Source organism: Anticarsia gemmatalis, chromosome Z (genome assembly GCF_050436995.1).
Source record: "Anticarsia gemmatalis isolate Benzon Research Colony breed Stoneville strain chromosome Z, ilAntGemm2 primary, whole genome shotgun sequence".
Taxonomy (NCBI): Eukaryota; Metazoa; Arthropoda; class Insecta; order Lepidoptera; family Erebidae; genus Anticarsia; species Anticarsia gemmatalis.
This window is the reverse complement of record NC_134776.1, coordinates 20,041,897-20,163,792: the sequence shown is the minus strand read 5'-3', so window position 1 is coordinate 20,163,792 and position 121,896 is coordinate 20,041,897. Positions and strand designations below refer to the sequence as shown.

General features: G+C 36.4%; 1 protein-coding gene and 3 non-coding genes across 5 annotated transcripts; 1 reads left to right on the top strand and 3 right to left on the bottom strand.

The window, feature by feature from the left end:
* Nucleotides 1-2,744: 2,744 nt before the first annotated feature.
* Nucleotides 2,745-62,969, bottom strand: rno (PHD finger protein rhinoceros). 2 transcript variants are annotated; one of them, XM_076135310.1, is made up of 6 exons: nucleotides 62,673-62,969; nucleotides 61,530-61,836; nucleotides 56,236-56,430; nucleotides 52,953-53,169; nucleotides 17,592-17,781; nucleotides 2,745-16,990 (listed from the first exon to the last, which is right to left on the bottom strand). In XM_076135310.1, the coding sequence occupies exons 2-6, from the start codon at nucleotides 61,706-61,708 to the stop codon at nucleotides 9,609-9,611; spliced, it is 8,163 nt and encodes a 2,720-aa protein (XP_075991425.1). In that variant the 5' UTR covers nucleotides 61,709-61,836; nucleotides 62,673-62,969; the 3' UTR covers nucleotides 2,745-9,608. The 2 variants fall into 2 exon arrangements, with proteins under 2 accessions (XP_075991425.1, XP_075991426.1); XM_076135311.1 differs by lacking the exon at nucleotides 62,673-62,969 and adding an exon at nucleotides 62,413-62,494.
* A 41,422-nt stretch (nucleotides 62,970-104,391) lies between these two features.
* On the top strand, nucleotides 104,392-104,463 carry TRNAC-GCA (transfer RNA cysteine (anticodon GCA)). Its single transcript has one exon. It is a non-coding gene; the product is annotated as a tRNA-Cys (tRNA).
* A 549-nt stretch (nucleotides 104,464-105,012) lies between these two features.
* Nucleotides 105,013-105,084, bottom strand: TRNAC-GCA (transfer RNA cysteine (anticodon GCA)). The gene has a single exon. It is a non-coding gene; the product is annotated as a tRNA-Cys (tRNA).
* A 3,118-nt stretch (nucleotides 105,085-108,202) lies between these two features.
* TRNAC-GCA (transfer RNA cysteine (anticodon GCA)) lies at nucleotides 108,203-108,274 on the bottom strand. The gene has a single exon. It is a non-coding gene; the product is annotated as a tRNA-Cys (tRNA).
* Nucleotides 108,275-121,896: the final 13,622 nt, after the last annotated feature.

Here is a 121,896-nt window from a genome sequence, read left to right as displayed (position 1 = left end):
TGTGTAACTAATACTTACCTAGTAATACTTACAACATATAACCGAACAGGCAAAGCTTATAATAAGTTAAGTATATAAGTAAGTATAAATTAAGATATATATATATATATATATATAAGTTCTAGATAAGTATTTACCAGCTACTGAACAGGCAAAGATTATTAGTTCTGGATCAGTATATTCTAAGTAGTATCCTTTATTAGGCTAAAACTATATCTAAAAGGATTTACAGAAGCTGAATGCTGTTACAAGCTTTGGCTGAAAAGCCTATAAGTATCCTATGAACAAAACAGTTTACTTATTCAACAACACTACGTTGTTAGACCTTAGTTTGTAGATATACTTACAATAGTCGGAAAATTTTACTAATTACTAAGACAGACCTTTTTTTCATATCACTATCTACTTATATCCCTTCATATTAATCAATGGGTATCCTATTAGAAAACCATCTGCCCCGTAGTACCAATATTAAGCCAGCCATCGCCCATTCCTGTAAGAAAAATTAACTCTCCTTGGCTTATTCACGTCCATACATCTGGTCATACAGCCTACAGGACCGCCGTACATCTTCAAGTCTGCTTTTTATCAAAGTGTAGACGATAATCTCATAATCATGCTATCCTTGTAGAAAATCCCAAAAACCTTATATATGTACCTGCTAACATCCCTGATCCGACTGTTTTACTTATACCTGCAACTAATTATGTTATTAAAAAAAACAGACAAGCCTGTCTTCAGATCACTAACTGATTAGTATCCCTTTCTATAACTTAATAACTAATCGTCCATACATAATATTATATTATAGAATCACGCATTATTCCCATTGGAGTAGGTAAAGCGGATATAGTCAGAGAATGCCATCAGGTACGATTCTTACAAACTTCCTTTGCTTCCTTCACAAGCATACATCTCTCATACGTCATCAGACGTCATGTGTAGTCTTATTACAACAATACTTACTCATTTGAAAAGACTATACTTAGTCTCATATAACAATGTACTTATAATTCTTACTAGTCAGATATACTAAGCAGACAAATCTATTAATTTCAAAACGCTGTCTACATATTTTCCCTTCCAATTGATCAATGAGTATCCTATTAGAACCATACTTACTTATTCGACATCACTTTCAATTAGTTCTGCTTATACTTACGAGTTCCTATTAGAAAACTATTAGCCATTTACAACCCAGCTATTGAGCCATTATGTTAACTGGGAATATGATCAGCGCCCTCTAGCATATTAACCGATTCATGGCCAATGACTCAACAGTTGAGTCATTAAAAAACCTTTAGGAAGGCCGATGGCTCAATTGGTGAGTCAAACCAAAATTGTATAAAAACGGATATTAAAAAAAAAAACACTTAAACTACCATTTTTCAGATCTCATTAAACATTTCCGTGAATATCAGACCTGGCCCTTCAATTTAGAGAATATTTTTATTAGTCAGGTGTCATAAACCTTTTGTATAACTGCCGCAAAACATCTTGTACACTTTTTTGTAAAATCGATTGACTACAGCTTGGAAAACCTTGATTTTCTTTATCTTCAATTTGTTGATCATGGAAATCAGTAAACATTGCCTGGCTACATTCAGTAAAATCGTCGTAGTCCTGATTATCTACAAATAGTATTACAATAATAAATAATGATTGAATAATACTAAAATGTTTACTGCCTCTGCAATATTTCATTAAAACCAACAAATACTACCTTGAAACGCCATATTAACTTTTATTATCCACAAATTCGAATAGGAGAACACAGTAACACGTTTCTGGTTGTCAGACTGGCTCGAATGATGGCGAAAAGCATTAAATCATTACAAGGAGCCAATGACTCATCAGTTGAGTCATCCTTCAGGGAGGCCGATGGCTCAAATGGTGAGCCACCGACCAATGAATGGGGCCTGGCTGAATTGTTCACGAAAATGAAGGTGGCAATGAATCGGTTAATGGAGAACTAACTCTGACACATGGGTCAAGTGATATGCCAAAAGGTACTGAAGAGGAGCTCGTGGCTTAGATAACAATAGCCACGCTGATCGGTCTGTTGAGGTAAAGCTACGCTTGGCGAGGTTGTTCTGTGGATGGGTGACCATCTTATACATATCGAGTTCCTGGGCACGTTTAATTGTCTGGGCTGTAATTTTAGAATATCTATGACAGTCGTTAACAGTAGTCAGAAGCTTGAAAGTCTGACAATTAGTCTTACCGACGAGTGTCAGATAGACAGTCGCTGTATGTAAAATACTAGTATTCAGCTGCATCTGTAGAGACTGGAAACCGACTCCAACATAGTTTGGAAGAAAGGCTAGGCTGATGAAACGTCTACTGACTCCACTTGTCGAAAATAGTGTTAATACGCTGTCAACTCCTCAGCATGTTGATCTCCCTTCAGACGGCGACCTTCTTATTAAATGGTCTTTCGGGTTTTGGTAAGTGTACCCTTAATGTTATAGGACAAAGTAAATAATGGGGTAATAAACAAAATCTAATAAGTATAACAAACAAAAAGAAGCTGTTAAAATAGATTTACAAGTAGCATTGCAATAGTCTCATTTAAATCTTGATTCCAATAAGAGTTGGGTGCTCTGCTTGCAATATTACTTGTAAAGAAATGAATATGAGTCCATAATATCAAAAAGCTCTGTATGTCTTTTTGTGTTCTCTATCAATCAAGAAAACAGGACAGTGAGGAGAGAAGGCAAAAAAATCAAAAGGAAAGATTAATTGATCTAAAAAATTTATTAATGAATGAGGCGACTATGTGCACATTGAAAACACTTGTTATATTTTACAAGATAGTATTTAACTATTTACATAAAAGTCCGTCCACACGTACCCTCTCACAATGTCGCGACAACCGCGACATCTACCATCGTCTTAATTTACACGCTGTACACAAGTAGTTTGTACAAGTTACACTTAAAACATAATTTTACACTAACAACACTAAGTTTAAAAACAATGGAAATTGTTGATCATAATACTTATACGGATAATGGTATAAGATTTCATTTTAATCTCTTACTTCTAATACTTAATAACGATAGAACTACGTTATAAATTAATAATATTATATGTATTCAATTGTCTAATCCTAATGACTGGAACGCGACGGTCAGCCATCTAACATCGATACTCTGTAAGCGTGGCGGGCGGGCGCGCTTGGGGCCCGCGCGGCTGCGTGCGGGTGCGCGCGGCACGCCCGCCCGGGCCCGCAGCGCGCCGCGCCGCCGTCCCGCTCCTCGATATAATACAGACATCTACCGAAACGAACATTGCTCACCTACTTCTAAATCTAATAGAAAAGTAATATTCAGATTATTTGTTAGAGCATCGAATCGAATTAATTTCATGTATATTGTAGTGAACGAAGTAGCTATGGAGAGTGCCACGAGAGCCCCGCACCTCGCTCACTCGCACATACTCATTATTCGTATAATATTACTCACATACATAACAACACACGATACATTGTAAATGACAATTCCATACAACACTTGATGTATCAACACTCGGGTTAACTAAAAATACTCATTATAAAATCATGCGCTTAAAGCACGAATTCTAAACAACACGTATCTAATATAGTAATGTACCAAAAATCGTTACATATTCATTATTTATTTAATTTTTCTTTACATCGACAAAATATTTAAAAAATTACATGCAAGTATTTATATAAAAAAATATTTAATAACAGAAGAAATTTTTAAACATATGTACATTATTAAATGATTATATTTTTATTCCCTGCAGTCGGAATCTCAGAATACAAAAATTATACTTAAGAATCTAATCGATTATAATATAAATTAAAACAAATCACAGTAATAAGGTAATTATCGACACGATATATATAGAAATGTGATGTTCTTTAGTGTCGCGTTTACCCCTACGTACGTTTGTGCGAACGACTCGCCGACTCGTGAACGCAGTACTGAGAAACAACACTGTGGACCTACATCATAATAATTATACTTAAAATATTTACGAAATGAAAACATTTCATACGATAAAAGAGTTTACGGCAGTGTATTAACTGTACACCGACGAAGCACGAGACATGCTTCAGCTAGTAGCTTCATGTAAGACGAACGAACTAGTCAACAAACTTATATACTAAATAATACCGCTAAACGCGTTTACTTCGTTATAATTGTCATGATAACAATATACTGTAAAGCTAGTTTAAGACTGTAAATAAAATGTGATGCGTGGATAAAGACAGGCGGACACCGGGCCACAATCGACTGCAAAATATTACTTTATATCAAGTCAACAATGTTGTTTCCCATCTCCGATTACTTTCTCCCTAATATTTTAGACATGACACGAACACCGCCCTTCGATTTTAAATAATAATCATCAATAAGTTTTTCGATAAGGAAGACGCCTTGTATCGTGATTTTGTAACATTCAAACTAATAAATCATTGCTTTTAAATTTAATAGGAAATATTATTTGATTGTGAGATTTAAACATTCGAAAATATAATTTATATAAATGATTGTGTGATTAAACGATATATTCCGAATAATTGTTGTTTATAACGAAGGGGAATTTAAAACTAGTTGTTCGTGGGCGCATGCGTCCGGCTAAAATACATAATTAATTAAACCTAGCAATTTATTTTTAAAACTGTATAAAACATGTCATAAGAATGGTGCCAAAGATAATGTTTATACATATTTAGTTATTTTCTTTTTGAATTTATGTTGTCAAGATATATTTTCCGTCAGTATGATTTGAGTTTTAGAGTCAAATTTATTTACATAGATTTATTTCTCCAAGAACGTCTATTATACACATTGCCTATACTTTAAATTACTTTAAAAATCAGTCAAAAATTTTAAAATGGGTTCATTAAGCTCTACACGGGGTTTTAGAATAGTATTTTAAATATAGACAACGCGACAATACTATTAGTTTGTGGTTTCGAAGGGGACGGGCAAAGTCCGTAATCGCAAGCAGTACTAATATTGCCCGGACAATGTTAACATGATGAATTTGCAATGAGTTAAATGTCACTAATATGCAAGATCTTGGTAAAACAAGTAGTATGTTTAGACAATGTTGACACTACCCGGGCAATGTCGACACTGTATCCAGAAATGTTGAACAATAGGCATGGGCAAACTATTTGTTACGCTAAATTGTTTAGCCTACTAATAAATATTTTTCAAAAGTTTATTACTATATTAAATAGTACCTAGAAGCTATATTATATAAATATTGAGACATAAAAGTGCCTTGTCCATTATAAGAGCATCACCCTGACTATTCCGGAGTTTGCCCGTAATACCGAATCAACAAATTTGATATTATCAGTGACCCACTCAGTTGTTACTCTCCAAAATGGTTTACTAAACCGACCAGTTAAAGGTTATATTAATTAATAATTTAAGCCGTAGTTTTACATAATGTCTACTTGAGAGAATGTTTTAACATGCTGATCAACGATTACTGAAACAATGTCTAACTAAGGTCAATAAACCCCTGAATAATTTAAAGGTGTCATATAAACCGTGTGATTTCCTATCACTCTACAAGTTTAGGTGGAATTTAGTTTGTCAAAGTCAACAGCCTAAACACTGCGCTATTTGCACTTGGTAGAGTTATATTACATTGCACCGTAGTCGAAATTATCTTGAAACCAAATGAAACATTAACACTAATAGGCTACATAATGACTGATGCTATTATTTTATAATCCATTACTGCAACATTTGTAACTATTTTACATAATTTAATTAATTACATTTGATACTTAAATACATTAACCCCATATGGCTATTATCAAGACTGGCCGGATAATCTCAACCAAATGTGAAATACAACGCAAATCTCCTTCAGTACTGCCATTATCGTTCGTTTTTTATTAAATTTAGCCGAAGAAAATATTTTGAAGCGTGATATTTACAAAAATAAATATTTAAACATTTATGGTAACTTTTATTTAATATTATAACGGATTAAATTATTACTATATGTCGCTATATCGATTATATAGACATAAAACAACTAATTAATTTGTTTGTTACTTAAATATGATAATTTGCATTTTGTATCCTAATCGCCAAGCCATCGACACATATTATGTACAATTTGTGAACGCGAAGGGTTTTGCCAAATTAAGTTTATATCATTTTTGGGTTTGGGTCATGTACTTAGACAATGGACGTTTGTGTGATTCAATTATTTCAATGATATAGATAATAAATATATTTTTTTGGGGGAAAAATCATAAATCAGTTTTTATAATTATTATTTTTATTTTTCTTGTTCAATTTATATTTTAGAATCGTTCATTTTACAGGCACCATTCATTCACATTACCATCCAATAAATGCATCACTGATAGTGTTAGTAGATCTTTAATTAAAGGGGGTTATTCGACACCCTGGTAAAATAAAATAAAAATTTAGTCATATTAAAAAATATAAAAGTATAAAAGTTGAAGTTATTAGACACGGTCAACTCGTACACACGCTTGTATAGGATGTTGATTATGTTGAATCTAGAACTTTGTGGTGGTACTGTTCATTGTGATATTTAAATAAGAATATAAAGCAAAAATAAGCACAGCCTACAACCTCATTAGGTTTTGTGATAGCAAACGTAAACGACCGTCCATATAACGCATATAACGTATACAAGGAACATACAGAACACAGTTCCGCTGCGCAACACGTTATTACATCGTGACTCAGAAATCATACTAAAACACTGAATCGAAAACTTTCTAATAACCATTTAATATTTCAAAAATTATTAATTTCAGATTGGTACTAAGCTTACATTTTTATACTTTAATGTTACGAAAACTGTGATTTTTAAATATTTTTAAATTTATACTAAGCTCATTGATAGGCCGCGGCCATACTGGCCATCTAACGGTTCAGTCGCGTCGCCGCGCTCACCTTACGACGTGGCCCTTACTTACTGATTACACGTCTACGCTAAGGCGAAGTCCAGATGTAATACTATGCGCACGACAAACGATACACACAAATACTGCAATCCTAACTCATCCTAATCGAACCAACCGAGAGACATCGTTTATAAATCGTTTAACATTCCAATATAAAAAAGTAAAACAAATTAGTTGGTAGATAAATTATTTTCATTCAACAACGACGTTCTTGCGTTAACTGAACACAAAATACATAAAAGGTCGATTTTTAATCGCGAATCTGGACAAGGCCTTAGTGTCTATAAATATTTACAAATGAGAACGCAACATGACGCTTACGTTAACGGACATGCACTTAAGACTAACACACCTGCCTACGGTCAATCGATCATTGACTAAAAAATGGTGAGTATTTTTGAATATTGCACAAACAAATTAAATCATATTGTGTACATCACTTTTTTATCGAGCAACACTCGGCATATGCCACGGCGAGGCAGGAATGACTCGCGCTAAATAAAACTTGCATATATTATTATTTACTTTTACTGTGTCGGTGCTTCAACATCTTAAATCATATTTAAATCAGTTTCAACGATTGCTACCAGATTGTGTGTCAATTATAATATGCAGTCGATTCGAACATAGTAGCCGCTCGCCGCGGCTCGTGCCGAGAGCGCTGACCACATCCAAATAAATATTCCAATCAGTTCATTGAAGTCTAATTTCAAAACATATCTTAATCATAATTATTTATATTTATCAAAATGATATGAATAATAGGAAATAAGCATTTTCTCGTAAGACCGCTCGCGAGAGTCGACCACGCGGGAATATATTTACAAATGTTACGTTCTAGTAGGAAAACCATACAATACGAGTGGGAACAGTTAGCCGGGCCGCACAGCGACGCCGGCGTATCACTAACACACGCCACAACCTCCATGCGTGCCCACTAGAGTGTCTAGCAGCACGTGAGCCGGCAGACACGGCACCGACGATACCAGCGTATCATGTCCCTAGTGTCGCGAGAACATAGTCCTTCATTGCTACTAAATATGTGATGCTTATTGGAACGCGCTGTAACTCGCCTGCGCCGTGATTACCGCGTTACACTTCATGCTCGTGGACACGCATCGAGCTTGACGCGTACAACTCTAAATTCCATAAATGGTTTATCCTATTTACTTGAAATGTTTATATATCAACTATTTATCGTACTCATATATCTACTAGCACAAAATACTACGGATTGTAACACAGACTTATCTAAGGCGTGGTCGTTCAGCCGCGCACGGTCTCCTCTAAATATTACAAATACATTCGACTTTAGTTTACATCAATTTAGGTATTTAATACACAATATTTTAGCCTACTTCAGTTAGGACACATATCTAACGACATTTAGCGATTATGTTGTTATAATTTAATTAATTATTAATTGTAATGGCACGCAGTTATCTGACGTGTTACGTGACGCGTTCTGCTGGGACACCAGTGTTAGCGCCAGATAGCGGTCACGGCTTGTACTTTTACATAGTGTTAGTGACGCATGTTCGTCCTCGAGCAGAACGGAACCTTGTGTACTGTTGTATATATAATACGTTTACAAATGTCGATGCGATCCCTAAGATGTCAGTGGAATCTTTCGAGTTATCAGAATAATGCCCGTATATTTAGAGTAATTTTTAGCGATCAATCTTTGGTGAAGTCCGAAGCATAAGCTGATTGTGTTACATATAGCCGAGTGTGAGTGTGTGCCACTCTGTATCTGTCATGTGAGTGTCATCAGTGTGATCGTGTGATCGATGTCATAGTGTCACCTAGTGTCACCTAGTGTCACGCGGCCGCCGCAGGCGCGCGCACGCGGAGTCGTGAGATCTGGACCGTACGCTACAAATTTATAAATGCTATTGAAACACTAACGAGTGAATGTGATGCTTTTTGTGATAGCGAAGCTTTCAGAATACATAACTTATAATAATACATAATTAATTCATGAAAAAAAATTATGAGATTCCATGTGAGGCACAAAATAACGTTAATAACAAAAATATAATATATGCTATACTATTATAAGATTTACTTGTGCAGAATCATGCACAAACTATATTTTATTACCTTAGAATAACTTTAAGTTAATCATTGAGCTTTTTATACATACAATTTATTAATGTGAAATAAATATTAAATTTTAAAAATATACAGACAATATCAGTAGTTTAGTTTAACTATACAGGAGATTTACTTGTTCTAAGATAACAGTGTCCATTTAATTGTCCGTATCACTGTCACTAGTGAGGACGACGCGACGCCTGGCCCTGCCCTTGCCTTTACCCTTACCCTTGCCCTTGCCTTTACCTTTAGCTGCAGCTTTACCTTTTCCTTTGCCTTTGCCTTTGGCGGGTGCTTTGGCTGGTGGCGGCGGCGGTGGCGGTGACGCTGGTGGTGGCGGGGCCGCGGCCGGTGCTGGCTCGGGCTCCGGTTCCACTTCCACGTCGGGCTCCGACTCCGGTTCTGGTGCCGGGGCCGGTGCTGCTGCCGGTGTTGATGCCGATGCCTTTCCCTTCGCTTTACCTTTTCCCTTTCCTTTGCCCTTGCCTTTACCCTTACCCTTAGGGGTAGTTGCGGCCGGTGTTGGGCGCTCAGGTGCACTCTTAGCGCAGTTTCGCAACTGTCACCTAACCGGTAGGGGCACGGGAGATGTGGCGGCGCCGGCGGCTGGCTCGGCGGTCTCGGCGGGCGGCGCCTGGCTCGGCTCCTTCATCACGTAGCCGGAACCCTCGGAGCTGCGCGTGATTTTTAACCGGATCGGTGTCACTTTGTCGGTACGCACCCGGCGCACCCCCGAAGAACTCTCCGAGGACGGCGGGTCGATGGCGAGCGGGTCGGGCGCCGCGGGGTCGTAGTCGAACGGGTCGTACTGCTCCGTCGTCGCAGGGGGACCCGAGCTCCCCCGCCTACTGGGCCTACTCGTCTCGGTATCGCTAGCACGTTTAATTTTTATTATGAGTTTAGTAGCACTGTCACCACTCTCACTGTTCACAATTTCTAATTTTCCACTTTTCTTGTCCTTCTTTTTCTTACGTTTCTCACTCTTCGCTTTGTTCTTCCTCGCCCTTTCTTCTTCCATCTCTTGGAACTGCAGCAGCTCGTCTTCGTTGAAGCCGGCCATGACGAGGCGGCGGTACTTCATACTTTCACGACGGAGATCCTCGAGACTGGGCTTAGGAAGAGTGCGCTTCTTGGGCGGGCGATTCGAGTCGGACGGGTCCTCGGTGGAGGGCCCTGGTTGCGGTGAGAAGGCGCGCGGCGGAGGCGAGGGCTCGCGCGGCGGCGTCGGCTCACGGGCTGGTGGCACGGGCGACGGCGCCGGTGGCACCTGCTGCACCGCTGCCGTGTTGGCTCCGATCTTTATTTTCAGTTTGGGCGTAACCGGTGAAGAGGTGCTTCCCCTGCTCGTGGAAGGGCCGGCGCCAGAGGCGCTCGCACCAGCGCTCGCTGCGGCGGCGCCTGTGCCCGCGTTAGCAGAGGTAACGGTCGCAGACGCCGACGACTTGGTCGCATTGCGTCCTCGACGTTTGTGCGTTTGTGTGCCGGAAGTGCCGGCGATAGTAGATAATTTGACGTCGTCGGAAGGATCGACATCATCGTTCATGCTCACTTCGAGGTGCCTCAACTCGCGAGAGAGACCGCTCGTGGTTTTGCGTTTCTTTTTCTCGACGGGAGTGTCCACAGTTTTATAATCTTCCCGGGTCGGTATGCTCGTCATGGAAGCTACAGCCTTCGGAATAGTAATGACGGCGCGGGTGAGCGGTGAGGGGGCCGCGGGCGGCGGCACCACTTGCGCCGCTGACGTAGACGGGTCGTCCATGTTCATGTCCTGAGTCCAGTACTGGCGCAATAATTCTTTCTTACGCATGCGTCTCAAGTTGCCGGAACCTCCCGTGCCGGATGACGTAGACGCTATCGGCGTGTTGAGGTCGTGGGTGGGCACCGGCGGTGGAGGTACCACCGGTTGCGACGAGCAACTGGCCGAGTAGTTGGCATCCAAGAATGGACCCTTTATCTTCACTTTAAGTTGATTTCTGGAGTCCGAAAGCGAAACTTTAGGCAACTGCGGAGTCGCCGGTGGATCCTTGGGCGGATCATTGTGACCCGGCGGATCGTGGTGACGGCCCGGCGAGCCCGACGGAGGATTGCTGGCCATGAGTGCGGAGTGCAGCTGTTTCTCTACTTCGACATCAATTTCGGCCAAATGCTGGTCAGCCGTACCGCTCGCAAAGACCATCAGACTAGAAGAATTATAAGTTTCTCCTGTTGTGGGGACTGGATTCTCAAAAGGCTGATAGGTGCGCATATCGACGGGGCCAGGTAATACCGGGGCTACCTGAGAGAACCCTTTCGAGGGCGACGAATTAGGGTCGTCAGGGTCGGGAGTAGAGGGCTTCGTGTCTTTACTGTCGGACATCGGAGGTCTCTTACTGTGAGGAGGAGTAATGACGCGAGGAGATTGAGACGAATCTTTGTACTCAGACTTCCTGTCGTCTCTGACATCGATAGACTTCCGCTTGTCACGGAGAGCTTTGAGATCGACACCATCATTGGCGATTTCTTCGTTGAAGTCGTAAACTGTGCCGACAAGCTTGCTTTGTATTGAGTTGCCGAGGTAGTCGACGGGAGGGAAGCCGCTTTGTCCGCGGCTCTTGGACCGTCCCCGGCCGCGTTGGCTTCTATTACTTCTGTTACTGGCGCGTTTCGTGCCCTTCGGTGCGTCGCTCTGCTTCGGCGATATGCCGGGACTTTTGCCGGGCGACTTGCCGGGAAATCTAGTGGCCGATTTGCTCAGTTTGGGTGGCGATTTAGAATCTTGCGGTATCAAACTGGACATTGTTTCATTGCTGTCGTTAGACATTTTCGTCGTAGGTCTATTGCTATTCGTTTCGGTGGAGTACGAGTCCACGCTCACGCTCGGGCTGGATGGGACATGTATTGAGAATTTGTCACTGCCCGTTACGTCGATTTCGTCGCGAGGCGAGTCCATCGGCTTCGGGGTCGGCGGCGCGATCATAGCAGTAGTGAGCGCTAAGTTTTGAGATGAAGTCGAAAATGACAGCGGGAACTGTTTCGGCGGTAACAGCGACGTCGCAGTGTACGGTACGTACATGGGCGGTCCGGGCGATGGCAGCGGCACAGCGCACGGCCCCGTAAATAACGGCAACGTGCTTAAGAACGGCGACGCGTCCGGGGGATATGTAGTGTATTGATTTAGTGGCATCGACGGCTCCACTGGACGCGAATAGGCAGGGATTGGTGGATAAGTATCTATTTCAGGCATCACATTACCTGGACGTGAATCAATCGCGTTCAAACGAGATTTTAATGCAACTTTTTGAGAACAAACAGACCCTTCGGAATTGGTACTGGAGGCGGACGAGCGTCGCGTGGTAATCTTGCTCTCTCGCCACTTCTCCTGACTGACATAGGGTGATGATATAGTGGCACAGTCTGAGTGTATCATCGAGTCGTTGTTTTCATAGTTCTGGTTATCTTGTGTTAATTCCTGATCGTTGTCGCCCTGCACGGAGTGGTCAACCACTGAGAGGTGTGACTGAGAATCGTCGCTTTGTTTCGACAGCGATATCGTATCGGCCACCTCTGATTGCACATCTGACTGCACGGTCATAGGTTCCTTTGCGTCCTCGCCGTATGAATCATATTTCCGATCGTTGGCGGATTGACTCTGTGAGTCTATGTGAACCAACGGCGTCGCCGACCACTTCTCATTGCTGGTCATTGGAATAGGATGTTGTCTATAGTCTTTGTTGTCCATCACTAAATTTTTAGCAGACAGATGTCTCGGCGGCGAGCCCGAGTGAGTTACATGGTTGACAGTCGTATGACGTATTTCTTTAGGGGGAGACTGTTCGGAGCGCGACGCGGGCCTGTCATAGGCTATCTTCGCAGGCGCGTGATCAAGGTCGTCGTCATCTTTGATGGCATTAGAGCACGGGACCGCGTTGTCGTTGTCATCCTCATCCTTTACACTATCGTCATTGATCACGATAGGTTCGTCCTGCGTCGAGTTATCCACCGGTACTTTCTTAGTAAGTTGCATTCTGAGTCTGTCGACTAAGTTGAGTGTTTCTTGCACTCCTTGTTCCTTCGAATCCTCCTTGAAAAAGAATTCGGGGTAAGTAGCAAAAGGTTTGATGATATCGTCGTGGTTGAATCCATCGTCTACGGCCATCAGTTCGAAATTAAACAGTTCGTCCTGTCTGGTGTGCGGCGACGTGAACATTCTATTAGGATACGGGTTCATGCTCGAAGGTATCTTGGCACTCTTAGAGATCTCGACACCTTGCACATGACTGGCGTCTTGGGTTATAAACTTTTTGTCAGTTGGCCGTTTCCTCATGTTCCTGGCTACGGCTTCTACTTCCAAATGATCAATATTGACAGTCCTCGCGTCCATCGGGGTCTTTGGTGATTTGATCATGGTGTTTTCATTGAGGTTAGCTTGTATTTTTGCAATCATCTTAACACTGCTCTTATCTGTGTAGTCAGAGTCCATAGACTTGTCATCTGTCATGTATTTCTCGTTACCGCCGGGCTTCTCCACAGGAGGTGGAATAGCGTTAGGGCTCGGCGCCTTCGGCAACCAGTGTTTGTCGTTGTCATGGTAGTCGTCATTGATCCGCACTGGACTCTTCTTCTCTGTCGCTTCTATTGTTGGTTTTTCCATTAGGGATTCCCTCGCCTTTTTGACAGGCGACAGGTTAGTCCTTTCAGCGGTGGTGTTGTGAACTTCGAGCCTGCTGAGCCTTCGGTCTTTCTTGGCGGGCGGTTCCCGGCTTTCCTCGCTGGACAGCCTGTCCTTGGCGACGGGCTCCTTGACGCTCATGCGCCTGTTGCTCAGCTTGGTTTGTTTCGCTTCCGTGCTCTTCCTCGGACTGACTTTGTTCGGCGGGGTTCTGATGTCGGGTGTTGCCGGTTTATCTTTCTCTTCGTTGGACTCACTGTTGCGCTTGGAAGCCTTCGAGGGCTTGGTTTTGACATCGTTTTTGGTTACTTCGACGACAGCGGGCTCAGTCTTTGATTCTTTCTTTACCTCCTCGTCCTTTTTCCGCTCCGCAGTTGGAAGTTCACTGGGCTGGCTGCTCTCTTTGGGAGTTTTATTGGGCCCAACGGCAATACCGGAGTCGTCTTTAGATGGTTTTCTAGATCGGGCATCAGACTTATTAGGCAGATTTCCGCCTGAAGTAACGCTTCTGGTCCGAGCACGTGTGGCAGAGCGCGCGACGTTGGGTCGGCTAGGTTCCTCTCCTTCAAGAGTCGGCGATACCCTACACTCGGACCGCCGTTCGGAAGTTTTAAGCTTCTTGTCCGGCGCCTTGCGAGGGGACGCATCGGTGGAGATACTCTTAACCTTTCGCCGTCGTCGCGGTCGCTTAGGGTAGGGACTACCTGATCCTGATCGGTCTGACTCTTTAGAGCTGTCAGAATCACTCGAGGCACTAGTCGAAGACAGCGGTCTTGACACCTTGTCGAGAAAGGGCAAGTCCACTGTGGGCCTAGTTCCTGGAGGCGAGAACATCGACGGCTGCCGCGTGCTGATGGCGGGCTTGATCTCTCGCGCCTTCGCGGTCGGCTTTATGCTCGGCTTCTCCGGCTCCTCCTCCGAACTAGACGATGAGGAGTAGCTGCTACTGCTCGAGTTCGACGACGAACTAGAACTCTCTTTGTCTGCGCTCTTAGAACTCTTGGTTTCTTCCTTCTTACTCGGCGGCGATTTGATGGGATCAGATTTCTCGTCTTTCTTTTTATCATCCGCCTCAGTAGCCGGTGCTTTGGTGCCCAGCCCGCTTTTGATGTGAGCGGCGGCTTTCTTAGCTGCTTGTCTTTGCGGAACGTAAGCGATGGTCTCTTTTTCCTGATCTTTGGACTTCTTTTTCCCAACCTTACCAGGGCCATCTTTAATCTCCTTGCCCTTGGCAGACTTACCGGTAGATTTCACTGGAGTCTTAACTTTGACGTCGTCTCCGCTCGACTGCTTGGACTCGGCCGCAGGTTTGGTCTCTGTCGTCGGTTCGTCTTTCTTGACGACAGTTGTCGAGCGCATATTCTCAGAGGCTTTCTTAGCGGCTTGCCTCTGAGGAACGATCAGATCAGTTGGGTGATCTTTCTGTTTGGAAAATTTAATATTTTCCTTGTTCTTAGCATCATCGTCAGACTCTGGCCTCTCAGTCTTAGTTGTAGGAACCTTTTTCTCTTTGTTAGATGGTTTCCTACCCCTTTTCTTTGGAGCAGGTTTCTCTTCTTCCGGAGGCGCTGCTGCAGGAGCAGTTTTCTTCTCCGGTTGACTCGGTATGAACTCTTTCATTGCCGCTTTGGTCCTCGGCAGAGACTGTTGAGAATCATTTCCACCTGGTGACTTGTCAGGTCTACTTCTTTCAGATTTCTTCTCTTTGTCAGTCTTGATCTTGTCTGCTTTGGCCTTTTCAAGTTTTACATCCGACTTGTTGTCCTCGCTGCTGTCGGAATAGATGTCGATAGGGAATTTGTTATTCCTAGTAGATCGGATTGGCATAAGATCGTCACTGTCGGTGCCGGACGCGCCGAGTTTCCCGGCGGCAGCAGTCATCTCCTTCTCCATCTGCTGCAGCGTCCGGCTGCGTGATCGGTCCTTCTTCATCTTAGACTTCAGAGCTTCATCTTCACTGCTGCTCTCGATCAGCGCTTTAGACTGCGGCTTCTTACGCTTCCTCTCAGTTTTCTTGGGTGATTGCGGCATTTTCTTCTTAACTTTTGTCGCCTTGGGCGATACCTTTTTCTTTGGTGAAGTGGCAGTTTTCTTACTCTCGTCCTCCGTACTAGAACCGATGGCTTTTCGGAATCTAGTTCGAGAGATCTCTGGAGCGCTCTCCTCGCTAGAAAGACCGCTGTACATGCTGCCGCTACGTCGTGATCCGTTCACGTAATGCTTCTTGTAAGGGTTCGATGATTTCGAGCCCTTCACAAGACCGTTGCGATCTTTCTTCTTCTCGTCTCCAGACTCCGAAGGCGCAATACGAGCGAGCAGCTCGTCGAAATCGTTTTTGTGATCCGGCGCGTTCGGATGTGAGTATAATCTGTCGTATATTGAAGGTCCGTGATTAGCCTCAATGATGGCTGTCAACTCCGGTTCGGGTATATTAGCGTCCGATGACAACACAGCGACTTGCTTGTGAAATGTCTGTTCTCGCATGCGGAAGAATGAGCGGGAGAGCTTTTCCCTTCTGCTGACCATGTAGCACAGATTACGAACTCGTTCAAGATCCTGTCGTAACTGTACAAACATTTTCATCTTGTCGAGGTCGGCCTGCTCCTGCCGGTGGGTGAGCAGCTCCGTGTCGTCTGACTTGGGCGGCAACAAGGGACGATTGTGCCCCGCCCGTCTCTTGATCTTCCAATAATTGTAGATATAATTTATAGCATCCTGATCCACGTCAAGGAGATGCGTACTAATATCCTTTACACTAACGTGTCTGTCGAACTCTCTCTCAATCTCTTTAAGACGAGCTGCACGTGCTTGCGTCTTTTCCTCCGATGTCATATCCTTCCTGCGCTTCCTCTTTACCTCTTCCTCCTCCGAGCCCGACCCGGGACATTTTTCTTTCTTATTATTGACACTATGTTTTTGACAATACGATCGTAATTTAACACCGTCGTCTGCACTCTCGTCCTCTATAATAGCTCGCATTTCAAGCCCATGTTTAAATGCACACGTCACGTGGTACGCAGTTTTACAAGTCTTTACCGAGCACTGTATGCACGCGCCTTTACGATTGCGGCACAGGACACACACGAGCGACCAACGGGAGGCCGGGATAGATGAGATTTTTGTTATGGGTTCCATGATTTCTGCGCACCCAATCGAAACTTCTGGAATCCATAGTACACAACTCACATGTGCCCACTTGTGTCCAGATGGGGTACATTTCATAGCACCCCCGTGGTTGGGGCACAGCACACAACTCGGCCTGACGCCGTCCCCACATGGTCGACAAAGCCACTGACCTGAAATCATAGAGGGTGTTCCATGAGTTTACATACCGTGATTGCTGCACCATCTGCTGATGACGTCACGTCATTGAATTAACTCACTGATTGGGTTCGACACCTCTACACCAACTACTTCCTATTAAGGGTCCTACTAAAGCAATTAGTATTCAAATTGATAGGGGCGGTCAATCATTTTAGTTGATAGTTGAAAATAAATTGCCTTGTATGTGATTAGACACCCGCGGCGTTAAATCAGCAATTTCAATTTTATAGACGGACATTGAATGAACTTGCTATGGTTAATATCTCGGACAAAAACTGCTTTGATATTTTGAAAATCATGGAAAAAAATTCAGTGAACTACTAAATAATGGTTAAGATGTGCTAATTGCAATATTGACTAAAGATCTGAACAATTATTAGACGTCTTCTGCAACCTAAGATTTCCAGCGCTGGATCCAACCTAGGGAGGCACACAAGAAACTCAAACATCCAAAGCTCCAAGAAAAATCAAATAAAATAGGGTAATAAAACTCCAGACAAAAATACTCTTTATTCAAAATAAAAATGTAAAAAACGCTCAGCTGAATCTGTCTTCAAAAAGTGTGATACATACCGTCTGGGATTACAGTGATTCCGTAACAGGCTTGGTGCACACAAATGTTGCAGGAATCGCAAAATACCATCTCATTCCCATCTTCGGATTCAGGCGACCGACAGACGTCGCAAATGACATTCTCGTCGTATTCTATGCCCAACCCCTCCTCAGATTTGATGATCGCCTGTATTTTGTCCCATGTCCGAACCTATAAAGACAGGAAGCGCGTCGCGTATTAACAACCATCAAAATAAAATGAAATAAAAGAGAAAACTACAGAAGCGGTAAGCGAACACTGATAAAAATATTTATTTAAAATATTATTACCGGTGTTAGTTGTACGTGCCACACGAATGAGTAGTTGTTGGTTGAATGTGAGCTGCACAGCAAAGTCTTTTAAAAGTCTTTTATAGTCCCACTATTCACCAAAGTAATTGTTTATCACTTAGCACTTTCGTCCCAGTGTCATGTGAACCTGACGAACATTTTTGAACATTATTGACTGACGCCAGTTTAACCACTTTCAGTCAAAAATTTCCTCATCTCAAGTATTGTTAGCGGTGGTGGTGTCAATCAATATTATAAGTAATTTGTACAATACGCCTCATTCATTTACTAGACATACTACTATTCACCACATATTAGACCACTATATTTTATACGGCTAACATATGTAATACTATATTTACATGAATAAAGAAAGTCAAATTCTAAACATCGCTAAAAAGTCTTCTATCTAACAAAGCTTTTAAAAGTAGACAGCATTTTTTTTTACTTTAAAATTTTTCTATTTTGTTTTTTATTTTTAGTATTTTTTTATAAAAAAACTACTCCCGCACTAAGTGTCAATATGTCGCGGGGACATCTACATATATTATGTACAAATATCGGACGCTTAATTCAATGAGGCACGAAACAAATGTCTGTATATCGCAAATATTTGTTTCGTGTGAGAAGAGAAGGCACGACTTCCGCGGGCAGTGACGGGATAACTCACTAAGTCACTGCGCCACGAAAGCCGTCGAGTAACTAGTGAGTAAAAACAGCACCTCTCTTGAACGCCAAATAATTACTAACATTTATTTATCTTAAACTTTAATACTCAACACATATTTAATACTAATATCATTTCTTTTTTCTATAAGTTCTAAACAAAACTACGTTTTTTTTTTCTTATTTTATAGTTTTTTTTCTGACAACATGAAATGTTTTAAAATGAACGAAGGACAATATAATATATATAAATACATATTATTTTGTATAACGACTATGTACAAAAAGCATTAAGTGCCTAAGATTGACTAAACATTACTACTTTTTTTTTTTGTATTTCTTTTTTGTTATTTTTTTTACAATAATTTTAAAATATAAAGCCAGTTGAAGTTTGGTATAGTGAAAACTTTCTAAAATATTTATGGAAGTTGTGTTACAGGATAAGACAAAAGCCTTCAGATGGCTTGAACAACTTTGACACAAAACAAAACTAAAATCAGAATCCACAAAATGATCTCTTTGAAAGCCAGATGAAGTTTGGTCTATTTCGAAAATATATGCGAGGAAGCCTTCAGGTGGCTTGAACATCTCTGACATGATTTAACTGGGTATTTAACTACTAGTCAAATAAACTACAATTCTTTAAACTTATAAACGATTTTTATGAAAATGGAGAATTTTGGTATCAGAATCTGCAATTGTTGGTAACAAATGAGCGATTGAGAATTGAGTAGTAAATGAAAACACTCTCGAAATATTTGATGTTTTGTTACCCCAGTCAAATACCCAGTTAAAGAAAAAATCTAAGTAATCAAATATTTATCAAACTAGCTTCAGACTCAGATGACAATTTGAGATGTTAACTAAATCCTAAAGTAACTAAATTGTAAGTAGATGCTCGCAAAAGACAAAGTTCATTTAGAAATTATATGCATCTTCTTACATAAATAAATATAAAGACACTACAATATTTTGTTAATTACTTGGCGTTAAAAGAGAGGCCTTTTATGAAAAAGTGATTTCGAGTAGAAAAATTCAGAAATGCAAGCAATAGTTAAAGCGCTCATAGTCAGTTGCGCTAGTAAACTTTAATTAAGACAAGAGATTTCAATCGCGGTCACTAGATGGATGGGTGACCGCTTAGCGAAGCGCACGTTGATAAATCGGGCCCGCATGTTGTCAGGAAAGCGTACGGTCAGTCAGGTCAAAGGCTTTCAAGCGTCCTTGAAACTGTGGACCACTAACCATACAAAAGTGAGGAAGGAATAATGCATAACCTTTTAAAATCAAATATATAAACTTATGTGGGATATAGGAAGCTCAAAACGCAGAATTTTGTGCATAATTATCTCATATTAAAAAATAAATACTTTGATCGAGTTTACCCATACGTGTATGAACTAAACTTCATAATTAGAGTTTAAAATTCTGGTCATTGTTCAATGTTGCGTCTCATAAAGAAAGGAATATAATTCTAAGTACTGATATCAAAAAAGCCTGTGCCTAAGGTAGTGGAATGTGCAAGGATATGTAAATTCTAACTAAAGACGCAACATTTTATACATAATATACAGTTACAGTGTATGCTCAAATAAACGTAAGATATATCGGCACTTAGAGTCTAGTATCCAAAACTTTAAACTCGGTGCATTGTTAAAGTTGCAAACTCGAGATCCAAGTTCAATGTTGCGTCAAATTATGCCGAACATCCTAGGACGTGCAAACTTGTCGTCATCTTAACCGTATCGAACATCGAGTTATGAATACTTTCGAATAGTTCCGCTGTACTAAAGCTACATACTTCGTCTCAATATTGTTGTAACTTTGACGAATAGTTACGTCTGCACGTAATTGGTGGTGAACTTGAAATCTCGCGTAGCATGCTAGAGTTTGCTAAAGTTAAGGAAATTGATAGAAGATAGAATTTTGAATTGATTTTCATTAAACTACCTGAAGAAATGTTATTGACATACTCATATACATCTATAGTGTTGTTCAACAAAAGACAGCTTTTGAAATGGTTGTTGATCACCCGAATTAAAATTCATCAACTCTACTGCCTATACTACAAAACTAAATGACCAAGTCAATCCAATTTGTAAACTAATCATTAATAATAAAAAATCTCCCAATCTGTAGTATCAAAGACCAACGACATATTTTTTAAAGTGACCAACTTCGGATCTCAAAATACAAAAGATTTCGGGAAGAAACGACGCCGATTGTTCGAGTGAAGGCAGAGATCAAATCTCTAATTGTCAACATCACTAAGTACTGAATACCAACTACTATCAAACAATCACAAAATCGAAATCAACTTAGAAACTCTTATTTTTGAAAGAGAAAAGTTAAACCAAATCATATTTGTAAGATTCACTTTCAAGTCCGCACTTGAAAAGATTAAAAAGAAACAAAACGAAAAGTTCACAGCAAATCAACTATTTCGATTATAAAATCTCATCTATAACGTTTCCTTTGGCCTCCTGCTGTCGGAAACGTATAAAAACTCGCTTCGCTTTCGAGCAGACCTTTCGAAATCTAATCGAGGGGCGACACCTGAACTTGAACTTGTTAAGTGAAATATTTTTCCAATACATTTTATTTTATTGCTTAAAGAACATTTTTCTTGAACGGTACAAGTTAAGACGTTGCAGGAAGCATGCCCGAGTGCCCCAATTCCGAAGTAGCCTAAAAGGTTGACCGTGAAACCGCTAAGACTTTGTTTCCAGACATCCAAAAGATTTTAAGACCGGTGTTCGTTAGAATATGTTGACGGCTGTTTAGTTCTACAGTTAGCTTTTACTACGCCGATTTTTTTAAATACTTTATAACAACCAACTAAAATGAAAACAACTAAATTGTGAAACGTATACAAAAACCGTTTATCAAAAGCAAATAAGATATATATTTTTATCATTACACCATGGTTGTCGTTATTAAAATCTGAAAGGCTTTACTAATAGTCCGTATTTAAATTTGGCCTTCCAATAACTGATATTCGTTTCCATCAATGTTAAAGAAATTCGCGGAAAAATGACCTTTGAAAAAATAACGTACCTACCCCATACGCGAAAGGGATAAAAATAGACACCATCCTTTACAAAGCAAATTGGAAAAACAATTTTGGTGGAATCTTTTGTCGCTTTTGACTGAACACGAATGCATCGAAAATAATGTTCAATGTGTTTGCTTTTTTGTTCGACAATGAACATAGGCTTTTAGGAACCCGACACTACTAAAACTGAAAATCCTTTTAACACCAAAAATTTTAAAGTTTTGGAATTTAATTAAATTTTTACAACGGTAAAAAAATTATAATTTGTACAAAGTTAACTAAATTAAAAAGGATATTTCGAATTTGAATTTGTCTCCCTGAAACATTGCTAATTATATTAATTTAGTTCTTATTTTTCGGTAAATAATTGTTTTATTTAAGACCAATAAGTAAACAAGTCATAATATAATTCGAAACAAAACAATTATCCGTCCATTTTCACCGTCACGTTACGAGCCCGCTAGCGTATTGTAGAGTTTTAGCCAATTACTAATAAGCAAATTAATGGATTAAAAGTGAACATGGTACGGCTCGAGGGGTGAAATGTTCAATTATGCTGATGTCCTGCTGAACATGCTGCAGGAGCCTATCCCATTAGCCTAGCCAATGACCATTAAAATTGAAATTTTAATATTGTTTATTTTTGAAGGGCCACCATGCCACTTAAGCGTTTTTTTTTAACTATGCAACTACATTGGTCATGTAAAATATACGCTGTAGGTAATAAATAATGTAAAAGAAGTAACCAAAAATATCACTGTAGCCTCATTTTAAAATAGGAGCCGTCCATTTATACTTTGATTCTAAATCGTTTGAAACTGAATGAGAGAGGCCGATCAATGAAATCCATCCATTTCAATGAAACAGTTTCGGTTCATTTTTAACCCGCGTAGAAATAGACAGGTCAGACGATATTCGTAGTTAGCGTATTAATGTGGAAGGTATAGAAATACCCTGTTGCAGGCTCGATGAACGATTGTTGGGCTAGCAATGCTTTTACAGACTGACCCGCGCAACTTGCTTGCGTCACATAAAAGAGAATGAGTCAAAAGTTTCCCCGATATTGTAAAATTTTTCGTTGCTACTGTGTTCCTATTGGTCTTAGCGTGATGATATATAGCCTATAGCCTTCCTCGATAAATGGACCATCTAACACTGAAAGAATTTTTCAAACCGGACTAGTAGTTCCTGAGACTAGCGCGTTTAAACAAACAAACAAACTCTTCAGCTTTATAATATTAGCATAGATTTACTGAATGGTTTCCGATGTTTCAAAGGAAGCAAAAGTGACGTATACAAGGAATATGCCTCACATTGTACTAAGGCAAACCTCAAAGCCTTTGTACAGGTTTGGTCTGAATCAATGGATCGAGTCTTAGTTATTTCGAGCAAGATCGCGAATTGGGGCACTCGGTTTCTAGTGAAAGACTTCTTGTCTATTTATATTTGAAGTTACTGACCTATCATAAATATTATCGACCAATTTAAAGATACCTTCGAACTGAGTAGTGGTTATTCGGTTTGTTTTTAGAATTTAGTGAAATATAAAATTTGCCGAAAGTATTTCTAATAGAAGTTCACGCGGCGCGACTCAACTGGTTGCCAATATGTCTACACGGCGATAACTGTAGAAAACATTTATTTTTTTTCTATTCTGTAAGACGTTCCCATGTCCGCATATTTTTGGAAACAAACGGATATTTAATTCGAAATTAGAGTTCGATGTTTTATTGTGTTAAAATAAATTCAACTCGGATATACGTCTGCCGTCTGCGTCTCGGTGTCCGGTCACATCGAGAGATTGGTGTCTTGTTAATTGGCAACACAGTTCCGCTATTCATTGTGAAGGCAGCTTTTGAGCTGAGCTTCCGCTTTGTATACGCGTTGACCAAGCCATCTCGTTTCATAGTCTTCATCTCAATAGAAGACTAATTAATACCGGCTTACAATAACTACCTAACGCTGCCGATCCCCGCTGTCCCTAATTTGAAAGCGTAAATTTTCAGTTTATTTTAAAATTGATATTATTATCGAATCTAAGCGTTGCAGAGTATAGAATACTTTCAAATAAATTCAATATTTAAAAAAGCAAAATGCAAAGCCACTTATTAAATTTGCTCGCAGAATATAAACCATGGAATGCGTTCAAGTAAACTTAAATTGTTTCAAATTGAATCATACCGCATTTTTTAGTATAGAGCCGTGAGTAGAAAAATATGTTTTTTTTTAATCCCGCGCCGTTTGTAAAACTTCGGATTTGTACCGACCGATCGTTCTCTCCTTACAAAGAGATGTGTTTTGTATATTTGTAAAAGAGAAAAGTACAAAGCTCCTTATTGTTCCGTTAAGCTCTCTTACGCAGTTGGGATAGGTTTAGGTACGACACATTTCTAAATTGAGATTTATCGATTTGGATTTCCAATATTAGCAAATTAATTAGGCCACCTCTACAAAGAGACATTGGACATGGCAGGCTAAACAATTCTTGGAATTACGTTCATAAAATGATCATTACTATATCACAGAATTCTGTTTATTAAAATGCGGTTTCACGTTACTAGGAACGGTATTTCATTTCAGTTGCTATCAAATAAATGCGGTCAATATGGTCGAATTGCAATTATTAAATTCAACAAAATTGGGTGGTTCGAGTAATATTTTGATGTAATGACGCATGAGGTTCTGATTATGGAACACCGGCAACGAGATGAGCAAACAGAAGAGACATTACAAGAACGATTGAATCGAGTGTCTTTGTAATAGGCGTCGTAAGTTCGAGTTGGCTTATGATTAACAGCTAAGTGCTGGCGTAAAATGCAAGAAAATCGTCGCCTCAGCATTTTTTCAATGAAATCGAAGTGAACTGAAACTCGACGTCTGCTGCAGATCTGTACAACAAATTAGATTCCAACCATGGCTTTTCTAGTTTACAATTTACAACCTCGATCAGTATTAAATTAAAATTTTATGCTTTTATAGGTCATCGTAAAAAATATACTTTTCAGAAAAGCTATTTCTACGAACATAAGCTCTATTTGTTTCACGGTAAATCGCTTCTACTAGGAATTGATAAAGCGATGAGTTTTTTGCAACCGTTGTATAGTTTCACTGCCTGGAGCTTTTCTTAGCAATGTAGGTGGGCCGTCAACTTTAAAAGAAAATGCAATTCAAAGATTCACCTTAAATAATAATTACCATCGTCTGTGAGGTGTCCCTTCTACAGCGTTGGTAGTATTGTATTTTAAATTTTATTACAAGAGATTTGGGACATTAGTGTCTTATGAATATAAGGAATTGACACTGGTTTTTAGAGAGCTGATTGAACACAGTTTACGTTAAGAAAGCACGCGTTAAGAGCTTCAGCGGTGGCGCAAGTGCATGAGTTTGAAACAATGAGATGTTTGGGAGTCTTAACTATGTGGTAATGCCTAATCATTTAGAATAATATCAGACTTTTCGGTAATATTCAGCGCCATTAAGTAAGTGCAAATATTAAATGAAGACAATCACATCGGCCAAGTATATTATTAGTATAAGTGAAGCTCATGGCCACAGATAGAACAAGAAAGACAGATATGATTGTAACCTAGTTATAACTTACAAAATATTTAGATATAAGGTTTTATTATTAGTTACTACTTTTACTTACAATTATGTTTAAATATTTCTACATGAATAAATTGTTTAGAAAAATTTGGTTGAAGTTACGCCATCTTATCTAATCTTTGTTGCATATCACCATCTTAACAATGGGACGCGGTGAATTCAATATTTTTCGGAGGACGATGGTGTAGGTGGTGCAATACCCACCACCTTCACCTTCGTCCAACACAAGCTTCAGGATAAAAGCAATCATTATCAACAGTAAAATGACATACAACACTTTAATGGTAAACGCATTGCGATCGTCGTATGCCCGAAACCGGGCGTTATCTCTTTGCCTGTCCATGGTGCCGACTGTCAAATAACAAACATTTTAAAACCCATCAATATTCCAATCTAGCTGTATCAAGTCCAAGTTCAATGTCACATTATAGTCATAATCGAGAATTCGTTTTTAAGTCGTACAAAGCGACAAATTAATTGAACAAGTTTTGGGCACAAAGGTACAAGAGACATGACAAAAAAAGCACAAAATTAAGATTCAATACATAAACAGCGGGACTCTCCTCCGGGACGAGCTGTAATAGAAAAACAACAGGAAACTGACCCCTAAAAGTCACAAAATACTCAAAATGTCTCTACCGAAAATAAAGTTTGGTTACAGCCGAAAAGCTGAACGCCTGAAACCTATTTTATTCAGCGTCGACGGCGGCACCGGCCGAAGTAACAGGTTGTTGCTCGCGCCCGCCGCTCCGTAACTCCTAGATAAATAAATGTCAACTTACTCACATCTTCTAACACGAGCGAAGTTTTCACAGGAAGAAAATAATATTAAATAAATATTAAAATAAAATAACTTTTCTTCTCAGCTAAATTTTGATTTAACGAAGCCTAACTCCGCGGATTCTCATGTAAATTAGTTTTATCAAAACTATGAACAAAACAAGTTTCGTATAATAAAATGCTACAGTAATTGAACGAATGAGGAAATTAAATATCATGATCAAATCTCTGATAAATTTATGAACTTCACTAAGTTTCGAAAGTTAGGCTGTGGCAGCCGCTATCTAGATGCACTAGGGCGGGAGGTTGTCCAGCGAATGAGGGATGCAGCCTGGACCGGGCCTCTATATATTCTAGGGCTTACAGAGAAGAGGTAGCGGGAGCGGGGGATGCACCGCGCCCCAGCCCCTTACACTGATACATGCGCAATATGCACTTTACAAGTACACTATTAATAGATGCGAGCTGTGATTTTCCGGGGGACAATTTTTAATTACATATTACATACATTTAAATAACGTCGGATTCAGTGATCGTCTCATAACTACGGTTATGCTACGATGATGCTCTTTTAGAATGTCAGCGCTTAAAAACTCACATGGATTAGTTACTCGAGAGCTGTAAGGTCCCGATTTTTTCTTAATCTTTTAACTACGCTTTCGCTTAAATAATGTCTTTGGATATATAAGATAAGAACTTCTGTAAGTTTTTTCAAGAACTTTACTTAGGGCAGTTAATTAGAGTGTTCACCGCTTTATAACTTAACGAAAGCGTATCATAGTTTAAGAGCCTTTGAGACTAAAACTTGGCACTTCGACTTCAAGATTCTGTTTTCAATTTCGTTAATAGATATTTGCAATAACTTTCAATAGTATACGATAAGATACTAATACGTGCTTTAAGCCTGCAGCCCACGAAGATCCTAAGGAATTTCCTTCCTAATGTTCATCAAATGTTTAGATAGTTTGGTCACTTTTGTAAAGTTTGTCCGTCGTTAAGATGAAGTCATATCACGTAATGGACTGAACAGATTTTAGAAGAAGATTCATTGATATCGACGGCTCATTACTAACTCGTATTTGGTACAGTTATAGTTTATTGAACTATCGACCTGGTTTTATTAGCGGCCGTTGTTACCTGAACTCTATTTATTCCTTAATTTGAAAATAGCTTGTTGGGAAAGCGTGGACCTGCGAAATTTTGCACTCGCAGGCGCGGACATATCAGGTCCAATCTTTCACATTAATGAAGCTCATTGTTTTAATGTAGGGACCGACGCGATCTGATTTATCCGTACAGCAAGCCGCCGCAGGATAATGAGTAGAGTAGTGTGCCGTGTTGCTACGCAAGGATAATGCAGAGCGAATTATTTCAATAAGGCTTTACGTAAACTGATATTTCAATGTGCTAAATCTATTTATCTGTTCGTCGAAATCCACATGGTCTTTTTAATGTAACGAGGTGCTTTCACGTCCCTAACCAGCTTTTAAGGAGCGTGTTGAGTTAAAAAATTGCAACTAGAGTTATGTTTAAAAAAAGCGGCTTCTGGCTGTTACTTACGACTATACATAAATTATCGCTGGTCTGTTCCCTGTCTACCGATGACCGTCGTTTCGTCCTACGTGTGCGTTGTTGCACAGGATTCTATAAACTATTGTCGCGGCAAAATTGTACGGTTCAACGATGCCCGTCGTCTGCCCAACCGTTTGTAGGATTATTCTGTTCAAATATCTCATGTGCCTATGTGCGAAATATTCGCAGACAAATTTCAATCACGTGTGTAGTTTTGAATAGTGATGTGTAAGCTTGAAATTGCTCTTATTCACTTACGCGAACTACATTTACCTATTACAAGTTAGCAGTTTGAATAGCTTTGATGCTACGTCGACTGCTAACTCGAAAATGATGGTTTTATTAGTTTAAAGCAGAACGATTTATGTATATGACATCGTGACATCAATGACACGATTAAGATGAAATTTTGGCAGGGATTATACCTCGGTAGCGGTCATAGACGGTACGTATATTTTTTCAAAATAAGTTTTATAGAATCACGAGTGAAAGCTAGTGTTAGTGTAGTAAACAGCGCAAATATATGTATGTGTGCGTAAATCTAAGAGCCACAAACTAATTAAGACTAGATCGAGAAGTTCTGGAAGTTTTCAGAGCTCAGTTTCTATAAACCATTTATTCATAGAATCGGCTGGCAAAACCTCGCCGCTAGTCTCAACTCTATCAAACAAGAAGTTTGATGTTTGTAAGATGTAGAATATAAACGCATTTATGTAAATCTGCAGAAGGCAGCAAAATTAAAGCGTTTATATCGCGCACGCATGATTTAGACAGAATAGAAAAGGCTCAAACATTTTAAAAGCAATTCAAAGTTAATAATAGCTTGTCTTCTCATAGTTTTGGCGCTGAAAGATCCGTATCAGAAGGCAGCACGGACGTCACGTGGTGAACAACAAAAGCGCTTTCGCTATTCTATTATCTGAAGCTTCAAAGGCAATGAACAAACTCATGTAGAACAATTAATAATTCTATCTAATTTCCCTTTACTCGAGTCGAGTGCAGGAAATACTATATATGTAAAATGTCCGCCAACATAATAGGATTTATTTTGACCGTCAAACGATCCCTACTCGTGCCGAGGTAAATAGTTTACGATACACCGATATTTCCCCACGTGGGTGCATAGATATTTTTAAATGTATTACAACGATAAATTGTATTATTGGGTCAGAGTGGCACGCGTAAGCAAACTATACTTTTTGTTTGGAAATGGAGGAACTAGTGAACCATATAATCTTTGGAAGGCGTTTTGAAAGGACATGTACAAAATATTGATAGTTAAACTATATTTGATTCTATTCTCATTGCAATCGACGTCCGTACTAAGGATTCCGGGACAAAGGATGCATATACCGATGCGGATATTAAGCCGGTCAAAGATGAAGCGATATTACGTGCGGATTACGTTAGCATTCAATCAGATTTTCTAGAGCTATTAATCAAAACCTGTAATGGATTCACTGTCTGATCGCTGTTGACCGAATTGGAAATTTACTTGTACGGTGCTAGTAAATTTTCAATTTGGTTGACAGCGTCACCGCTGATGAAAAATGTCAGTCACTCATTTTGAACAACATCGTAAAGTCTACGCGATTTATATTAAAATCAAAACTGTAGACGGAAGTAAAGATTTTCTTTGAGAGGAAACTTTTTAATATTTTCCTACGCAATATTGGGAAAACCATTATTACAAACTGCTTTTTTATTAGTAGTTAAGAGTCAATATGTTGTCATATAGGATCAACCTTAAGCCGTCGCGGAAACAAGTAAGCCTGCGCGCTCTTCAAAACACGGAAAAAGTTGAGCTCTAATAACATTCTAAGCAACCATCCATCAGCAGAGCAACCGCGTTAAGATTTGTCAACTGATCTTTTATTTGGAAAAGAGGCGTATGTATGAAGTTTTGAATGTGTTACTGTGGGACGCGAATGCAGCACGTTTTACATTTTACTGGTTGAATAACGTAGCATTTTTATAACGCATTTATCTTTGAAGTTCACGGTCTCGCACCGCTGTTAATTGACTTACGTTTTCGTGATAACTTGATTTCTAGGCGGGATTTCATTTTTATTGGAAATATAAAATGTTTTATGCAGATTTCTTACTTTTGACTTGTATGTATGATATAATATACAGAATTGCGTGCACGTGATAAGTGTGTATACAGCAATGCGTGCGCGTAAGATCGGTGTATACAAAAATGCGTGCGCGTAAGATATGTGTATATGGAAATGCATGCACTTAATATATTTAAATAAATTCATTTACGTCATACGATTCGTGTAAGCTTTAACCAACGTGACGTTTTCCTATCCTGTTGCTGAAAATTTGCGATCAATGTTATAATTTATTTCGTGTATTTAGGCCTTCGATTCATAACCTGATAGTTATTGGGGTCGACGTCCCTGCGAGGTCATATTCATTGACACATTACATTTAAAATTGACCTGTAAATAGGTCATCATAGTTACCCGGGATGTGCTCAATTTCGGCAACTGAACACCTCAACGGCTACAGTTTCGAGAGAGGCAAAAATACAGAAGTATAGGACCGTACGTTTGTAAATTTAGACGGACAAATATGTCTTAGGATAACTTTAAGATAGTTTTAAGTTTTCATACTTTGATAATTGCTAATTTGATAATGTGCGAGCGTTCGAAGCACAACAATAAATGCTTATCTAAAAATTGTAGGTTTCTAGCACTAAGAAAATCGTATACTGCTGATTAATTATTATTATAAGAACAATTAATATCATATCAATAGATTTCTCTCTACTGTAATGTGACAATATTATAACTTTCTAACACTGTCAAAGTTGTATTACAATTTCTCAAACTTATAACAAGAGCTAATTAGTCCGAACAAAGTTATCGGCCGCGCAGAGTTTCCAATAGGAATCTAGGTCACACACGGTTGACATGAAATCGGAATGCAAATGAGATATTATCACTTACTTGAAAGCTTGAAGACAAATGTTCTAAGATATCTTGAAATAAATAAAATATTCTAAGTCCTAATTAAAGTCACTTATATTGAAAATCAAATCAGTTCAATTCATTGGAACAAACAAAAAATACTTGTTTAACGTTCGACAGCTAATAATGTAATAAGTTGAGCGTAGCTCTCTGCTACGCAGCTACGAGTCGTAGAGCACTTATGCTTCGCCTACGCGAGTCTACGGCGCTCGCTACTTTCTAAGATGAAAATCGCGACTTCAGAAATCACTATCTACGAACGTTCGAGAAAATGGTACTTACGTGCACTGTAATAATAAACGTAACTATACCTACAATAAGGTCGAGTGCAATGGAAAAAAATGGGATTACGACTTCATCACTTTTACAACTGTCCTGGAGCTGTTATATGAAAGCGTAAAACCAAACTAATCAACGCAGCTACTAAGTTATTTGCATCTAGAGGTAAGAAGGCTAGGCTAAGATCAGACACCCACACTAACTGCGATTATTAGGACGCAACAGTTCTCTGGTACTAAATGAGTTCTAAGCGCTAGATGATACAGAAATCATTATCTAACTGACTGTTCAATAAGACATAGCCTCTATAAAAATACGAACTATTGCCAGGTTGAACTTGAAAACGGCCTTCATCCGACATCTAGCACTCCAAAGTGTTATTTTCCTCGTATATTTCGAACCTATACGAAACTGTACATGTCCGGTGACCTCCGTTTACCATCTCCCCAAAGACCGCAAGGAGCTATATCGACTAAGTGCATTTTCAATTTACTTTCGTTTAAAATCGTAAACTAAAGGAAGGTGTTCCTTGTAAGTAATATGTAATACGAATAAATAAACAAAATTTTAAAGCGACCAAACGTGCTGCACCTGTTTAATCCCAAAGTCGAATTATGTAATAGAAAGGTAACTAACAAAAACCATACTATTTTACTAGTATACCTACTCGGGCTATTTCAAACGTGCGAACTGGGTGATATAATTTTGTCGGAGTCTCTCGCTCGTGCTTACATGTCACATTCATTCTTTTGATTATGACGTAGTTCGCACTATAATAATGTAACAGCAAGATGGCGCTAAACAGCATCTAATCAACCGAAAATCTGACCTAAAAGATCGTTTACAGACCGGTGAGCACATTGAACATGAATACAATATTTTGATAACATCATAACAAAGATGCTTTGTCCACAGCCATTAGCAGTTTGTCACTTAATTAAAGAAGACTTCAAAAAGCACTCAGACGTTATAATACCCGTGATATGATATTGTAAGAAACTTACAAAATATCTATTTTCATCTGACACGTGAAGGATATTTTCATGGAAAAATATTGTTGAAAAACAACTCTCTTATGAGAAGTACCTCGAGGTACTTATTACTCATCAACAGCCTACATGGCTGGAGCTTTTAACAATTTTCAAGAATTTTTATTCTTGATAATATATTCTAAACTATATTTTATTAATAATAAGCCTCGCTCTTCGTTTGAGTGCACTTTCAAATTTAAAGGAATAAATTGCAAGTATTTTTGAATGTCGCATTTCCGACTTGTGGCAGGAATTACAAAATAGACATGAAAACTAAAAGTAACCATATTTCTTCAAAATGCCTAAAACTCCTCTTTTATCGAAACCAATGAAAGGTTAACTGTAAAAGCAGAACCCGTGAATAGACAAGTGCTCGTAAAAACATACAATATTCAAAGTTCAGCATCAAAATAGTTTTAATTGGTCCAACCTACAGTTGGTAAGCGAAGCGGTAGTTCGCACACACACATACGGGTAATCTATCTCTGATACTAATTGAAACCCGAGACTGAAAGGAAAATAAAAAATACAAAAAGTAAAGTGCAGGGAGGACGGCACACGCGAATTTTCAGGATCTGTCTACATACACGGAAGTTGAATCAAATTTGATTGAATTGAAATTGTTACATTTTATTATTTTTACATTATAAATACGGAAGTATGAAACATGAAACAGGAACTGAAAACAGTAAACCGTTTCTGTTTGCGTACTCTTACGTTTGTAGCTGATCCGTATCCTGCGTCTGGCGAATCGCCGGTCTATATGAAGGGCTTAGTCGGAGGCTCCTAGCGTATACAAATATCGAGTTTGTGTGAAAATACAAGAGCTTTTAGAAGCTGTGCTCACCGGTGTGTATGAACCGATGGTAGTGCATCATACATACACACACACAAATAGTTCCGCAACAGATTAAATTACAGGCAAAGCCGGATCTAAAGCCTTATTAACTGAAAATACTAATGATGGTTTGAGACTAACTGATTTTTATTTTCCTTAGTAGAAGCTACGAAAGTAGCACAGCAGGGATGCTTATAGAAAGATGTTTATGAATTTTGTACACCAGATAATTATGCGCGTAGGAGTTTGAAACCTAGAAGTAATTGATCTAATCAAGGTTCAATACAACGTAATAGCACATTTTGATTCATGTTACACTTCTTATGGTAAATAATATTTGTATAGCAAACACGGTTAATGAGATACATTGATGAGAAGAAGATCGCGGCCGCAAAGGGAAATTGCACTTTCTAGTCGAGTTTACAATTATGTCAATCAGTTCGGTTCTTAGATAAGCAAATTATTATTCAGAGGAGGTAAGACGTCATTCGGTTGTGGATAATGAGTTCATAATGTAGGTCTTACGATATCCAGGTTATTTTCCATGGGGGAGGTATAATCTAGGCTATTGAATTTCCAGGAATCGTTAGTTGTGATTGCGCAATTACTTTACATATTTCAACATCTTGAATGCGCAAATAACGAATGGAAATTATTCCAAGTTCAAGATCTTGGCAGTGGCAAAGAAAATAAAGTAGTGAGGCAACAAGTAGATAAGATCGCTCCTTTGTGAGTCTACTAAATATACGAATACTTTTGTTGTGCGAAAACTAGATTTAGCACGGAACGTATAAATGATTTTAATATGAAAGAAAGATTTATCAGGCATAAAAGAGTTTATCGCTATAAACTTATAGGTTGAGGATGCTGTTATTATCGAATGAAGGGAGAAAAATCTAGATATATTTCTATGAAATCTATAACCTGCGCGGCGTACACGTGTATTGAAAAATATTTTAAATTTAATATCACTGCGTGTGCAAAGTTGAAAGGAAGTGAATAAAATCTTGTAAGCATTCTTCAAACGTATAGGTACACATGATAACGTCGCGACGAGTTATATTTGCGCGAGATGGAAATAAAACTTTTTGTTGCCATACGTGGAAATGGTATCAAGTCGCCATTTTTAAGTTGGTATGAATACTATGCAATATCATACACGCGTATCCATTTATATTAAAGTATGCAACCGTTACCAATTTTATTTGTAGAAACATTATTTATTCTGTTCCAAATATATCCTTAATCACTAAGAGTTTCAATCTAAAGCCCAAGTTTGAAAGATGAAACTTAAAATACTAGTTTGTTTCGACTTACAAATTAACTAAAAAAATATTAAAACTTATAACCCTTTTTAAATCATTATCACAGACCGGAACAGAAACTATCGATTATAATTCACACGTTCGTGAAATGATTTGAAAGGACACGCAAACAAAATCAATACTAACTAGGGCCATGTATAACTTAACCTGTTTGCAGGTAGGAACAGAGTGCATTGTCTACTGCATTAGGCATAGAGTGGCAATCGCGATTTTACGTACATTTTTAATTCATACAACTTACGTCCTCGGATTTATTTCAAGCGGCTTAATAATTGGTTTAAACTTTAAGTCTTGCACTCATGAGCATCGATTGGCTAAGTAACCTTTCGACCAATCTTTAACGCCGGATAGTTTGTGCCGAGCGTTTCCGTGCTTCGGCAAGTCAAGAGTCGGAATCCGGGTGACGGTTAGCGGCTATTTCCAAAACTAAATTTTTCGTTAGATATAAATTATATCATGTTGTAGTTTTGAAAAAAAAATTAAAACTTTCATGAATGAAACGCATAATTTTCGAATTCTATCGCGGTATAGTTTAGTTAAATTGTAGAAAGAAAGTGTTTTAGCTAAAGTTTAGTAAAATGAATGAGGCAAGTAAACTTTCGTAGGCATATACAAACAAGGATATGTGAAAAAATAATCAAATCGTTAGGGTGATATAACACTTTAACCCAAGGTGAACCTCACACAATAACACACTGAACTAAACTGAAGAAATAAACGAAATAATACTAAGCTTCAGTTAGAGATGTTATTTTTATATGAGACGCCAATTAGCTACGGATACCTCTCGAAATTAGCCCTGATACGGATACACGTGCCCTTTATAATGATATTGGATTTCAGGAAAATACCAAGAAAGAAATATATATTTTTACAAGTGTTATTTGGGAAACTATTCTATAAACTATAAATATCTTACGACGGTCTTAGACTTGCGCTCATTATCACACGTTATCACGATTAGTAAGCAACCTATGGCGCGGACATTCTCTAGATGGGTGGTCAGTTAGAGATCACGAGGCACTCCATCGCCGTGTAAAGCACGAAGCAGACGGCAAGTTTAATATTGGTCATGGTAAAAACATTTCAGCAACATCGTTTCGACAGAGTCTTTTACAAAGTTTGCACATCTTTGACGCTAAGCAGACTACGCGAAATAACATGGAAAATCCTTCTAATACACTCAACTCGTTTACACATTGGACATATTTTCCGCGAATACTAACTACTCGCATGAGATCGTTATTTGTCAAAGAGATGCACTAAACGAAAACGATAAAAAAGTTGTAATGTCCACTGAAAGACGGCAAACGAACTACCTCTTTGAGAACCTTCTAGGAATCATTTTTCTAGTTTATTTGTGAAACAATATTAGTATTACTTTGACTCAGATATTGCATATGTAGTAAGGATTAATGTTTTGAATTTCAAACGTAGCTTTAAAATATTAAAACCATGCCATCCCGTGTTGCACGATGGAATAGAAATGGCCAGGAAATCGAGAAAAATGGTGATTATATTTAAGATAACAATATTAAAATCAGCAACAGTTATTTCTTAATGTCGGGTATGCTTTCACATACCTACCAATATCTAACCATTTTTTTACGTCACGGTGGTCATTAGGTGTCAAATAATTCCGTGTTTAAAAAACTATTTTCCTCAAGTTCCGGTGTTCAAAAGCAAGGAAAGCCTCGGCAGATAAGGCAATTACAATTTGTACCACGACACTCGGATTCCCAATAACAAATCTAGCATTGTGTAAACCAGGAAGTGTGCAAGTGTGCTATAGAAAATAGAATGCAAACCAATTTCCTCAGAGTTAGTTTACCTAACCGTGTTTGCAACTGATATGAGCGTATATCCTAAGACTTCTGCAGCGCTTAATCATCTCGCTTTTCTTCAAGTTCTTAACGTTTCAAGGAAACTTTATTTTCTATTTCAATATTGCACGCAGGCGTTCTATCAAAGATTTTATGAAGCTTCTAGGTATCACGTTTTAATTCGCATTTATTAAACAAATATATATTATGCATAAATAATACCCTTTTTAAGTTTTGATTGAATGATATTGTATTATATAATACCCTTTTTACCGGGACTATACAACAGTAATATTTGAAACTGTAATTGTAAATTCGTGAAAATTTTCATGAACTGTAATTGTTTTGTTCGAAATTATTTATGAAATGAAATTGTAATTAAGTGCAGGTAGTAGGAAAATATTTATTAATTGCATTTCGTTGAATTGTATAAAATGTCGCTATATTAAAATTTTAAGCGCAATTCTATGAAGTAATGTGGGGAGCATTTCTACCCGGAATCGCAACTTTTGCAATAACGTGTATCATATTTAATTCCAACGGTAAGTGACGCATTATATATTTATTTATTTGACAACTTATCAAGTTCATATATATTACACCCAGCTAAATGATTTCGACTCTTTCGTCTGAGATTTTAGTACACTAAGTACATTGTCATCAGTCCTTTTCCTCATACATACTTTCAATTTAAAAGATCATCAATATTTAGATCAAATATTCATGCTTTTATGATATTCTAACCCGCAATTGGCCAGCATGGTGTACTCAAGACCAACCCCCTCCCTCAATACGGTAGTAGAACCTTGCCTAGTAGTGGGACAGTATTGGGTTAAATTTATTTATTTTATTATATAAATATAGTCCACATTTACACTATATTCTAGTCTCGATTAGAAAATTATCGGTGGATAGTGTTAGTCGAACTCGTATCATAACTTACTAATTTGGGACACAATCAGTACAAAAAAGATTTATTTACTACGAAAGAAACCACAATCTATTCTCGACCGCGACGCAACTAAAACTGCATTGCTAACCTAATGCGAGTTTCATTGACAACGCGTTGACGACCGAAGTACACATTAAAACCTGCCTGATCTATACTAATATTATAAAGCTGAAGAGTTTGTTTGTTTGTTTGTTTGTTTGTTTGTTTGTTTGTTTGAACGCGCTAATCTCAGGAACTACTGATCCGATTTGAACAATTCTTTCAGTGTTAGATAGCTATAGGCTATATATCATCACGCTACAACCAATAGGAGCGGAGTAGCAACGAGAAATGTTACAAAAACGGGAAAACTATGACGCATTCTCTCTTATGTGACGCAAGTGAAGTTGCGCGGGTCAGCTAGTATCTAATAAATCGAGCGCGGACGCTTAAAAGATCTTAAAATTCGATCAGATTTTAGTTGCTAAAAATCTAAACCTCTCGATGAATTAAATAATAATATCACTAACCATTTTATTCAGAATCTGCTTTCGGAAAAATTATATTTCAGAAATATAATTCTCTCGTCTGTATTGCGTGCTACCGAATGACTGCTGATGTACTAGAGTTGTGATATCCGCCCTTTCAGTTATAAAGTATAAATAAGTGCATTACAATGTCAATCTGTTGGACATTACAGGCGTATTACAGTGATTAGTTTATTATGAATTCAGGGCCTGAAGAAATGTACCGGTGCGGTGGCAGCTTAATTCGAGCAAATGTCATATGTCAGGATTGAGTATGCTAGTAACTGAGTTATTGCACAGTATTGTTTGATACATAACAACGTTTTCGTAAAATTGGAAAAAAAATGTACTTTATTTTTCAAGAACGGTCGAATCGAAATTAGATTCTCCGTAAGTATTTTTACTACCTAACCCAGCATTGAAATTAAAATTTTTATGTAGTATTACTAACATTATACAAATTATTTTATAGTTTATCTGTACTGTTTCAAATTTTGTGATGTTAACTAATGTTTCTTATACGATCAACATACAGTATCCGTCTTCTGGCGTAAGTGATATCGTGAGGATTCCATCTAATCTCATCGGCAACCTAACAAACCGGGTGCGAAGCTGTTTATTTAGTCTCGGTCAGGCGTTTGTTTTTACAAAGATAAACTTTACTACGTTTCAATTTAAAAACTAATTAAACTTATATATTTATTGTTTGAACAATTGATACGTAAGAGAAAATCATGTGCCGACAAATCCTTTGCACGTGGAGTGGTTGCAGCGCATGCAAAGGCTTTTCATATCACTCTCACTCATATTTTTGCGTAAAAAAATATTCCTACATTACTCCACCATTTTAAAAAGTTCTGATTGAATGATATCATTACTCATAAAGGTTCGCGTTACCGTGGGAATGTGAATGACCAAGTTGAAGTACAAGCCTGAAAGCTAAAAGGTCACTAAAAATTTAATTCAAAGCTTTAAATAGCCTCGTATAGTTTATAGTGGTTCTATTCAATTTTGTGTTCTCGGAAATGAATAGACGTCGTTGGTTCCGACGCAACACAAACTGCCAAAACTTTAGATTCTGGTCAGTTTCAATGTCCGACTTTCTGGAAATTGAAAACCCTATGTCGCATGTCCGAGTTTCAACGAAATAGACAGTAACAAGATGATATAATTATTTATATGAATGTTAGACTAATGCAATAGGGCTGCGCGTTTGTGAAGAGCTTTTCTCAGTTTTCATTTTGAAAGCGAATGTAACTATAGACTATTTCAGTGCACCCATATGGTAACTTTCTACCGCAAAATAGGTACATTATTTAATACTATTAGTAGTAGCTATAACTAAATACAACGTACATGTTTGTAAGACGACACAAAATCTTAGTGCGGGAGTTTAGAAAATAAAATAAAAAATTACCAATTTACCAGAAAGCTTTTCAGCACACCACCTCATTTCACGTAATGTTCAGATTAACGCGAATGTTATTTTGTCACTAGCTGACTCGCGCAGCTCCTCTCATGATTTTTCTTAGCATTTCTTTTTTCGCTCCATAAAAACATTTCCCGTGACAATTTTATACAAAACTATCGAATTGGTTGCGAGTTGTGAGCCGTTCTTGCGCTTAGCAACACAATTGGCCATATTTCTTTTTATATACGATTATTGGCTAGTGCACCGGCAGCGGCCACAAGCAAACTGCTTTAAAGACATTAAGATGTCTTAGACCATAGCCTGGAGTAGCTGATTCAAATGCCAAGCTAACTAGGCTGAATATAAATAATGCAAACGCATTTATACCAATTAGAGGTACACATATACAATCCCTACTAGTATCTGAATACTTAACACGTTCGCTGCCCCTGACGCGTATGTGCGTTTTGTAGAACGCACATACGCGTCGCGGGCAGGGAACGTGTTAAAACGGTACATTAAAGATTTAGACTAAACCCTAAACAATGGTTTATACACTAGCCATCATCTACTACTAACATCTGTCTAACGTGCTGATTAATATATTAAATTGGCTAATTCTATCCACTGAGGAATATAAGTTTTTGTCTACGCTAACTTATTAACAGAGTACATAAAACTTAATATAAATTTCCCGACGTTTCGACCACTACACAAAACAGCACGCCTGTTTATCCGCTTCCACGAATATTACACCGTTATAAACTGTACCTACATATTAAAAACTATGCCTCATCAAAATGAAATTAAAATCTCGATTACACAATGAAAATATCGTGACTGCACTCAACAGATACATGATAATGGCAATTATAATATTTGAACTGTTAATAATGTATTTGTAAATATCAAGTAGCATTCGCCAATTAGTTGACACTGAGTAGGCAGTAGCTTTGTGATTGCAAATTTAGAGCTACGTAGGAGTTAAAATTGAAATCAAATGAAATGTAAACGAAGGCATCAATTGAACAACGTCATTGGTTTTGTGGTGAATTCAATTTCAACTTTTAACAATGCACTGGGCGGTGCGAATAACTTTGATTTTGAGTTGGGCCGAACTATACGGAGGAAATAGCGAGCTAACGCTATCGATATGACGGTATACCTTATATAGGGTAACACACATTTAATAACACGACAAAATTAGGTAGTAGGGGACTAGTGTAAGTAAATTTAGAGGCACATGTCGTATCTAATAAAGGCTTTTAACCTAGACCTCCTCAACACGATATTATAGTTCTAATGTCAGTTGAATTATCGCGAGCACGTTAACGAAACCGTCTTATTGGAAGAATAAAGACAAAAAAATACCTCTAGGGTCCTTCTTCAGGCACGTTCCCGTCCGGAATCACTGATACGACTAAGAAATTATTCTCTACACTTGATAACACTTCACAAGTACTTGAATTCTATGAACGCTTGTTAACACATTACGCGGCGGTCGGATGGAATTGACTTTTGTCATATTGCAATGAAATGTACATTGCAACCGATGTAAACATTATGTAAAATGCACTGCGGTTTTGGTTTTGGCAAGTCCGTTAAAATCAACCCTTAGTGAAACGGAAAACCACAAATACTTGTTGCGTAATTATATTCCGCAAAATAACGTATTTTACAACATAAATAAAACAGTAAAAATATATTACCGTGTTTTGTAAATTTTCACTGTTAATTTTGGACTAAACGTTTTAGATAGTGAATCAGAAGACGAACAATGCGCGCGCGCCACCCCCTCCTTACGACAAGTGAATACTAAGCCACTATTCAAACCTAAGCTGCACTAAACTAACTTCGACTTATTCGTGTACCAACATCGCTTAAAGAGTTCAAGTGACACTGGAATTTAAATACGTGGTTCAAGCTCCACGATTAAAATCGGACTGCTGGACATAATTTAAATTTGTATCGATCTGCCCTTGGACATTCCTGACCTTGATGTTGCAGTGGGGCTGCAGAATGCAACCCCTAAATAGGGTTACGGATGCCCTGTTCCACTAAGTATAGACTAGGGTCCTTTTGTTCAATGAATGAAAGCGAGAGGGTTCAACAACTGGTTGTATGTATTTTTAACGGTATCATTTATTGATTCGAATAAAAGAGCTCTTTAATAAAACGCAAATTTCTTTTGCGACCAGGGTTTTGTGAGTGACAGTATAATACATCGGAGAGCACACAAGCATGAAATTCAGAGTTTTACATGAGAAGAAGATGTGTATTAATGAATCTCAAAAATATCCCACAGTGTCCGGAATTACGAGTAATACAAGATTAACCGTCGCTGTGAAAGTATTGCTATTTTCAGAATGCAATAATAATAAATTAAAACGGAATAGATTGAAGCTAAAATAGACGATTACAAAGAGCATACATTACTCTAATCGATCACATCAATTCAATTAGCGTGCATAAACCGCTGTATAAGCCGATTAATTATTTAATGTAATACTCGATTTAAATCATCATTTTGAAAATGGCTCGTAATAATATTTCCTTTGAAAACGGTGTGTGGTTTGAAATCTTTAATATCAATAAAAGCTTTGTTCAGCATCGACAACTGTTGCGCTTTTATGAGGACAAAGGCAGTTTGTTTCCCTTCGAATAAGAAGATTAATAAAATAAAGTATGTTTGAGAGTTTCCTTTAGTCCATTCGATCTTTGACGGCACTGTATTTCTAATAAAATGTCTTTTAGCAGACGATACCATTGTTACGACAAATTTAACGAATTAAAGTTTAAAGCGTGAGAAAATTCAACGTAGAATCAGCGTAATAAACTACATTTTCTATAGTGTGTAATTAAATTTCTTTGCAGGAGTGATCTTGACAGATTCTGAAATGCAAAACTGGAACAATTTCAGAATCCTACGAAAAAGGATATTATGTACTGTGAATTAAATTGATTTTGAATACATTTAAATAATTGCTCATGAACAATTGTTACGAAAAATTCGGTCTCTTTCAAATTTTGCACACGTCTGGAGAAGATAACATAAAAGATGTTCTAATTAAATCTAATCGCGCAAGACCTTCAACACGCTTTGTTAGAAAAAGGAATCTTTCCAACTATAAACAAGGCAACATTTTACAGGCAGTGCACTTTACAGCTACTTCAAAGTATGATTGAAAAAATAATAGAAGTTAAATTATTTTTATTTCCGACGACTCCTTGGAAATTTAAATAGAACGGTTTTATAATAGAAAAAGAGGGTAATTCCGTCGATAAGAAAATGTAGGGAGAATAGAAAACTTTTCAAACTAGATCCTCTCTTTGTAAAAAGTTCTAGGAAGCTTTTGTAGGATCGACACCTACGTCCTAGCTATATTTAAACACTCTTTGTAAGGGCCCCCGCGTCACGTTCCATAGCCGAGCAAATATCGAAATGCAATTCCATTTCTATCGAATCCATTTTGGTCAAACATACTTTTTAATAAATACGAATGTTTGGACAGACAAGACGAAATCAAGAGACGTGTTATGAAAAACGCTGTCTACCACTACGCGTTTTCAATGAGTGATTGAGTAACAATGTGGATGAAGGGCTGCAATTAGTGATTAGATTGACAATGTCCGTGGCGTATTATTGAAAGTGGTCTGCTATCAATTCGTGTGATCTACAAATACTTGTCTAGTAGAAGTGTGTACGGTTTTCATTCGTAAAATCTGATATGCAAAAAATCATTCGACCTAAATCGAAAGACTAATTCTTTAGCAAGTCATACGATACATCGTTCAATCTTTTCAATACAAAGTAAGGTGGCCCCGTGTGTTTGACCATGCATACTTTTCAAAAGTTAAGCTCGGCTTTGAAACGTACGTAAACGAAGATAAGTCGTAAAAGTTCGTAGCTAGACTTCAGAGTTCAAAAGGTATTACATATTATTTCATGAACCGTTTGTGGGTTTCATAAACTAGAAATCTTAGAGTAAATAGCCATTGAACCTACGTAGTAGAATTTCTCCGTAGTCACCTTTCAAATTGATAAAGTTTGTTTCAAAGTGTATTTCCTATTAACGGCTATTCAAGTAATTATGAAAAGAAATCTTGTTGCACCAAGTTGGTTTAATTATCATTTTAATTCTTTCGATAAAGGTGATAATAATGTAATAGTTTACAGTCACAAAAAAAATATATTGCGTGGTAAACATGTCGCGCGGGTCACTACAGTCGGTACTACCGTGTATGAAGAATTTGACAATTTGAATATACTGTAAAATTAGTTCGTTATGCATCCGCTAGGGGCGCTGATCAGTTTATCTAAAATGTATGACATTTGTCGATGGCTGATGCAAAATCGCAGAACTGGTAATTTCATAATGACTTTTTTAATTGATTGTCATTATATGCAAAGCATATTTAGCTGTTTAAAACTAAACCAAAATTTTATCTCATTTCCTATGAACAGCGAAGGTGGCAAAGATGAAAACAAGATATCAATGTTACGTTCTCCACATACTTCTCTCGCTTCATACATGCAGTCGCAATGTCAAGTATTCAGTGGTTTATTTCAGAACAGAAATCATAACAAGATCCACATCATATTGGAAAACACTAGAATTTCAAATACATCAGTACAAGTAGGTACTGTATAGTGTCTGTACTGCGTCGAGGTGCTTCTATGTAGTGGGGGCGGTAATAAAGGGCAAAGGTGAAAGGCCAAGTCTGTGGGAGGAGGGCGCATCGCGCTTCACGCCGTCAACGCATTTTCGTTTAAGACTAGTTATTACACGTGACATTGTCAATTTTGTATGCAAGCTACCTATGTGATGTCACTAATGTAGGTAGTAGTAAAGAATAGTATGTTTATAAAGCTGCTTTTTTTCTATATGTGACATTGTCAATTTTCAGTGCGTCTAATACCTATGTTATGTCACTCATGTAAATGGCATATTAGAAGAGAAAAGTGTATGTGTTTCTTCTAAGCCTTCAATAGGTCACTTATTTTATTGTTTTCATGAGATTAGCAATTATATGTAACATTGACAATTTTTAATGTGCCTACTACCTATGTTTTGTCACTCATGTAGATATTGGGTACCTTTGTTTCGTTCGTTTATTGGGTTACTTTTTTCCAGTGTGTTTATGAGAATAGCGATTTCACCTGGCATTGTCGATGTCCGTCTGCCTGCTTTGGCAAGACACGCATAGAGTCAGCACTTTCATTCGACTCTTTAACTATTTTTCAACTGAATATTTCTATGCTTATAAATACGACTAGGCATTAAATAACATTGTACATAAATTCAGTTTTTACACCAGCAAAAAAAAACATCTCATAAGTAAAATTCCAAAATGCCTACACTAAACCAGGCTAAGCAAATAAAATTACTTCACAATTAGCACCCTACCACACATCCAATTTAAAACACACCCTTATGAATAAAGGACGCGTCGCAATTCAAGTTCACTCTCAACTTAGTATTCAAAGCTTACATTTCAGCGAGAAATGCACCGTATACCTAGAAAAGGATATTATGACTTCTGTATGCATTAATTGGCTTGCCTTGATTTTACTTCCAAGTATCTGAATGTCACTGTAGCTCATGTTACGTGATAATTAAGCTCTGTTCATAGAAAATGGCTTAGTTAACAACAGCCGCGCGGAACGATCTCTGAAGTAAAGCTACGCTTGCTTATGTTGTTCTGTGGATGGATGACCATCTTATACATATCGAGTTCGTTATGCTTCGGAAGGCACGTTACATTGGGTTGTCATTTTCGAAAATCTTTGGCAGTCGTTGACAGTAGTCAAAAGCTTGCCCAGTCTTACCGAAGGGTATCGTAAGACCCAGGTAACTGGGTTGTGGAGGTCAGATAGGCAGTCGCTTCACGTAATACACTGATATTGAGCTGCCGACTCCAACATAATTTGTAAAAGAAAGGCTAAGCTGATATATATCATAGAAAGTGTGCAAATTGAAACACGTGCCGGAACAGACAATACTAAAGTATATATGGATTCGATTCCTTCATGCATGTGCCTATACTGTTACATGTTAACGCGAGCAGAAATCTTGAATCATCCGTTTTTACGGTTCCGTACCCATAGTGTAAAAACGGGTCTCTATTACTGAGACTTCGATGTCTGTCTGTTTGTCTGTCACACTGAAGTTCATGTGACGTGCTAATTAAGCTCTGTTCATAGAAAATGTATAGATTGGAACACGTGCCGGAACAGACAATATTGCAGGGTATATATGGATTCAATTCCTTCATGCACGGTGACTTTGTACCTGGATGTCAACACGAGCGAAATCTTCGATCATTTGATTTTATAGTTCCGTACCCATAGGGTTAAAACGGGTCTCGTTTACTGAGACTTGGTTGTTTGTCTGTTTGTCTTTCTGTATGTCACAGGCTGTAATTTATGAACTCTAATAAGTTAGACAGTTGAAATTTTGACAGATGATGTACGCATATTTGTTTAATTCACACTTGGCGGGGTTATATAGACAGCTTTATTTATGAATGGATTGAAGAGAAATATTCAGCGTCGAAGTATAGTGGAATTAAATAGGAGGTCTTGTGGCAAAAAAACTTTCGATTCTGGATTACTCGTATGACATGCCTTGTCCCTGATTTTTGCATATTTGTAAAGTATAATGTGACATTTATTAAGCTTGTAAATTAATTCGGTTATTGCTCTGAATATGTTTTATAACCTATCTGCATATTATTAATTTTAAGTCGGAAAATTTGGAAATGAGTAGTTTGATGACGTTTATTTATAATACTTTGAGTTGCTTTCAATAATATTGATTATTGTAAGGTTTACTGAGACTAAGAGCCCTTACTGTTATTTTTTCCAAACTAGGAATATCTAAACCACTTTATCGATAAAGATAATGATGTTTGCGTATGAAATATAACACCGTATTAACAGCCTCTGTTACACGGTCGGGAGAAAAACTGGCTGCTGAGTTGCTGATTATGAGGTATCGAGGTTCGATTCCCGGGTCAAACTACTATTAAGTCTTTCCTAATTTATGTTAGAATATTTCTCAATATTAGCGGGAGTTTGGTAAAGTGCTCGGTAAATAGCAATAGACCCCTATCACATGGGACTAACATTGTTATTGGTGAAATGTGGGTATATTTCATACACCTCTGCCTTCCTTTTAGGGTATAACAGGCGTGATGTATGTGTAATATACAGTAATTTATAAAGATGTTGTAAGAACTACTATAAAGATACATTTGTTGTAAGAGTTATAAAGTAACTTAGTTTTTTGACGATCAAACAAGACCGTTTCTTTACACAGGGTGTATATAAACTATTCCATACTTCCCCTATATAAAGGGTATATTGTTAGTACATAAATAACTCAAGTGCGAATGAAGCCGCGAGTTGATAAGGAAGTGTCAATCTCAATCGCGTATTGAATGCAGCGGGACTCGTAATGTATAGTTTCCAAGAACTTAGTACTAGGTGTTATATTGGTACTAGGTAACAAATAATAGGTTCTTTGAAGGCAATCGTGGTTTGTCGCTATTGCCTTAAGGCTAATATCAGTATGATAATCTACCATTTCTGCAGTTAAGATTATTTTTCTATCTATTTCTGTTTAACTGGCAAGAGACTCCTCCCGAATTATGGGAGAGGTTAGGCCTTTAGTTCACGATGCTGGTCAAGTGCGGGTTTGGGGCATTGACTGTCTTCAAGAAATGTGTGTGTATTTTAAGCATGCAAGTTTCACCACGTGTAATAGCAGTTAATTTCAGTCGACTAGCAATGTTCCTTATAAAAAACGGCTATCTATCAGGATGTTCATAATCATTGTATAGTTAAGTAAGAGTTAGGGTCAGATATTTGGCAATTTAAACTGACAAATATGCAGTTACAATATGAGGGAACTAAAGTGTTAATGAGGTCTAAAACACTCATATGAAATAAATAAACAGAAATAAAAAGGTAACAATAAAATAATACAATTGAACTTGAATCTCTAACTCTCACACCACTAGCTCCCCCAAGCGGCATATATGCGAACTACAGATACACAATTCATACAGTTTTCAGCTCTCGATTCGTTTACCATTGACCATGAATGTCTAAAACAACAAATAAAAGGGATGCGACCCTGAATATTTCAATGCCATCAAAAACATTCTGTAAAAACCTCAAGTCTCGCCGTAAAAAGTTGTGAGATCTATATAATACCAAGTCGATTAATCTATTTAGTCTCTACTTAAAGGGCCTTCTGCCTTAAGTTATTACGTATGTTATTATCATGCCAATTTTAAAAAAATACCTCTCAAACAAATAGACCGACCTGGCCATCGCATGATTTGATTATTAGTATGTATCACACTACACAGCACGACAAGAAGTTAATGCTCCTGAAATGTTAATAATGGCGAATTTGTGTTTTCTTGCGATGACCAAGTCGATCTATTTGTTTTAAAGGTATTTTTTTTAAATTGGCATGATGATAACATACGTAATAACTTAAGGCAGAAGGTCCTTTAAGTAGAGACTAAATAGATTAATCGACTTGGTATTATATAGATCTCACAACTTTTTACGGCGAGACTTGAGGTTTTTACAGAATGTTTTTGATGGCATCTCACTTCTTTTTGTAGAGCGAACTTAAGTCCAATTTGTATGGAAAGACGTTTTTTTTTTCAAAATTCAACATATTTCTTATGAGAATGTTGTTCAGTTTCATGGGCTAAACACCGTTACACACCCTTTACCCCCTCCCGTTATGCCTCATATAGTAGGTACCTATTTACACCTATTTATTTTATTTTCTACAGTAATAATAATTCATTAACTGTAAATGTAACCTTGTAATCTTATACATTTATATGGGATTACAAAGTTATTGTTGCAGTTGGTGTATTTAGAAAACCGGACCGAAATTAGAAAATATTAAATTTTTCCCATGATTAAGACACTAAACCCTATTTGTATTCAAAATTTTAAGCTTCTAAGTCTGCTAAAAGTACCTTAGACTTTTGATGATCGGTGAGTCAGTGAGTCAGTGAATCAGTGAGTGACAAAATTCAAAATTTTAACAAGTTGTCATTCTTAAACTACTGGTTCAAATTGACTGAAATTTTAAATATACCGTGTTTATACAATGACTGATTAGTTGCTGAATTTCCAGGCTTCTTGTTTTATCCACAACGAAATTATAGGGGTGTCAAAAATAGCCCGAATTGCTTCGAGAAAAGGATGTTACGGCCGTGCCGCTTTTTTTTTGCTCGACTTGCGGGGGCACTTCCGTGCCCCCAGATATGAAGCGAACGTTCCAACGAACTGTTCACATCTCAAATATGCAAATCCCCGTGGAACTGTTGTTGATTCAATAACATGTCGCCATTTCTGCGGGCCTTTGTATGAATGTAACGAGGTTTTGTTTAAATTTCAATGGCTTGCACTCACTGGTCAACGGTTAAGAAAATAAGGGCGCGAACGGTTTTTTTCGCTCGGCAACAGTGCTATTAAATAATATGGCGTAACTGGTCATTATAATACTTAGTATGCTCTACCAAATGTTTATTCCCTTTCGCACGTCTCCAAACCTCTCAACAGATCAAACACTAATCTAAAAAAACAACTTTCTAGTGTTGTATATCTATGTCTAACGATTTTCCCGCTAGGTGGCACTATAACGCACTTAGATGTCACAATAACCAAAGCTATGCAAATAAGTACTTAGTATCTCTTTCATAAATATAGAATAAAACACACCTAACTTAATCCTTATAGCCAGCCCACCTATTGTATTACTTATGACGTCACGAGAACGTAGCTTAGCAGTACATAGTTGCAAGCACAAAAATAGTCACCACACCGATCAGAGACTTATCTTCCAAATAAACATGTTCCCGATGAATTAAATATTACACGAGCTCCAACACGGTCCGGTCAAGGGAACCTTGGCAACGAGTGTCAGAACACTCAAATATAAACTAAAATGTGGAACACATATTGATCAGAGGGCCTCGAGACCACTTAGATTAAATATCTAGGCTGAAACGATGACGATATTCTAGAGAGCACCACTATTTTAGGCTTAGATTGTTTTGAGAAATGGCTTGCAACTATTTTTGTTTCATATAATAACCTGTAGTCCAATATTCTAAGTTGTATTTTATAGATCAAATTAATTTTAAATAAAGATTGAAATAAAGGCAAATCTAACAAGGACGTTGCAAGAAGCAAGTTACCCGAGCCATTGCAGCTGTTAATAAGTATGGTTTTAAGAATAGTAATCAAGGAGCAGTGATCCACTAGAGAATACTAATCTAACGGTGACCCATTCTCGAACCACCGTCAGGCCTCAATAACTTCCCAATTATACAGCACACATATTTACTTGACCCTTTTGTATCAAACTTGTTCAGTGTTACACGACAATGAATTAAACTCATTGAAATCTGCTTTATACAGTTGAGAAACCGCATTTAAGAATATTGGAAAGAAACAGACTCTTTTATGAACGGGTTTGTTTTTAAAAGACTTTGAATGTGAGAATAATGTATTAAGTGAATGCACATAAAGCAAGCTGCTCGATATTATCAAGTCTCAGTCCACTTTACATCACGGGGCTATAAACGTGTCATCTCCGCCAAGGAACATTTCATGTGAGTAAATATTAATTTATTTTTTATTTAGATTTGATGACATTTGATACAGTAGGTTCGTGAACGTCTAACGCAATAATAATAATTATCCTTTTATAATATCACACCCTAATTTTGGTAGGCAGAGACTAAATAACGCCATTCTCTTCAATCCCTCTTTACTTCTTGTGATTTATCCACATTCATACATGTTTTCTTACATTTATAGAAGTAGTACTACATACTTGATATTTTTAGAAGAATATCTCTAATATAGTCTGTCATTATTCTATTATTTATAGATAAAACCTAGCCATTAGTGTTGACCGGTCACTAAAATCTCCCAAATCATTCATTGTTCATTGTATGAACCACATAACTTCACTATATCTTTGTAAATATTTTTAGCTTCATGTATATTTTTCTGCTACTTTACTAACATAATCTAGTAATTCTAACAGTAGCTAGCACTACCATTTAAACTCTATCACCAGTTAGACCAAAGTATTTTTGAATTATTTTTATAAAAAAAAATCTGTTACTAATTTATGTCAACCAATAAAATAATTACACTCTAAAACGTAAATATTGTTCTTACATAATCTTATAATTCTATCATAAACTACTCATAACACATCCCCAAAATTCTGATAAAGGCACACCAAAAACTATCAAAATATTTTAAAAAATCTATGCAAACAATTTTCGTCAACAAAAATATACTCTAATCCATATAACAAAAAGGAGATTTTTACTCACAGTTTTATTGCAATAGCTCTGGTATCGCAAAATACAGTGCAACTGCAACACGGTTGACAAAAGACAGGCCAATTGGTACAACCGTATGCCATTCGAGTTGAATTTAAAATCACGATTCAATATTAAAACGTCTTTATGCAATCGCTTTGGGACCGTTATACAGGGTTTATGGAATTTTACTTGCTTATCCCATCATCCATATTGTGAAGTTAACGGAAGATTCATCTAGACAAGCTTTGCGGAAACCTCAAATCATTTAACTTGTCTATAGTTATTTACTTTTGTACATAGTCCAAGCAAAACTAGGCATTCGAATATACTTAGTACGAAAATCCTTTTAACATTGCCCTAATCAGCATCTTACGCCAACGTAATCAACGTTCGAGGCTTCGCCTAACCTAATAGACGCCACGGCTAGATAAAGGTAGACGGACGATCAGGTGACGATATTATACCAGTAGACTTGTTTAGCTCGCTATTCATCTCTGCATTTGGCTAGGAAAAGCTAGTTTTATTTATAACTAGAGCATATTTAGTGCTTAAATTAGTATATCAGGTTTATTAAGGTTTTTAATGTAAATGCTATAGTTATTACAACTATATAAAATAAAGAAATGCCCTATTGGCGAATATAAGTCATAGTGCAGGAGAAAGTATGTAAAGAACGGTATAATAGTTTTTTCTTTCATCTATGCCATCCATGGGAAAAATATTTTAAAGTCTGATAAATATTTTTCATAACTTAAAGACGTATTGTACATATTAATTGGTAATTTAATAATAACTCTTATATAGAATATAGTTCAGTATAACTTTTTAGACGCTTGTTCAAAAATGTTTGTCAGTAATCGCAACACCAAGACGTTCTTCCATAACACATAGTGGCACGTACAACGCTGAAATTGTTCACAAAATAGTTTCTAATTTGATGCAGTATTTATAATTATATAGAAACTTTTAAATAGTATATGGCGATTCCAACAGTATTCTACATAATGATATATGATTTCATTCGTCAAGTGCTCGGCCCACTCAAGCTTACTGGTCCAGGACCTTCAGGCTACCAGACTCAAAGCCCTTACAATTTACTTATTTTACCTCACTTCAATATATTAGGAAAACCCATGTCCAACTGTGGGACAATAATGGGTTAACTTTATATTTTAGATTTTTTCTTACCAGTCATGCATTTTGTATTTGTTCAAGTTGCAAATCAGTAAGTTTTTACTTATCCTATGAATCAAGGATGTTCTTTAACATCTCTTTATGTGCTGATTGATCGTACATTCATGATCATTGGCTTTTAGTTCCCAATCAGTAGTTGGTAGTGGTGTTCATAAAAAAATTATGTAATTTTAGCCAGCTACTATTATTTACTTACTTTCAAATGTTTATACTTCAAAAGAGTAGCCCTTTATATCTATTTAATAGTTTAATTTTCTCCATGCAAACATGGGGATATCATAAAATTTGCATGTGTTTAACTTTCTGCATCAAATTAGAAACAGCCAGCAATATTTAACAATATGACCAATTCATTCACCTTAGATAACTTAAATCAAGGAATTATTTAGATTTTTAACCTAAAATGTACAGACCCACTTACTTACTGATAAGGTTATAGAAAAATATAAGGCCAATTAAGAAATCTTACAGTAAATCTGTTCAGTGATATGTTTTTCCTTGATAAAATTATCTATAGATGAAAAATAGGCCTTGAGTAGAGAAAGACTTGCAAGTATGCACTAAAATAAGCAGGCCAGAAAAATTTAATTGTATCACCAAGATGTATAAATTAGAGAACCATTTACGTACATATTAGCATGTCTATCAACTACTTTGCGACTAAATACTGAAACGTTTTTATTTTGTTATTTCCATTGTTATATCAATTCCATTCAGTAAGAGTTTGACAATTAGCAAAATTGTCTATTCCTGAAATATCAAAACCTTTTTCTTGTATTTGCACATTTCGTGAAAGAGTAGGTTTTTGTTGGTAACAAATAAGTAGTTAGCGTTCGTTCTGAATGCAATAATAATAAGTTAAAATTTTGACCATTTAGGATGTATTTATTTCTATAATATTAGCAAGATCCTCATGTTATAATGCTACTAGCATTCATGAGACTTGTCTAGTAGGCTTTGTGTGCCAAACCACTAGTAAGTTTGATGCAAAATGTTGCTTCTTCGCGTATGCTTAGGAACTTAGCAGTATACCAGTTACAGAAGGTCTTAAGCGCCAGTTAAAATAACGTTTCAGTATCTGGCCGTTGAGAGATGACTTTTCCACTGTCTTATAACTTTACCCGAAAGGATAATTAGGGTATTTTTCTACCATTTAATTCAGCTATGCTCTATGGCATGTCTTTAATGCTATTTATCATAGAAATACTGGCATTAAGGTAGTACAGAAGTGTTTTCGGTTATATTTGATATTGAATTATCTTAAAAGTTTGCTTTAATCTCTTCTAACCATATTTTTTTTGTATTTATGGGCAGTTATACTGCACAATGATTACCAGTGAATTATAATATTGTTAGCTCAGAGAGATTATTTATGATTGTTGTTTCTCTCCGGAATTTTTGGGCGTAAATTGTATCGTATTTTCGGCGTATTCAATCAAATTACTTTCAAACACGATTTACATGAAGTGCCGACCCCATTTAACGAGGGATAAGGTCAAGACACAGAAGTTTGAACCGATTCTAGGTTTAGACTTTCTCGATGAGTAAAATACCCCAATTCTATTGTTTTGACAGTCAAAACATCAGACATCAAGTAAAGCTATCAGACAGAGGATAATTGGTCATCATATAGAATAAAGGGGTGACTGACCTCGAGTTCTTCAATGACTTTCTCGAGCTGGTCCTCCGAGACAGGTGCGGCGCCGGCCCTCGCCCGCTCAGCGTTGAGCAGCTTCAGCCAGGCGGTGTCTGTGGCGTCCAAGTCGTAGCCACACGCGGCCTCCGCCCGGGCCGGCGTTGTACTCAATATGTGCTTCTCCGCTGAGAAGTGGGCGTCGCGGGTCAAGTGCACGTACTTGTCTTTAGGTCTGTGGACACAAATGTAAAGAAAGTAGTTAGTAATTTAATAATGCTGTAGAACTAAAGATTTTTGGTATGAAAAGATACAAGAGAGAAGTGCTTTAGGAAAGGATTTCAATAATTATTTTGTGTATGACAACCACTATCATTAGGAAGCTTATTTTAAGCCAACTAACATCTAGGACCTATCAGACATTTATCACTGGAAACTGTAGGACTAACGTTTTAATCTGTATGATGTATATATTGAAAAATCAAAACAAATATATAGAATTTGAATTAAGTCTCTGCCTACCCCCATGAGAAATAGGTGGGTGTATTTGTGTTCAAAATGTTTATTATAGAGTACAAATTGTTAGGTACATAGCAAACAAAGATAAGTAATAGTTATCCAACACAATTACAGTGTGTAAGGTCTAAAGTATAACTGAAACGGTCAAGTAAAGTGTGACGATCAACTCAAAACATGTAAAATGATTTTTCTAGTATTATTTCTAGAAACAACAATTTTAAACCGATCACTTTCTCTTTTGCTTTATATAGATCAATTTAGAAATGTATAAAATAAAAAGAGATCAACGTAACACAGACAAAAATAACTTATAGATGGTTTTCCTCACATATTGTTTTTACTATAGTCCTTCACAATTAAAACGTACGTTCACAATTTCCAATATAACACCACGACACAATCACAAGTATCTCTATACAACTGCTTTCAGGAAATGCAAGAAAGTTGCTTGGAAATTTATTCATATTTGTATTTATGAACGGTACTACACATTTTCCTGTTGACCTACACTGAACTTATATCTGATTTGGGACGAATATATAAGTACCATTACAACCGTGGTGGGAAAAGGCATTCAGATATTACTATTGAAATGGAGAGACTTCCTGATCAGATAAATCTAGGTATGTTTGTTATTTTTACACTATTTATATCACATATGAACCTTTACTTTAACTTGTATCGTTCAAATCTTTTTTGTACTAGTCACATTTTGCTAATTGTATCAACTATAACTTGTAACACATTACATGCACATTTTGCTAATTTTTAACAATTTATGTTTCGATATCACTTAGTACCATGACTTATATGCATATAACTGTTACTAATATTGGAAATACATTTCACTAGTACCCTGCCCCAGCTTCGCCCGGTTGAAAGAGTAATTTTACAAAAATGTTTAGGTATAATTTTCACGCACTAGCCTTCCTATTAAATCACTCTATCTATTAAAATAACTGCATTGAAATCCGTCGCATAGTTTTAAAGATCTAAGCATACATAGGGACAGAGAGTAGAAAGCGACTTTGTTTTACACTATGTAGAGATTACACTACTACATCTATTGTATGCATTTCGGGCTTCTTTATTTGAAGGGCACATCACTGCACAGATTAAGAAAATGCTTAATTAGTAAAATATATATTCACATTATCTGAAAATATTCCCGAAGATAAACCATAGCTTGATTTCACTAGCCAAAGGCTTTACGAAGGTTTTGTCACGGCGTCCTAAGACTGACTGATTCCCTAATTCGTGTTAAGCACATTTCGAATAAAAGCACGTTTTGTAGTCATTAAACGTCAAAGGTCAAAAATCTAATTTTAGAATTAAGGGGAAAATTACAAAACCGCTTTCTAAACTTTTCGTCAACCACGTCGGTGGCTTATGTTAGTGACGTGCTTGCTAAAGACAGTCGATTTCGTTCAGGCTGTATTTTTAGTCATTGCTAGAGACTTATTAGTAATAAGAACTTTGGGCTCGATTGCCGTTTTGAAAGAATAGAATGAAAAGCCATTAATTGCAGTTGAATCTTCCGAATCGTAGTATATTTTATTCTTTCTAGTATCGAAATAGCTCCTCTATTATAGCTAAATGTAGGTTATGAATAAAATGAAAAGCCATTTAATGACTTGTTGAATCTTCTGAATTGTAGTAAATTTTATTCCTTCTAGTATCTGAACAAATCCTCTAGCTAAGCGTAGGTTATAAGCACTAGTTTAGCATGAAAATAGAGAGTGCGATTATATCGAGAAAATGCGTGTATTAGAAAGAAATTTATGTTCAAATATACCTGATGGTAGACATGGTTTGATAAACTATGCTCCTCTCTCCAAAGTTATAATGGCGTCTCAGTGTAAATAACTGCGTCATGGACTACGCCAAAGTGTCAACTATCACTGCATAGCGCAGGTTGTGTTAATATTTAATTAAGGACACCATGATTAAAATCATAACATTGATTTTGATATCTATTTTATTCAGCTATTTATTAATTTCTTGATGGCATGCAAAAGTCCCCAACCCGCACTATGCTAGGGTGGTGTACTCAAGGCCTAATCCCTCTCTCCTTCGGGAGGATACCCCAGCAGTGGGACAGTTATGAATAAAAAAAATGAATCATAAATTATAACAAATGTAGCTGCTTTCCCATCACTAATTGCTAAGTAAGTAATTAAGATTCTAAAAATACTGAGGACTGAAGCACTACAAAAACTTTTTGAACTTCTTGATGAGTCATGGCCGTAAATAGCTAGATTTAAGAACCAACCATAAAAAATTGCTATTTTAAGAATGCGTGCGCATTTGACAAGAGATATTTGCGTGCGCACTTTTATACGTCATGGTAACTTTAGTCAGAATAAGGGAAAAATTACGTTAGGTTCGATTTAGTGTGAGACTGTTAGAGAGTATGAGTGCTTTGTTGTGTTGTGTGTGTAAAATCTACCGGATCCTAAACCAGGTGTTTATAAATCTAGTATTCAATATTATGTTGTAAGGAATCCCAGTGAGGAAGTACATGTAATATACTAGCCAATGAATGAGGGATATATCTTAACAAAATGCTTTATTTAATTCCTGTCGAACATATTGTGATAAGGGGGGCTCTATCACGAATCTCAGTTGACAGCTATTAGAAAGCTACTATATTGTACATTATTTCGTCCCTTAGAATATAGTAAACACGTTACGTTAAAGCAGCAACATACTGAATAGTGACTATTGACGTACAATAGTTATCAACTGAGATACGTGATCCTCTGATATCGTGTATACTTACAATTTGAATTCCTGGAAGTTAGGTGGTGCTGGGTTGTCGATGACTTCGACTTTGGGCGCCGGTAGGGAGTCGGGGTTCACAGGCACCTGCACGCCCCGCTCCCAATCCTGCTTCCATGTGTCCGTGATTATCCAGTACGAAGACGGCGTCAACGGCTCGTTATCAGGCAGCTTCATAGCGCTGATAAGGTCCTTTCTGGAATTCATAAGTTGGACTAGTCAGTTTTTGGAACGTCTCAACACAGAACGCTAAGTTAGTATTACTTTTGTTAGTTTGAACTGTGGACAACACACTACACAAGTGATATCAAAGTGATAATGACCGTCTTATGAACGTACAACTCTGTGCTTTTACATTTTGTTCAAACATTTTCTATGTCTGCGTTGTCCACAGTACAGTGATACATATTAACCATCTCTGTGAGTTTTATTTGCATAAAATTTAAGTAAAATGTTTAGTAATAGAGGTCTGCTTATTCATTCAATTGCGTTGACAACTAAAATTGTTTATCCCGTCTATGAACTGATTTCATTTGACTTTTAAAATAGAGAAATATTCAAATTGCACTTCTTGTAACGCATTTAGGCCCAGATTGGTGATGTAAATTCTATAAATATGACTGTGGCTTCAATTTTCAAGGCAAGACTTACACAATGGGGTCAGAAAAGAGGATCAATAGTATGTCTGATCATGAATGATACAGTTGTCTGCTCATATATTACTGTGTTTGTGCATCCCAAAGGGAAAAGCAAAGGGCTAAAGGTTAGGTGCTTACAGAAATGGTTAATATTTTGCATAAATATAGAGTTGCTTGATTCATTGAATTCATGACTTGTGCTCCAAGACAATTTATTTTACTAAGTGTTATACATTAATATTTTTAAATGACTTTGTGACTACTGTGAGATGAATTCAATGATCATAATATACAATTGAGAGCACATACTTTTTATTTTATAGAACAAACCATCGTTTTATGTACTTTTCAGTATGGTTTAAAATAAGATTTTTGCTGATACTCTCAAGTGTATAAAACCAAGCTTAAATTAGTAATGAGATGAGTGATAGCTTCATACAAATTGAACTTGATAGCTTTGTTAGTATTTAATATTTTGATGTCAGAAGCCAATTGTAAGTGAATGAAAGAGTAACACCAATATGACAAAAACAATTACATTGAGCCCTTCCATAACAGTCAAACAATACACCACAGATTTTTAAGAAAATAATGACGTCATAAATAGTATAGATGTTTTACCAATAACACTGGCTGGTGAAACAAGGTTTACTATTTAAAGAGTTATTATTTCTTAAATTTTTGAATATCAATAATCGCCTTTAGGTCCTGCCTCGCGCTCAGCTACTCACCGAATTGCCAGTATTTATTTTATCTTCACTTACAATAATCCATCAATATTTTTCAGGCATTAGGAAGGCGAGGCAGGAAGATAGGATAACCACGCAAAACAATATCGCGGGAAATTATCCTTATTCGTTCACAAATAAAGTTCGAATTCGCTTGTTTTAGCAAAATGTTAGTATTGATAGTATTTTTGATTTTCTTATTGAATTGGTTTTAATAATTAGAGGATACGCCTTGTTATAGAAACAGAAATGCATATTGTAATTACAATTACAAGTATCACACAAAGAATTTATGAAGTCGAATATCATATGACAAAGGAAAGTTACATTATACCCCTGATATAATTGATAGATTTTGTTTATAACTGGTGTAACAAAAGCTGAATCTTCCTAGCAACCTTTACCAACAGATTTTTTTAAGGCAAGATGTCAATCATGAATTTCAATAAAAAATCGCAAATTAATTACTTTGGAGAAGAATCAATCCTCATAGAATACATTAGCACTTTCATGTAACTACCTAACAAACTTCCATCTTCAATATTCATGTTCGCAAAATGTAATAAACAATTTCTAAACCGTATGTCAAAATTCTACAAAAATACTTCTCAACATGTTATAATTGAATCAGTACCAAAATATAAGCAAATTTCTTCTATTTCAGTCAAACATCAACAAGTAACAGACTGAAGGGGACGATGAAGGTCACAACTGAGACGTCTAGCTTTCAGCCTGAATTTATAAGTAAGAATAACTTTACGGGTCATCTAAAAACTGATGCTTGAATATAAGAAGGAAATAGAGACGGTTACAATTTGATGATTTTTTGTAAAGATCTTTATGTATTTTTTTTTATTTTGCATGTTTTTTGCAGAATTGTTAACTGTTTGGTATTAGCCAGTAATAAGCTTTTGATTTGCAAATTATTGTATAGACCATTTTATGTATACCTACTAGATAATAATATCTCCTTGTACAAAGCAAATGGTCCAATTCTAACAAAAGTTTGCTATATATCTATATTTTAAGAGATTTCTTATTCTGAAAGTAGACGTTCATAGTTTGCTTCATTGAACAATATGACTCTTTTTACATGAAGTAGTCTCATTTTTCCAAAACTAAGGCCCTTGTTTGCCAATAATTAGTCTAAGGCAGGCAGTTGTTTTATAAATTTACTGTCAATTTATCTAGCAGATAAGTTATCTATCACTTATTCATAAGCTGTGAAACTTGTCCTTCAACTATTGCCAAAACAACAAGGTTTTAGGATCCATCTTATGTGTGATAGACTAGTTTCATAACACCCTAATTTCAGTTGGTTTGAATGTCTTTTGCTCATAAACTAAACTTCAATATTTGAGAGATTTCTCAAGAAAGGCTATAATCATATTAAATTACTAGGATGGTCAATTCAAATTACAGTGTCCAGTATTATTTAGATATGACCCCTTATCAGTATCACTAATTTATTAATAAAATTTCCTTTATGATATTAAACTTATTGCAATTAACTAAATACAACATTTATACTTAACAAAAACTATTTGACACTAATAATTTCTCTTTTGATGTATTTTTTATAATATCTTAAATGTTAAAGTTTTTGTATACATGTTTTTTTATTGTATTTGTTAAGTTATATACATACATAAAATCACGCCTACCACTTATAGGGGTAGACAGACACTTAATAATGTGAATGTGAGAATGTGTGAACATATCTTTTATAAATATTTAAACTCTCTTACAATGAAACTTATTTACAGTAAGGCATATCCTCTAATTATAAACTTATCTATGTACTTATAAACAATAACTTAAATACTATAAAAACACAACTTGCAAGTTGTGAATAGAATCGCAATAGCTTTTATGTTCAGAGATCATAAGAATCGATCACATTGAATTTTGTAACCTCTTGATAGAAAACAAAGATATACTGACATATTTACTTTTTTTATGTACTTATCTGTATGTGTATTAGTGTGATGATAGACCTATTTTGATATATTTTGATAGAATTTTATAGACAAAAAATGTTCTAGCAGGACAAAGATTCAGAATCTGGACACATTACTAAATTTATAGTCAGTTAGTCAGTTACAAGAGAATCCTGACTGAAAAATTAAAAGGGGTATGAGAAACATGTAACTTATTAATGATCATTTGCATTATCTTGCTTAATGGATTATATTATATTACAAGATTCTATAGGTAGAACAATAGGTTATGTATTATGGGTACCTAAAATTTGTTTTTGTGTTTGCAATATTACATACTGTTGTAAGGGTATCTAGGTAACAGTTTTTTGAAAGGATTGTTTCTTGTGATCTTCAATATTTAATTATACTAAGAGCAGTAAACATAGATTTTATCATCCCATGTTTTGAGGAAGCATAAAAATCGGTTTACATAGTTCCTAAACAATGTAAGCAGATTTTTATTCACACCTTAATGTCCTTTGAGCAGTTATTTTAATATAATATTGTAATTGTTACTGGTCTTAATAGAATTGGTCGCTCAGTTTTTCAAATAACTTTAACAAGACAACTGTTGAATTATGTAGATAGATTGTTACAGATAAATAAATTATGATAAGGATTTAGTGCAAATGGCACTAATACAATAAGGTAATGGTACCAAATAGACTAGATATAACTAATATGGTCAATTTGTAGTTGTCTTGTTAAAACTTACAGCCTGTTTCACCACATATAAATAAGTATGTTTAAATATATCTAAGGGTAGTTTTAAACATATTTTTCTTATACATTTGCTTGCTGTCATACTAATAAACATTGTGTGAGCTCTGATTAGTTAGTGTATTGTCTTTTTCATTCAAATACAGTTTCTACATTGATTGAAAGTGACAAAACAGTGTATAACTAACCAGAACTTATAGACTGTTTATTAGTAATACAAGTCTATGTAAGAGGTGAAATGGCTCCTCATTCATAAATTATACATCATGTCTGAGAATATCATACAAAGTGTTGCATGTATGAGAGACTTAGCATTTATTTGGCCAACGCTCCTTACATATGAAAATTGTCGTCAATACATCTTTATTAGTACAATATATTTACATATTAAAGTCTAGGGTATTTTCTTTCTTATTTACTAACAATGTTTATAGGTAAGGATTACAGTATATAAAAATAATATCTTATTGTTAATATATAGCAGTATAATTACATAGATTATCGCTTAGCATAATACATAGAATATGATACTTATATTAGCTCTTTTTAATCTATTTATAACATTTCCAGAGCTTTGTAGAGTTAGTTAGTAGACTTCTTATTTGATGGAATTTGTTATTATTGATTGATTGTTTGCTATGCTAAGGCAGACTCAAGGAACCAGCACAATCAGCAAGAGAAACTGCTCCGCATCGCACAGCATTAAACTTTCAAGAAATCCAAATATATACTATTGTCCAAGACATTCTGAACTTTGACTTTTGAAACGGGTAAGACAGATTTAGAAAATCAATATGCATACAAATAGCATCCTACGTCAGAGGAAAATTTAACAAAAGCTACTACAAACAAAAGAAAGGGTTTTATTTCAAGAACTTATGAATGGACGCCACAGCTCGTGTTCACTAACTTTCAAAGAAGTCATACAAAAGTACAACTCTTACTAATCATTCTTTCACAGGTCAATCATTATTGTTACTTATTCCTATAACAACAATAAGCTTAAAATTAGCTTGCTTAGGCAGTTTGAACTTATCATTACAACGCCAGCATGATACACTAATCATTGTTTACAATTCAGGTACATTTGGCTGCATTCATCTCATTTAGTGCAACGCTATACACTATTTATAGATATCAAGTTACATGGAATAATGATGAGACTAAATATACTTAATATAAACTATGTTAATGTGATAACATCCGAACCAAACAGTGCACACAAACCTGAATAGTTCAGCGGGTGCCTCTGAGGCACTCCTGTTATAAATGGCTGACATCTTGAGGTCACTGACAGGGCGGAGCTGCCAGAGAGCATCCTGATCAGGCTCCGTCCTGCGGCGCTTGGATGCGCCGGCTTCTTCACCGCGCATCCCAGACGCCCGCTTTGTGCCTCTCAACGACATCTCGCTCAGTTGTCCAAAACCTACATGTTCACGATCCTTCTACTGCTTTACACTTAGAACGCGGGAGCAACATTGTGTAGAATGTCACATCATTCACTACATGGCACTTCAGTCTGCGTTCTGTAAACCTGGAACCAACACAGGTCCATATTAAACACATGCGCGGCTACTACATCATCACTGTTACATCCTGGCTGCATCAAACTCAACCCCAAATTGGTCACTATCACTTGAGGGCCACTCGACTTTTGACAGATTCAAAACAAAATGCTCGGTCAACAAGACAACAAAACAAAGTGCACGCTCGTTATTTACACGAAACAAACTTAGTTTAACGTACACAAATCATTACGCAGCCGTTTATATGTTACTATTTTGTACAAAAAAGCATTTTGACGTACGGAACAAAAATGTCAATTCAGGTTTCAACAAAATCATAGGTACAGGTGTTATTTGCAACGAGATTATGTTTTACCTCCACATAGTACGGCATACGCTACATAAATAGACTGATAAACGTATTTTTCGCGTATACGAATAAAACTGAATAACAATTCCGTTTGACGTTTCACATTATTGCACGAGTAATATGTATGGCGGGCCAGTCGGGCTAGCCGAGACGGTAAATAGCGGGTATACATTCACAACAGCTGCTCCCGCTATGTCTCCGCACCACACGACACTAAGTAATATAAAACACTCACACGACACCACCTCGGGTTCCAATTATTTCATTCTGTAATATTTAACCGTAAATATTTATCTCACGAATAGTCTCCATTGTAGGCTACATAACAAAGTTGACAGCATAGATAGCAGCACTGTTTTGTTGCCAGATTGACGTGAGTCCTACGCATCATTTTCTCCCTCGTTTCGCTATGAATGTATATTATGTATACAACTAGACTATTGTATATCCATTTGCACTTAAGCACTATGTGGAAATACCTCATAATTTACGTACATTTTCTGTAACAGACATTTGGCGCCATTGATCCAAAAACCACTTAGGTCACGTGACTATGTACGAATCACCAACGCAAGCCAAGTAAAATGGCCAAAACGCACATCGAGTTCATCTAATGTCATTGGTTTTGAAAGTAACTTGCCGCATAACATATACATGGAGACAAGATTTTTAATTCATCAATGTCGAGAACAAATCAAACACGAACACATATTCAATAAACATCGGATTTGTCAGCAAATAGCACAAATTATCCAGAATAAATTACAACATGAACATAGAGCGAGAGATATCAATAAGAAGTTACAGACTTTAGACACCAGTTGGCGCTGTCGGCAAAAAGTGACATAATGTTGCCACAGTATAAAATCAATAACGAAGTTCAGAAAAAGAAAGTTACATCACTTCTTTAACAAAACAGGAAAAAGTAACAGAAATATATTTTAGTAGTACTTTTCCTCTAACAGTTATTAAAATTACATAACTGTTCTTAATAAACCAACTAAGGGAGTTAATAACTTTTTTAAACTTAACAAGTCGCTTACTAGGCTTACGAACAAGAGCCAAAAATAATGATTAGGTATATATCATTTTGCCATAATTATAGGTGATCGTGAATAAATTTATTTGCATAGATTTAATTTCTAATGTTTTGCATAAAAAATGCGGGAACGTAAATTTTACTGCTGTAATCGTAGGCAAATAATAAACGTAATATTTTAGCTCAATTTTTAAGAGTTATTAACACACTAAAATTATATTTTTTATAGGACATATAATATCGCATTTTGTCCGATAAAAATGTTGTTTACTATTATAATTTTAATTGTACCTACAAATAAATCTATTTAAGAGAAAATATTTTTGCGTTTTGTTACTGCACGGTGCATTGTTTACAGTAGGGCTGATATTCTCGTTTCGTTCAACAATGAGAGTGACATACTTTTTATTGGTAACCATTTGTTGCATCGGGGTCACAAATCAATACTCTGAAGTTTTTGGCGCCAGTTCTAAGATTTTGTGTTTTCTTTGACCGAATCTTGAGTGAAATGATACAATTTTACACATGCAAAAAAGGAAAATCGTTTCTTTGAAAATATGTAATTGGGAAGGTTTTAATAGCTGATAGAATAATGCTCTAGGGGACATTATTATCGGTATCGGAGGGGAAAAAAGGGGAACAACATAGGTAATACTTATTGTGTGGCGTCGTGAGAAGGAACCCATTTGAAACATATTATTTTGGACCACATTGTTCTCAAGTACAGCTTAAGCCAAATTTAAATTGAATCACGGGTCTCAATAGGATTATTAAATTTAGTTTTCCTCTTTGGAAATGTGACTAAACATAATATTTTGTTAATGTAAATTTATCGGCCACATTGTCATTAATTTATAGTTTTTAAAGAATATATTATTATTATTATCAAGCCGTTAGTTAGGTAAGGAATACTTACTCGTATTTCCCCACGTACTTACATATATTATTTATTAAAATATACCTACTGTTGGTTTAATTTAGTTTGGTTGACAAACATTTTTACTAAAGCAAAAAGAGTATTTAAATATTTCTAATCGATGTTCCACAATGAGAGGAAGTAACAATTAATAGTTTTATCAAGAAAAATCATAATTACGTGCCTTTTTTTAAAATCAATTTTTGATTTGATGTTAATAGTCACGTAGGTATCGCAGGTATTCGTAGGTACCTAATGATTCTATTAAATTCACTACAAGCTAATTGTTATGAGCGAGTACCTACTTAACGATTTAATGAATCGATGACTTGAGTGACTCGATTAAAATCGATATGCTATTTCCTCGAATCGATATAACGAGGATTGTAATATCGTAATTATCCGTAATGGCATTATTCATAAGGAATATTAATGCTTAAAATCGATGTTTTTCGCTTAAATCGCTAAATTTAGACTGTACTTAGATTAGCGGACTCAAAGCCCAAATTTTTATAAGGGATTTCAAGACTTTATATAATAGGTACTAGCTGACCCGCGCAACTTCGCTTGCGTACAATAAGAGAGAATGGGTGAGATTTTTCCCCGTTTTTGTAACATTAATTACTGGTACTCTGCTCCTTGTGGTCGTAGCGTGATGATTATAGCCTATATCCTTTCTCGGGTATCAAAATATCTCCATACCAAATTTCATGCAAATTGGTTCAGTAGTTTAGGCGTGATTGAGTAGCAGACAGACAGACAGAGTTACTTTCACATTCATAATAATAGTATGGATTTATTGAAATTATCTGGGTGTAGGTAGAGTAATACAGTTTAAGCACCATACCTAATCACGTTACGAACAGCAAACATACGTTTATGAAGAAGCAAATACAAGTCCTGTCTTTTAACGATTATGAGAATCGATTCGACGAAACAGTCATCGATTGAAAACAAATAAAGCGCTCATCCTTAATACTATTCAGAAAACTTGTATTACATTGTAAAAGAAGCGCCGAATACAAACGAGAAGCGATTATCTGTCATGCATTTAATAATAAAACTAAAGTTTTTATCAACTAACTGCCGCTAGTGGCCGTAGAAAAGATAAGACGAAAGTATTAATAATTACCTATTTATTATTAGCTTTCGAGGAGATGCAAAGATATTTAATCAAACCCGGTATGTTCGTCAACCGCTTTTTTTTATAACTCGAGCAAAGGAATTAATTTAAAAAGTTAGTTGTGTCACTTTAACGGTACATCGGCCATTTCGATAGAAATTATTATCATAACAAAGTAGGCCAAGGTGATCATTGAAATGTAGTTAATTTTTACTTGTTGCCGGCTTCTTATCTAGTTCGTTTCAGTAAAATAAAAGTAGGTAGGTATGTAATGAATGTAGTGATGTCTGTACGTTGTATCAAGGCAATCGTTGCATAATATTGAACAATAATTAAATTATTGTTCTTCTATGCGGATAAATTTATAAATGCATAAAAAGGGTTATGAAAAACATTGTTTAGTATTTAAATAATATTAACTGTGATATTATTCTCAGTCAAAGAATATTAAGTCTACCGCGAAAAGAGGTTTTGATGTCATAGGACCAAAATGTTTACCTATTTAATTTTTTTTTTCAGTAGGTAGGTACAAGGATGTCTAAAACGGTGAAAAGTAGAAATTATAATGTTCAATCGAACGTCCATTCAAAATCCAAATCCAAATACCGAATGAATGACAAAGAAACGGACGTGCTCATTTGCCGAAATGTAAGACATGAATAAATGAATCACCGGTTGACGTAAACTAGACCTCCGAAAATACCGTAATAGAATTACCTACTTTTGTTTATGCATCGTATGTATTGCTGTGTAAGTCTGTGTAGCGATAATGACTGCTTTGGCTGTCTGAAGATATTACGTACAGTTAAACTTTCATTTTACAAAATTGTGCTCCGCGGAACCGGTTGGAAGTAAGAGTGAGTCATGCTCGAACGGAATCGTTCGAGAAATTATTGTACTCAGCGCCATCTAGCGAAAAACTGCCGAACTACGTCGTGTGTTTTGATTTCTTTAGAAAGTGAATCTTATTGGAAACGATGTGTTATTAGAATAAGTGGATGCAATGTATGATTTTCTATGTAGATTTAAATACGTTTTTTCCAATAGGAATAAAAGCGGTTTTTTGTGAAATAGAAATTTTGACTGTTATGAATAAGTATCTAAATAAGCGTGTTGAGATCGTGCCAATAAAATTCTGATTACTTATTCTATTATCGTTTGTTAACCTACGCTTCCTGATAAACAAAACATTAACATTACATAGTTTTTTTAATTAAATTAAATAGCACATCATTTAAGTATTTATTATTTTGATTTGACATATGTTTTTTTAACGAATTAATTTATCATTTATTTATTATAGTGCTTTTTAAACTGCTAAGATTTTTAATTTTAGATTAAGGTTAAAATCAATTATGTGTTCTAGGCACCCTATAAACGGGGAATCCTCACTAACTAACATCAAGTACTTACTTTAAACATTCTTATCAATAGTAAAGTACATTGTTAGAGTTCGACATCGCTTATTTATGGCCGGTTTTTGAGTACCTTTAGCGGTAGTTTATCTATTCAACGGCGATTTTTTAATATGAGTTAAAACGCTATTGAATAGAAAAAATACAGCGATTTTTTTATATGAGTTTAAACGCTATAGAATAGATAAACTGCAGCGATTTTTTATTAAGAGTTTAAACGCTATTGAATAGATAAACTACCGCTAAATGTACCTCAGAAACCGGGGGTTAGTGCAATGAATGAGACGGCGGACGGCTTAAAACACAATGAGGTAGACACGCGAGACGGGGCGACGTCCCGTGTAATGCGATTGTCATCTTGTCTGCTAGGTGTCATAGGTTCGAGTTCTTTAATAACTATCTAAGTATCTATAGTACAAGCTAAGTAGAGAACTTTGTATGTAAGGTTTGTGAGTGAAGAATGTGAACAAATTAACAACATTTTTGACTGCAGACTTATGCAGCTGGTGGTGGTCTGTTTGCTACAGCTATTTTAATTTTAATTTTGGAAATACTCAAGTACCTGAGTATTATTATCTAATTATTTAAGTATTTTCTAATGACTACTACTAGAATTAGCCGATTTACGCACTGGCGGTTGCTCCGGGAGCGGCAAGCCGCACGGCTAACTACTTTTACGATTTAAAATGCAACTGCCTATGCTTGTACCTACGCACTTAACCGCCGTGAATTTTCAGGCGGTTGCATTAAAACTTTAGCCGCCGATTAACAACTAGTGCGTAAGGTGGCTTAAAGTCAGTTTATCGACAATTGAATAAGTATTTAATTTTATATAGTTCCTGATTTGACAAAATTCCATATTCTCATAAGAAAAATACAAAATAAATTCCTCAAATACAGTTGTAATTTCCTGAGTAGGTACTCATAATAATTGGTCAAAAGGTAAAAAGCCCTATTATTACTAAACCGGTCCCTCAGGTGTGCCATAAATATTGTATGGGTAATACAGTAATACAGTGGGGTATCAATTTGAAGGGTTCGCGATACAATAGTGACAAAAGCATGCTTTTGACTGTTCGCATACGCAATACACGCATTTTGTTCCGTAACCAGGATTAAGATGTGAGTAAACTGGTTGACGTATTAAAAAGTGATACTTACGGGACTTATTTTTACACGTGTTTTACAAGACACAAAAATTGTACTACAATCAAATAATGCGCCCTGAGAGGAATTAGAGTCTTTGATAAGCATAATCTGAAGTACAAAAGTCTGTAATGGCTGTAACTTTTTAAAAAAGGAAATAAGTACTAAGGTACCCGCGGGTATTAAGGCCTAGCTAAGGGAGATTTGTAATAAAATGAAGAATATCCAATATAATCAACCAGTTTTTATAATAATCAGTCATGTACTTATATTACTACCGAGTTTAAACAAAAAATAGCTTCTAAAGCTTAAAACTAAAACATTATATCACTTTTAAAAAAACGCTGTCTTTAGGCCTTATTATAATAGGGTAGGGTAAAAAGGCCTATACTATAAACTATTCAAAAATCAACTTAAACTAAGTAAATTAGTATTCTTGACATCAATAATCATTAACATAAGGCAATAGAAAGCATAGTAGTCTTAATAAATGAAATAAATTGTCCTTATTCGCATCCATCAGGACATTGAAAATCATCAGTATATTCTGCAGTCAAACCGACACAATCTTCGTGGTACCACTTGGAGCATCGCGAACATTGCCTCATTGCATCATCCATTCTATATTCTCTGCAGGCATGACAGTAGCGATATTTTTTTTTTGTGATAATTTTTTGTCAGATCGCCTTCTGACCACAATGATCGTTTGGGAGGCATCGTGACTGTAAGCACTGAAAACAATTATAAATAATTTGAAAATATAAACCACGTATATACTACCCGCTAACAAACATTTTTAATACACGCTCCTACTTATATAGCAGTTAAAAAAGCAGGAGTATAATAAGGCCTATTGTGAAATTTTATAGGCCTTAATATCCGCCAACCACCTATTTACAGAAAATAATAATAATATAATTTTTATAAAGTACAAGTCGCTTAAAACGGTAATCTACGGACAAGCATACCTTAATTAATAAGCGGACAGTCAATACAGGTTTGTAAATATGATATTTTCTAAACAACTTACGTTTTACTGGAGTCAATTTTTATAATTCGTGCTGCTGAACCGCACTTCTGAATTACTTCGACGATATTTGCGGGGGGAGAAGTGCTAGAGTGCGTCCGCCACTTCGCAGCGACTCGTATACTCTCTGAGCTTGTGTGACAGTAATCTTGATCGTCAACTACTGTTTTAAGTACGTTTTTTGTTATTTAGGCCTTATTACCCGACAGGCCTTAATACCCGCAGGTACCTTACACGTATTTCCTTTTTTTAATTATGTTTTTTCCATTATTTGACTCACGGGCTAATACGAATTTCGGTTTTGCTACCCTGTAAACTCACCCTGTAAAATTAGGGACCTAATTACTGTAAATTCTAATGAGAAAATAATTCTTGGTTCACCAATTAGAATTTGGTTAAATATTATTTTAACTATCTACTGTCCCTTTGTATGACTATAAATCAAATTATTCTTTGTGGTGCTTGACGGTTAGAGTAGTGCAAAATAGTTTAACTTCCGAAAAGTTTAATGCAATAAAAAACATTCTGTAAAAACCTCAAGTCTCGCCGTAAAAAGTTGTGAGATCTATATAATACCAAGTCGATTAATCTATTTAGTCTCTACTTAAAGGACCTTCTGTCTTAAGTTATTACGTATGTTATTATCATGCCAATTTAAAAAAAAATACCTCTAAAACAAATAGACCGACCTGGCCATCGCATGATTTGATTATTAGTATGTATCACACTACATAGCACGACAAGAAGTTAATGCTCCTGAAATGTTAATAATGGCGAATTTGTGTTTTCTTGCGATGACCAAGTCGATCGAGGTTTTTACAGAATGTTTTTTATTGCATCTCACTTCTTTTTGTAGAGCAAACTTAAGTCCAATTTGTATGGAAAGACGTTTATTTTTCATAATTCAACATATTTTCTTATGGGAATGTTGTTCAGTTTCATGGGCTAAACACCCTTACCCACCCTATACCCCCTCCCGTTATGCCTCATATAGTAGGTACCTATTTACATCTATTTATTATATTTTCTACAGTAATAATAATTCATTAACTGCAAATGTAACCTTGTAATCTTATACATTTATATGGGATTACAAAGTTATTGTTGCAGTTGGTGTATTTAGAAAACTGGACCGAAATTAGAAAATATTAAATTTTTCCCATGATTAAGACACTTAACCCTATTCGTATTCTAAATTTTAAGCTTCTAAGTCTGCTAGAAGTACCTTAGACTTTTGATGATCGGTGAGTCAGTGAGTCAGTGAATCAGTGAGTGACAAAATTCAAAATTTTAACAAGTTGTCATTCTTAAACTACCGGTTCAAATTGACTGAAATTTTAAATATACTGTGTTTATACAATGACTGATTAGTTGCTGAAAATCCAGGCTTCTTGTTTTATCCACAACGAAATTATAGGGGTGTCAAAAATAGCCCGAATTGCTTCGAGAAAAGGATGTTATGTTACGGCCGTGCCGCTTTTTTTTTGCTCGACTTGCGGGGGCACTTCCGTGCCCCCAGATTATTCAGATCAAAAGCGATATTTAGTAAAGCACCGTCATATTGTAAAAGCAATTTTAATGAAAACGATGGCGACGGTCCTTGAAGTATATTTTCAATGCAAACCTTTACAAGGAACACGAAGACTTATTTCACAAAGTACTAATTACTGTCAGCCTTCAGGAAGGCACGAACTCTATTGTAATTTTTCTATTGACACAAAAAATGCCGTCGGTGGCTTGTGTCATACTTTTGTAGGTCCTTTATTACATGAGGACCCACCCTCATAGAAAGAGATGCATAACACGCAGTGCAATATAACCCTAGTGGTTTTACCGTCATATTCCCAAAAAGAACAAAAGAACACGTTCCCGGCTTAAATCCTTTATCTTTGAAATACACCCATCCATTCTCGTAATTGATTCAAAAACATTCTTCAACATAATAAACTTGGCCTTTAAAATCACTACGATTCTCCCTTGTCTAAGTGGCTGGGCAATCAATACGTCAATTAAGTGGTCTCTACTGACTACCCTCAATAGCCAGGTCCCCTTATTGAAAGCTAGGAAAAACCCTGGGTAAAGCTAGGTATAGACTTTTATTTCCGCCTGACTGCGTAGGTAATTCAATTCTCGTGGATGCGTATGACGTCGTTAGTGTGTGAAGTTCGTTGCTGTACTGATGTTCAGTGATTTATTTAGGTCAGCTAATCTTTCTTCTTAATGTTTACTTACAGGAGACCGCCATGTCAAAGGTGTGATTAAGTTTGTTTTACATGTACCACAACCACACCACGAGGCAGTGACAAAATGTGCGTAAGTAATGTAATGTAAGGACGGTACGTGTAAATTGTATATGTCATTTCAATAGGAAAATAATATGTTGTGGAGTGGTTGTGGTTGTGGTAGGTCTGAAATGCTTAGCCTAAAGTTGCAAACACAGTCGCATAGAACCCTTACTTTTTCTTCTTTTTTTCTCTTTTAAAAGAATAGAATAGGATTACTATGATATACTACAACTTTGAACATAATAAATTATAGGAAGGACAAGCAGTTAATTATATTATTAAAATGTGACTTTAATAACTAATTTTATATGCATCATAACATATTGATTTTGAAGCAGTATTGTCTTGTATGAGCTAGCAGAAAGTTTTTAAGCTGTTTTAGTGCCCAGACGTACCTCAAACCCAAACCACTTTTGCTTTTAGTCTAATCCGACCCTGGCTAGTTAGTAGGTACCTGTAAATATTGCTGAAGTTAATTTTGTTTTAGAACTTGTAATAATAGATTAATTTTCATTACAAAATGTAATAAAAAAACCTGTCCATGTCCGAGCTGGACTGACGCGCGAAGAGTTCCGTATCATTATTTATAAAAAACGGCAAGAAGGTCACGTTTATTGTTGTTGCTTTTAGCATTTGTTGCTATAGCTAATTTCAACTGTCTGACTAATAACGGTTCATAAGATGCAACTTGATGACAGACAGACAGCAGTCTTAGTAATAGGGTCCCATTTTGCCCTTTGGCCCGATAACCCTAAAAAGTATAACATACTTAATAACAACTTTCCTAAAACATATTTCACCTCAATATCAATTTAAGTACCACAACAAAAACAAAATTAAACCCTATTTACTATACTTTTACAAAACAAACAATACTCAACCAGTCCCAAAACATCTGTTATAGTGTTACACCTATTTCGCGAGGCGCCCATAGCCAGTTGCGCTCACCGGTCGGTAAACGATCTGTGGGTTAAGCAACCCTTGGCACGGTCATTCCATAGATGGGTGACCGCATAGTGGTATTTGAACTGGGCGTCTCCGTGCTTCGGAGGGCACGTTAAAAGTCGGTCCCGGTTGTTATCTACTATGATAACAGTCGTTAAGCCATGTCAAAGGCCTTCGGGCGGCTTGAACAACTTTGACACTAGGTTGACCACTAACCATACGATAAGAAGAAGACCTATTTCGCACGGGAATGGAACTGGTAACACTCGTTGCACTTACAGTGTAATACCTAGTATTACCTCAGGCCCTAGGGACGCGGCGTGCCGACCACTTAATTAAACCGTACCCCTTCTGCTTACACGTCAATCAATATTATTTTAAGTGTCTGCTTTGCTGGAGTTTTATTCATCGTTGCGATATGAATAGAGTTTTTTCTAGGTTAAAGTTGATTGCTGTGGAGCAGGGTCAGTAGTGTTTTTACAAGTTCGATTCCCAATAAGTGTAAAGTACTACTACTATAACCGTAGCGCCGCGTCAAATCTTATTTGTTCAAACAAATCTTAATTGTTCTGAGCCTGGTTGTCAATTTATCTATATAAGTATATATTTAGAAGTATATAAGTATGTTTATCAGTTATTTGGGTACCATAGTACAAGCTCTGCTTAGTTTGGAATCAAATGACCGTGTGTGAGTTGTCCAATAATATTTATTACTATAAGACTTTTCTAATTCTAGAAGTAGTAGAATAGTGTCTAATTGTATTGTGATCTATCGCACAGCCCAAACCACTGGACAGATCGGCCTGAAATTTGGCATACAGGTAGATGTTATGACTATGAGCTTAGAAAGGATCTTTGCTTGTTAATTTGCTAAATGTTGCTTTGATCTTCAAAAATTTCATTAAAACAATTGTAATTTTATGAATACCTAGTGATTTTCCCAGGTAAAATAAAGTAGAAATTCTAATAAGTCCATCAATCAGGTCATTAAAAAATATTACACCTGAAATTTTCTTCCATAGCAATTAAGTGACTGAGTAAAACAGTATTGAAGTAATGCATTGAAAGGGAATGTCGTCGTATCTTTCTAAAAAGCACCTAAAAAGTATACCGCACCGTGTCAATTCATGCGTCTATCTAATTCTATTTTACGAATCTTAATTATTTGATTTCGTACAAAAACTTGTTTAACATTTTTTCATTATTAAGAGGCGCCCATAGCCAGTTGCGCTCACCGGTCGGTAAACGATCAGTGGGTTAAGCAAACCTTGGTGCGGTCATTCCATAGATGGGTGGTCACCAATGGGCATAGTGGTATTTGAACTGGGCGTCTCCGTGCTTCGGAGGGCACGTAAAAAGTCGGTCCCGGTTGTTGTCAATTAAGATAACAGTCGTTAAGCCACGTCAAAGGCCTTTCGGGCGGCTTGAACAACTTTGACACTAGGTTGACCACTAACCATACGATTAGTAGTAGTAGTCATTATTTATTAGACGGACGATAAAGTTTAAAGTGGACAACATCTCTTTTACATTACAACTACTTATGTTTTTTTATATTTACTTTTACTAGTATTCATGTTATCCGTGTCATATAAGAATATTTAGTTGTACCTTGTATGTTTCCGCTTGGATTTGGTTTAGTAAATTATGCACTTCGAAACTACAAACCTAACAATAACAAAGAGTGGTCACTGGTCATTGTCAAAACCATAATTATTATCTGTCATATTTTCAAATTTTTTCAAACTTATCAAATGTTTCAGTGTTAGAATTAAATTCTAAATCGAAATTAATTATGTGTGTAATAAATCAGGGCGGCCGCTGCGGCCATTATCGTGATATAGTGAGATCAATAAAAGAAGCGCTGTTTATTTTTTTATTGATTTTAAATAGCAAGACATTTTCAAATCACTTGTTATCTTTATACTTTTTATTAAAAACTGATTTCGATGATATAATTTGATCTAAATTTGAGGACTAGTTTTTAAGATATCCTTAAAAAAGCGTTACTTTGTCTAAATTGACGATATTAGAATAGTAATTTTGGAACATAATTACATTGCTTTGAAAAAATATTTTTTTGGAAGAACAACCAAATTAACATCGACGTGCGATTTTTATAATCTAAACAGATAACAGTTTGACATCGAGAGATGTACAAAAAAATATTGTACATTACATTATGCCCGTGTCGCAACTGCAACGCAATGCAAGCGATGATTCAATCTTGCCGCGGCGCGACGCTCTAAGTGGCTTGATAGAAAAATTATGCACTTCTCCAACATTGAATGATGACGAGTATCCTCGCTAACGTGCCAACCGCACTATTATATATATATTATGTACTAATGAAATGCTTACGCTTACTAATATCTATACTAATATTATTAAGCTGAAGAGTTTGTTGGTTTGTTTGTTTGAACGCGCTAATCTCAGGAACTACTGGTCCGATTTGAAATTCTTCAGTGTTAGATAGCCGATCTATCGAGGAAGGCTATAGGCTATATATCATCACGCTACGACCAATAGGAGCAGAGTACGAGTAAAAAATGTTACAAAAAACGGGGAAAATTTTGACGCATTCTCTCTTATGTGACGCAAGCGAAGTTGCGCGGGTCAGCCAGTTATTAATACAAAAGATTGTCTATATCATTAATGAAATAATGATTAAGCCACTGGTTTGACATAGTAGCATAGTTACATTCTTAGTGCGGGAGTTGTATTTAAAAAAAAATCGTAGTAGAGAGTAATGTATAATAGAATACGGGAATTAACGCGAACACGCATTTTAAGATAAGATGCGTGTTCGCGTTAATTCCCGTATTCTATTATATATTAAACATGCAACGCGAGAGTTTAAAAGTTATGGCAGTAGAGAGTAGTTGAAGTCCGTGATAAATCAATTAATTATCTCGCGGGAACAACATGATTCTACGATCAAATTACTGTTTGTTTTCTAAGGTTCGTTTATATATGTGGCTAGAAACAGGGCAACGCCACATCACGTGGACACACGCGGGTCAGCTAATCTTTTCACAAAACTAAACCCATTAACAAAACGTAAACAAATACATTTCTTACTTCCTTGTTATTTCTTAATTCATAACGAAATACTTAAAGAAAGAGATTTTTGTGACTTTTCATTCGTTGTGCGTAAACCGAGTATGAATTCCCACCTTAAATACATATTCAGCCGTTAATATTTTTGGTATCTCTCATCTCGTGTTATGGGCCTATTGTCATGTATAAATATCAATTTTATTGTACCGTAGCCCAACGGTATTTTCGGGAAGCACGGATTTTAAATAACTTCGAAAAAAATATCTAGCGAAAGACGCTAGAGGTGCTGATCAGATATTTAAACTATTTTTTTCTATACCTAGTATTACCTATGTATTTAATTGTAGTTAATACTAGTAGTTGTTAATTATCTGTGTATCGTGGATAGTCCACGCGGGTAGGAAATTGATTGACCGATCACGTTACGAAACTCCAAGCTGCTATTAACAATCTAACATTAATTACAATATACCAAAATTACGTTACCCGACCCGGCAATTGAACTCAAACCCTTGTAATTAGCTGACGCATACTCGACCAATGGGTAAGAAGTACTCTGTATCCGTACCGCGATTCTCTACCACTATCGACTCTAGCGGGCGTCGTTGAAACTATTTTGGCAGTACATTTTATATGTATGTCAAACTCTTGATACACGAAAGTGCTGAATGTCGTGACACAAATCGTGCTACCGATATAAAAATACTATAGTTACGCTTATCATAAGTTGAGTTCTACCACAGTTTGTACAGGAGATCGTGTTAATATTCAACTGTAGATAAGCAAAGCTATCCATGGTAAGCTTATTAATAATGGCCGTTAAGAAAATTTCACGCATTTGGTCAGCGTGGTGAACTCAAGGGTTCACAGTTTTCTTGTTCCAGAAAGTCACCCTTGCCGGACTGTGGGACAGAAATGAGCTTAATTTATTCTGAATTTTGAGGTAGGCAGACTTCCTAAGAAAGGCTTCATATGCCTTTCAGTAATATGACACCGGCCGTAACATATAAGCTTCAAATCTATACTAATATTATAAAGCTGAAGAGTTTGTTTGTTTGTTTGTTTGAACGCGCTAATCTCAGGAACTACTGGTCCGATTTGAAAAATTCTTTCAGTGTTAGATAGAGCATTTATCGAGGAAGGCTATAGGCTATATATCATCACGCTACGATCAATAGGAGCAGAGTAACAGTGAAAAATGATACGAAAACGGGGAAAATTATGATTATCTTAAGTGACGCAAGCGAAGTTGCGCGGGTCAGCTAGTCTAACATAATTAGTCTAACGACAAGGTTCAAAGATTAACTGGACCGTAATTCTAATACACAGAAAGGAAAGCGTTCATGTGTTATTTAGTTATACTCCTTAGAGATCAAATTCTCGCACCTCACGACTTGACACCACCACTGTGCCACAACCGTCCACTGAACCAAGGTAATTAATGCTTGATCGAGCTAATTCTCTTCCTTGGAAGTCAGGTGGGATTCTGTGATGCGAATGGTTTATCACCTGCCCTCACTAACAAGTAATATAATAAATTATGTGAATGTCTGTCGTGGCTTTTGTAGCTAAGTTTGAAGATATGAGAACAGCAGCGGGATTCTCTACCAGTATCGACTATTGAGCTATTGAAAAATGTAGTATGAAAATCTGATCAGCGCCTCTAGCGGGCGCAACACTATTATTACAGTTCATTTTAAATGTCAGGATCTGACTGTTGCGAAAACAGAAAACAACCAATTTTTTTCAAAAATATATCCCTTAAAACCAAATCATTTAGGTTAATTTTTGACGCACATACATAAGGTAGGCGTTTATTGTTAGTCTATTACCATCTCGGAAAGGTGGTGGAGCTTTATTAGAAAACCTAGAAAGAAATTCACGGCCACTCTTTTCTTAGTGGTTGGTTAAGGTATGTAAGCGAGCAAAGTGGTGCGTGGCAGGTAATAATTATTAATTTAACCAACATTCAGATTGATAGACTTTGCCAAAATGTATTTTAAATAATAGTTAAAGATAGTCTTTTACATACGTTGCCATATTCGTCCGAATTTTCCAAGCCAAAATACAAGTCGTGCACAAGAAACTCTCTGCAACACCTCTCAAAAGATTAGATGCAATCTTGTTCAGTCCCATGGAAAAAGCACTGCCACTTTTGCAATTGGTAAAAAAACATGGACTAAAAAAATCCAGGTCACACGGGTTTTTCCGGGCTACCTTTAATTTAGTTTTGCATTCGTAGAATCCTGCTTTTGTTATGCTTTAAATGAATAAATTCCGATTTCTTTGGAAATCTGTCAATACTGGCTAACACAATCAGTTTAGCTGAGGACATAAAGGCTCGAAGTCTAAGCTAAGTAGAGCTATTTATATTGAGCTATACCTGAGATATTTTTCAATAACGTTCCTGGTTTATAGTACCAAAATATTTTTAAGTTTGATCGGCGAAGAATTTTGTATTAGAAATATATGCAATAAATACGTAATATACTACATATTTTTCGAATAGAAAATTCTGATGAAGTGATGTACGCGACGGAAGCTGTATGCAATATCGAGCAAAGATTACATATTTGGGAGTAGAAGATATTTCCATAATGTTATAAAATTTAATACCTTCATGTAGATATTTTAATATTACATTTTTATTAAGATCTATACTATTAATATTATAAAGCTGAAGAGTTTGTTTGTTTGATCGTTTGTTTGTTTGTTTGAACGCGCTTATTTCAGGAAGTACGGGTCCGATTTGAAAAATTCTTTCAGTGTTAGATAGTCCATTTATCGAGGAAGACTAATATATCGTCACGCTACGACCAATAGAAGCAGAGGAGCAGTAAAAAATGTTACAAAATCGGGAAAAATTTTGACCCATTCTCTCTTATATGACGCAAGCGAAGTTGCGCGGGTCAGCTAGTAAATAATAAAGAGACGAAACAAACATGCTATACCTACCCCATCTTAAGAGTAATAAGCAGGAGTGAATGATAATATGTGTGTCAATATGTTCAAAAAGTGATTTAATAAAATAATTCCCACTACACCACAACAAACACAATTCAAACATCGCAACTGCCACAACATTGTTATAAAAATTCTAAATTACAAACCAAATTCTAACAAAATAGAAAAGTCAGCACTGCCCGACTCGCAACTCAAACTATTGATTAACAGTCAGTGTGGTTGGTCTTTAATTTAACCATCACGCCTGCCACAAACAGAGTAAACGTAAAAACATTTACCAAACAAAAAATATTGAACTGAAATCGGAATACAACGAACTAGGAATCAAACTAACAAACCCCTAGTTCTACATCTGATAAGTACATTACATTGTAACCGTCCTGTATGACAAGATGTATAGATGTGAATGAAGCAAGAAAGTTTGTAAGGATCGTACCAAGTTGTGTTCTCTAGTCTCTGCCTATGGAAATAAGGCGTGATTTTTATATTAGGTCGGGGAAAAAGTCTTTCCGCATTATAGTATGTTGGAACATGTAATAAAATCCTTTGGCTTCAAGAATCACAAATGAGTACACGGTTCATTAGGTTTCTTTCAGTGAGCTCGTGAGGTACCCAAATATAGAGCATTTTTGTGTAGAGAAAAGATTTTATTACAAGTTCATGCATACTATAATGCGAAAAGACTTTTTCCCCAAACTACTATAAAAATCACGCCTTATTTCCTTAGGCAGAGACAAGAGAAAACAACTTGGTACGATCCTTATAAACTTCCTTTGCTTCATTCAACTATGCATCTTGTCATACAGGACCGCTGGTTACGTCTCAATAAGTTGTAAGTAATCTTCACTGATTTAGCAAAAATTAAACACTGGTTAATATTAACGATTTTCAACTCTCAAATTTGTACTCATAATGTTATAATGTAACGGGTCTTAAACGCGATAGAAAAAATAATTGAATTAAAGGTTCGTTTTCACGAGTCAGCCCGTGATCACGGTCAATGCAATTCGATTGAAACGTCGGGTAAACAAATAAGGTATCCTAACCTTTAATCAGTCGTGTTTAAGACCTGTTGCATTATAATATCACTGGTTAGAAGTTCGTGTAATAAATGTTTTGACTCGCACCTACACACGTTAGCTCGACCCGCAGAGGAAGTTTAAATGTATTATTATTATATTATTGGTACTTACGAAGTAGTGTGCAAGCCGAGGTCTAGAGCCATACTAACCGGAGATACTAAATAATATCACTACATTATATAAATGTTTAGGGTCCGCAATACACTGTTTATATAATATTAGAATATCTTTTTACTTTTCTGTCCCACTACTGGGCTGCAGTTTGGAATGAGGAAAGGGTAGGGCTTTGATTCTACCGCGCAAGCCTAGGGTAGGGGCACATGGCTACAAATAAAGGTAATGTTTTCATTTTTGGAAAATATTGGTACCTAATTGAAAAAATGTTGTTGATTTTTCTACCCGCCCGTTTGAAAGGAGTCAAAATTGTTTTATACATGGTTACTAAAAAGGATCAATCATATTTTTCAAATACATATTTGGACAGTAAAATACGAATTTAAATTCATAATATCAGAATCGTCATTAAACTTAACAAATTAATTAATAACCAATAAGAAAACCAGAAAAGAACCTTTAGACTAGTATTCATTCTTTCATTTCATTCATTCACTTGCCAAGTATCAGATTCCGTGAAATTAAGAAATAATATAACGAATAACAACAGGGCATTTTACGAAAAGCAGCTTTATACACTCTTTACATCCAAAGTACCTTAAGCCAATTATAACAAAGGATTTACTGGGAAAGCGTAAACTGGTAAACACTAGAGCTATTTTCATTTTAAATGCTTAAGTTCTTAGCTATAAACTTGCACAAAAAATAGTGTACAATAAAGAGATTTCTCAATTCATTGATCCTTTAAGAGGCTGCACTCAATAACCGATTACGAAGCGATCCGCACAAGACTTGAACGAAATAAAACCAATAACGTTTACGCTGTACTCGGAACTTTGATTTTAAAATTGCGTTTTCCAGATAAATAAAAATGTTACGGGAAATATTGAATATTGAAGTAGCTAGTGATTTTACTAACATTGTTTATTTTGAAAATATTTCAAGTGTTGCACTAGCGAAACAGAGTTTTGGGTACCTAACTATCAAAAAGTTATTGCCTCGCAGCAGTTAAGGTCGCCACGCCGCTACTATTGCAACAGTCGTGGGTTCGATTCCCACACGGAACAGTTATATGTGCGATCCACAAATAAATTGTTACTGGTTGTACTTTGTCCGTTATTTGTATGTTTGTAAAAGTCCCCGCGACACAAGAGCAACGCTTAGTGCAGGAGGCGATTTAAAAAAATACGAATATTATGTCAGCTATTGCACTAAATACTGGGAAGATTATGTAACTTCCGAATAACTATCAGAGGTATATAAAAAAAGGGTTAAACCTTGAGTCCACCACGCTGGCCAAGTGCGGGTTGGGGACTGTGGATACCTTCAAGACCTGTCCTTAACAACTCTCAGGCAGATGTTTTCCTTCACCTTAGAGCTTCCTTTCCTTAGAGCAAGTGATAAAATTATTTAAAGTGCTAATAGATTAGGAAAATATATTTTCTTTTCCTCACATCACACGATCTTCTCGTATAGCATATTAACCAATTTGCTATGAACGACGACAAAATTATCGCTTTTAAGCACGTTACAGGTATCAAGGTAACGCACGGTAATAACCAATTAGTATGAGCTTATATCGGAAGCAAGTGTGGAAAAGTAAAAAAAACGTGGAATATCGAGCGCTAGGGCGAGAATCGAGTTGTCTGAGAATTAACCTCCCTCGTAATTTGTCCCGGGTTTGAGCTCAAGACGTCACAGGAGTGATTTTTTTAGTTAGTTTGTTTGTCGTATGGTTAGTGGTCAACCTAGTGTCAAAGTTGTTGAAACCGCCCGAGAGGCCTTTGACACGGCTAAACGACTGTTATCTTAATTGACAACCAACATGACCAACATTTTACGTGCCCTCCGAATCACGGAGACAGCTAGCTTAAATACCACTATATGGTCACCCATCTATGGAATGACCGCGCCAAGAGTTGCTTAACCCACTGATCGTTTACCGACCGGTGAGTGCAACTGGTTATGTCTTTCATTTATTTAACACTTGTTCAGACGGTAAAGGAAAACATCGTGAGTTTGCATGTCTAACCCCTGGTTTATGAAGTACATACATTTGCATCTATTCGTTAGCGTTTAAGCTGATATAAACATGACAGTTTGAATAGATAAACTACCGCTAAGTGTGCCACGGAAACCGGACATAAAGGTTCTTTCAGTTCAAACAGCACTTGGTCAGCGTGGTTTACTAAAACCCCACCGCTTCCTTCATAGAAATCTTCGCCTAGGAATACGGCCGTTTTTACACACACGCTCTATCGCGCGTTCTTAGGAGCGTACAGGATTACGCACGGGAAAGACGGCGCGCTCTTCGCTCGCGATTTTCTTCGCGGGCTTGACAGATGAGTGCGGCGCGCGCTCTTTCCTTTTCTCCTTACACGCACGTTCTTTCACGCGCGATTGTTGTTTCACGCGCGATTGAGCGTGTGTGTAAAGGCACCTAATGATCGGCAAAATTTAAACTATAATTCGAGGAACCTTCAGTTCTTAACAGAGAAACCATCACAAAGCAATACAATGACTCAACAACTTCCTTACAAACTATCTGCAAGTATCAATGAGCATTGATTGTACATTGTTCAGGTTGTTAAGCCAATCAGATCCCGAGCCAGACAAATTAATACAGCGCTCCGATAGTTTACCAATATCTTTGTATGAAGATTTTCGTCTGCAAATGGAGGTAATACCGACAGGGGGTGCTGCAGACGACAGCCTGTCAAAGCATCCTTATTAAGGCTTTGCTGCAAACAGACATCTATTAATAACCACTCCTTACCTTCGCAAGCAAAGATTCTCTCCTGTTTTGTAATAAATTTCTTGTTCGAGTAATTAAGTACTTTTAGATAAAAGCTTTGACACAACAAAAGGTTTTTTAATGACCACTTTACCTACATTTTTATTCTGTTTGCATTTTTAACCGACTGCGGAAGGAAAGAGCATTGTTTTTTTTGTACGTTACGATTAAGCTTTTTAAATTTTTGTTCTAGAAATGACAATTCTTTGAAAAATCAATTTCTTTTGTTTTTCTTTTAAAACTCTCGCGTTGCATGTTTAATGTATAATAAAATATTTAATGTATAATAAAATGTCATTTTAAGGTAAAATGCGTGTTCGCGTTAATTCTCGTATTCTATTATATGTACATTATTCTGTTTTTCATTTTGAAATGAATGTTAGATAGAGATTTTACAAGAAGGTATTGTGTGTTTATGCAAGTTCGTCTACATAATTTAGGCAGTACTTGCGAGTAACCGGGCGAGACAATCTTAACGGCTCGTTTCCAGGAATATAAAAGCGTTTACTAGTGGGGATTTTTCAGGCAGGTAGAGTTACTTTTATTGTGGAATTATTTTTGAGAATATATTGATGGCGATTTTTTGTTTAAGTATAGTCTAACTACATATATTATATAGAGGAAGAATTTGTATTCAAGTATGTTTGTAACGAAACGGCTTGAAAAGTACAGAGTCGGTTTAAAAATATTGTACCATTTGAATGCTATGTTATCATAGATTTATATAGGCTATTTTAGAGTTACGAAAAAAGTTATATGTCAGAAAAAATATAAAATAGGTATTAATATTTTTAATTTTTTGTAACGAAGTGTATAATATATTATTTGAAAAGCCTTTAACATGGTTTAAGAAATTTATATTATGCTAGAGGCCGCCCGCGATTTCGTCCGCTTGGAAACCTTTTCCGTGTAAATCCCGATCCTTCGACAACACCGAGATAAAAAGCCGGGTCTTCGGCTACCCATGTACCAAATTTCATTGTAATCGGTTTAGTAGTATTTGCGTGAAAGCTTTATGCTTAACATATGCTTTAATAAATACAACTCCCGCACTAAGAATTGCTCTTGTGTCTTTGCTTTGTCTTGACTTTTACAGACATACAAACAACGGCCAACAAAGTTGGAACAATTATTTGTGGATCGCTCAAATAATTGTCTCGTGTGGAAACCGAACCCACGACATCCCGACGCAATGGTAGCGGCGTGGTGACCTAAACTAAGAGTACAACAAAAATCCATACATACTCACAAACTTGCTAATTTATAATATTAGTAGGATAGTAAGATGTTAATACAAGGCACCTCCTAATTTGCCTTTACTTAGCTCAAATACTACTCATCTGTGGAATGTCTGCGTCAAAGTTTGACTAAAACTTTAGACCTTCATCGACCGGTGAGCGCTACTGCCAATATTATATTGTTAAGTGAATAGAGTATAGTGAAAACAGGTACTTTACATGAAACATTTTAAACTTTTACAGAATAGTACGGACATAGTGACGTCATAAGTTTAGTATTTTAGTTGTGATATCATGAGTGAATAATATGGATGAAAAAGGCTTGATTTTTGTGTATGTATGTAATATGTCTGCGTACAATAATTGAAAATTTCACCTTTATTAAAAAAAAGTACTTGTAAACGAAACTATATGACTACTTTCTATATAACTATGGTGATATTATAAGCATATAGTTTAAGCATTTAGGACCATGGAACAGATTGGATCATAAAGTCAGTTTAGTTCTAATTTTCGCCTGTATACTTCTATTGCAGATGATTAAGGTGGCGTCAGTTAGTTGCACTTTCATTGCATTGCATTCGAGGCATAAAGTCAAAAGAAAAGAAAAATTGTTTTTATATGTAGGGGTCCTTTGTTCAAAACCAGGAGCGAGATGACGCAGTTTACTTGCATTCATAAGTCTTTCTAGAAATCTTTCTTTGACCTACTTAGCAAAATGCGCAGTTTATTGTTAACGTGTAGTTTTGTAATAAGCACTGCTAAATTCCTTGAATACTTGTTAGCTCAGACGTCTGTTCTTTCAAAGAAATTAATCTCCGAGAAAGAAATCTCAGACGGAAGCCAGTTAAACTCAATTTATGTACTCGCGCTTTTAATCCGGCGTCGAATGAAAAGCGCACTATAACGCGACAGTGACTATAGCGCCGTAGTTAAGACGGTCGCCCTTCTACTAACGTATTGAAGGGTTCAATTCCATCACCGTAGATTTTTGAAAGTATGATTTTATGTGATTTAGATTAAGTGATGGAATATAGGTACTTTCTGTTTGTTATTCGTACTTTAAAAGAATGTAATTCTGTGATATAAGGTACTGTGTTACTGTGTTTTACTTACTTTATAATTTTCGCAACAGTAATATTTTTTCTGCTTCCTTTTTATTATTAATGTACTCGGACAAAAAAATGTTACTTTACTGCAGTTAAAAAAGAGCGAGCTAAGCGTTTCTTGCCGCTTTTTTTCTCATGGGCATTCGGCATTTCCCAAATGATAGTAGATTCATAACAATACTTCATAATATTTTTACGACTATTCCCAATTGCTACTAAGTTTATGAAAAACGTATATGTTGACATGAACTAGAATTTATACGCAAAATTTTCCAGTACACGTAAAGAAAGTAATATTCTTTTATGAAAAGAAAAGTTCTTCGCTACATATCTCATGTTAAGAATCAGTTGCAATTGAGTAATTTTACCAATCAGTCGCATTGAATGGTCCTTGCGTGGTTTGTTGCAAATTATCAAGTAATTTCTCTCCTGCCAGTCTTTTTCAATAGACCTCGCGTGGTCGGCGGGTCATCGGACCTTTACAAGTAGATCATTGACACAGTTATTTCTGCTTTTTAATTAGGTCTTACTGATACACGTGCAAGGATTCTTCCCCTTTTATAGACATTTTTATATATTTTAACGATGATAAGAAGCTTATATGCATGATAATGGTATAATGATTACACGTGGTGGGTAGCAAATTGTACTTTTTCGAATTGTTGACATGAAAATATTTCGTCCATATTGGAAAAAGGTTGTTTATGATTTGTAAAGAGTCAAAATAAAAACATATCTCTACTAAAGAATAAACATAAAATCACGCCTTTTTCAACTTTTTCTACATTGTATTCTTTCAACTGCTTCATTCGCATCTTGTAATTGTCTATTCAATACCGTTTAAAACGCTATTGAATTGATAAACTACCGCTAAATGTACTCAGAAACCGGGCATTAATGGTTTAACATAACCTGGTCTTAGCGTGTATCAAATATCTTCGATTATGCTCTGTGTTGTAGCCTGCAGCTATTCCAGACCTGTCAGTATGTCATGTCAATCATTTTGCCTGGCTATTTCTAAGTGTAGTTCCTGAAACATATCCTGCTGTCTATCCCATGCTTGTTCTATTATAAACGGGAGGTAAGTTTGTGTACGTCTTGTAAAGTCTATAAAGGAAAATAGGCATAGGTGTCTATCCCATGCTTGTCTAATATATAAAATTCTCGCGTCACAGTTTTCGTTACCGTACTCCTCCGAAACGGCTTGACCGATTCTCATGAAATTTTGTGAGCATATTGAGTGGGACTGAGAATCGGCCAACATCTATTTTTCATGCCAAAAGTGACACTTTTTTTTCAATTTTTATGGCAAACCAACGTTTGCCCGGTCAGCCAGTTCTATTATAAACGGGAGGTAGGTTTGTGGTCTTGTTACGTCTATATGGGAAAATAGGCATAGGCCTTTGAAGCCACGAATGAAGATGTTTCTTCATTACAAATATTTCTCTCTCTGACGCCACCTGAATCATCTTTAATAGATGGACACAGGCCCATGATGATAATGAAGTGAAAAATAGAAAATTTTGTACGGATATTTTCTTGTAACATGTGAGAACCGAAGGTATAGACAGTAGCTCGATTCTCTTCTACTATCGACTACCGACAACCGGCTTGTCATCGAAAAGTTTTGTGTGAAAATCTGATCAGCGCCTCTGACGGGCGTCGTAGGAATTATTTTGGCGGTACATTTTAAATGTCAAACTTTCGATAGTCGACAGTACCAATTGTACAGAATCGCGCTACAGGTCTATATGAAATACACCCATGTTTCGTGATTTACAATGTTGAAAATATTTTTATTAAAACCTCACACTGATAATACCTGAAGGTGTAGGCAGTGAAGTAAGGTGAAGAATGAGCTATTATATGAATAACGCCTAAGTTTCGTCATTATATTTAACCCACGTAATAGGGGTCGAACTTACTCTCTTAAGCGCATGTTAACAAACTCTAGACGACTAAAGAGCTTTTATTTTCTTACTAGCTGACCCGCGCAGCTCCGCTCACGCTTTCTTGTTTTTTATTTAATACCGCGCATTTTAAAATTTGTTCACTTTTTACACCTTCTCTGGACTTACACAAATAATTCAAGACCATAATAATCATGGTGGCTAATTATTAGCCAAATCGGTCCAGCCGTTCACGTGTTTAAGCGAGACTAACGAACAGCAAATCATTTTTATATATAAAGATTAACCAATGCTGTCCCCAAAATCTTGTTTGTATCATTGGCTGTCTCAATTTATGAAAATATTCTAATATCCGTAGCTTTGCATCGTGGAATCTCACATCCTTTGGCGTGGAATTTGCAAAAATCCTCCCTTAGTGCTCCTCTACACTTCCTACGGAATCTTCATACCAAATATCAACTTTCTACGCTCAGTAGTACCGGCTGTGCGTTCCACACGTGTGTGACCCACGACTTCTTTCGCATGATTTGACATAATTTTCATCCAATCTTTAATTCCCTATTTGATCCCCTGAGGGGTAGAATTGACCAAAATCCTTTCTTAGCGGAAGCCAAATTTCAGTCCGATCCATCCAGTGGTTTGGGCTGTGCGTTGAAAGATCACCATGACAGTCAGTCAAGTCACCTTTGAGTTATATACATTTAGTTATATTAATGAACAAATAAGATACTTTTTAGCCCGCGTTTTTTGCCCAAAGAGTCAATGGCAGAAGTCACTAATTAATTAAACGTGTGAGTCTTTATAAAGGAAAGGAACATCGTAACGTTGAGGACATTTAACGTCAACACTTCATATTCATATTTTTCTTGTGCTTTGCAGTTATTTGCCTAATTAGTTAATGTTTTCAAATGTACAGTCAGCTATAAAAATAAGCAAACGTATTCAAGTTTTGAAAGCCAGTTCAGAAGCACGCATATTAATACATCTATGAACATTTGACGTTGATTGGAACGTTTAATTGCAATCAATTTAATTAATGCTACTTGATTTTCTTCAGGTGTTTGTTAAAATTACGAAAATTTAAGATGTTTTGAAAATATGAAGTTTTTAATCGCCTTTTGTAAATGTATTTTATACACTTTGCTGATATTGATACAATGATTAATTCCAACTCGATTTTGTTTGGGGACTTATTAAATTTCGAAGTTGAGGTTTTTGAAAATATGATTTAAGCGCTTATTGTAATTGTACTTTCAACGCTTTAATTATAAAATGTATCAAAGTGGTTGTAACAATAATTGATCATCTAACAATCAAATAGTCAATTGGTTATTTATTTCAAATACTTATTTTTCAAGTAACAATCACAGATCCCGCCAGTTTGCTGAAAAGTGCCTTTTTTCCATTAAGAATTGCAAGACATTGGCGGCTCCTTTTTTAATTGAAATTAAAGCCCTTTGACTTGCGACAATGCGCTATTGTACAGTCACGAGCAAAAATACGTCTAGACTGCCACATTTTTAGTTAAATATAAATCACAGTATTTTGTTTAAAAATGTCACTACAATTATTGTTGTTAGTTAACAAACAAAAAAAAACAGTGACTGTAACATTATTTTGAAGTTAGTACGTATTAGTTGGTATTACAATTATTATTGATAAAAAATACAATTTAAAATGTAACCGTGTATTACATAATGATAAAATAATAAACGTCATCGGACCACTCGCATACGGCCATGTGATATCAAACTAAGCAGAGCTTACTATGTTAACCAAAAACTAATAAACATACAATATATATTCCTAAATACATACTTAAATAAATACATTTACAGCCAGCCATGATTTTACAGCAGGCCAGAACAAATACTCGTGCTCATCACGCAAATATTTGTCAAGGGTGGGATTCGAACCTAATTATTGTTGCGTCCGACTGTACTACCACGTGCCCGCGGGTATGTCCGCGTTGCTATTACAATTCTGAATGTTTACAAGGAATTATATTAAAGTTAGTTTACTTTTAGTGAACAAAAGAATAGAGTACTAAGATCTGCAGTGAATAAAAACAGGTTTCAATTGAGAGAATGTTTTCATTGAAATGTTTTCGTAGTAAGATATTTTGTAACGCAAAGCGCAAGTATTTTTATTCTTTATATATTTAGGGGCTCGGTTGTTTATTGAGTTTGTGAAAATGACTATGTAAGAAATTTGTTTTAAGTGTATTTTAAGAATCAAAATCTTAATATGGATTATTTGTTCCTAATTAAAAACAACAAAAGCTGAATACAGACTACTATTTTAAACGCAAAAGCTTGGTTTGATGATTGTAACTCTTAATTATAAATGCGAAAGTTAGTATAAATGTTATATATTTTTTACGGAAAGATTATTGAATTAGCTTCTTGTTGATTTTGTTGTTTTAAGCAAATTGTTATAAGCAAAAAATATTAACTATTTACTGTACTGATTCATCATCAGCCTAACCATTCTTCCAAACTATGTTGGAGTCGGCTTCTATTACTGATTAACATGTAGAATACTTCTAATATCAGCAAAACTTATCAAGCAGCTCACATTGCACGTATTAGAAAGTCTATTTTCTTCGTTTTAAGGACAATACTATTGAAGTAATAAGCCTCACTACAAAGTAACTAATTAAAATCATCGAATAACAGTTGGATTCCCACTTTCGCTACACACCGATCAACGTTATAAACACATTCTTACACGGCGCTAGAAAATAACTTACAACGCCTTAATCATAATCAATCAAAATGCTAATTAAATACTAATAAAAACAAACTTTAAATATTCGCGCACTTCGTAAACTGTTGTCTCAGACCGCCTAATATTTTTTATCAATCACTAGCAATTCTGATAAAAGCCCCACAACAAAGGATTTAATTCTAAAAACGTGCATTCTATTTTAAACTTCCAATATCAGCCCTTACACGAAGCAGACACCACTCAAATCACTTTGAACTTTATAACATAGCATTTACCGGAACACGCGATATTAAATCCTCTACAAAAAGCAAGCTTCAATGAGCGATACGAGCGCGACGCGACCTTAACTTTTGGGGATAATCGCATAAGTATTAAGAAAAGAAACAACCATAACTAAGCACAAAAATCACAAAAAAATATACAAAACTTAATTTAAAAGCAACATAATTAATAAGAATATATTTTAAAAGTACTTACAGAATAATAAACAGAAGCACAAACGCGAAAACTTAACGAAATACGCACGGAAGTTTCAGTGCAATGAGTTTCCCGACGCGACTCCACGACCGGCCCGTTGCTGGTCGCGGTCTACGATAGACTGCACTATCTCCTCAAAGTCTATTCGATATAAGGGACGCAGATCAATATCTGTAGTAACAAACAGGGTCTGTACCTAGAGGATCCGATCAAAGCAGGTGTTTCCTACTAATACATCAACGCATCAAAGGCAGGCTTTACAATGGACATAAATGAAATGCATTCACATGCAGATTGTACCATTTATTTTGGTAATGCATTGGGGTACGTTCGGAGCATTGATGACCATTTGGCCATGTTTTTACTAGTATTCCGTAAATAAATACACTATTTTGTAAACTATAATCCTTTAAAGCTGAACTTAAATTAGGCTACTACATGACCGCTCGTATGAGAAACAAAGCAATGATTTCTTAATTTCTTTTAGACTACGTTTTAATGTTTAGGGGATGATTTTGTATTTAAATGAAATGTTTAATGGTTGTAAAAAAAATTGAAACTTACATTTATGATACAATTATTTTAGGCGCGGATTAAGTTGGTAGTTTTGTGAAGCACACCGTACTAGGAGCCCGATTACCCTTCCGTCTAAGTTTAAGGTTTGTTTTAGAGTAGTTTGAATTATTAGCGGGATACAAACCGGGAACCTCTCGACAGCAAGCCCGACGACTTAGCTATTAGGCAGCCGCCACTTCAATTTGCGTCCAATACAGGTTGTGTTCTGCCTCAACTACTTAAAATCTTAGCGCGGGGGTTGTCTGGAAAATTTCTTGGAAATTATTGACATGTAAGGTTCTGTTCCTTTCTGTTCCTATCTAAAGGATACTTAGCGCGTCTGCATGTAAAAGCACAGATATATAAAGCGGAGTTCTCGAGCGAAGTGAAGGATTTCAGCAGCTGTCAGAAACATATTATGCTAAAGACTGTTGTCTGAGTAACAGCGCTACATGAGTGATATGAATACAACTGAATTTGGTGTTAAGAAATAGAGATGCATGCAATAAGCTCTTAACATGTTTTGTAGTATTAAATTATGCAAGTTTGTGTTTCTTTCACGCAAAAACTACAATATAAATTTAGTTAATAATATGGATTGAGCAGTGATAGCCGAGTGGTATAAGTTGACACCTCCCACGCCAGTGGTCGCAGGTTCGAACCCGAGGCAACACACCAATGACTTTTCCAAGTTATGTGTGTATTAGAAATAATTATCACATGCTCCAACGGTGAAGGAAAACATCGTGAGGAAACCTTGCATGCCTAAAAAATTTGTTTAAAACATTTATTGGGGGCATGCAAAGTCCCCAACCCGCACTTGGCCAGCGTGGTGGACTCAAGGCCTAAACCCCCCTCATTACGGGAGGAGACCCTTGCCCAGCAGTGGGACATTAATGGGTTAAATTTAATATGGGTTAAGATTTTAGTGGGTTGGGATTTTAGTTAATCACTAGCTGACCCGCGCAACTTCGCTTGCGTCACATAAGAGAGAATGGGACATTTTTTTTTGTAACATTTTTTGCTGGTACTCTGCTCCTATTGGTCGTAGCGTGCAAATGTGGATAACAATAGGTTAACACAAAATTTATACATAACACAGGCAACATCTCGGGCTGCAAGCCTGCAACTAGTATTATATATTATCTAGATCAGTTAATTGTATTGTTGTGTATTCTGCCTTACCTCTGTCGTTGGTGTATCAGTTTCTGAAAGCTTTGAGACTCAGGGATGAAACCGCAAACGTAGGGAGCACTGATTTTCGGCATGACTCTACTTAATGCCTGGATGCACTAACAATATCATGTCGATTGTCTGAAGGCAGCTAACTATTGAGAGAACGCATTGCAACTATCCGAACGCCAAATTAGTCTAGCATATTAAATTAGCTGTAGCATTATATTAGTGCTAACTATAAGAATAATTATGTATAGTAAGGAAATGTTTTTTCTATTTTTTTTACAACCCCCGCACTAAGAATTGCTTTTGTGTCGCGGGGACTTTTACAAACACACAAACAACGGACACAAAGTACACCCAGACCCGAAACATTTATTTGTGGATAGCACAAACAATTGTTCCGTGTGCTCCGACGTGTGTTCCGACGCAATGGTAGCAGCGTGGTGACCTAAACCACTGCGCCACGGAGGCAGTCAGTATAAATAAGTTTTTTTTTTACCCATTACTGTCCCACTGCAGTGCAAGGGTCTTCCAAACGAGGGGGAGAGCTTAGGCCTTGCGTGGTTAAATATGGATGTATCTATCATTTCTTTTCCTTAATTAACATTAACTATTTGATCCACAAGCGTCAAAAGTTTCCTTATGTTAGCCGTCGATAGGTAGGATTTCGATAAGAAAAATAGCCTATGTTAGAACTCGAATTTTCAATTAAACGCGAAAAATGTTACAGTGTTTCTCGGAGTGTCAAATTACTACGATATTTTGTGAAGTAATAGCTCAATAGGGTATTTAATATAATTAAGGCCTTTTTCAATTGAGTGGGTTTAAAGAAACTCGTTAAAGGGCAATAATTTAAAGCTTATGCTAAGTAATTTTTCCGTAAGTATGTTAAATTAAAATTATTTCAGACTGAAATATTATATTTGGTACTCATTTGATCTCAACGCAAATACGAAATTGTGTCATCAAAATGTAATTTTTATTTATACTAAAATGCCTTGTCATTTCATAAACAGTAAATTTTTTGACCGATAGTCAAACATTCGAAAATTCTTTCTATAAACTAACGAATCCACTCACTACGCCATGTTTCTGGAATTTTTTACAGAATATATTTCATCCGAACCTTAATTAAACTTTAACTAACTAATCCGGACTCGTTCCCGTTACCTCTCACTTATTTTTAGAAATAGATTTTTGTAAAACAGAAGTTGATGTTTGAACAAAAGTCCATGTTTCAAATTTTATTAAAATCTGTTCGCGGCTTATTCGTGGAAGCGGGACCGACATGGTTTCGCATCTAAAACATACAGGCTTATATCTATATGTATCTTTTTCCACGGGCCAGCCTCACGTAACTCAATTAACTGGGCACGTTGATACAGGAATGACCTGAAAATCTGACCCGGGCACTAGGGGTTGGTACCTTAAATATATTATCTTTGAGAGACTCAAAAAGGAAGTGGTGTTGCTTTGATCACGCAGTATCTAACTGAGTATCTTTACATACATACCTACATACATACACACATACATACAGTACATACATACATACATACATTTATATATACATAGATTCATACATACATACATAACACCACGCCTTTTCCCATAGGGCTAGGTAGAGACCAAAGAACGTCACTTGCTATCCGTACAAACTTTCCGTGCCTTATTTACATCCATACATTAATTCGATACTAATATTAGTTACTATTTAGTATAAGACTACAAAGAAACGTGAATCAGTGAGGAATAATCCTCTTATTATAAGCTCTGAGTAACCCCTTTGGTGAAAATTATTCTTTTATAGATTACTCGATACTAAGGCATAGGATATGATGTTTAAGATCTGGATATAGATATTTCTTATATATAAAATTTCCATGTCACAATATTAGTTACCTTATTCCTCCGTAATGGTTTTACTGATTTTTAGAAAATTTTATATGCGTATTCAGTAGGTCTGAGAATCGGCCAACATCTATTTTTCATACCCCTAAGTGATAAGGCCTGTTCACCTTAATTTTTTTTTATAATTTGTTTCCACAACCCCTATTTTTTTAAAGTAATTTTCGTATAATTTATATGGCAAAACAACGTTTGCCGGGTCAGTTATTTATAAATAATATAATAAATTTAACCCGTTAATGTCCCACTCCTGGGAAAGGGTCTCCTCTCGTGATGAGGGAGGGGTTAGTCCTTGAGTCCACCACGCTGGCCAAGTGCGGGTTGGGGATGCATTAGTAATATTTTAAATATTAAATCGGTTTCGGATCTGGTTACGGATATGAATTAATTCAGATTATCCAATAATTTCGTAAAGTTTCACCTAAGGACCTAGTAACCAAAAAGTGTCTCAAATAAAATATAATACATTAATAAGAAAATAAATAATGGCTGAAAGTTTTTGACTTTCTCTTCTTGTTCTTATCGTACGATTAGTGGTCAACCTAGTCAAAGTTGTTCATGCGGCCTCGGAAGGCCTTTGACGTGGCTTAACGACTTTTATTTTAATAGACAACCACCGTGCCACCCGAAGCACAAGGACGACCAGTTCAAATTCCACTATGCGGTGACCCATCTATGGAATGACCGCGCCAAGGGTTGCTTAATCCACAGATCGTTAACTGACAGGTGAACGCGACGGGTTATTACTATTGGTGAAGTCAAAAACTTATGTATATGTTATCGATAATTCTAAATTATCCAAAATTCTTATATATTGGTAAGGGCTAGTCTTTTTTTTCGGATATCCGATAGTTTTGGCTACAGTTACGTAGATCTATAACCGTAACATCTTTGCGCGAAAAGACGGGGAAATTCTTTTTCTTTTAATTTTACTTAAACCTTGCATTCCCTTGTAATTTTTTAGAAAACAAACTGGTCACCTCACGATGTTTTCATTTAATCTTATTGTAAGAAATTGCTAATTACATGCCGTTAATGACATTACATTATTTCAATTACTTACGGGATAGCGAGTATGAGCCCCGCGGCGCAAGCGGTGACGTGGAGAAAAATTTAGTTTTTTCTTATTTTCTTGACAAGTTTTCCGTTTTTCCTCTAAATAAAAACACTCCTTAAGCCTTAAAGGAAATATGACAGTAAAAATATACACAATTGGTGATACCATTCTCGAGCTTTGTCTAGCAATACATTTTGTGATTCATTTTTATTTAAAAAATTGTAAAATAATTCATTCTCAATAAAATTGCAGAATATCGTACACGTGCTTCAGAAACTAAGACTCTTGAAGCTGTCTATTGTAGTGCATTGAAAAGAAAATAGAAAGAGTTTATATTGTGTATAACGGTGTACAATACAAGGGTATTACAGGCAGACAATAAACCTGTGAGCTTTTGACGACTTACTCAAACGTGGGTGTAAACAAACTTAGATTGTGTTCAGGTTTTATGACTGATTTAAAAAAATGAGGAGGTTATCAATTTGTGCCTTTTTATCATATATTGTATGTACAATATGTAGGTACATAAAATTACGCCTTTTTCCGAAAGGTGTAGGCGTTCTTTGTGTCTGCCTACCCTTGTGTATTTATCATGTTACCAATTTTTTTTAATTGGACGTATCCATTAAAACCTAAGTAACATGAAAAATGTTGGTGATTTTTTTATTTAAAATCTTTACATCGAAATTTTATATTTGATTTAGATTAAAGGTGTAGATATTGACATATTCTTAAAAAATCGTAAGTTTGGTGAGTTATTATTACTATTATTGTATTGTAGTGCTTATGAATGATATTTTCATTTGAATTCAGTTTATTTTGTATGAAATTTTAGAAAAAAATTGTGCAGCAGATTGCGCTTTTGAGTAATTGAAATGCACGAGACGTGTGTTTTAAATAAAATTAGTTTTGTAATTCTAAAACTCGCTCCTTTTCAGTCTGAGGCGTATGCGAAACCTGGCTGACTCGATTTGAATAATAATTGGCAGGTTATTACATTAAAATCAGGAAGCGATACGGGCTACAGCAATGCTGCTGTTTACATATATGTTTAGTAAAGGATGTAAATAAATATATTTCGTGGAGAGAAAATAAGAATTTTGATTATTAAAGATATCTTAATTCACTGAAAGAAAAAGTGATTTAACTTATTTTTTTTATTCGTATACGGCGGTCCTGTGTGACAAGATGTATGAATATGAATGAGGCAAGGAAAGTTTGTAAGGACCGTACCTAGTGGCGTTCTTTTGTCTTGCCCCTGTGTGAAAAAGGCGGGAAATTATTTTTGTATGTATAAATACATGCTTTAAAATTAAAAAGAAATGCCTAAGGGTGCTCCCACACAGCAGTTATATAACGTTAGAAACTGACTTATAACATTTGTTTATGAACAAATTCGTTTTAAAATTATATTAAAATTGTTTTGTTGTCATGTTACACATTGTTGTATAACGTTATGTGGGAGCACCCTAAGATTTTTGATAAATGCTAACATGAACTGGAAATCGTATTTACTATTGTTTTTCCTTTGAGTAAACGAATATAAACTTTAACAGCCCATCATTTTTAAATTTTCCCAACTTCTGTGAGTTTGCCTTACATAATAATATTAATTAGTTTTAGTTGCGTTAGTAGTCTTGTTACACTTGTATTACAGGGTTCAATGCTTGATCAAGTTAATACGTCTATCGCTTACGTACTAAGGTTCATCCCCTATTAGCCTACATTGAATTCGTACTATGCACTAATTTAGGTTTAGCTTAGACTAGCTGACCCGCGCAACTTCGCTTGCGTCACACAAGAGAGAATGGGTAAAATTTTTTTCAAATCGAACCCGTAGTTCCTGAGATTAGCGCGTTCAAACAAACAAACAAACTCTTCAGCTTTATAATATTAGTATAGAGTATAGATGGTGCATTTGGAAATAAAGTGTTTGATTCCGAGCCTTATACGATCTCCATGCATCTTATCAAAATAATTTCAGTACAGTTTCATCTTGAATGCGTTACAGATAGATAGAAAGACTTAACATTTTACACATAATGCGAAAGCCTAAAAGATAAATAACTATAGGAAAGACCTTTTTCATGGCTTGTGGATAAGTGTGAAATAACCTATCCAATAGCTAACCAATGCTTGAAATCAAATCAAACCATTTATTTCATTAGTACAAATATCAAAATTGTAATAGCCAAAAATATGGTGAGTGAATTTACCGTCAGTTTGGAAGGTAGGGCCAATGAGAAGAGCTGGCAAGAAACACTTGGATATACTTTTTAGATGTCAAATAGTTTATGCAATTATAATAGATATAGCACAATTTTTTTTTTAAATGACAACTCCTCCACTAAGATTTGCTCGTGTGTCGCGGGGACTTTAATTAACGTTCAAACAGCACGATCAGGGCAAAAAGTACGACCAGATCCGAAAAAACTACTTGTGAATCACACAAATAACAATTGTTCCGTGCGGGAATCAAACCCACCTCCAACACCCATATATGGAATGACCGCGCCGTAGGTTGCTTAACCCACAGATCGTTTACCAACCGTACAACAGGCTATAGCCGCCTCTACTGAAAAAAATTCTATACGTTAAACCTTCCACGTTACAGTGTCACGAACGTGACCGTCAGGCGTCAGTTGGCCTTTGAACCGTTTTCCATCAAAGCCTCTTTGTTCCCACGCGCCAGTGACGTCATAGGTCGGCCACGACAGTGTCGCAGGTGTCCGAGAATAGGCTTAGTTTACACTTGAAACTATTATCCGTGCGGTCTTAATACTAAACCGATACCTCCGAAGTATCTAACAAAAGGTATTTTATTTTATATACACGTTTATAATAAACCATGATCTGAATGCTAGTGTTAATTCTTTTTATAAAAGAATATAATTACTGAGTAATAATAACAAAAATCTAATTATTTTATACCAAAGGAACAGGAACAATTTGCCTCTCTAGTATAATTACTATAATGTCAGTTGATTCATTCTTCTAAGAAGGTATCGAAATAATTGTGGGGTCTTTTGAACTAGATTCAGAGAAATAAAAGATTAGAAAATAAATACAAGAGTGGTTCCTGCAGAATACAATAGGCTGCCTGCGATCGACAACCGGTATGGTACGGACAAATGTATGAAGAACAAATCAGCGCCTCTAGTGGGTTTCGTAGGAGCTTACTGTTCAGTACATGTAAATATCAATTAATATGCTTGCCGTAGGAACTTATTGTTCAGTACATTTTAATATCAAATTCTCAGTAAGTACTGTAGCGATGCAATAGGTACTATGGAGTATCGAGAGTATGTAATTTAAAAATTTAATTACTACAAAAGTAGTTCCCATGGCGCCTACTGGAGGCTCCGATTAGTTTTTCATCGATAACAAGCCGTTTGTCGGCAAGCCATAGTAATAGGAAATCGCTCGACTGATTGCAGAAAATCGCGGTAAGTACTTAATACATTTTTCACATGAGAATTCCGCATATTCTACCCGCACTTGGGCTGATCAAGTGCGGGTAGAATCAAGACTTCCTCCTCAGATTCAAGACCTAATCCCTCCCTCGTTTGGGAGGAAACACTTGCCCAGCAGTGGGACAGTTATGGGTTACAAAAAAAACAATTTTACTTATTGGAGAAATTCCGCTGCTGCTAAATGCTCCCACAAACTTAATAAGTAGTTACGGTCGGTTGAAATAGTCAATAGTGATAGGAAATCATCCCTTAGGCGCCCTTTGACTCGCATCACATCAAAGCCTGTTTGCTCCCACGCATCAGTGACGTCATGACGATGTCTGTCTGTCTGACGCTAAACGTGTCCGAGGTAGGTTTAATTGCACTTTGAACAAATATTTGTATGGTCTACCAATGTGGCTTTTGAGGGGCGTGGAAATGTATGGTTCTGATTTCTGTGGTAACTGCATGGAGTCGATGAAACACGAATGTTTGCTGAAAATTTTGTAAAATTAATCTTTTGCACAATCACACACGGTCATCTGATTTTAAAACCGAAATCAAAATCAATTAGAGTTTGTACTATGGGAACCAGATAACAAATAAAAGTACTAAAATACTTCTAAACATTATCATCATCATCATCATCATCATCTCAGCCGGGAATCGTCCACTGCTGGACAAAGGCCTCCCCCATCGAGCGCCAATAGGACCGGTCCTGGGCCGCCCTCATCCATCGGACTCCGGCAACCCTTACCAGGTCGTCGGTCCATCTTGTGGGGGGCCTGCCAACACTACGTTAAACATTATACTTACAGATAATTAATTACAGACTCGGAAAAAATACTCGTGATCATCACACAAATATTTGTGCCGGGTGGGATTAGAACCCGCTACACGCAGCGCTACGACTATCGCAGCGAGACCGCGATTTTCATTGTACTAAACTTGCAGTTGATATTAGGTCGGGGTAAGAGTCTTTTTTCGCATTATAGTATGTATGAACTTGTAATAAAATCTCTTTGGCTTCAAGAATCACAAATGAGTACCTACACGGTTCATTAGGTTTCTTTCAGTAAGCTTATGAGGTCCCCAAATATAGCTTTTTGTGTAGAGAAAACATTTTTTTTCTAGTTCATACATACTATAATGCGAAAAGATTTTTCCCCGACCTAATATTTCAAATGTAAAAGCTTTTAAGGATGGATGCATATTACTGTATCTATTTTTAAATGGATTTTGATGGAACTTGATACACTGTAACATTCGTTCTCGGGATATCTATTCACGTGAACGAAGTTAGTATATAGTTTTTCATAACTCCACCACTCATACATTGTTAGAATAGTAATATCACGCCTGCTATATTCGAAGATGTAGGCAGACGGATAAAATGAAGGGCAATTTACAAAACTCCGGGGTACTATCAAAATAATACACATCTTATATATGTATAAGATGTCCATGCCACAATGTTAGTTACCGTACGTTCCTCCGAAACGGCTTGACCGATCCACATGAAATTTTGTGTGCATATTGAGTAAGTCTGTTCTTACACCTGAGTGACACTATTTTTTTTTATTTATATGGCAAAACAACGTCTGCCGGGTCAGCTAGTACTAATATAAATTAGGTAAGATCAATAGCCCGATGCCGGAACCATACGCGAGCTTATTTTCATTCAACAATATTTTTAATTAAGTAACAAATAGCCAATTAATAAACCTTCACGTACATATAACATTGGAATATTTTTTTTATGTTACACTAGCTGACCCGCGCAACTTCGCTTGCGTCATATAAAAGAGAATGGGTCAAAATTTTCCCTGTTTTTGTAACATTTTTTATTGCTACTCCGCTCCTATAGATCGCAGCGAGAATCATCACGCTACGATCTATAGGAGGAAGGCTATAGGCTATACATTAGTATAGCTATAGCCTTCCTCTATAAATGGACTATCTAACACTGAAATAATTTTTCAAATCGGACCAGCAGTTCCTGAGATTAGCGCGTTCAAACAAACAAACAAAAAAACAAACAAACTCTTCAGCTTTATAATATTAGTATAGATAGATTTTAAATAAAACGTCACTCTTATGAACGCTTGTAAATAACTTAATGTTGCGTCTAGACAGTCTAGGCCTAACTATCTTAGCGGTGCTAAAGAGATTTACTTTTATTCAATCTTGTGGAGGGCGAGGAATCGAACCTATAACTGCGGTGAGGAAGGTTGACACAAGAAAAAAATTGTCTTTAATATTAAATCGGTTTTATTCTAGAGTCGGGCAATTTTTTCTGATGGGAGAAAATTTATTTCCATAATTCAAGATTTTTACAAGCAAATATTTTACTAGTTGTACAAAAAAACAAATCACGCGATATAATTACCTAATCAGAGATTACACAGTGTAATGAGAAAATCAGAATTAATACCAATAATTATTGAACATAAATTAGTCCCATTCAAAATGATTACACACATAGATATGTGTGTAATCATTTTGAATGGGTACATAACATGCGTTTTTCCCATAGGGCTAGGCAGAGACCAAAGAACGCCACTTGGTAAAAGGTAATATACTTGAAGGACGACAGTTCCGTATTTTAGACTTGTCCTTTTCAAGGGAAAATTTAATCACAAAAATACGTTAGGCTTGTGTCGAATTGTGTACGAAGGTGTATGAAATACACCCACGTTTCGCCATTAACAAAATTAGTCCCATGTAATAGAAAGCAAGCTTTTTGCCATATATCGGGCAAGTTACTGCGGAATACTATCAAGAAGTAATCAAATATAAGAAATTACCAATAGCTCACTTTGCCCGACTCGGAAATCGAATCCGACTCCTCATACTGAGCAGTGGGATACGCTGCCGAGCGCGCCACATTGTGTTTAGACTTCTCAACATGCATGTGTAACCATGGTAACCGAAGCAATGCTCCTATGTGATTCGCAAAACAGGCCATAGATGGCACCACTAAGGTAAAAAAAATAGGTTTAGAAAGAAATTATATAGATAATTTGAAGACCTGTCGTCATACGGACAGACAGAGCCCAAAAAAATTTCTAACTAGCCCTACTAACTTATTTTACTTCGTTCATATTCATACATTAATTTGTCATACGGAAGCCATGTCTAGACTAGGCAGAAATAAGTTAATAGTTAAGAAATAGTTCGTAAATTCTTTTTATTTTTATCAACATAATTTTCAAATCACAAATATCAGCCAAACAAATGTTGTTTACATAAGACTTATAGGAAAAAATATTGACGGGTTACTGAAGCACTATTCATTGCAGCGCCTCTGGCGGGAGAAATTGGCAACAAGATTCTCCTTTGCTGAGGGCGATTGCATTGTCTACTAAATTATGATGTATTTATTTAGAATATATTTCGAAAATTCTATACTTGCAGAGAGTTCCCTAACCAATGGATAAGCGTCAGGTAAGCTATCAGGTAGATAATGTAGCAGTATGGTTATGAAAGCGACTGTATAAATTAGATTTTTTAATTCAACTGGATAAAATGGATCTTATTATTATGTGACATAATAATATAATGAATGCGAAATGTTCGGCTGTACATCTGTTATGAAGTCTACACGGCAAAGACTGCCAACGACTTAATTGTTATATTTTTCTTTTTTTGTTTAATTTCGCGGCAATCCTGACTTTATACCTTATTCCGACAATGACACAGTATTAAATAAAATATTAGGTCCGGGAAAAAGTCTTTTCGCATTATAATATGTATGAAAACTTGTAATAAAATCTCTTTGGCTTCAAGAATCACAAATGAGTACACGGTTCATTAGGTTTCTTTCAGTGAGCTCGTGAGGTACCTAAATATGGATTTTTTTTTGTGTAGAGAAAAGATTTTATTACAAGTTCATACATACTATAATGCGAAAAGACTTTTTCCCCGACCTAATATATCAAAAAATATTTTAATGTCGCAATTTTTCGACTGCTGAACAACTATATTGAAATAAAAGTCCGGCTTTATTTCTAAAAGTTCTTTAAAGAGTTTCGGACCATAAGTCGTCAATATGTGTCAGTGGCTAAGCCGCTGAACGAACGCCATTTTACTAAAAAAATCCCAGTCAAAATGTTTTTTAAAGTAAATTGTTATATTACCCAAACTAAACGCGAGCGGAGCCCCGCGGGAAAACTAGTATCTAAGTAACAGTTTTTTTTACATGTCTTGTTTATACTTTTGCGTCGGAAAGATCGCTTAAAAACAGATTTTCTACTAGATTTAAGGACTTTTCTTGCAATTACCATCTGAGGTTTGGAATGAAAATGCTGATTATCTTTAAAGCAAAAGTTGCTTAATTGCTTGTTATTAAAGATGCTGCGGAAGGGGGTGTGAAACTATTTGAAGACTACAATAGCTTGCTCACTAAGGACGAGGAAGAAAAACAATATATTATTACATTTAGTTGAAAAAAACATGTAAATTGTGTCTACTGAAACTTCTAAAAAGGAGTTAACTAACTTAGTTTTAGATTGATTATAAAAGTTTTTACAATAATATAAATTAGTTTTTGCTTTGTTAATTCGTTTTATGTGCCTTTTAACTACTTATCACAATAAAAAGTCTTACTTTGTTGTACCTGTAGTGACATTTTTGCACATACCCTTTTTGAATATTTTACTAAAATTTTAATATTTTCATCGCCGTTGTGCATCCACTATTACATAAGATAGAAAGCTGATTTTTTAAATATATAATAAGTATGATTGGTGTAACAAAATGGGAGGGTGGCGAAACGTCTATTTGAAAATTTTTTTTTCCCCTATATCGGTGGACCACCCTAATGCACAAGTAGATAAAAATTACGTAAAAAAAATAAAGTCAACATTTTTTTTTTTAAATAAGGAGTTATTATTTTTACAGATCCATAGTTATATCAAAGTACCTATATTAAAATCCTGTTTAAAAAAAAAGTTTCGTACGAGTACGTACGAGTGTAATTTTTTTTTAATATTTTTTTAATCGTCTTTTAAAACACCAAAATACAGCTACTTTTACAAATTAGTTTATCATCATTCACACCACTTCACATCCTGAAATCACTTAATTAATCTAATTAACTCATGTAAAGTTCGACCAAACTCACAACAATCATTACATCTCACTGATATTAATTTGTCTCAAATACAAATCGAACCTACAACTCCTACTTACCAAACCGACAGTAATTTTATTGAAAATCATATACATATACAGGATGGACAAAAATATGTGCCATGGAGCGAAAGTATTTGATAGACCGAAGAAACCTTAATTAACTAAAACGAAACATGCGTTTATGTCTGAAAATAAATCAACCTGCAATTATATATTTTCGATTAACATGCACATTAACCACTAAAATTTCAACATGTAAAAATCATAGCATTGTAAAACGAATCGATTAATTCATTACAAAGATATAAGGACATAAACACATATTACATGTTACGACTGAATACAATCCAAAAATATGAAATTATATTTAATTTTCTGTGTACATTCGTATGTACAGTCAGCTCCAACTATAGCTGATCATACTTAATCTTTTGAAAACCTATATACCAAAGTGTGCACATTATTCTATTAAAAAACATTTGCCATTGATTGAAATATTTAATTCTAACACATTCTATCTGATTTTGATCAGTAATTTATTAAAGTTACGTAACACAGAGGTTTTGAAAATATGAAGTTGTTTAGCTACTTTTGGAGCTGATTGTACCATTCATTGAAAGTCTTAAAATTGAGCTAACATATATATATACCTATAAAATCATGCTATTGTTATTCTTATAATAACTCACGACGTACGATAAAATTACATCCCATACTCAAAATCCAACATCAGACTTTATTCTTTCTGACTAAAACAGTACCTAAGGTAACATAATTGATACACTAACGAACATAATATGCCAACATGAAACATATCAAGCAACATCGCGCGACTTATCTTATGTCCCACGAGCGATGCGTCGCATGTCAAAAAAGTCCCGCAACAACCAATTATTTCACATTACGATGATACGGTGCGCTTTACACCAAACTAGTCTGCTACCTAACCCATCACAGAATTTCATTAATTTCAATCTATCTATCTATCGTACGGTTAGTGGTCAACCTAGTGTTAAAGTTGTTTAAGCCGCCCGAAAGACCTTTGACGTGGCTTAACGACTGTTATCTTAATTAACAACCGACTTTTTACGTGCCCTCCGAAGCACGGAAACGCTCAGATCAAATAGCACTCAGCGGTCACCCATCTATAGAGTGACCGCGCCGACGGATGCTTAACCCACAGATCGTCGACTAGTGAGCACAACTGGCTATGAGCGCTAGATAGATTTTTTTTTATTTATATAAATTCACCAACAGTTATTACAATAGTAGGTACATACACAAAGAAAAGAAGACACATACTTAGTAAACATATAGAATAATTGTATAACTAATTAAAGGTGAATACATAGATTAATTCAATTGGGTGCAAATTCCAGAAATCCTCACATAGTACTTCCCCAAACTCCCAAAGGAACTAACCTGTCTAATTCCAGTTTCTTCCGTTCAGTAATTTTTTAACGAAAGTTTTTTAAGCGAAGATTCCATTGACGTCACAGGAAAGCTATGGGAGAATTCTGAAAGTGATTCAAAATTTCACTTCTATAGACCATGGGGATATAGCTCAGTGGTAGAGCATTCGACTGCAGATCGAGAGGTCCCCGGTTCAAACCCGGGTGTCCCCTGCGTAATGCAATGATGTGTCTTTTGTTGTTTTAGATGTTTTTATTTATATTTTATAATACTTTTCTGTATTTTTAGGATGCTTATTAATAGAGATTAAAGAAATCGTTCATCGAATAAAGGAAATCATTATCTTTACTAAATATCTCGTGAAAAGTACTTATTATGAAATATTTTTTAAATTAATTCTCTATGTACCTTCTAAAATCTTTTCTCTACACAAAAAAAAATCCATATTTAGTTATATTACCCAAACGAAACGCGAGCGGAGCCCCGCGGGAAAACTAGTATCTAAGTAACAGTTTTTTTACATGTCCAAATTAAGTACCCTTGTTTATTTATAACAGGTAGGTAGGTACATAGAGAATTAATTTAAAAAATATTTCATAATAAGTACTTTTCACGAGATATTTAGTAAATATAATGATTTCTTTTATTCGATGAACGATTTCTTTAATCTCTATTAATAAGCATCCTAAAAATACAGAAAAGCATTATAAAATATAAATAAGAACATCTAAAACAGCAAAAGATACTACATTGCATTACGAAGGGGACACCCGGGTTTGAACCGGGGACCTCTCGATCTGCAGTCGAATGCTCTACCACTGAGCTATATCCCCATGGTTCAAAGAAGTGAAATTTTGAATCACTTTCAGAATTCTCCCATAGCTTTCCTGTGACGTCAATGGAATCATGTTTAAAAAACTTTCGTTAAAAAATTTGAACGGAAGAAACTGGACTTAGGCAGGTTTTTCCTTTGGGGGTTTGGGGAAGTACTATGTGAGGATTTTTGGAATTTGCACCCAATTGAATTAATCTATGTATTCACCTTTAATTAGTTATACAATTATTCTATATGTTTACTAAGTATGTGTCTTCTCTTTTTTGTGTATGTACTATTGTAATAACTGTTGGTGAATTTATATAAATAAAAAAAAACCTATTTAGCGCTCATAGCCAGTTGTGCTCACTAGTCGACAATCTGTGGGTTAAGCAACCGTCGGCGCGGTCACTCTATAGATGGGTGACCGCTTAGTGATATTTGATCTGAGCGTTTCCGTGCTTCGGAGGGCACGCAAAAAGTCGGTCCCGGTTGTTGTCAATTAAGATAACAGTCGTTAAGCCAAAGGGCAAAAGCCAAAGGCCTTTCGGGCGGCGTGAACAACTTTGACTCTAGGTTGTCCACTAACCATACGATAGATAGATAGATTGAAATTAATGAAATTCTACGATGGGTTAGGAAGCTAGCTAGTTTGGTGTAAAGCGGGGAGACCTGCGTCATGCGTTGCTATCACTGTAATGTCAATTAATTGGTTGTTGTCGGACTTTTTTGACATGCTTCGCATCGCTCGCTGGACATAGATAAGTCACGCGATGTCGCTTCATATATTATGTTCCATGTTGCGGCACATTATGTGTTCAAATATACGCATGATGTTGCCATTGGTACTGTTTTATTTAGGGAGAATAAGTCTGATTTTGGATTTTGAGTATGTGATGTAATTTTATCGTACGTTGTGAGTTATAATAGGAATAACAATAGTAGGATCTTGTATTCGTTAGCTCAATTTTAAGACTTTCAATGAATGGTACCAATGTATACAGATTTTTTTTTATTGTATTCAGTCGTATCGTGTAATATTTGTTTATGTCCTCATATCTTTGTAATTAAACAAATTGATTCGTTTTTAGTGTGTTAATGTGCAACTTTATAGAAAATATTTGACTGAAGGTTTATTTATTTTCAGACATAAAAGCATGTTCCGTTTTAGTTAATTAAAATATCTATATTAAGGGTGAAGGAAAACATCGTGAGAAAACCTTGCATGCCTCAAATTTGTTTAATACATTTATTGAGGGCATGCAAAGTCCCCAACCTGCATCAGGCCAGCGTGGTGGAATCAAGGCCTAAACCCCTCCCCCTCGTTTGGGAGGAGACCCTTGTCCTGCAGTAGGACAGTAATGGGTTATTAAAAATAAAGATATCTTCAATGTATCAAGTACTTTCGCACCATGGAACATATTTTTCTCCACTCTGTATATATGACTTTCAACAAAATTACTTCCGGTATAGTAAGGTGTTGGAGTTGTAGGTTCGATTTCTATTTGAGACAAATTAATATCAGTGAGATGTAATAATTGTTGCGAGATTGGTCGAACTTTACATAAGTTAATTATATGAAAATTTAAATTTAAATTAGTACAAGTGGCCACTGGCACCGTAGGTATACGATACTAGTGAATGTGAAGGGTATGCCTAGATGAGATTGACACTGGATTCAAGTAATTAATTAAGTGATTTCAGGATGAGATGTGGTGTGAATGATGATGAACTATTTTGTAAAAGTAGCTGTATTTACTTCATTCATATTCATACATTTTGTCATACAGAAGCCAAGTCTAGATTAGACAGAAATAAAGAACTAAATTCGTAAATCCTTTTTATTTTTTATCTGCATAATTTTCTAATGACAAATATCAGCAAAACAAATATAGTTTACTTAAGGCTTTTAAGAAAACATATTGACGGCTTACTGAAGCACTATTCATTGCATAGTACGACAGCAGCGCCTTTGGCGGGATAAATTGGCAACAAGATATTCCTACGCGGAGGGCGATTGCATTGTGAAAGTACCATAACTAATGGATAATTGTCAGAAAAGCTATCTGCTAGATAATGTAGCAGTACGGTTAAGAAAGCAACTGTAAAAAATAGATTTTTCAATTCAACTGGATAAAATGGATTATTCTCTCTCTCTCTCTGTCTCTTCCATGCTATGAGTCCCATATGGTAGTGGGGTCAGCCTTCCTGGTCTTTATTAAGTCTTTCTTCTTTTTTTATTATGCGTCATAATAATATTACGAATGCGAATCGTTCGGCTGTACGTCTGTTGTGAAGTCTACACGACAAAGACTGCCAACGACTTGATTGTTATATTTTATTTTTTTGTTTAGCTTTGCCACGATTCTGGCTTTAAACCTAATTTTGACATAACGCAGTATTAAATAAAATATTAGGTCCGGGAAAAAGTCTTTTCGCATTATAGTATGTATGAATACTTGTAATAAAATCTCTTTGGCTTCAAGAATCACAAATGAGTACACGGTTCATTAGGTTTCTTTCAGTGAGCTCGTGAGGTACCTAAATATGGATTTTTTTTTGTGTAGAGAAAAGATTTTATTACAAGTTCATACATACTATAATGCGAAAAGACTTTTTCCCCGACCTAATATATCAAAAAATATTTTAATGTCGCAATTTTTCGACTGCTGAACAACTATATTGAAATGAAAGTCCGGCTTTATTTCTAAAAGTTCTTTAAAGAGTTTCGGACCTTAAGTCGTCAATATGTGTCAGTGGCTAAGCCGCTGAACGAACGCCATTTTACTAAAAAAATCCCAGTCAAAATGTTTTTTAAAGTAAATTGTTATATTACCCAAACTAAACGCGAGCGGAGCCCCGCGGGAAAACTAGTATCTAAGTAACAGTTTTTTTACATGTCCAAATTTACTACCCTTGTTTATTTATAACAGTAAGTAGGTACAGAGAATAAATTTAAAATATATTTCATAATTAGTACTTATCACGAGATATTTAGTTAATAATAATAGTTCCTTTTATTCGATGTACGATTTCTTTAATCTTTTTATTAATAAGCATCCTAAAGATACAGAAAAGTATTATAAAATATAAATAAGAACATCTAAAACAGCAAAAGATACATCATTACATTACGAAGGGGACACCCGGGTTTGAACCGGGGACCTCTCGATCTGCAGTCGAATGCTCTACCACTGAGCTATATCCCCATGGTATATAGAAGTGAAATTTTGAATGACTTTCAGAATTCTCCCATAGCTTTCCTGTGACGTCAATGGAATCATGTTTAAAAAACTTTCGGTAAAAATTACTGAACGGAAGAAACTGGAATTAGGCAGGTTAGTTCCTTTGGGAGTTTGGGGAAGTACTATGTGAGGATTTTTGGAATTTGCACCCAATTGAATTAATCTATGTATTCACCTTTAATTAGTTATACAATTATTCTATATGTTTACTAAGTATGTGTCTTCTTTTTTTGTGTATGTACTATTGTAATAACTGTTGGTGAATTTATATAAATAAAAAAAAAACCTATCTAGCGCTCATAGCCAGTTGTGCTCACTAGTCGACAATCTGTGGGTTAAGCAACCGTCGGCGCGGTCACTCTATAGATGGGTGGCCGCTTAGTGGTATTTGATCTGAGCGTTTCCGTGCTTCGGGGGGCACGTAAAAAGTCTGTCCCGGTTGTTGTTAATTAAGATAACAGTCGTTAAGCCGCGTCAAAGGTCTTTCGGGCGGCTTAAACAACTTTAACACTAGGTTGACCACTAACCGTACGATAGATAGATAGATTGAAATTAATGAAATTCTGTGATGGGTTAGGTAGCAGACTAGTTTGGTGTAAAGCGCACCGTATCATCGTAATGTGAAATAATTGGTTGTTGCGGGACTTTTTTGACATGCTACGCATCGCTCGTGGGACATAAGATAAGTCGCGCGATGTTGCTTGATATGTTTCATGTTGGCATATTATGTTCGTTAGTATATCAATTATGTTACCTTAGGTACTGTTTTAGTCAGAAAGAATAAAGTCTGATGTTGGATTTTGAGTATGGGATGTAGTTTTATCGTACGTCGTGAGTTATAATAGGAATAACAATAGCAGGATTTAATATTTTTAGCCCAATTTTAAGACTTTCAATGAATCGTACAGTCAGCTCCAAAAGTAGCTAACCTCTGTGTTACGTAACTTTAATAAATTACTGATCAAAATCAGATAGAATGTGTTAGAATTAAATATTTCAATCAATGACAAATGTTTATTATTAATGGAATGATGTGCACACTTCAGTAGGTATATAGGGTTTCCAAAGATTGAGTATGATCAGGTATAGTTGGAGCTGACTGTACCAATGTATAGAGAAAATTAAATATAATTTCATATTTTTGGATTGTATTCAGTCGTAACATATAATATTTGTTTATGTCCTTATATCTTTGTAATTAATTAATCGATTCGTTTTACAATGCTATGATTTTTACATGTTGAAATTTTAGTGGTTAATGTGCATATTAATCGAAAATTGTATAATTGCAGGTTGATTTATTTTCAGACATAAACGCATGTTTCGTTTTAGTTAATTAAGGTTTCTTCGGTCTATCAAATACTTTCGCTCCATGGCACATATTTTTGTCCATCCTGTAGTGTATATGTTTATGATTTTCAATAAAATTACTTTCGGTTTGGTAAGTAGGAGTTGTAGGTTCGATTTCTATTTGAGACAAATTAATATCAGTGAGATGTAATGATTGTTGTGAGTTTGGTCGAACCTTACATGAGTTAATTAGATTAATTAAGTGATTTCAGGATGTGAAGTGGTGTGAATGATGATAAACTAATTTGTAAAAGTAGCTGTATTTTGGTGTTTTAAAAGACGATTAAAAAAATATTTAAAAAAAATTACACTCGTACGTACTCGTACGAAACTTTTTTTTTAAACAGGATTTTAATATAGGTACTTTGATATAACTATGGATATGTAAAAATAATAACTCCTTACTTTAAAAAAAAAAAAAATTTTTTTTACGTAATTTTTATCTACTTGTGCATTTAGGGTAAATTTTATTCTAATGTTGTACCAAAATATAATGTATAATGTAAATAATCTTGTGGTATTTCTTTTTACAAAAATATTTTTCCAAAAATTAAACGGGAATCGAACCCGCGACGACGGTTTCAATAATACCGCAAATAACAACTAACCATAATAATATAATGAATGAATTAAAAGTCATTCAAGTGTATTAATAACAGTAGACAGCTAATTATAATTATATTTTTAATCTACCGGCCAGTCTGCGCAGGTCACGAACTATTGATTGAACCATAGACAGGTTTAGTGCTTTTAAATTCACAAGTTGAGACCTGAGATTTTGAGCCGCATACTAGTTCAGCACGCGGCTTCAACAATATAATATATAAAATTAATAATTTAAATGTTGAACTTTTGTTGTTGTTGTGTTGTGTTTGATTTGGCTGTCTTTGTAATTCTATCAATTATTGAAAAAGTATTAATAATAATTGATTTGAGTAACAATTATTTTCCTACTATAATAGCAAAAGTAACTACATGACCAAGTCTATGAATATTTATAAACTTACATGATTAATACAGTTTAGCCAAAGAAATAAATTATAATTAAACTTTATTAAAAGCTACTTTATTGCAAATAGAGCCAACATTCTGCAAATTTGTTAACAGCGACTGATCAGCATAGCAACTACCAATTGCCCATTCAAATTAGGGATTTGACCCTTTTTATACCCCTAATTATTATGTATACTCTACAAAGTTGATAAAGATGTATTCACCCTCCCCGTCATCCAAATTAAGGAAACAGGTTTTTTACAGAACAAAATAAACGTTTCATTTCAAGGTCATTCAATGTTGTATCTAAGGCGCAATGGGGTGCAAATAGATAGCACGTTACCATAATATGTCAAACAGGTGTTGAAAAAAACAATAATATTCTGCTCAGTTACCTTAGCTGAGTCCGTATAGTACAGAACGTACGGTATGTTACGAATTGTGACTTCTTATAATAAGGATTACTTATACTAAAATATATTTTTTTATGAAAGAAAATCCTTTACAATTATTAATAGCAAATTTTCCTTTTGCATACATACATATTGCTATTACAATTTTCTTAGGCACTTAAACCAAAAAATATACCTTACCCTAATTCCAAAACCTCATTTACAAATGTTCACAGCCTATAAGACTATTTGAAACCTATCCGCTAACAGTTTAACTAATCTTTACATATTTTAGTCCAAAGTTTGTATCTTAAGTCACACACAAAGTGCGCGGAAAATTTTCTCAAAATGCAAGAGGCTGAAATGCAGATGGCAGCCATAAACAACATACGTCATAGTTGTCAGAGTGACAGCGCTGCCGACCTAGCACGGGTTCAGAGAGGGACTGTGAGAGGGAATACACATATAAAATCACGCCCGCTTCCCACGGGGGTAGAGAACTAGAGACGATACAACGCCAATCGTTGAGCGATATTTTGACAAGAGCTTTTCGTATATGTTATAATGAAATAATTGGTGTTTCGTATAGATATGTTAAGGAAGTATAGAAACTAATAAAGTAAAATAATATTTTTAATGTAGTATTGTTAATGATTCTAAAATTAAGGCCTAAATGGTCTTTGTTAGAGTCATTAATGCTTGAGTAACGAATCGGTTATCAAAATTTAAAATCCACTATGTAAATCAATTAACTGTTGAAATTTTAATAACTAAAAGATATTAATGTTTACATCAGCGCAAAAAGGTACAAAAACCTAATTTAAATAACTCATTGTATTATACAGAAAGGGCAAGGGTCACGTCTCATTTTGAGCTTTATCAGATGAATGACAAGTAAGGAAATACATGTCTCGCTTAAGATATTCTCAATAGCTGACCCCTCGCCTGACCACTTCAAACGACAAATAGGACACTCAGAAATGATACTTAGGCTCATATTAAGACTGGTTTTGAAAAAGGGTCCTATTCATTTCAATCAACCTTGTGGCCGTAAAGGAATATCGGTTAGGAGAACATTATCTATCTAAATAAAAATTAATCGCTAAATGTGTAAGAACATTCCGACTAATTCTTATTTTCGTATTTTCTTTAAGGCAGGAGGAAAGACTTTAATGGAGAGAAAAGATAAAAACAAATGAAAACATAATAATATCATGTGAGTGGAGCCGCTCGGATAACCTAGCTATGATTATAAAGGCTGTTCGTGCTAGGGTCTGACGTGGAAGTGCGGGGTGTAGGGGATGTCATCTCATCAGACCGGCGCACCAGAGCTCATTCCCGGTCGATTGGCGACGCGCGACGGTCGTCCGCCTGTCGTGTTCCGCCTAAAAATAATAAATCAAATATTTTATTTCTCACATTCATCTCAATTTCTTTAATGTGTCTAGTGATTCTGTGCTCTTATTACTTAACAGTGTTAATTATATATTTTTTGCAATTTTTAAGATATTGTGCAAATTCCGCGAATTCGGTAACGGAACAATCTGTGGAGGACTAATAAATAACTAGTTGGTGATAAAAGACTGTAGCAGCCAAGGAGCCTGGGATTTGGTGAACAAAGCCGCTGGTCCTAAGGTTAGTATTGATCGATGATGGCCTGAGGGGTGGGGCTATGGGGGCGGGGTTACTAAGGGTGTGCGGTGCAGCAGTCAGGGCGCATGCGCAACGCCCTAACCCTTTGCAATAAAACAAAGGACCAAAAGGGTAAAACCGATGCGTCATTTTAACCCTTTCTGAATTCAACCCTTTTTGATATTATGAACAAGATTTATGATTCAAATTCGCTTTTTGTGAATATTTTGGATTTTTTATTTTTGTCCACTGTTGGGCTTAAGCCTTCTTTGGAGCCATTACACACTGTCGACTAGTCTGTAATATTTCTTAGGTGTCTACTGAGTCGCTGGTCAGGAGAGCTGTTTAAGTCCACAGGTAACAAAGGTACTATTTTTAGTAATTAAAATCAATAGGTGTGTCAAGGAAGCAAAAAATGCACTTACGCATGCGCAACTCAGTCGCTGCACAATTGTGTAATGGCGGCTGAATTCTATAACTGACTAAAAATTAAGTCAATAGGTGACTCAAGCAAACAGAGAATGACCCGGCGTAGGCGCAACTTGGTTGCTGAAGAACTGTCTAATGGTAACTATAGGCTATAAGTGACTAAAGTTTCAGTCAATGTCAAGCAAGCAGAGATTAAACTGACGCAGGCGCAACTACGTCGCTGGACTACAGTCTAATGGTGGCTATAGGCTATAAGTGAATATATTTTAAGTCAATAGGTGAATCAAGCAAGCAGAGATTGAACTGACGCAGGCGCATCTCAGTTGCTGGATTACAATTAATGGTGGCTATAGGCTATAAGTGACTATAGTTTAAGTCAATAGGTGACTCAAGCAAGCAGAGATTGAACCGACGTAGGCGCAACTCCGGCGCTAAACAACTGTCTATTAGTGGTTATAGTCTATGAGTAACTATAGTTTATAAGGTACTAAAGTTTAAGTTAATAGGTGACTCAAGCAAGCAGAGATGGACCCGGCGCAGGCGCAAGTCATTCGCTAAACAACGGTCTAATGGTGACTTTAGTCTATGAGTGACTTAAGCCTGTAAGGTACTATAGTCTAAAGCAAAAGGTGACTTTAGCAAGCCGAGAATGACCTGACGCAGGCGTATCTCGGTCGCTGGACGAGTGTCTAATGGTGACTACAGTCTATGAGTGACTATAGTTTATAAGGTACTATAATTTAAGACAAACGGTGGCTTAAGCAAGCAGAGATTGATCCGACGCAGGCGCAAATCATTTGCTGATCAACTGTCTATTGGTGGCTATAGTCTATGAGTGACTATAGTTTATAAGGTACTGTAGTTTCAGACAAAAGGCGACTCGAGCAAGCAGAGAATTACCTGACGCAGGAGCATCTCGGTCGCTGGACGAGTGGCTAATGATGACTATAGGCTATAACCGGCTTCAGTCTAAGGCTATAGGTGTTCCAAGCAAACAAAGAATGACCCGCCGCATGATCAAGTCAATCATTGGACTAATGATCAACCACTGACCATTGTGACTTCAAGCACTATATTTTCCTCAAGTCGTTGATGTATTGCCTCGGGCTCAAACCTTCGACCACTTGTGTGGGAGGTAAATGTTTAAACCACTCGGTTACACAGATCTTTGTAAACTTGTCAGTTTAAGTTAAACGGTAAGTAGGCCCTGACGATTAAACAATTAGTTCAAGCACAAGGTTTTCCTTCACCGTGTGCCACACTCGGATCAATAGTGACTACAAGTTACTATAGTTTAAGTAAATAGGTGAGCAAAGAGCGGCTGGACGTTAGAACAACTCAATCGCAGGTGGACTGCATATCCTCAAAACTTTGCTGAGGAACTTTTGCGTACGCAAGAGTCATCATGAGGTTTTCCTTCCGTCAGAACGAGTGATAATGGTTTCTAATACAAACTTCAAAATTTCAAACACCGGATGGAACCCTCGACCACTTGTGCGGGAGGCAAATGCTTAGACCATAGCTATTGCTGTGGTATTAAGCTTGCAACTTTAAGTTAAACGGTAAGCAGAGAGTCACCGGTCGTTCAACGACTAATAAATTATGACTTCAAACACAAGGTTTTCCTTCACCGTGTGTCTTACTCGGATCAATAGTGACTACAAGTTACTATAGTTTAAGTATATAGGTAAGCTGAGAGTGGCTGGATGTTATTACGACTCAATCAATGGATGACGGATCAATTATGACTTCAAGCACTATGTTTTCCTTCGCTGTTAGAACAGGTGACAATAATTTCTAATAGATGCATAACGAAAAGTCGTTGATGTGTTGCCTCGGGTTCAAACCTTCGACCACTTGCGTGGGAGGCAAATGTTTAGACCACTCGGTTACACAGCTCTTTGTAAGCTTGTAAATTTAAGTAAAACGGTAAGCAGGAGCTGACGATTAATCCATTGTGACTTCAAGTACAAGGTTTTCCTTCATCGTGTGCCTCACTCGGTCAATAGTGACTACAAGTTACTATAGTTTAAGTAAATTGGTAAGCCGAGAGTGACTGGATGTTAGATCGATTCAGCGACAAGAAAAGGGCATGACCTCCTTAATCCAGGGTGTCTCCAAGGTACTTAAGTATAAGTTAAGGGCAAAACAAGCAGTCTATTTGAACCGACTCAGTCGCAGCAATACTGCATGTCCTCAATACTTTGCTGAAGAACTTTTAGGTACACAAGTCATTATGAGGTTTTCCTTCTCCGTTAGAACGAATAATAATTGTTCGCACACACAAACTTCAAAATTTCAAACATCGCTTGGGATCCTCGACCACTTGTGTGAATGCTTAGACCACTCGGCATTCACTAGTCTTTGTACTTAAACTGGTAAGATTGTATTAAACGGTAAGCAGTCAGTGCCTGGTCTTTCAACGTCTGATCAATAGTGACTTCAAGCACAAGGTTTTCCTTCACCGTGTGCGTCACTAGGATCAATAGTGACTACAAGTTACTATAGTTTAAGTAAATAGGTAAGCTGAGAGTGGCTGAATGCTAGAACGACTCAGTCATTGAGCGACTGATCAATTGTGACTCCAAGCACAAGGTTTTCCTTCACCGTGTGCCTCACTCGGATCAATAGTGACTACAAGTTACTATAGTTTAAGTGAATAGGTAAGCAGACAGTGGCTGGATGTTATTACGACTAAATCAATGGATGACGGATCAATTATGACTTCAAGCACTATGTTTTCCTTCGCTATTAGAACGGGTGATAATAATTTCTAATAGATGCATAACGAAAAGTCGTTGATGTGTTGCCTCGGGTTCAAACCTTCGACCACTTGCGTGGGAGGCAAATGTTTAAACCACTCTGTTACACAGGTCTTTTTAAGCTTTAGTTTAAGTAAAACGGTAAGCAGTGAGTGACTGGTCGTTCAACGACTAATCAATTATGACTTAAAAGACAATAGTGACTACAAGTTACTATAGTTAAAGTAAATAGGTAAGAAGACAGTGGCTGGATGTAAGAACGACTCAGTCATTGAGCGACTGATCAATTGTGACTTCAAGCACAAGGTTTTCCTTCCTCGTGTGTCTCGAACAGCGCGTGAAGTCTAACCTTCACTGGTCGTGTCAATTTTAAATAAAACTTGCCACTGCAGCCGAGTATCGGCTAGGAGGACATTAATATTAATAGTTTAAGTTTATAGGTAAGCAAACAGCGTCACTGGACATTATATGAACTCAGTCGTCATACGATAATGGTGGCTGTGAGTTATATTAATTTAAATTGACTGCTCCGTGTCAAAGTCGTGTATGTGACTGTCACGCAAAGGTTTCGGGTTAGTATCCCGGGCCGGGCTTAAAATCTTTAAGGTAGGTACTTAATGAGTTTTCCTGTCAAGAAGTTCTCAGTCATTTACTGTGAATTTACCTAATCTTGGAGTAAGGAAGTTGAGTTTGTAGACTTTCGTGTCCCGGAAAGCACGCAAAACCGTAAATCCTGCGTCTGACCTTTCATAGGTCGTGTCGGTTTCAAAGAAACTGGCTGCTGTAGCGAAATATCGGCCATCACACAAGGAAGATGAGAACGACCCAACGTAGTCTAATTAATCAGTGTTATAAATGTAAGTGAGTATAATTTCATCTCAAGTTTTTCCTTCACCTTTAGAACAAGTACTAATGATCTCTAAAAAACGTATAACTTGGAAAAGTTATGGTTCCTTGGGTTTGGACCCTCGACCACTTTCGTCGGAGACGAATGCTTAGACCGGTCGCACTGGTCTTTGTAATTTTGTTACTTACAACAGTTTAAGTCAAGAGGTAATCAGTAAGACTGACTGGTTTGAAGGACTTAGTCGCTAGCCGACTAATTAATAGTGACTATGAGTTACTATTGTTTGGGTAAAATTGTAAGAGGAGAGTGGCTAGTTGTTACACCCACAGCCTAAGCCGCAGGAAGACTGGACGTCCTTCCTAATATTGTAAGGTACTTTAGTTTAAGTTATGTTCCGATTTTTAGGTAGCCACCTAATACATTGCAGAAAGTGCCATCACGAGGTTTTCCTTTAACGTAAGAGCGAGAGATCATCAAATTAAGCCAGCAGAGACTGGCTGGGAGTTAGAGCGACGTAGTTACTGGACGACTGATAAATTGGTTTTCCTTCATTGTGTGCCTCACTCGGATCAATAGTGACTACAAGTTACTATACTTTAAATAAATAGGTAAGCAGAGAGGGTCTGGATGTAAGAACGACTCAGTCTCTAAACGACTGATCAATTGTGACTTCAAGCAAAAGGTTTTCCCTCACCGTGTGCCTCACTCGGATCAATAGTGACTACAAGTTACTATAGTTTAAGTAAATACATAGATAAGCAAGCTAAGAGTGGCTGGACCTTAGAACAACATAGTCCCTGGACGACTAATCAATTGTGACTTCAAGAACAAGGTTTTCCTTCACCATGTGCCTCACTCGGATCAATAGTGACTACAAGTTACTATAGTTTAAATAAATAGGTAAGCAGAGAGTGTCTGGATGTAAGAACGACTCAGTCATTGAGTGACTGATCAATTGTGACTTCAAGCACAAGGTTTTCCTTCACCGTGTGCCTCACTCGGATCAAAAGTGACTACAAGTTACTATAGTTTAAGTAAATTGGTAAGCAAGCTGGGAGTGACTGGACGTTAGACCGAATCAGCAAGCTCTCCTTAATCCAGAGTGTCTCTAAGGTACTTAAGTATAAGTTAAGGGCAAAACAAGCGGTTTGAAGCGGCCAACAAGCGGAACAACAAAACGGTCATCTTTAGACCGATTCAGTCGCAGCAAGACTGCGTGTCCCCAAAATTTTGCTGAAGAACTTTTAGGTACGCAAGAGTCATCGCGAGGTTTTCCTTCTCCATTAGCACGAGTGATAATTGCTTGTGACCCTCGACCACTCGTGTGAGAGGCAAATGTTTAAACCATTCGGTTACACTGGTTTGTAAGCTTGTAAGTTTAAGTAAAAGGTAAGCAGTGAGTGGCTGGACATTGAACGACTTATCAATTATGACTTCAAGCACAAGGTTTTCCTTCACCGTGTGCCTCACTCGATCAATAGTGACTACAAGTTACTATAGTTTAAGTAAATAGGTAAGCTGAGGGTGACTGGATGTTATTACGACGCAATCAATGGATGACGGGTCAATTATGACTTCAAGCACATAGTCTTCCTTCACCGTGGAACAATAATGACTACAAGTTACTATAGTAAAAGTAAATAGGTAAGCAGAGAGTGGCTGGATATTAGAACGACGGAGTCTGTCGACGACTGATCAATTGTGACTTCAAGCACAAGGTTTTCCTTCACCATGTGCTTCACTTGGATCATTAGTGACTGCAAGTTAATATAGTTTAAGTAAATAGGTAAGCAAGCTGAGACTGGTTAAACGTTAAAACAACATAGTCCCTGGACGACTTATCAATTGTGACCTAAAACACCAGATTTTCCTTCAGCGTGGGTCTCGGAAAGCGCGTTAAGCCGGTCTTGTATCTGACCTTGCACTGATCGTGACGGCTTCCATGAAACTTGCCACCGTAGCCGAGTACCGACTAAGAGGACCTTATTATTACACTTTAAGGTAACAGGTAAGCAAGCAGAGAGCAACAGGACGTAAGTGCGACACAGTCGCTATAGGATTGATCCATGGTGACTGTCAGGTACTGTAATTTAAGTTAATAGCGCAACAAGCAGAGACACTGGTCTTTAGACCGACTCAGTCGCAGCATGACTGCGTGTCCTGAAAACGATAGTGAAGCATTTTTAGATACACTGAAGACATCACGAGGTTTTCCTTCTCCATTTGAACGGTTGATAATCATCTCAAACAGTTCGAAAAGTTATTGGTGTGGTGCCTTGGGTTTGAACCCTCGACCATTTGCGTGGGAGACGCATTCTTAGATCACTCGCACTGGTCTTTGCAACTTTGTTACTTACTACTGGTCTTACTTCGGACTGGTATTGGTAGGACATAGTCGCTAAACGACTAATTAATAGCAACTATGAGTTACTATTGTTCAATTTAAACGGTAAGAAGAGAGTGGCTAGTTACACCTGCAGAAGAAGCCGCAAGAGTCTGCATGTCGTTCTTAATCCCCGGTGACAAGGTATTATAGTTTAAGTTACTAGAGCAACTTGGTAGCAACTTAAAACGTTGCAGAAAGTACCATCACGAGGTTTTCCTTCACCATTAGAACGAGTGATAATGAAATTAAGTTAGCAGAGACTGGCTGGAAGTTAGAGCGACGTAGTTACTGGACGACTGATAAATTGGTTTTCCTTCACCGTGTGCCTCACTTGGATCAAAAGTAACTTGTAGTTACTTCAGTTTAAGTAAATAGGTAAGCAGAGAGTGGCTGGATGTTTGAACGCCTCAGTCTTTGAGCGACTGATCAATTGTGACTTCAAGCACAAGGTTTTTGCCGGCGGCGGCACGATTGATCAATTAAGACTACAAGCACGAGGTTTTCTGTAAATCACGAAAAGCCATGGATCCTTCGTCGGATCAATAGTGCCTACAATTTATTATAGTTTAAGTAAATACATAAGCAAGCTCAGAGTTGCCGGACTTTAGAACGAGTCCGTCGCTGTACGACTAACTAATTGTGACTTCAAGCACAAGGTTTTCCTACACCGTGTGTATCATTCGGATTGACTACAAGTTACTATAGTTTAGGTAAATAGGTAAGCAAGCTGAGACTGGTTAAACGTTAGAATAACATAGTCCCTGGACGACTAATCAATTGAGACTTAAAGCACAAGGTTTTCCTTCCCCGCGTGCCTCGGAAAGCGCGAAAAGCCGGTCTTGTATCTAACCTTTCACTGGTCGTGACGGCTTCAATGAAACCTACGAGTACCACTGTAGCCGAGTATCGGCTAAGAGGACCTTATTATTATACTTTAAGGTAATAGGTAAGCAAGCAGAGAGCAACAGGACGTAAGTGCGACACAGTCGCTATAGGATTGATCCATGGTGACTGTCAGGTACTGTAATTTAAGTTAATAGCGCAACAAGCAGAGACACTGGTCTTTAGACCGACTCAGTCGCAGCATGACTGCGTGTCCTGAAAACGATAGTGAAGCATTTTTAAATACGCTGGAGACATCACGAGGTTTTCCTTCTCCATTTGAACGGTTGATAATCATCTCTAACAGTTCGAAAAATCATCGGTGTGGTGCCTTGGGTTTGAACCCTCGACTATTTGCGTGGGAGACGCATGCTAAGACCACTCGCACTGGCCTTTGCGACTTTGTTACTTACTTCTGGTCTTACTACTGACTGGTATTGGAAGGACATAGTCGTTAGACGACTAATTAATACAAACTCTGAGTTACTATTGTTCAATTTAAACGGTAAGAAGAGAGTGGCTAGTTACACCTGCAGCCGAAGCCGCAAGAGTCCGCATGTCGTTCTTAATCCACGGTGACAAGGTATTATAGTTTAAGCTACTATAGCAACTTGGTAGCTACTTAAAATGTCGCAGAAAGTGCCATCACGAGGTTTTTCTTCACCATTAGAACGAGTGATAATGAAATTAAGCCAGCAGAGACTGGCTGGATGTTAGAGCGACGTAGTTACTGGACGACTGATAAATTGGTTTTCCTTCCTCGTGTGTTTCATTCGGATCAATAGTGACTGCAAGTTACTATAGTTTAAGTAAATAGGTAAGCTGAGAGAGACTGGATGTTAGAACGACTCAGCCAATGTGACTTCAAGTACAAGGTTTTCCTTCACCGTGTGCTTCACTTGGATCATTAGTGACTGCAACTTAATATAGTTTAAGTAAATAGGTAAGCAAGCTGAGACTGGTTCGTCAGCGTGTGCCTCGGAAAGCGCGTAAAGCCGGTCTTGTATCTGACCTTTCACTGGTCGTGACGGCTTCAATGAAACTTGCCACTGTAGCCGAGTATCGGCTAAGAGGACCTTATTATTATACTTTAAGGTAATAGGTAAGCAAGCAGAAAGCATCTGGACGTAAGTGCGACACAGTTGCCGGACGAGTCGTAAATTGTAACAACAAGCACAATGTTTTCCTACGCCGAATACCTTGGAAAGTATATACCGATTGATAATCATCTCTAACTGTTCGAAAAGTAATTGGTGTGGTGCCTTGGGTTTGAACTCCCGACCACTTGCGTGGGACACGAATGCTTAGACCACTCGCACTGGCCTTTGTAATTTTTTCAGTTACTAGATTTTAATTTAACTGGTAAGCTATAGCAGTGGCTGGTTATTGGAAGGACTTAATCGCCAGACGACTAATTTATATGGACTACAAGTTACTATTGTTAAATTTAAACGTTAAGAAGTTAAAAAGACAATGGCGAGTTGTTACACCCACAGCCGAAGCCGCAGAAAGACTACATGTCCTTCGTAATACATGACAGTAAGGTATTTAAGTTTAAGTTACTATAGCAACTTGGTAGCAACCTAAAATTTTGCAGAAAATGTCATCACGAGGTTACCTTTACCGTTAGAACCAGTGATAGTTAAATTAAGTTAGCAGAGACTGACTGGATGTTAAAGCGACGTAGTTACTGAACGACTGATAAATTCGTTTTCCTTCATCGTGTGCCTTACCCGGATCAATAGTGACTACACAATAGTTGCAATATTTTAAGAAAATATGTAAGCAAGCTGAGAGTGATTCAAACGGTTTTCCTTACTTCAACCACAAGGTTTTCCTTTATCGTATGCTTGGATAAGCGTGTCAAGGCATCGATCCTTCGCCTGAACTTTCTCTGGTCGTGAAGGCTTCAA

Coding starts and splice junctions, on each gene's coding strand:
- rno (XM_076135310.1), bottom strand. CDS start 61,708: ATGTCGTTGAGAGGCACAAAGCGGGCGTCTGGGATGCGCGGTGAAGAA. Junction 56,431..61,529: donor GCACCCGCTGAACTATTCAG/GTTTGTGTGCAC, acceptor TATGAATTCCAG/AAAGGACCTTATCAGCGCTA. Junction 16,991..17,591: donor AATCACTGTAATCCCAGACG/GTATGTATCACA, acceptor CTATGATTTCAG/GTCAGTGGCTTTGTCGACCA.